At 33.7% G+C, this 144179-nt stretch overlaps 12 protein-coding genes and 2 long non-coding RNA genes across 18 annotated transcripts; 8 read left to right on the top strand and 6 right to left on the bottom strand.

Annotated features, from left to right (window-relative positions):
• Window positions 1-32900: 32900 nt before the first annotated feature.
• On the bottom strand, window positions 32901-42887 carry LOC144430798 (uncharacterized). The gene is made up of 5 exons (XR_013479732.1): window positions 42791-42887; window positions 40915-40976; window positions 39627-39745; window positions 35496-35557; window positions 32901-33016 (listed from the first exon to the last, which is right to left on the bottom strand). It is a non-coding gene; the product is annotated as an uncharacterized LOC144430798 (long non-coding RNA).
• A 2121-nt stretch (window positions 42888-45008) lies between these two features.
• On the bottom strand, window positions 45009-52471 carry LOC144430765 (uncharacterized). Its single transcript, XR_013479709.1, has 8 exons — window positions 52365-52471; window positions 51682-51743; window positions 50392-50510; window positions 48957-48994; window positions 48209-48329; window positions 46296-46357; window positions 45390-45435; window positions 45009-45125 (listed from the first exon to the last, which is right to left on the bottom strand). It is a non-coding gene; the product is annotated as an uncharacterized LOC144430765 (long non-coding RNA).
• Window positions 52472-66320: 13849 nt separating this feature from the next.
• Window positions 66321-70059, top strand: LOC120330435 (ornithine transcarbamylase, mitochondrial-like). The gene is made up of 6 exons (XM_078118364.1): window positions 66321-66432; window positions 66747-66900; window positions 67610-67761; window positions 68193-68313; window positions 68510-68647; window positions 69356-70059. Exons 1-6 carry the CDS (start codon window positions 66365-66367, stop codon window positions 69419-69421), a joined length of 699 nt encoding a protein of 232 aa, XP_077974490.1. The 5' UTR covers window positions 66321-66364; the 3' UTR covers window positions 69422-70059.
• A 3823-nt stretch (window positions 70060-73882) lies between these two features.
• LOC144430431 (ornithine transcarbamylase, mitochondrial-like) lies at window positions 73883-78136 on the top strand. Of its 2 annotated transcripts, none has more exons than XM_078118362.1 (8): window positions 73883-74017; window positions 74109-74267; window positions 74879-75028; window positions 75345-75498; window positions 76208-76359; window positions 76789-76924; window positions 77121-77258; window positions 77956-78136. In XM_078118362.1, exons 1-8 carry the CDS (start codon window positions 73923-73925, stop codon window positions 78019-78021), a joined length of 1050 nt encoding a protein of 349 aa, XP_077974488.1. In that variant the 5' UTR covers window positions 73883-73922; the 3' UTR covers window positions 78022-78136. The 2 variants fall into 2 exon arrangements, with proteins under 2 accessions (XP_077974488.1, XP_077974489.1); XM_078118363.1 differs by having other exon boundaries at window positions 77841-78084.
• Window positions 78137-78150: 14 nt separating this feature from the next.
• On the bottom strand, window positions 78151-81261 carry LOC120329552 (uncharacterized). The gene is made up of 4 exons (XM_039396203.2): window positions 80907-81261; window positions 80381-80567; window positions 79493-80270; window positions 78151-78939 (listed from the first exon to the last, which is right to left on the bottom strand). The coding sequence occupies exons 1-4, from the start codon at window positions 81152-81154 to the stop codon at window positions 78827-78829; spliced, it is 1326 nt and encodes a 441-aa protein (XP_039252137.2). The 5' UTR covers window positions 81155-81261; the 3' UTR covers window positions 78151-78826.
• Window positions 81262-81911: 650 nt separating this feature from the next.
• On the top strand, window positions 81912-87673 carry LOC120329553 (ornithine transcarbamylase, mitochondrial-like). 2 transcript variants are annotated; one of them, XM_039396204.2, is made up of 8 exons: window positions 81912-82234; window positions 82907-83059; window positions 83467-83634; window positions 84067-84220; window positions 84346-84497; window positions 84904-85078; window positions 86959-87096; window positions 87439-87673. In XM_039396204.2, the coding sequence occupies exons 1-8, from the start codon at window positions 82149-82151 to the stop codon at window positions 87478-87480; spliced, it is 1068 nt and encodes a 355-aa protein (XP_039252138.2). In that variant the 5' UTR covers window positions 81912-82148; the 3' UTR covers window positions 87481-87673. The 2 variants fall into 2 exon arrangements, with proteins under 2 accessions (XP_039252138.2, XP_039252139.2); XM_039396205.2 differs by lacking the exon at window positions 81912-82234 and adding an exon at window positions 82341-82384.
• A 1684-nt stretch (window positions 87674-89357) lies between these two features.
• Window positions 89358-92825, top strand: LOC120329554 (RNA-binding protein PNO1-like). Its single transcript, XM_039396207.2, has 5 exons — window positions 89358-89625; window positions 91018-91167; window positions 91721-91865; window positions 92222-92339; window positions 92521-92825. Exons 1-5 carry the CDS (start codon window positions 89491-89493, stop codon window positions 92657-92659), a joined length of 687 nt encoding a protein of 228 aa, XP_039252141.1. The 5' UTR covers window positions 89358-89490; the 3' UTR covers window positions 92660-92825.
• A 457-nt stretch (window positions 92826-93282) lies between these two features.
• LOC120329556 (glutathione S-transferase 3, mitochondrial-like) lies at window positions 93283-98187 on the bottom strand. Its single transcript, XM_039396208.2, has 3 exons — window positions 97958-98187; window positions 94116-94238; window positions 93283-93822 (listed from the first exon to the last, which is right to left on the bottom strand). Exons 1-3 carry the CDS (start codon window positions 98078-98080, stop codon window positions 93646-93648), a joined length of 423 nt encoding a protein of 140 aa, XP_039252142.2. The 5' UTR covers window positions 98081-98187; the 3' UTR covers window positions 93283-93645.
• Window positions 98188-99110: 923 nt separating this feature from the next.
• Window positions 99111-102095, top strand: LOC120330101 (transmembrane emp24 domain-containing protein eca-like). The gene is made up of 3 exons (XM_039396929.2): window positions 99111-99332; window positions 100329-100665; window positions 101209-102095. Exons 2-3 carry the CDS (start codon window positions 100353-100355, stop codon window positions 101583-101585), a joined length of 690 nt encoding a protein of 229 aa, XP_039252863.2. The 5' UTR covers window positions 99111-99332; window positions 100329-100352; the 3' UTR covers window positions 101586-102095.
• Window positions 102096-102256: 161 nt separating this feature from the next.
• LOC120330100 (uncharacterized) lies at window positions 102257-111858 on the bottom strand. Of its 3 annotated transcripts, XM_039396926.2 has the most exons (17): window positions 111496-111858; window positions 111232-111339; window positions 110708-110791; window positions 110370-110447; window positions 109259-109951; window positions 108897-109022; window positions 108503-108609; window positions 107934-108104; window positions 107369-107465; window positions 106582-106731; window positions 106089-106214; window positions 105621-105766; window positions 105251-105331; window positions 105061-105087; window positions 104575-104643; window positions 104386-104484; window positions 102257-103689 (listed from the first exon to the last, which is right to left on the bottom strand). In XM_039396926.2, exons 1-17 carry the CDS (start codon window positions 111746-111748, stop codon window positions 103603-103605), a joined length of 2502 nt encoding a protein of 833 aa, XP_039252860.2. In that variant the 5' UTR covers window positions 111749-111858; the 3' UTR covers window positions 102257-103602. The 3 variants fall into 3 exon arrangements, with proteins under 3 accessions (XP_039252860.2, XP_039252861.2, XP_039252862.2); XM_039396927.2 differs by lacking the exon at window positions 105061-105087; XM_039396928.2 differs by lacking the exons at window positions 105061-105087; window positions 105251-105331.
• A 15542-nt stretch (window positions 111859-127400) lies between these two features.
• On the top strand, window positions 127401-132572 carry LOC120330051 (claudin-8-like). The gene is made up of 4 exons (XM_039396867.2): window positions 127401-127716; window positions 130145-130309; window positions 131218-131445; window positions 132010-132572. Exons 1-4 carry the CDS (start codon window positions 127434-127436, stop codon window positions 132273-132275), a joined length of 942 nt encoding a protein of 313 aa, XP_039252801.2. The 5' UTR covers window positions 127401-127433; the 3' UTR covers window positions 132276-132572.
• A 2074-nt stretch (window positions 132573-134646) lies between these two features.
• On the top strand, window positions 134647-136589 carry LOC120329638 (spermatogenesis-associated protein 17-like). Its single transcript, XM_039396355.2, has one exon. It carries the CDS (start codon window positions 134792-134794, stop codon window positions 135884-135886), a length of 1095 nt encoding a protein of 364 aa, XP_039252289.2. The 5' UTR covers window positions 134647-134791; the 3' UTR covers window positions 135887-136589.
• A 5-nt stretch (window positions 136590-136594) lies between these two features.
• On the top strand, window positions 136595-138533 carry LOC120329636 (uncharacterized protein C6orf118-like). The gene has a single exon (XM_039396352.2). The coding sequence runs from the start codon at window positions 136620-136622 to the stop codon at window positions 138261-138263; it is 1644 nt and encodes a 547-aa protein (XP_039252286.2). The 5' UTR covers window positions 136595-136619; the 3' UTR covers window positions 138264-138533.
• Window positions 138534-138672: 139 nt separating this feature from the next.
• LOC120329637 (GPI-anchor transamidase component PIGS-like) lies at window positions 138673-142348 on the bottom strand. Its single transcript, XM_039396353.2, has 4 exons — window positions 141661-142348; window positions 140904-141089; window positions 140382-140556; window positions 138673-139789 (listed from the first exon to the last, which is right to left on the bottom strand). The coding sequence occupies exons 1-4, from the start codon at window positions 142222-142224 to the stop codon at window positions 139104-139106; spliced, it is 1611 nt and encodes a 536-aa protein (XP_039252287.2). The 5' UTR covers window positions 142225-142348; the 3' UTR covers window positions 138673-139103.
• Between the last annotated feature and the right edge of the window lie 1831 nt (window positions 142349-144179).

Below are 144179 nucleotides of genomic sequence, written 5' to 3'. Positions count from 1 at the left end.
CTGGAAAATAACGTCATTAGCATCTTTAACAGGGTTGATGAACACTGACAGCATTATATAATTTTTGAAATGATTGAAAACGAATTGGATGGGACAAGTTCAAGAGATTTTCACCGCCAACAATATTTCTTCCCTGAACAATTTTGGTGCAAACAATTACAACGTAGATTAAGCGGCATTCGCCTTTTTCTAGAAAATGCTCGAACACAATACAACACAGACCGGAGTTTTCAACTGTTTTACTGACCCATTGCGTGTAATATAAGATTATATTCTGAAAAACAGAAGAAATTTTCATTTTTTTGTTTGTTTTTCAAATTGAAACTCAGTTCAAAATAAAAATGATTCAAAATAAATGTATTTGATAGTGTACAGCAAATAATACCAAAAAAATATTTTTTATGAATTTATCCAGTCAAATTTATGGCTATTCAACGACAATATCCCAAATGTAATATTTTCCTTACCTTGTAAATTGCTCCTACAACTTTAGTAATATCTGTTATAGTGAATGATGCATCATTATTTACCTAAAATGAAATCTTGCTATCTAACTAAATATTTTAATGTTGTTGCTCTGTAGCTGAATTTCACATTCTGAAGTTTGCAAATAACTCTTGCTAAGCATAAAGCCGTAAAGAATTCTTTTTTTAAAATCAAAAACTAATTGGATGATTTTTTTAAAGCTCCTCAATAATTCACAAAACAAATGGTGCTGTTTTGTTCCTGTAATACATTCTTCATGTAATTTTGATTAATTTCGTTTTGTCTGTATGTCAACCTCAATGATACAAATATTGAACAAGATGTTGGGATGTCCACAATAGCTTTTTTAATACCTCGTTATATGATAAGAAGAGTTGAACGATATCTCCAACCCTTTGCGAATATTTTTCAAGCCCATTTTTTCCCTGAAAGAACAAATAATGGGAAATATATATTATATTGTAAAAATCATAGTTACATACCGCGTTGAGTCATATCAGGTCAACTTAAAAGTAAAAGAGGATAATTCTCGCATTACAAAACTGAAATGTCAAAATATATATGAGGTAAAGAAAGGGCGGGATGCACGTATTTATTAGAAACAAAAACATTATAGTGCGTTTTAATTTTATCAAAAATTTTATACGAAAATAGACAACTTCTACCTAACTTACAACGGCTCCTGTCACAAGTGTTGAAATTCATTATGCAGATCTTTGTACAGGGTAAATTACCCTTTTGTGAATTTGCTTAAATAAATATTGCCAAAGACTTATCTAACTTTCTAAAATTAAACGATTCTTGTTTAATCATTGAATCATCATGCCTTGAATCATTATATTCCGCGAAAAAGTTGGAAATTCAATGCTCGAATCTAGTCAATGAGCCTGGTCATATAGTTACGCGGTTTGGAAATATTATACACTTTGCCGTACAGACTGTAGAAATTACGATAGATATTAAAATTTTGATAATCACTGTTCGAGATGCTTATGGCTTTTCTAATTATTCAAGACTTCGCATTAGGAACGAATAACCTGGGAACTATCTTTTTTTATTGATTCGGATTGGCGACTTAAATTAAACTTGGCCAGTTAATTGACTCAGCTATTCAGACACATCAAAGGAAAAGAATATTTTTCGAATTGCGACACATGAACAAAGACGAGAGTTTGAGGAATGTCAAACTTCTATAAATAAATGTGTTTCTAGATTTGATTTTACCCTGTGATAATATTTTTCATTATACGCCAGCGTTCTTACCATATCATTATTCCTTGATTAAGTTTGTCTGCATTGAAACGTCACCAAATTATATTATGCCAACACCAAATTAGAAAAGCGACAACAGACTTACTCAACGTATGAGTCGCTCGCTATACGGAGTCTAGTAGAAATTTACTGCATTGTATACTTTGAAAGTCGATTTTCTGCGATCTTTATTTCGCTTTGCACTTTTTTCATGAACAAAGCATATTGCCTACAGCATATGCGCTCTAGAATGTGCCACTAGCTACCTCATTGCTTCAGCCAATACTTCCTTGCAGTATATTGCACCGTGGACATACTTACACGTCAGCAATTACTTTACCTCCTTCTATTCATCTTCACCATCAGACTATATTTGAAATATTAAAAGAACGATACTCAAATAGATGGACACGATAGCCGGTGCTCCTTAAGTATGCGTAACAAGATGGCGGACACCGGAACGTAGTATATGTACCACGTTGGGGTTAGGCCATAATTTCAGGTACAAATACTACGAGAGTATCTTGGCTAGTCCCCTAACTTGAAATAAAACAAAATAAGGAAAATTGGAATAAAATTATGGCCTAACCCTAACCTGATACACATAATTCGTCCCGGTGCCCGCCATATTGGTTTACATACTTCGGGAGTACCGAAGTCGAATACTTAGTCATATATTAGGTGCAAACGTTATGTGGTGTATGTGGTCGCCAAATTCGCCATATTTCATTTTACTTGTATTGTATTATTTATCGACTGACGATTTGCTTGCTCGTTTTTATTATTTTCCTCCGCGGGACCGCACTCGCTAATTTCTATTCTCTACCCAGGTATCTACAACCACCATTTTTATGTTTCTTGGCCTGCTGTCATGCCCTCCCTTTTTTACCACGACCACCTGTATCGTGTGCTGATCCTGCCCTGCCCTGGTGTATCAGAATCTAGCTCATTCAATAACGTCACGCATGACAACCCACGACTAGGCTAATTAACTCTCAAAAATTACAATACCCATACTGGATTGTTTTTAAGGAAGTGTTGTTATAGCTGAATTGGAGTCGTTCATCTGAAACTATCGTTTGCGTTTGCTTTACACTTTTACAGTATTCGTGGAAATAAAATGATATCTCATTTTAGCTCTTGATCATTTTAGTTTTTTCGATAAAAATGCGTAATTGCGAAAAGATGCGTAAGATAATTTGAGAAGTGAATCCGCGAACCAAATTTCTTACGTTCAGTCAGCTTTTTCATCCTTCACAAACAGATTCAAGTTATTATTTGAGTATTTTATTTCAACCGGCCAATATCGAGGTATATGTCGTTTGACTGATTCGAATCTGCCAATTAGTCTAATTCTAAACACTGAGCCCATTGAAAAATCGTCTATGGAAATTACTAAAGTGCAGATATTTCTGTGGTGCCCATTTTCATTATTGCCAGAAGCACCTGATTCTATTACTTAATTCAGTGGTTCCCAATCATTTACGGTAACACGTCCTAGCAGCCACAGCCTGTCGGTACTGGATTATATATGTTTCTTTTTTCTGACAGCATTATCCAAGTCTTCATTACGTTTCATTCCACTGCTCTTGACCTATAAATAATAGACTACAATCTGATTTACAAACGTTATTGCGATTATTTTGCAACTTTGTGATTCTTCCGAAACTATGCCAGCAAAAATTAATCAACTGAAAGTAGGCTACACCGTACGATTTGGGCACAGATAGCAAACGTCAGCTTCAATAACAGATGCATCGTATGACATGGAAATTACAAGATTGCAAAAAATCTTAGCCCTCTGCTTCAGGCAAATACTTGCTTCACCTATGTTTGAATATTGTGACAAAAAACAAACATGGGGGGAAATGTTAGAAGTCTTTCACGTTCATTATTATTCTGGTAATTGTAAATAAAATTGCAAGCTGGTTCATATTTTACACAATGCCATAAGTTTATAAGTTATATATTTCCGTAGTATGTGAACTGGGTTAAGCCATACCTTCATTCAGATTTTCCTTATTTTAGTTATATTATGAAATCGGTGGCCCAACAAAATTAGTTATCTCCATATTTGTACACACACTTCTGGAGCGCCGTTTATGGGGCTTGATCTGGCATTTTAAAACCTTGTGCAAGTTTGAATGCCTGACATTGGGTTAAATAACTATCTTAAGCAGAGACTAAAATTATTTAATTACCATCTCGACGTAGCATGTTACAGACAAAGTTTCTTTGTTTTATTTTGTATATATTTGACAGGGTTTATTTCAAGATATCGGTCATTGAGCTTTGTTATTTGGTTGACCGCTCATAAATTACTCCCTTTTTTGAAACAAGTATGTTAGTATGTTAAAACGAGTATGTTACAAGGTAAAACTGACTACGCTCACTCATGCATGATGTTACAAAGTATAACTGACTATGCTCACCCACGCATGAAGCTACAAAGTACGCTCACCCCATGCATGAAGTTACAAAGTACAACTCCATGTATGAAGTTCCAAAGTAAAACTGACTATGCTCACTCATGCATGAAGTTGCAAAGTAAAACTGACTATTCTCACTCATGCATGAAGTTACAAAGTAAAACTGACCACGCTCACCCATGCATGAAGTTACAAAGTAAAACTGACTATGCTCACTCATGCATAAAGTTACAAAGTAAAACTGAATATGCTCACTCATGCATGAAGTTCCAAAGTAAAACTGACTACGCTCTCCCATGCACGAAGTTACAAATTAAAACTGACTATGCTCACTCATGCATGAAGTTACAAAGTAAAACTGACTACGCTCGCCCATGCAAGAAGTTACAAAGTAAAACTGTCTATGCTCACTCATGCATGAAGTTACAAAGTAAAACTGACTTGCTCACTTATGCATGAAGTTACAAAGTAAAACTAATTGAACCTAATACGCTTACTTACTCATGCATGACGTTACAAAGTAACACTGACTACGCTGACTCACGCATGACGCTATAAAGTAAAACTGACTATGCTCACTCATGCATGAAGTAACAAAGTAGAACCGACTACGCTCACCCATGCATGAAGTTCCAAAGTAAAACTAACTACGCCCTCCCATGCATGACGTTACAAAGTAAAACTGACTATGCTTATTCGTGCATGAAGGTACAAAGTAAAACTAACTATGCTCACTCATGCATGAAGTTGCTAAGTAAAACTGATTCGCTGACCCATGCATGAAGTTACTAAGTAAAACTGACTATGCTCACCCATGCATGAAGTTACAAAGTAAAACTGACTATGCTTACTCATGCATGAAGTTACAAAGTAAAACTGACTATGCTCACTCATGCATGAAGTTACTAAGTAAAACTGACTATGCTCACTCATGCATGAAGTTACAAAGTAAAACAGACTATGCTCACTCATGCATGAAGTTACTAAGTAAAACTGACTATGCTCACTCATGCATGAAGTTACTAAGTAAAACTGACTATGCTCACCCATGCATGAAGTTACAAAGTAAAACTGACTATGCTCACCCATGCATGAAATTACAAAGTAAAACTGACTACGCTCGCCCATGTATGAAGTTACAAAATAAAACTGACTATGCTCACTCATGCATGAAGTTACAAAGTAAAACTGACTACGCTCGCCCATGCAAGAAGTTACAAAGTAAATCTGACTACGCTCACCCATGCATGAAGTTACGAAGTAAAATTGACTTGCTCACTTATGCATGAAGTTACAAAGTAAAATTCACCCATTTTCAAAGTAAAACTGACTACGCTGACTCGCGCATGACGCTATAAAGTAAAACTGACTACGCTCACTCATGCATGAAGTTACAAAGTAGAACCGGCTACGCTTACCCTTGAATGACATAACATTGTAAAACTGACTACGCTCAGCTATTCATGACGTTACAAAGTAAAAATGACTATGCTCACCCATGCACTCATGCATGACGTTACAAAGTAAAATTGACTACGCTCATACTACATTCATCTATGCATGAAGTGATGTTCACTCATGCATGAAGTTACATAGTAAAACTCTCACCCATTCATGAAGTTGCAAAACTGCTATGCATGAAGTTGCAAAGTAAAACTAACTATGCTCACCCACGTTTCAAACTAACACTGACTATGCTCACCACCCATGCATGAAGTTGCAAAGTAAAATTCACCCATTTTCTTGGAGATCTTTCAATTCATTTCTTTTTTTTAGTCTTTCGGGAACCCTCATCAATTGCGAACTTATAATATTTGTCTAATACAGACAATTGCTGGGTAGATTTATATAATTCAATAGCCCGACTAGATCTGCCATTTCGATACGGAATAGAACAAAACAGTCAAAATCGTTATTTTATTAAACAGATCTATTTTTTCATTTATAATATATATGCAAAACATAACTAAAACATATTGCAAAGTAAGTGCAGTAGTCACATATTTAATGAAATAATAAGTAATATATATTCATTGCAAATAGTAACATTGTATTATTTAATAATTAAAATAAAAAAGTATTTTCTAAATTGTCAAAATAAAATACCGATCTTCCATGTGGACCCAAGAGGTGTCGGTTTTTCCACTCGTTAGGACTTGTTGATGGGGTCCTATCGCGCTCCAGAAAAATCTGAAACGCCCTATGCCCATATTTAAATTCCAAACGAATTAACTAATCTGGGATACAATACTTTACCAATATTATAAAAACCCAGTCATTAATGCATTATATTATACCTTATCGTGATTGTCTTCACAGATATTGTTCGGCTTCTTCTATTTCTTGGTAAGTAATCTTCTGAAAAAAATATCATTTAATAAAATATTCAATAAAATCGAACTTATTAATAAAATTCACCTAATTGAACTTCTTATCATAAAAAATATCTAAGCCTAATAATTTGGTAAAAATATTTACATGTAATTTGTAGATTTTCCTTGTATCCGTCTTTTCTTAATTTTTCCAGTCCCTTCATAGTTCTGTGCATGAGAAGCTAGAATAACATTAAAAATATCTAAGCCTAATAAAAACCCTATTTTTCCTAATGGCGGGAATGGGTCTAAATCTATCTATAACAAATAAAATGTTAATAGTGAAAAAGCCATGACGATCTCTGTTAATACTTTTCTTCTTTTGTCGGTGTCACAATATCTTGTTTCCTGTTGAAAATATCTCTAAAATAGAAGAGAAAAGAATGATTATGACAAATAAGATAGGCAAATATGGATACAGCATATTATCAAAAAAAGCTTTATTAATAAATATTCAATAATAATAATAACATATTTACCGGTATTTTAGATTTGTCTCTGGTTCCGTCTTTTTTCAATTTTTTCAGTGCCTTCAAAATTCTGTGCCTGAGAAGCTAAGATAATATTAACAATATCTAAGCCTAATAAAATTAGTAAAAATATTTACATGTAATTTGTAGATTTTCCTTGTATCCGTCTTTTCTTAATTTTTCCAGTCCCTTCATAGTTCTGTGCCTGAGAAGCTAGAATAACATTAAAAATATCTAAGCCTAATAAAAACTCTATTATTCCTAATGGCGGGAATGGGTCTAAATCTATCTATACCAAATAAAATATTGAAAACAAAACAAAAAACATGGCAAGCCCTGTTAATACTTTTCTTCTTCTGTCGGTGTCACAATATCTTGTTTCCTGTTGAAAATATCTCTAAAATAAAAGAGAAAATAATGATTATGACAAATAAGATAGGCAAATATGGATACAGCATATTAATAAAAAAGCTTTAATAATAAATATTCAATAATAATAATAATAACATATTTACCGGTATTTTAGAGTTGCCTCAGGTTCCGTCTTTTTTCAATTTTTTCAGTGCCTTCAAAATTCTGTGCCTGAGAAGCTAGGATAATATTAACAATATCTAAGCCTAATAAAATTAGTAAAAATAATTACATGTAATTTGTAGATATTCCTTGTATCCGTCTTTTCTTAATTTTTCCAGTCCCTTCATAGTTCTGTGCCTGAGAAGCTAGAATAACATTAAAAATATCTAAGCCTAATAAAAACCCTATTTTTCCTAATGGCGGGAATGGGTCTAAATCTATCTATAACAAATAAAATGTTAATAGTGAAAAAGCCATGGCGATCCCTGTTAATACTTTTCTTCATTTGTCGGTGTCACAATATCTTGTTTCCTGTTGAAAATATCTCTAAAATAGAAGAGAAAATAATGATTATGACAAATAAGATAGGCAAATATGGATACAGCATATTACTAAAAAAGTTTTAATAATAAATATTCAATAAGAATAATAATAATAACATATTTACCGGTATTTTAGATTTGTCTCAGGTTCCGTCTTTTTTCAATTTCTTCAGTGCCTTCAAAATTCTGTGCCTGAGAAGCTAAGATAATATTAACAATATCTAAGCCTAATAAAAATGGTAAAAAATATTTACATGTAATTTGTAGATTTTCCTTGTATCCGTCTTTTCTTAATTTTTCCCGTCCCTTCATAGTTCTGTGCCTGGAAAGCTAGAATACCATTAAAAATATCTAAGCCTATTAAAAACCCTACTTTTCCTAATGGCGGGAATGGGTCTAAATCTATCTATAACAAATAAAATGTTAATAGTGATAAAGCCATGGCGATCCCTGTTAATACTTTTCTTCTTTTGTCGGTGTCACAATATCTTGTTTCCTGTTGAAAATATCTCTAAAATAGAAGAGAAAATAATGATTATGATAAATAAGATAGGCAAATATGGATACAGCATATTATCAAAAAAATCTTTATTAATAAATATTCAATAATAATAATAACATATTTACCGGTATTTTAGATTTGTCTCTGATTCCGTCTTTTTTCAATTTCTTCAGTGCCTCCAAAATTCTGTGCCTGAGAAGCTAAGATAATATTAACAATATCTAAGCCTAATAAAAATGGTAAAAAATATTTACATGTAATTTGTAGATTTTCCTTGTATCCGTCTTTTCTTAAAATTTTCCAGTTCCTTCAGAGTTCTGTGCCTGAGAAGCTAGAATAACATTAAAAATATCTAAGCTTAATAAAAACCCTATTTTTCCTAATGGCGGGAATGGGTCTAAATCTATCTATACCAAATAAAATATTGAAAACAAAACAAAAAACATGGCAAGCCCTGTTAATACTTTTTTTCTTCTGTCGGTGTCACAATATTTTGTTTCCTGTTGAAAATATCTCTAAAATAGAAGAGAAAATAATGATTATGACAAATAAGATAGGCAAATATGGATACAGCATATTATCAAAAAAAGCTTTATTAATAAATATTCAATAATAATAATAACATATTTACCGGTATTTTAGATTTGTCTCAGGTTCCGTCTTTTTCAATTTTTTCAGTGCCTTCAAAATGCTGTGCCTGAGAAGCTAAGATAATATTAACAATATCTAAGCCTAATAAAATTAGTAAAAATATTTACATGTATTTTGTAGATTTTCCTTGTATCCGTCTTTTCTTAATTTTTCCAGTTCCTTCATAGTTCTGTGCCTGAGAAGCTAGAATAACAATAAAAATATCTAAACCTAATAAAAACCCTATTTTTCCTAATGGCGGGAATGGGTCTAAATCTATCTATAACAAATAAAATGTTTATAGTAAAAAAGCCATGGCGATCCCTGTTAATACTTTTCTTCATTTGTCGGTGTCACAATATCTTGTTTCCTGTTGAAAATATCTCTAAAATAGAAGAGAAAATAATGATTATGACAAATAAGATAGGCAAATATGGATACAGCATATTACTAAAAAAGTTTTAATAATAAATATTCAATATGAATAATAATAATAACATATTTACCGGTATTTTAGATTTGTCTCAGGTTCCGTCTTTTTTCAATTTCTTCAGTGCCTTCAAAATTCTGTGCCTGAGAAGCTAAGATAATATTAACAATATCTAAGCCTAATAAAATTGGTAAAAAATATTTACATGTAATTTGTAGATTTTCCTTGTATCCGTCTTTTCTTAATTTTTCCCGTCCCTTCATAGTTCTGTGCCTGGAAAGCTAGAATACCATTAAAAATATCTAAGCCTATTAAAAACCCTACTTTTCCTAATGGCGGGAATGGGTCTAAATCTATCTATAACAAATAAAATGTTAATAGTGATAAAGCCATGGCGATCCCTGTTAATACTTTTCTTCTTTTGTCGGTGTCACAATATCTTGTTTCCTGTTGAAAATATCTCTAAAATAGAAGAGAAAATAATGATTATGATAAATAAGATAGGCAAATATGGATACAGCATATTATCAAAAAAAGCTTTATTAATAAATATTCAATAATAATAATAACATATTTACCGGTATTTTAGATTTGTCTCAGGTTCCGTCTTTTTTCAATTTCTTCAGTGCCTTCAAAATTCTGTGCCTGAGAAGCTAAGATAATATTAACAATATCTAAGCCTAATAAAATTGGTAAAAAATATTTACATGTAATTTGCAGATTTTCCTTGTATCCGTCTTTTCTTAATTTTTCCAGTCCCTTCATAGTTCTGTGCCTGGAAAGCTAGAATACCATTAAAAATATCTAAGCCTATTAAAAACCCTACTTTTCCTAATGGCGGGAATGGGTCTAAATCTATCTATAACAAATAAAATGTTAATAGTGATAAAGCCATGGCGATCCCTGTTAATACTTTTCTTCTTTTGTCGGTGTCACAATATCTTGTTTCCTGTTGAAAATATCTCTAAAATAGAAGAGAAAATAATGAATATGATAAATAAGATAGGCAAATATGGATACAGCATATTATCAAAAAAAGCTTTATTAATAAATATTCAATAATAATAATAACATATTTACCGGTATTTTAGATTTGTCTCAGGTTCCGTCTTTTTCAATTTTTTCAGTGCCTTCAAAATTCTGTGCCTGAGAAGCTAAGATAATATTAACAATATCTAAGCCTAATAAAATTAGTAAAAATATTTACATGTATTTTGTAGATTTTCCTTGTATCCGTCTTTTCTTAATTTTTCCAGTTCCTTCATAGTTCTGTGCCTGAGAAGCTAGAATAACAATAAAAATATCTAAACCTAATAAAAACCCTATTTTTCCTAATGGCGGGAATGGGTCTAAATCTATCTATAACAAATAAAATGTTTATAGTAAAAAAGCCATGGCGATCCCTGTTAATACTTTTCTTCATTTGTCGGTGTCACAATATCTTGTTTCCTGTTGAAAATATCTCTAAAATAGAAGAGAAAATAATGATTATGACAAATAAGATAGGCAAATATGGATACAGCATATTACAAAAAAAGTTTTAATAATAAATATTAAATATGAATAATAATAATAACATATTTACCGGTATTTTAGATTTGTCTCAGGTTCCGTCTTTTTTCAATTTCTTCAGTGCCTTCAAAATTCTGTGCCTGAGAAGCTAAGATAATATTAACAATATCTAAGCCTAATAAAATTGGTAAAAAATATTTACATGTAATTTGTAGATTTTCCTTGTATCCGTCTTTTCTTAATTTTTCCCGTCCCTTCATAGTTCTGTGCCTGGAAAGCTAGAATACCATTAAAAATATCTAAGCCTATTAAAAACCCTACTTTTCCTAATGGCGGGAATGGGTCTAAATCTATCTATAACAAATAAAATGTTAATAGTGATAAAGCCATGGCGATCCCTGTTAATACTTTTCTTCTTTTGTCGGTGTCACAATATCTTGTTTCCTGTTGAAAATATCTCTAAAATAGAAGAGAAAATAATGATTATGATAAATAAGATAGGCAAATATGGATACAGCATATTATCAAAAAAATCTTTATTAATAAATATTCAATAATAATAATAACATATTTACCGGTATTTTAGATTTGTCTCTGATTCCGTCTTTTTTCAATTTCTTCAGTGCCTCCAAAATTCTGTGCCTGAGAAGCTAAGATAATATTAACAATATCTAAGCCTAATAAAATTGGTAAAAAATATTTACATGTAATTTGTAGATTTTCCTTGTATCCGTCTTTTCTTAAAATTTTCCAGTTCCTTCATAGTTCTGTGCCTGAGAAGCTAGAATAACATTAAAAATATCTAAGCCTAATAAAAACCCTATTTTTCCTAATGGCGGGAATGGGTCTAAATCTATCTATACCAAATAAAATATTGAAAACAAAACAAAAAACATGGCAAGCCCTGTTAATACTTTTTTTCTTCTGTCGGTGTCACAATATTTTGTTTCCTGTTGAAAATATCTCTAAAATAGAAGAGAAAATAATGATTATGACAAATAAGATAGGCAAATATGGATACAGCATATTATCAAAAAAAGCTTTATTAATAAATATTCAATAATAATAATAACATATTTACCGGTATTTTAGATTTGTCTCAGGTTCCGTCTTTTTCAATTTTTTCAGTGCCTTCAAAATTCTGTGCCTGTGAAGCTAAGATAATATTAACAATATCTAAGCCTAATAAAATTAGTAAAAATATTTACATGTATTTTGTAGATTTTCCTTGTATCCGTCTTTTCTTAATTTTTCCAGTTCCTTCATAGTTCTGTGCCTGAGAAGCTAGAATAACAATAAAAATATCTAAACCTAATAAAAACCCTATTTTTCCTAATGGCGGGAATGGGTCTAAATCTATCTATAACAAATAAAATGTTTATAGTAAAAAAGCCATCGCGATCCCTGTTAATACTTTTCTTCATTTGTCGGTGTCACAATATCTTGTTTCCTGTTGAAAATATCTCTAAAATAGAAGAGAAAATAATGATTATGACAAATAAGATAGGCAAATATGGATACAGCATATTACTAAAAAAGTTTTAATAATAAATATTCAATATGAATATTAATAATAACATATTTACCGGTATTTTAGATTTGTCTCAGGTTCCGTCTTTTTTCAATTTCTTCAGTGCCTTCACAATTCTGTGCCTGAGAAGCTAAGATAATATTAACAATATCTAAGCCTAATAAAATTGGTAAAAAATATTTACATGTAATTTGTAGATTTTCCTTGTATCCGTCTTTTCTTAATTTTTCCCGTCCCTTCATAGTTCTGTGCCTGGAAAGCTAGAATACCATTAAAAATATCTAAGCCTATTAAAAACCCTACTTTTCCTAATGGCGGGAATGGGTCTAAATCTATCTATAACAAATAAAATGTTAATAGTGATAAAGCCATGGCGATCCCTGTTAATACTTTTCTTCTTTTGTCGGTGTCACAATATCTTGTTTCCTGTTGAAAATATCTCTAAAATAGAAGAGAAAATAATGATTATGATAAATAAGATAGGCAAATATGGATACAGCATATTATCAAAAAAAGCTTTATTAATAAATATTCAATAATAATAATAACATATTTACCGGTATTTTAGATTTGTCTCAGGTTCCGTCTTTTTTCAATTTCTTCAGTGCCTTCAAAATTCTGTGCCTGAGAAGCTAAGATAATATTAACAATATCTAAGCCTAATAAAATTGGTAAAAAATATTTACATGTAATTTGCAGATTTTCCTTGTATCCGTCTTTTCTTAATTTTTTCAGTCCCTTCATAGTTCTGTGCCTGGAAAGCTAGAATACCATTAAAAATATCTAAGCCTATTAAAAACCCTACTTTTCCTAATGGCGGGAATGGGTCTAAATCTATCTATAACAAATAAAATGTTAATAGTGATAAAGCCATGGCGATCCCTGTTAATACTTTTCTTCTTTTGTCGGTGTCACAATATCTTGTTTCCTGTTGAAAATATCTCTAAAATAGAAGAGAAAATAATGATTATGATAAATAAGATAGGCAAATATGGATACAGCATATTATCAAAAAAAGCTTTATTAATAAATATTCAATAATAATAATAACATATTTACCGGTATTTTAGATTTGTCTCAGGTTCCGTCTTTTTTCAATTTCTTCAGTGCCTTCAAAATTCTGTGCCTGAGAAGCTAAGATAATATTAACAATATCTAAGCCTAATAAAATTGGTAAAAAATATTTACATGTAATTTGCAGATTTTCCTTGTATCTGTCTTTTCTTAATTTTTCCAGTCCCTTCATAGTTCTGTGCCTGGAAAGCTAGAATACCATTGAAAATATCTAATCCTATTAAAAACCCTACTTTTCCTAATGGCGGGAATGGGTCTAAATCTATCTATAACAAATAAAATGTTAATAGTGATAAAGCCATGGCGATCCCTGTTAATACTTTTCTTCTTTTGTCGGTGTCACAATATCTTGTTTCCTGTTGAAAATATCTCTAAAATAGAAGAGAAAATAATGAATATGATAAATAAGATAGGCAAATATGGATACAGCATATTATCAAAAAAAGCTTTATTAATAAATATTCAATAATAATAATAACATATTTACCGGTATTTTAGATTTGTCTCTGGTTCCGTCTTTTTTCAATTTCTTCAGTGCCTTCAAAATTCTGGGCCTGAGAAGCTAAGATAATATTAACAATATCCAAGCCTAATAAAATTAGTAAAAATATTTACATGTAATTTGTAGATTTTCCTTGTATCCGTCTTTTCTTAATTTTTCCAGTCCCTTCATAGTTCTGTGCCTGAGAAACTAGAATAACATTAAAAATATCTAATCCTAATAAAAACTCTATTATTCCTAATGGCGGGAATGGGTCTATATCTATATCAAATAAAATATTGAAAACAAAACAAAAAACATGGCAAGCCCTGTTAATACATTTCTTCTTCTGTCGGTGTCACAATATCTTGTTTCCTGTTGAAAATATCTCTAAAATAGAAGAGAAAATAATGATTATGACAAATAAGATAGGCAAATATGGATACAGCATATTACTAAAAAAGCTTTAATAATAAATATTCAATAATAATAATAATAATAACATATTTACCGGTATTTTAGATTTGTCTCTGGTTCCGTCTTTTTTAAACGTTTTCAGTGCCTTCAAAATTCTGCGCCTGAGAAGCTAAGATAATATTAACAATATCTAAGCCTAATAAAATTAGTAAAAATAATTACATGTAATTTGTAGATTTTCCTTGTATCCGTCTTTTCTTAATTTTACCAGTCCCTTCATAGTTCTGTGCCTGAGAAGCTAGAATAACATTAAAAATATCTAAGCCTAATAAAAACCCTATTTTTCCTAATGGCGGGAATGGGTCTAAATCTATCTATAACAAATAAAATGTTAATAGTGAACAAGCCATGGCGATCCCTGTTAATACTTTTCTTCTTTTGTCGGTGTCACAATATCTTGTTTCCTGTTGAAAATATCTCTAAAATAGAAGAGAAAATAATGATTATGACAAATAAGATAGGCAAATATGGATACAGCATATTATCAAAAAAAGCTTTATTAATAAATATTCAATAATAATAATAACATATTTACCGGTATTTTAGATTAGTCTCTGGTTCCGTCTTTTTTCAATTTCTTCAGTGCCTTCAAAATTCTGTGCCTGAGAAGCTAAGATAATATTAACAATATCTAAGCCTAATAAAATTGGTAAAAAATATTTACATGTAATTTGTAGATTTTCCTTGTATCAGTCTTTTCATAATTTTTCCAGTCCCTTCATAGTTCTGTGCCTGAGAAGCTAGAATAACATTAAAAATATCTAAGCCTAATAAAAACCCTATTTTTCCTAATGGCGGGAATGGGCCTAAATCTATCTATAACAAATAAAATGTTAATAGTGAAAAAGCCATGGCGATCCCTGTTAATACTTTTCTTCTTTTGTCGGTGTCACAATATCTTGTTTCCTGTTGAAAATATCTCTAAAATAGAAGAGAAAATAATGATTATGACAAATAAGATAGGCAAATATGGATACAGCATATTATCAAAAAAAGCTTTATTAATAAATATTCAATAATAATAATAACATATTTACCGGTATTTTAGATTTGTCTCTGGTTCCGTCTTTTTTCAATTTTACCAGTGCCTTCAAAATTCTGTGCCTGAGAAGCTAAGATAATATTAACAATATCTAAGCCTAATAGAAATAGTAAAAATAATTACATCTAATTTGTAGATTTTCCTTGTATCCGTCTTTTCTTAATTTTTCCAGTCCCTTCATAGTTCTGTGCCTGAGAAACTAGAATAACATTAAAAATATCTAAGCCTAATAAAAACCCTAGTTTTCCTAATGGCGGGAATGGGTCTAAATCTATCTATAACAAATAAAATGTTTATAGTAAAAAAGCCATGGCGATCCCTGTTAATACTTTTCTTCTTTTGTCGGTGTCACAATATCTTGTTTCCTGTTGAAAATATCTCTAAAAGAGAAGAAAAAATATTGATTATGACAAATAAGATAGGCAAATATGGATACAGCATATTATCAAAAAAGCTTTATTAATTAATAAATATTCAATAATATTAATAACATATTTACCGGTATTTTAGATTTGTCTCTGGTTCCGTCTTTTTTCAATTTCTTCAGTGCCTTCAAAATTCTGTGCCTGAGAAGCTAAGATAATATTAACAATATCTAAGCCTAATAAAATTAGTAAAAATAATTACATGTAATTTGTAGATTTTCCTTGTATCCGTCTTTTCTTAATTTTTCCAGTCCCTTCATAGTTCTGTGCCTGAGAAGCTAGAATAACATTAAAAATATCTAAGCCTAATAAAAACACTATTTTTCCTAATGGCGGGAATGGGTCTAAATCTATCTATAAGAAATAAAATGTTTATAGTAAAAAAGCATAGAAGGGAAAATAATGAATATGACAAATGATATAGACAAATATGGATACAGCATATTACTAAAAAGCTTTAATAATAAATATTCAATAATAATAATAACATATCTACCGGTATTTTAGATTTGTTTCAGGTTCCGTCTTTTTTCAATTTCTTCAGTGCCTTCAAAATTCTGTGCCTGAGAAGCTAAGATAATATTAACAATATCTAAGCCTAATAAAATTGCTAAAAATATTTACATGTAATTTGTAGATTTTCCTTGTATCCGTCTTTTCTTAATTTTTCCAGTCCCTTCATAGTTCTGTGCCTGAGAAGCTAGATAACATTGAAAATATCTAAGCCTAATAGAAACCCTATTTTTCCTAATGGCGGGAATGGGTCTAAATCTATCTATACCAAATAAAATGTTAATAGTGAAAAAGCCATGCGATCCCTGTTAATACTTTTCTTCTTTTGTCGGTGTCACAATATCTTGTTTCCTGTTGAAAATATCTCTAAAATAGGAGAGAAAATAATGATTATGACAAATAAGATAGGCAATTATGGATACAGCATATTATCGAAAAAAGCTTTATTAATAAATATTCAATAATAATAATAACATATTTACCGATATGTTAGATTTGTCTCTGGTTCCGTCTTTTTTCAATTTCTTCAGTGCCCTCAAAATTCTGTGCCTGAGAAGCTAAGATAATATTAACAATATCTAAGCCTAATAAAATTAGTAAAAATATTTACATGTAATTTGTAGATTTTCCTTGGATCCGTCTTCTCTTAGTTTTTCCAGTCCCTTTATAGTTCTGTGCCTGAGAAGCTAGAATAACGTTAAAAATATCTAAGCCTAAAAAAAACCTATTTTTCCTAATGGCGGGAATGGGTCTAAATCTATCTATAACGAAACAAATATTAAAAAAAAAGCCATGGCAATCCCTGTCAATACTTTTCCTTTGTCTTCACGATATCTTGTTTTCCTGTTAAAAAATATCTAAAAATACTATAGAAAATAATGATTATAACGAATAAGATAGCCAAACATAGAAGTAGCATATTTTCAAAAAACGCTTAAAACAATAATATAAATAATTAAATCAGTAATATACAATAACAGTAATAAAAATATAAGTATAACGTAAAACGAAAGAAATATTTTAATTTTTTCATACCAGGACGTCAAATAAACGATTGCATTACAGGGTGTTAAAATACAAATAACAATTGTATTCAGTTTTCTGAGCCATAATTCAATTCATTAATGAATATATAATCAAGAATTTGTTTGCAATTATTCAAATTACATAAATAGTTCTTCACAGGTCGAGCCATGTTGAACTTCCGCTTATAATCCTTTTACAGTGTGTATGACATTTTTGTATAGTTTTAAACAACAGTCTTATTTGATATAAATACATTCGTGTGTACTGCCCAGTGCATTTGTTTGCGACCACATATTGGTAATCAGTGCACATGCATACGATCTCAAAGTACGTATGACAATGGGATACAGTTTCAAACCAACAGTCAATTTTTCTATATCAAAGTCTTGTGTGTGGACTCAACGCATTTGTTGGCTAGCACATCTTAGTTATCTTCAATAAAACTCTTCTTCCTATTTGAATAATTGAGTTTCATTTTCTTTTGAAAAACAGAAAGAGTCGTCAAGTTTCATAATTGAGTAATCCTGAAAAAATATATATACATTTAGTTATTATGCCTTTTTATAGTAGAGGAAGTAAATTATGAGAAACTTATTACGTATGATGAGGCTCTACAAGGCGCCTATAACGTGTTGAGCGGTGACGCTGCGCGTCATCAACTCCCTCAGACTTATAACCTTCTAGTTTCACAATATTAACAACTCCACAACTTTGAATATGATTGTAGTCCATTACTGGCAATGAAATATCCAATCTACATGAACAATATACGAGAGACAAATAATATGTGATGAAATACGACAAATAGTGTGGTGATAAAAATGATTATTGTAGAGGTCGAAACGCATATTGTAGATGTATAGGGTTGCTAAAGTTTACGTCCAACCTAAGTATGTCGACAACATACTTAATTTCAAACAATAGCAACATTAATAATTTATGTAATATGAATGAACCTATTTAACCAAAATATAAAACAAGCAAACAATCCGTTTATTACGGCAATTAAATTAACACTACTTAAACGACGAACTTCTAATGCGAGCATTAACTCTTAAATAGCCGACTTGCAATGATCCGAAATACCGAAATAATAATAAACAAACAAGAATATGAGAAGACAAGACGATACAAGATTTTGTTTACGTCAACATGCTTATTTTCGTCCCACGAACAGGAGATTAAATTGCCTTAATAAAGGGAGTAGTCTATGAACGGTCATTCACCAAAAGTACAATGGCCGATAACATTCAAAATAACCTCGGATCAAACATATATACGGAATAAAACAATTAAACTTTGTATGTAGCTGAGGAAATGAATCTTACTATTAGTATGTGTAACCAATTACATGCTATTGTGGCATAATAAGGGATGCTATTCGATATCATACGAGTTTTTAATGTTTGCAGTAAAAGAGTACATTGTTTTACAACATATCATTTGATACAATAACGCATGGGATGGATGTCTATTTTAAACATAACATTAACGTCCATTACATTATACTAGAGATTCCAACAAGAGAGATGTACCGATACCACTTGTCGCCGATACCGATCCGACAACAACGATAAACGCCGATATCAATATTTTAAAGCAGAAATTGCCGACATTTACATGCTATGTAATTATTATTTCAAGTGTGCAGTCCAAACTAGTTGAAGTAACAGTTTACAAGCATTATTCATGCCACACAATTTTTCAGTTTGAAAGAGACATATTTCAGACAATAAGAAATTAATATTTGAATCTGATACGTTTTTTGGTTTAAATACATTGCACACTGACGCTAATAATATCGGTGTTCGGTTAGAAAACTTATCGGGTTTGGCTACCGTGGGGGGTAAAATAAATAAATGTTTACTTACTCTATCTAACTGATACATCGAGTTGGGTGCGCAGAATTTTATGCCATTATAACGTCGTATTTTGTATTTTACAAATCTAAAAATTCCCATTTGATATATTTCCTCATAATTTCCATGTAATGTTAAAAATGTCAACATAAAAAATGGGCTGCAAAAATAGCCAAATTAGTTACCGAAAGCCTTTTAATTTAGTTTTGACCATCACTGACTGTATAACGACATTGATGTTTGTTTTAAGCAGAAGGTAGAACAGTCATTTAACCACTCCAACCCGAAATTGAAATTAATGAAAAGCCAATATACCTCAATTAATAATGAAATAAAACAAGTAAACAATACACGATAGTAATATGAACATTCGTTAAAAAATTAATATTCAAGCCAGACGATATTATTGCAAAATGAACCTAGCAATTTTTAGCTGCCCTCAGTTAATATTTGGACGTGTTTCAACATAAAATTATTCTAATTTGAATCGAGCATTAAAATTGGAACCAAGTTGAAGTAATAAAAACGAGACTATCAGAAGACGACCCGTAAGTTACAATTACATTATATTTTCATGGCATCGTGATTCCAGGACAAGTTCATAGATGACTTCTTGTTATGGGGGAAAAGGAGAACAAACGATAAGCAAGAGACTCAAGTAGAAAATGCGTGTAAACATTCACAATAAATGATCTTTTTAAAACCAAGAGAAAAAAAAAACTGTAAAATCAAAAACGATCTTGACAACAACAAAAAGTCTGAAACGCAAGGAGCTACAGAAAAATGTGGAATGGACAAACATTTTTCTTCTTTACATGTATTCCATATTTTCCTCTGCATGAAAGCAAGTAGAATCCGCATTTATATTTGCTCAAAGTAGTATAATTTTGTGACAATTACAACCAACAAGGCTCATTTACGCAACGAGCGTATTTTTATTTATTTTTTGGCGCTTCAAATTTCATTGATGTGATACGAAATGAATAAAAGCAAAGCATTTCCGTCGGCGAAATTTAAAACTATCCAACGCCAAAACTTTGTCTTTCCAAACACAGTTTAGCGCCCGAGCACATTCTGTCTCATAATCATTATTTTATCTCGGCTTTAAATTATGAATTAGTTTTCTTTTGTGTATATTTTTCAGTGCACGCACAAGTTTAACCAGTGCTAGGCATTTGTAGCAGAGGCATTATCCAGCATATTGGGTGTATATAAGCGCCTTCAGTTAACAGTTAGTTGGACGTGTTTTAACCTAAAATTAATCTAACACTATCCAACATTGAAATTAGAAACAAGTTAAAGTAATGAAAACGCGGCAATTTGAAGAACTGTATGTTAATACGACATTATAGTGGCATGCCCTTGGTATACCCAAACAAGTTTTTAAATGTCCACTTATTAGCAGAGGATCAGCTAAAATAGAAGAACAAACGATTAAGCGAGGGCTTAATTAATATGACTCGGCATGTGTGCAGTCTAAATTGGATATTTTCTGGCCTGCCAGCCTGTTTGGAACTGTTTCCTATGCGCTCAAAAATATGAATATCCAGTGTAAGCGTCAAATATGCAACATTGCAGCCTTCAACAGATTTAGCAACCAATCACAAGAAATCACATTTCTTTGCTACATTAGATACCCGACAGACGGACTGCACCTTTTGAAAAGGAGTCAAAAACATCAACCGTTGGAATATCAAGCGCACAAACCCAGGATAAACAGATCGAGTAATAATCAAACACAACAATTTGATAACAATCAAAAACTACATAAATGTATGTATTATTATTCCTGTATTATAATTTTTACACCCCAGCTGTTTGATTTACATTTTTTATCACCAAAACTATGTCGTGTCTGACATTAAAACTTAACGGTTCTAATGAATTTACTAATGGAGACAAAATCCGAAAAACTTTCGCTTTCAATTAATATGTTTTCAGTCAAATATTTGCACCAATAAATTGGTCTTATTCATGAATCTGTTGTTGTGCATGGCTTTCAAACATCTGATCAAGCTTTTTGTCATGGCGGAGATTTAGTGTGGGGAATCTTGTATAAATAAAACATGATATTAGGAACAAGAATTATGCAGTTCATTTCATCTCTTCACCACGTAGCTTAAGATTTTTGCAAAATACCATTGTGTAATAAAGCATTGTTCTGCAAAAGTACTCGCAAGCTCTAATGAAAAACAAACTGATCAGTATCAATACGACAAAATCAGAAAATTCTAGAAAAATAAAGAAAAGTTCTCATGTTGCGTGTTTTTAAATCTACCAATTTATTACGCTTTATCAAAGAATTAGAAGTGACCATTTCATTTCTTTCTTAAATTCGTGGAAACGTTCAGCGCTTTTTTGTTGATACGTTTGCTTGCATTTCTCCAATATTTAGCTTAACATTATTACTTTCCATCTTTACTGTTTTACTTAAGTAGGAACAATAAACATCATTGGGCATTTTCCAATGTATTTTTGTACGGCTAAGACATCCATGCGACAATGACATAGAAATAAATTATTATTTATCAGAATTTTTTTCTATTTAAATAAAAATTCAAATTCACCAAACACAAATCTGAGTCGGGCATTTAAGTTATGACAGATTTAAATTCAATTCAATGGAAGAATTAATTTCAGAAAAAAAACACATCCCTGAATAAGATTTTAATTTTTTGAATCATTCCTAACCCGAACCCAAGCTGAACAACTACTAATTTGTTATGCCGGGTAAGCACTTAGGTGCTCATAAAAATGTGACCCTAATATGTTTGTTGAGTAAGAGTTAATATCCTTTACGTATACGTCTCACCGTGCACTAAGTCAAAAGAGTAAATCAAAGCAAAAGCAATAAGAAACTTTTGCGTCGTTTTCAAGCATGATATATGCTTTACCGATTGTTTGTGGCCACGGTAGCACGTAATTTCGCTTTATCATATTTTCAATTCTCCGAGTTTTATGTCTGTAAGTATTTCAAAGTTAGAAATATACAGAGTAATATGTTATTACTTGAAAAAAAGTAATTTGAGCTAGCGAGCAATCGTTTTCAGCGCGTATATAAGCTAGTAATCATTACCCGCACAATAATAAACAAACATTAAATGCGCTCGCTCGAAATTACTCGCGAAAACATGCGCCCTTTGTTAATTGAATATTCACTTTGCTTCAAAAGCAAGGTTTGGGCTTGCCAGAACGGTGACGTAATTTTTTCTTCCGTGAGAGACTTTGTTGTCGAGTCGATTTCGCTTGTATTTATCAGAGCGGTACCAAAACAAAACTTTCAAAAAAAAAAATAAATCAAAAATTTCTCTCATTTTCAACGCGACACGACTGAGCGAAAGGCACACGCGTATCGGGAAGCGTCTGGCACAAAGCGCCCTAACCAAGTTTTCCGATGAGATTTGGCTCAAATGGAGGGCGGGTAGATTGAGTTAAGTTAATGACAGATTCAAATTCAATCCAATGGAAGCATCAACTTCAAAAAACCCACCCGAATGCAGCTTTCAAATTTTCAAATCATTCCTAACCCGAACCATATAACCCAAGCTGAACAACTATTAATTTGTTATTTTAAAGCGAGCGGGGGTGTTTTCCGAAATCTCATTTTTCCAAAGAAACATTTTCAACTGTGGTAATATACTTAAATATTTAATATACAGTGCAAACGAAATTGAGAATGAAACACAATAGCGGGGGAAAATTTGAATATTTCATTAAATCGAGCACTAATATAAAAAACTTGATTCAACAAAAAGTTGTGGTGGCTCAAAGTGATTAATTTTTAAAAAATATTTAAATAATTTGATCTAATTTCGGCTGGGGGGTAAAAATTTGAATGTACCAATATTTTTTCGAACTATGTCATTATGTGAACTATATGAACTATTTCAAGTTTTGGGTTTATGAATGACAGAAAATGTAATTTGATAAATTAGATATGAATTGGATATATTGGAATTGGATATATTAACAAAGCAGAAAAATTTATTGCATACCGGCCAAAACTGCACACCTGCCCGTGAACTAACCACTGCACAGTGGCGTAGCCCGGGGGTGGTTTTGCGGGTCGACCCACCCTCCCCTCTTTTAAAAAGAAGAAAAAAGATTTTTCTGTATCATAGATGGCAATCTTCCGTACCTTGAAACGCTTTTTAGACTCCAAAGACTGCTGAAACACGCGTATTCTAGCGTTCGATCGAAATCGCTAACTTATTGTGAAATCAAGCACGCCGCGGAACAATTATTCCATGTCGCAATCTGTTTCTGAATATCAATAATTGTTTTTGCATTGTTTGGTCACAATTAATTTCAAACAAATTTATTTATCGCCATATTTAAACTGCATGATTGCTCTTTTCTTGTCATTGTTGTAAACTGCTTGTCTGATTTTTGAGGAAGTCTGATTTTGGTCAGACGAAACGTTACAGAAATATATTTGTGTTAGTGTGCACAGCAGACTCTTGAATTGCATGTTATGGTATTTTATTCTTGCTACAGCATCCTTGCATTACATGCATACGGATCCACTAGCGCAAAGGCATAGAGAAAGGAATGGGAGTTAGTCTGGCGCAACCTCTACTGATCGTTATATTAGCCTTTTCGCGTGACTTCTGTATCCGAATGGATCCTGCCAAACTCCGGACTCGACAACTACCACAAGAAAAGAATTTAGAAGCAATATTAAAAAGAATTCAACGCCTTTAAAAGAATCACATTAAAAGGACCCTGGCTATCAAGATCTGAGCCCAGAACACATTGATAAATGTTAAACACATTGGTAAATTCCACTAGCGCAAAGGCATAGAGAACAGATTGGGAGTTAGTCTCGCGCAACCTCTACTGATCGCTAATTTATTAGTTGTTGAACGTGTAAGTTCTAATATCTGAGATGAACTGTAGCTAAATTTGCATAATTTGTAGACGATGTGATAGAAAAGTGCCATAATATAAAACTGTGTTAATTTGAAGGACCCTCGTCGAACCCCTGGAACAGCTCCAACGAACACCAAAAATTCGATTGAACCCAGGTAAAAAAAAAAACTACTGTACTAGACCAGCGTTTCCCAAACTTTTTCGGCCACAAAACTTTTACACTTTTTATCTCGCCTCGCGAAACAAAAATGAAAGAGTAAAATTGATGAAGGAAAACGGTCTAATGTAGTTGTTCCCATGGATAATATTTTGGACATCTTGTGCGATAATTGAAATATTTGCAGCTCTTCCTGACTAGCGGGATTGAACATGATATATATATCAGTTTATACGTGACAAAATATGAATTGAAAGATTACAAGATTATATATATACTTGCTCTTTACTCTTTAGACTATATAGGCGTCAATCTCACTCCGTGATGCACCAGACTATTAACAATGTCGATTCTGTTTGATGCAATGACTCTTTCAAGCAGTGTTTTAGAAAACTGAAAATAAATATATAGTTTCATTATCAAGTTTGGGATTTATAAATCACAAAAAGTGCTGTTTGGCAGAGGTAAAGCAAAGGTAAACTTATATTAAAAATACATAAAAAAAATCAATCCAATGTTATGTTCATGTGTATACCGAGTCCATCTAACTTTAGGTGAAACTAAATTTCGTTTACCTAAGACACTATCAAGTTATTTAAATCACAAAAAATGCTATTTAACAGAAATACAGAAAAGAGATTTGGTTAAAGTCATAGTCTTTCAAACTATGTCCTTATCAATCTTTGGAGTTGTAATTAACAGGGACAGAGAGTAGCTAATCTTATACTAGAAGTTTAAAAAAATAAAAATTTTAATTTTTCGTTTAAATAAAAATATTTGCTGATTTGCTGCGTTACAGTATCGCCACTGGAAACGATATTTTATTTTGGGGCTTGCATGGCGTAGTTAACCAATGCCAAATCGTATAGAATTCACATTGATACACTCGGTTGGAATTACTTATTAGCCAGAAAAAAACGATAGTTGTCCGAATCATAATATTATACAGTATTTAGATTAGAGGATTTTCCAAAATAAATTCCATTTGACAGACAAACCAAAGCTGAGCTTATACTCAATATAATAAAAATAATACTTTGTCAGCAGGTTTCAGATATTATTTATTGATAGATATACAAGTAATTTACACGAGACGCGAGATATTCCAAACTTGAACGGCTTAAAATGTTTGTGTACCACAGGCATTGTGCGTTATATTTACCTAATATTGAGGTCCTCTAAATTAGCCACAGGGATTGTAGACATTCTACATTCATTATAAGAACATAACATATTAATACTCGAAATAAACTATGAAGAAATAGGGAATATATTTCTAGATTTGAAAACTTATGGACATGAGGGGCATGGGTTCTAGGAACACTACCAATGAAGGTCTATACTGGTTATAAGGTATTTGCGGCTATAGTATATCATAGGAAATTTAATTTTAGGACACGAATTTTGGGAGAGGGGATTAACAACTACATTAATACCCTCTGGTGAAAACGGGTTCCAAGATAAAAAAAAATGGTATATGGTATGCAGAATGATAAGGACATGTTAGCTTTGGTACCTCATGATAAACGAAACGAACGAACACTTATCAATATGAATTGTATGGTTATTGGTTACTAGGACTACCAAGGAAAGTATAAGTCGGGTGTACAATTGGCCTAATTTATATATTATCCTTATTGAAAATTTCAGTTTGGGACACAAATTACATGGTTAACCAGTATTGAAGGTAGTAAGATTCACGGTTATATTAATGTACTTGATTAGACTCACTCCAATATTACCAGTATTGAAAAATTATTGCGATTCTGGATTGGAACATGAATGGCATAGTTATTAACTGTTTACTACCAGGTGGTATAAACCAGGCATTGCCAAAGTGGGCGGTTATAATTATATTATAACCTGATAATTTAGTGAAGAGTTAATCGTTTCACGAGCCTACAATTTAAATATAATACGACGAATGAGAACACGCTGCAATGGGCAGGGGTTCAATAGCGCAGAAAATATTTAATTTAAATGGAGCTCCTTGAAATGCAATGAAATGAGGAAATAAAATCCATATGTTATATTTGAGAAATGCATCGATACGTGATTTTTATAAAGATGTATCTTTTTAATGAAAATCTCTCATAATTTGACAAACCATGCAAAAAAGACAGAAGGCAGAAACCTGGATTCTTTCATTTACGACCTCGTTTGTGGTAGAGAAGGAGTTTGTAACAATGAAACAAGTGCTATCAAAAAAAAACATCGCCATTCAATTAGTAAACGGGGTGAGTTGAGATTGTGGCTGACGAAAATGTCACCAAAAATTAAAAAAAAAATACTCTCTGGAAGACCAATAAGCTTATATATCTCATTGAAAAAAACACTATAAACTATGATTTACCTTGTTTATTTGTTCTGTATTATATTCGTTTCTGACCTCAAATGTTTTTGTAAACTGGGTGGGTATATATTACTGCGAATAAAAAGTTTAGGAACCACTGATATAGACCATGATAATTTACAAATACATTTCTGCGCTTAGTCGGATTCTTTTTTTAGTATGATACTATTTTGTGGAAAAAAACAAGTGAATTCTACGCAGAATAATCAGAACCATGCTATCAATAACATAATACCCGTATAAATAAAACGTAAGAAATATAGACAAACCCGTGTATTTATTCTATTGCATCATTTATATAGATGTATACACATAATAACCTAACATATTAGTACCTGCAATCAACGATATAGCAATAGGAAATATATTTCTAGATTCAGACAGTTATGTATGACATGAACGAAGTATTACCAATAGGATTTACGGCTATATTAATACGTTACAGCAGTGGTTTTCAAAGTGGGCGTCGTAATTTTTTTTTTTTTTTGAGGAATCTCTTTTGCGGCACGTAGAAAAAGTAATAATACAAGCGTGAAAATGATACTAAACAAGAAAAGGCTGAAAACGCAAGTACGACGTAGGCTACGTAGACTTTGGATCGTTCAAGTAGTAAAATTCCGTGAGTTTTGTTGCTACTGGGGATGCGATGATACTAAATGCCGTTTGGGCTTATTAGATAACATGTTTCACTGGCCAAAATCTAGCTTCAACAAAACATTGCTGCTTTTCTTCGTCGTTTTTAAACGAAATCGATGTAAAAAGAAATTTGGATTTTCTTCAATAAGGATTATCCTTCATTGGTAAAAAAAAGCGTTGCGCACTCTGATCCCTTTTGCTATTTCGTATTCATGCGAAGCAAGATTTGCGACCATGGTCTAATACGAACAAAATATCGATCTCGAGTAAATGTTGAGAGAGAAATGCGTGCGGCTCTCACAAATCTTACCAAGGTTTAGTAACAGTTGTAAAAAGACGCAAGTATTCCCATCCCATTAAATGCAATTTCACTGACTTTGGTTTAGTTTTCTTTGATCGTTTAAATAAAACTCATTGCAAAAAAGGTCCTTTATTGGAAGGTACGGTTTAATACGGATTCCACGAAAAGTCGCAACTTGAGCATATTTTTTGGAGGGTGTCACAATACGAAGAAGTTTGAGAACCACTGCGTTACAGTATCGCCACTTGAAACGATATTTTAGTTCGGGGCTTGCATGGCGTAGTTAACCAGTGCCAAATGGTATAGAATTCACATTGATACACTCGGTTGGAATTACTTATATCACATCGTTATTGGAAAGCTAATGTAATTCTAGCTTGGAACACGAATGACACGGTTAACTGGTTACTACCATGGTCATAGACCATGATACTTTCAAATTACATATATAAGATTAGCCAGATTGGCCCAGAAAATTAAATCTATAAATTCTATGCAAGAAAATAATAACTATGCTATCAATAAAAGAAGGCAATATACATATAAATATGACACAGGATATATAGACATCCTTGTATCCGCAAAACTCAGTGTGTACTCAATTTAATTCATTATACATAGAAATGAGTTTCAATGTTTTAGAATTAATGATTTCCTCTCTATATTATTATTGATACAATGCTGTTCTAGCAGTTAGGTGGACGTTTTCAAGGGAGGATTCAAGAAGAAATCGATAAAGAAGTACTGGTACTTATATCTTGAGTATAATTTTTTTTCATAAGTATAGTATAGCTATGAAAATATTTTTACGAATTGTGGTGATTACAATGTAACTCTTGTTATGAAAATGCTCGCAACAACTCAAAAATAACTAGCTAGCAATAAGCTACATATAACAAATATTATGTTTCATTCAAAAATACCTAGAAAATACGGGGATGGACGGGGATGGAATGTAAATATCCAAAAATGCACGATTAAGTCCAACAAACAAAAAAATAGATTCAATTAGCTACATGCCCCCTCAAAAATTGTCTACGCCCCTTTTGCAAAGCGCGCCCCACCCTTTGAAAACCATTGCCCCAGTGAATAATTGCTGATACTATTAAATTTCATGCCAACGATACTGAGAAATGAACACTGGTCCGGTTCTAAAGACTTTGCCATATAAAATTATTAGCGCGCATTGGTGCCTAAACTAACAGTATTACTGCAAACACAAGGGGAAAAGTTCCTTCTCAACAATGACGAAAATTTGACAAAATTTGGAACAAAGTTATGCAAGTTTTATTCCGAATATTGGGCGGTAATATAACAAAAACACGGTTTTTTATTGCTAAAATTCATTCTTGTCTTATTCGCTCATTAGCCACAAAAAAACGATAGTTGTCCGAATCATGATATTATAAAGTATTTGGGGGGTTTACCAAAAAAAATTCCATTTGACAGACAAACCGAAGCTGAGCTTATACTCAATATAATAAAAATAATACTTTCTCAGCAGGTTTCCCGAAAAAACGGACTTAGTTAACTTTTTATTCATAACTATTATATATGTGTTCATCAGCCCTTTCACGAAGTATATTGTTAATGCTGAATATGTTTTGCTCTTTATAACTAACAAGAGAGCTATGCTCAAATATATGGACACGAAATCCATAACGAAAATTTTTACCATCATTTCCCTGAAAATCATATGGTTTTCGTGTCCCACGCGTCCCAAGGGAAATACAAAGGTGTGTTATCCCATCCCATCTCATGGCACGTTTCCCATGGACAAGCCTGGACATAAGGTAACTTTGCGATAATGCGTATCCATATTAAGTTTTTGGCCACTCGGAAGCGTTGACACAAAATCTTAATATGGTGAGCTGGAGTGAATATTTAATTATTAGATGCAAACAGCTAATTTTCAAAGAGATGCTAAAATTGAACAATATTCCGCCTAAAACTCAGCTATTAAACATGTACAACGATACTTCAAACACTTTTACGAAAATTTCTTCCCTGGTCTATTAAGGCATAGGTTCTCAAAGTGCTCCGTGGGAGAAACTTAGGCGCTCCGATTACTTAATAAAATACTGACTTGTCCAATTTTGTGACTGTTCAAAGAAGTAATAACACTAATAAAATTTGACATCAGTAGTGTCGAAATATGACAACGAGCGCAAATTCAAATGTGACATTATATATAAGTAAGATCGCAGAGGATAAAAAGTTGTCTCTCGAGTAATATATTCAATTCATAGCCGGTGCGAGCATTCAAAATATCTTGTCATAGTAATTTATTTGTGTTCTTCGTTACTCGAAATTTAGTCGGGAAAACTTTTACGAATATTTAATAAATGAAAAATCACTATTTGAAAATTGCACGAAATACGTCCCAAACTGCCAACTATAAGTAGACCGGAATCGTATTTTGAAGTTAATCAAATTTGATTTGTTTTTTCGGCACTCAAAATTATTTTAAAGATATCGACAAAATACGAACGATTGTAATTTAAAATATTGCAAAAAAAAATGTTGGATATATTTTGCATTAATTATCTTATATATCGTCACATACAGAGAAAAAGTCGTATTGGGCCCCATCGGTAGTTTCAAAATAGACAAAAGGTACATCGCGCGAACAATTTACTGTGTTTCCATTTCAGTTCCTATATGGTATACATTTTAAAGAAATCCTAACATAACACAAATTTACAATGTCTGAAAAGCGTTTTCAATCTGCTGTGAGACTGCTAGAACAAAACTTATGGTGAAATCTTCCGTTTTAGATTTTAGTTTTAATATTTTATAATGCCGGTTTTCAATTAAGAAATTGGGTTGCAAATTCACCTGGTATTAAGCCTATTAAAATGTTTAGCATTTAAATTAAGTAAAGTAATTTTAACTTATTTAGGAATAGTAATAGATACCAATTTTAAAATTGATTGTGGGGATCCGTGAATAGTGGTGATGAATTTAAATTAGAAAGATTCAAAAGATTTTAATAACATACTTGCTCTTTAGACTCGAGGCAGCCACCTCTCTCAGTGATGCATAATCGGACGAATAACCCCGCATGTCTTTAGATATAATCATGAATTGTCTTTCCCTCTTTCAAGAAGTGTTTCAAAAAGCTGAAATTTATATGAGATAATAAAATGTAGATAAATTTTGTATGATATTGATTCGAATTATATATAGATGTTCGAACTACGTCATTATTTAGTTTGAGGTTTAGAAGTTACAGAAAATGTAATTTGACAGGAGCACAGAGAAACTATGCTTATACTTTAGAGTTTAGATACATAAAAATGAAAATATTAATTGTCAGTTCATTGACAAATTATTCACAGATTTCCCCCTAAATTACAAATATTACTTTTGAATGATTTGTCAGCGTATAATATTGCAACACATCATATAAAATATATTTATATTCATGAAGAGCACGTTGAAAATACGGCTACATATTCAAGAAAGGAAAATATCGAAAATAAGACGGGAAAGATAAAATCTAACAAATTTTTCCTTTACGCCCCTTAATAAATTGTCCACGCCCTTGTGATAAGCTATGCTTATTCTAAAGATACAAAGACGACAACTTGTAGCATACTGATATCCATTTACATTCATTCTATATTATTTGCAGATTTTCAATATTATAAATATTACTTATTTTGAATGATCTGTCAGTGTGCTATGTTGTATCTCATTATCTAAATCTTAAATAGTTAATAGTTTATTAGTGTGTTATATTTTACCTTCAAGTTCTCTATAGTCTTTCCCTCCCAGCAACTTCCTGAAAATATAGGTCAATAAATAACTTCAGCCACAGACATTGTAGACATATATTTATATAAATAAGAACAGGACAGATTATTACTACGGAATAAACGATAAGGAAATAAGAATTATATTTCCAGATTCGAAAACTTATGAACATGGGACGGTATGATTACTGAGACTACTAGCAACGGATATATAGGCTGACTATAGTAGATTTACAATTTGGTGGGATCTCATTAAACTGGTTATCGAGCAGGGACACCCAAGTTTCTAATATCTAATTAAAAAAGTAAGAATTCCAGAGTTTTGAAACTACTATATCTCATATTGACGGCGTGTGCCGTATAAACGATCCAACTAACACCATTCAGTAGAGATTATGAACGAGAGTTTATATGAATTAAGCTCTTCACACGTGATTAGGCATAACACGACGTGACCCGCACCAACAATAGGGAAAATATGACATATATTCCCATGTCTCTAAATTTAAACAGTCCTGATCATATGAATACTTAGCCCTTTTACCAAGGGGATAAGGACCAAAAAAAGTTTACACTTTGTTGAATATAATTTACACAGTATTGTTTTTGAAAATTTTAGTTGGGACACGAGTTCTTTGAGGTGTAAGATTAACGGCTATCTTAATACACTTAGTATGACTCACTCTTATAAAATCATTATTGGAAATTTGGGGCGATTTCAGTTTGAAGTATAGTTGGGAACATCAATGACATGGTTATCAACTGTTTACTACCAGAGCGTTTACTACCACGATGAGCTACAGTTAAATTTAAGACATTAGTCTGATTACCATTATCATTTGTGGCAAAAACGCTCATCAGATTAATAAAAAAGGCCAGGACTACGATTTCAGGGAAATTAGGCATATTAGTGTGTATATAGGCACCCCATGATAAACAACAAGGTAAACAATAAGTTTTAATATTTGCATGGTTAAAGTTGGTGTTGTGTTTTAACCGAATTGAACTTAACGAGGCATAGTTCAAATCCTTTCAGTATCTCTGCAGATATACACTGCTGGATTAACTTATAGTATCACTTTAAAAAAATTCACTGTTTGTAGTAATCACAAGGTGACGCCCTATTGCGATGAAACGCCTTTAATTTATGCTGACTCAATGAACTTTACCTAAACTGACATTACAAGATAGTAATTGGTCTTTCGGTTTGGACGATTAAACGAAACAACAGCAGATGGGACAACACAGCAGTTAGCCCCTGAACGTGCAGCGCTATACTGACTACGCCATTATTCACTGGATGCTGTTACAGTTAATTTGCAGTACAGTCTGTCGATTTCCCGAAAAAAAACATACAACATATTATTTATAGACATGTGGATTGAAAGATTTCAAATGATATGATTACATACTTGCTCTTCAGACTTGATAGGCCTCCATCTCACTCAGTGATGAAAATCTGACACTTGACGAATTTTTTTTTTGGTGCAATGATAAATTGTTCTGTCGACTTTCAAGCAGTGTTTTAAAACGCTGAAAATCAATATATAGATCGTGATTTTGTGTAAGTCAATTATAAGTTTGAATTAAACTAAATTTCATGGAGCCAACTATGCCATTTTCAGGTAGTTAATTCACACAAATGTTATTTGACAGAGACATTACAGAGCTATGCTTATGCTAAAGATACAAAAAACCAACTATGTAATTCAATTGAGGTCATTTTCAACTATGTCGCTGATTTCACCAAATTTACATCCTTTAGTTAAAATGATATGTTAGTGTATCATATTGTACCTCATTTTGTATTGTTAAAGTGAGACTCTTTTCTGAATATTTTCTTCTAAAAATATACGTAAGTTTTAATAAAATACGTAACGGGTAAATTTCGATATTTAATTTCATAAAATTTAAAATTTAGAAAGTTTAGACGAACAGACGAATAAAATTTATTCAGCGATTGACATTAAATTTCAAATATAAACTCTATAACATATCAGGTGTAGTCTTCAAACTGCACAAATTGCAAATATTACAATAACAATAAAATACTCAATGAATTTATTTAACTCTTTCATGGAGTATATGACTAATTAATTACCTCTGATCAGTAATTTGTAGCATTATCACATTGTTCACGGTAGAGATCGCAAACTGGGGATCGCTATCCAGCAGGGAAGCGCGCAACGAATTTTAGGGGTCGCAAAGAGTACACCAATTTGATACAATATACTATATTTATTGTACTTTTTTGGACTTCTGCTTCGAAACAAAATTATTAAAGCTTGTGCAAAATCTAAATCTTACAATTTCGATAGAATGCACAGGATCAAAAAAGCGGCATAACAATGTTCGGACCTCCTGAAGTATGCCACCAAGATGGCGCACAACCTGAACTCGGGTTGTGTACCTGGCTAGGATTCAGGTTATGCGACATTTTGGTGCGCATACATCAGGAGCACCCAATGTTGGCTTGCATCGAACTATTTAGCATTTTAAACGTGAACGTGGGTCTGACTTTTTTATATAAATCTTACAATTTCGAGAGAAAACACATGATCAGATAAGTGGCATAACAATGCTGACTCTGATCGCAAGACCAGAGACGCGGTGCGCTCGCATCGAATTTTTTAGCATTTCAAACATAAACAGTGGTATACAGCAGTGGTTCCCAACCGCCGGTCCGCGGACCGGTGCCGGTCCGCGAAGCTTTTTTGCCGGTCCGCGAGAAGTTTTGTTGTTTTTATGCCGTCTCAATCGCTTTACCGTATACAAAGTTTTTTTTTTGTACTTTGTAGCCTACCGTATACAAAGTTGCGTTGGCTCATTACGCAATTCTCTTCCGCCGTCATATTGCGACATCTTGACGCCGTCTTACACGACATCTTGGCGCCGAGCATTCGCACTTTTCGCCTCCGATTCATCGCGAATGCGCTCCATCAAATCTCGCAAAATTAAGAAGCCTCAAAATCGGCATGCGTGCTTTTTCTGTTCTGCGTGCTTTGCCTGCTTAATATGACCATCCATATAAAACGTAATGCATATCTTCTTTTTCAAACCAGAATACAGTCAGGAACAGTATAATATTCCAGTAAGAGAGGAACTTGTTGCGACCCCACAGGTGGTCACGAGACGCCCAAAAAAGCATGGGCCGCAGATATCTTTTCCAGACACAGTAGGATTTTGAGCCTGTTGCCAAGTTACCGACGACTTTGGCATTGTAATGCAAATTCATTTCGTTTGAGGCGTCGATCAACTGCAGAGGGATTTTTATGATGAACCCATTGCAAAAGAAAAGGCTTGATTAAAATGGCGATTCTACGTTACAGTCCCGATTAAAAAAGAATTACTTATCACAATTTTAGATATCTCTTGATAACGAATACTCATGGCCAAGTAATCGAGCAATCGAACTGTTGTCCGTCTTTTCAGCCAGTTACTGCGTTATGCGAAAAAAACATTATCATCACTAGATTCAATTACAACGAAGCAAAGAAATCGGCTGCACGCGGCTGCAGAGCTACGTGTTGCAAAAACTTCTTTGAGGCCTCGTTTGTAATCTTATATTGGAAACAAAACAGCAGCAAAATTCTCACACGAGTTAATTGTGTTTGCTCATGATTTGGCGTGTCCCTGTTTTTAATGTGAGATATTTTACGCATACCTTTCTTACGCATAATGGGTGCCCAGCACTGCATTTCATTACGCAAATATATGGTATTATTTTATGTTTCACCCATTTTAAATTTTTGGTCGGCACATTATTTGATAGTTTTTCTCCGCGTGAAATGGTTTTAAGTGTGCCTTTTTGTCTAGAAGCATATTGAGTGCTCGACATTGCATTATATTACGCAAATATATGTTATTCTTTTCTGTTCCGGCCATTTTAATTTTTTGCCGGTCCGCGAACACATTTAATCTAATTTTACCGGTCCGCCAGGGTAGAAAGGTTGGGAACCGCTGGTATACAGGAATCAATAGGCGTCTAATAAAATGTTCAAATAATATTTACTTGTAATATTCCTCGTTCGTTAGTTCGTGTCTTTGAATCTTTAACCTTCAATATTTCTTCATCTGAAAAAAGTTAAGATATTGATAAATAAATTGTCGCAGAACTGTAGCTAGCATAATCAATGGACAGTGGGACTGAATTTATCGGATCTTTTGCACAAAGCTCCCGCCACGTTTTAAAATGACATATTAGTAATTATCCATTTGGGGTTAGGAATGATTTAAAAATTTGAATTTCCAGTGCAATCTTCATTCCTAACTTAAACTGGATAATTACTAGTTCTCTTACTTTGAACGTTGGTAGGGTCTTTGTACAAAGATCCAATTCATACACAATAATATATTAAAGTAAAAAGGCTATGGCGAATCTCTATTAAACCATGGATTTTGCGCTACATTTGCGAAAGTTTTGAAAGTAAGTGTATTAAAACGGTAAAAACGGACTTAGTTAACTTTTTATTCATAACTATTATATATGTGTCCATCAGCTCTTTCACGAAGTATATTGTTAATGCTGAATATGTTTTGCTCTCTATAACTAACAAGAGAGCTATGCTCAAATATATGGACACGAAATCCATAACGAAAATTTTTACCATCATTTCCCTGAAAATCATATGGTTTTCGTGTCCCACGCGTCCCATGGGAAATACAAAGGTGTGTTATCCCATCCCATCTCATGGCACGTTTTCCATGGACAAGCCTGGACATAAGGTAACTTTGCGATAATGCGTATCCATATTAAGTTTTTGGCCACTCGGAAGCGTTGACACAAAATCTTAATATGGTGAGCTGGAGTGAATATTTAATTATTAGATGCAAACAGCTAATTTTCAAAGAGATGCTAAAATTGTACAATATTCTGCCTAAAACTCAGCTATTAAACATGTACAACGATACTTCAAACACTTTTACGAAAATTTCTTCCCTGGTCTATTAAGGCATAGGTTCTCAAAGTGCTCCGTGGGAGAAACTTAGGCGCTCCGATTACTTAATAAAATACTGACTTGTCCAATTTTGTGACTGTCCAAAGAAGTAATAACACTAATAAAATTTGACATCAGTAGTGTCGAAATATGACAACGAGCGCAAATTCAAATGTAACATTATATATAAGTAAGATCGCAGAGGATAAAAAGTTATTTCTCGAGTAAAATATTCAATTCATAGCCGGTGCGAGCATTCAAAATATCTTGTCAAAGTAATTTATTTGTGTTCTTCGTTACTCGAATTTTAGTCGGGAAAACTTTTACGATAATTTAATAAATGAAAAATCACTATTTGAAAACTGCACGAAATACGTCCCAAACTGCCAACTATAAGTAGACCGGAATCGTATTTTGAAGTTAATCAAATTTGATTTGTTTTTTCGGCACTCAAAATTATTTTAAAGATATCGACAAAATACGAACGATTGTAATTTAAAATATTGCAAAAAAAAATTGTCGATATATTTTGCATTAATTATCTTATATATCGTCACATACAGAGAAAAAGTCGTATTGGGCTCCATCGGTAGTTTCAAAATAGACAAAAGGTACATCGCGCGAACAATTTACTGTGTTTCCATTTCAGTTCCTATATGGTATACATTTTAAAGAAATCCTAACATAACACAAATTTACAATGTCTGAAAAGCGTTTTCAATCTGCTGTGAGACTGCTAGAACAAAACTTATGGTGATATCTTCCGTTTAGTTTTAATATTTTATAATGCCGGTTTTGAAATTAAGAAATTGGGTTGCAAATTCACCTGGTATTAAGCCTATTAAAATGTTTAGCATTTAAATTAAGTAAATTAATTTTAACTTATTTAGGAATAGTAATAGATACCAATTTTAAAATTGATTGTGGGGATCCGTGAATAGTGGTGATGAATGTAAGTTAGAAAGATTCAAAAGATTTTAATAACATACTTGCTCTTTAGACTCGAGGCAGCCACCTCTCTCAGTGATGCATAATCGGACGAATAACCCGCATGTCTTTAGATATAATGATGAATTGTCTTTCCCTCTTTCAAGAAGTGTTTCAGAAAGCTGAAATTTATATGAGATAATGAAATGTAGGTAAATTTTGTATGATATTGATTTGAATTATATATAGATGTTCGAACTACGTCATTATTAAGTTTGAGGTTTATAAGTTACAGAAAATGTAATTTGACAGGAGCACAGAGAAACTATGCTTATACTTTAGAGTTTAGATACATAAAAATGAAAATATTAATTGTCAGTTCATTGACAAATTTTTCACAGATTTCCCCCTAAATTACAAATATTACTTTGGAATGATTTGTCAGCGTATAATATTGCAACACATCATATAAAATATATTTATATTCATGAAGAGCACGTTGAAAATACGGCTACATATTCAAGAAAGGAAAATACCGAAAATAAGGCGGGAAAGATAAAATCTAACAAATTTTTCCTTTACGCCCCTCAATAAATTGTCCACGCCCTTGTGATAAGCTATGCTTATTCTAAAGATACAAAGACGACAACTTGTAGCATACTGATATCCATTTACATTCATTCTATATTATTTGCAGATTTTCAATATTATAAATATTACTTATTTTGAATGATCTGTCAGTGTGCTATGTTGTATCTCATTATCTAAATCTTAAATAGTTAATAGTTTATTAGTGTGTTATTTTTTACCTTCAAGTTCTCTATAGTCTTTCCCTCCCAGCAACTTCCTGAAAATATAGGTCAATAAATAACTTCAGCCACAGACATTGTAGACATATATATATATAAATAAGAACAGGACAGATTATTACTACGGAATAAACGATAAGGAAATAAGAATTATATTTCCAGATTCGAAAACTTATGAACATGGGACGGTATGATTACTGAGACTACTAGCAACGGATATATAGGCTGACTATAGTAGATTTACAATTTTGTGGGATCTCATGTATATAGTGATCTTTAAACTGGTTATCGAGCAGCGACACCCAAGTTTCTGATATCTAATTAAAAAAGTAGGAATTCCAGAGTTTTGAAACTACTATATCTCATATTGACTTCGTGTGCCGTATAAACGATCCAACTAACACCATTCAGTAGAGATTATAAACGAGATTCACACGTGATTAGGCATACCACGACGTGACCCGCACCAACAATAGGGAAAATATGACATATATTCCCATGTCTCTAAATTTAAACAGTCCTGAACATATGAATACTTTACCACTTTTACCAAGGGGATATGGACCAAAAAAAGTTTACACTTGGTTGAATATAATTTACACAGTATTGTTTTTGAAAATTTTAGTTGGGACACGAGTTCTTTAAGGTGTAAGATTAACGGCTATCTTAATACACTTAGTATGACTCACTCTTATAATATCATTATTGGAAATTTGGGGCGATTTCAGTTTGAAGTATAGTTGGGAACATCAATGACATGGTTATCAACTGTTTACTACCAGAGCGTTTACTACCACGATGAGCTACAGTTAAATTTAAGACATTAGTCTGATTACCATTATCATTTGTGGCAAAAACGCTCATCAGATTAATAAAAAAGGCCAGGACTACGATTTCAGGGAAATTAGGCATATTAGTGTGTATATAGGCACCCCATGATAAACAACAAGGTAAACAATAAGTTTTAATATTTGCATGGTTATTAAGTTGGTGTTGTGTTTTAACCGAATTTCACTTAACGAGGCATAGTTCAAATCATTTCAGTATCTCTGCAGATATACACTGATGGATTAACTTATAGTATCACTTTAAAAAAATTCACTGTTTGTAGTAATCACAACGTGACGCCCTATTGCGATGAAACGCCTTTTATTTATGCTGACCCAATGAACTTTACCTAAACTGACATTACAAGATAGTAATTGGTCTTTCGGTTTGTACGATTAAACGAAACAACAGCAGATGGGACAACACAGCAGTTAGCCCCTGAACGTGCAGCGCTATACTGACTACGCCATTATTCACCGGATATTGCTACAGTTAATTTGTAGTACAGAATAGTTAATTTCGCGAATATACTCAAAATATTAAAAGTAATAATTTGTCTGTCGATTTCCCGAAAAAATATACAACATATTATTTATTTATAGACATGTAAATTGAAAGATTTCAAATGATATGATTACATACTTGCTCTTCAGACTTGATAGGCCTCCATCTCACTCAGTGATGAAAATCTGACACTTGACGAATTTCTTTTGGTGCAATGATAAATTGTTCTGTCGACTTTCAAGCAGTGTTTTAAAACGCTGAAAATCAATATATAGATCGTGATTTTGTGTAAGTCAATTCAAAATTTGAATTAAACTAAATTTCATGGAGCCAACTATGCCATTTTCAGGTAGTTAATTCACACAAATGTTATTTGACAGAGACACTACAAAGCTATGCTTATGCTAAAGATACAAAAAACCAACTATGTAATTCAATTGAGGTCATTTTCAACTATGTCGCTGATTTCACCAAATTTACATCCTTTAGTTAAAATGATATGTTAGTGTATCATATTGTACCTCATTTTGTATTGTTAAAGTGAGACTCTTTTCTGAATATTTTCTTCTAAAAATATACGTAAGTTTTAATAAAATACGTAACGGGTAAATTTCGACATTTAATTTCATAAAACTAAAATTTAGAAAGTTTAGACGAATAGACGAATAAAATTTATTCAGCGATTGACATTAAATTTCAAATATAAACTCTATAACATATCAGGTGTAGTCTTCAAACTGCACAAATTGCAAATATTACAATAACAATAAAATACTCAATGAATTTATTTAACTCTTTCATGGAGTATATGACTAATTAATTACCTCTGATCAGTAATTTGTAGCATTATCACATTGTTCACGGTAGAGATCGCAAACTGGGGATCGCTATCCAGCAGGGAAGCGCGCAACGAATTTTAGGGGTCGCAAAGAGTACACCAATTTGATACAATATACTATATTTATTGTACTTTTTTGGACTTCTGCTTCGAAACAAAATTATTAAAGCTTGTGCAAAATCTAAATCTTACAATTTCGATAGAATGCACAGGATCAAAAAAGCGGCATAACAATGTTCGGACCTCCTGAAGTATGCCACCAAGATGGCGCACAACCTGAACTCGGGTTGTGTACCTGGCTAGGATTCAGGTTATGCGACATTTTGGTGCGCATACATCAGGAGCACCCAATGTTGGCTTGCATCGAACTATTTAGCATTTTAAACGTGAACGTGGGTCTGACTTTTTTATATAAATCTTACAATTTCGAGAGAAAACACATGATCAGATAAGTGGCATAACAATGCTGACTCTGATCGCAAGACCAGAGACGCGGTGCGCTCGCATCGAATTTTTTAGCATTTCAAACATAAACAGTGGTATACAGGAATCAATAGGCGTCTAATAAAATGTTCAAATAATATTTACTTGTAATATTCCTCGTTCGTTAGTTCGTGTCTTTGAATCTGTAACCTTCAATATTTCTTCATCTGAAAAAAGTTAAGATATTGATAAATAAATTGTCGCAGAACTGTAGCTAGCATAATCAATGGACAGTGGGACTGAATTTATCGGATCTTTTGCACAAAGCTCCCGCCACGTTTTAAAATGACATATTAGTAATTATCCATTTGGGGTTAGGAATGATTTAAAAATTTGAATTTCCAGTGCAATCTTCATTCCTAACTTAAACTGGATAATTACTAGTTCTCTTATTTTGAACGTTGGTAGGGTCTTTGTACAAAGATCCAATCCATACACAACAATATATTAAAGTAAAAAGGCTATGGCGAATCTCTATTAAACCATGGATTTTGCGCTACATTTGCGAAAGTTTTGAAAGTAAGTGTATTAAAACGGTAAAAACGGACTTAGTTAACTTTTTATTCATAACTATTATATATGTGTCCATCAGCTCTTTCACGAAGTATATTGTTAATGCTGAATATGTTTTGCTCTCTATAACTAACAAGAGAGCTATGCTCAAATATATGGACACGAAATCCATAACGAAAGTTTTTACCATCATTTCCCTGAAAATCATATGATTTTCGTGTCCCACGCGTCCCATGGGAAATACAAAGGTGTGTTATCCCATCCCATCTCATGGCACGTTTTCCATTGACAAGCCTGGACATAAGGTAACTTTGCGATAATGCGTATCCATATTAAGTTTTTGGCCACTCGGAAGCGTTGACACAAAATCTTAATATGGTGAGCTGGAGTGAATATTTAATTATTAGATGCAAACAGCTAATTTTCAAAGAGATGCTAAAATTGTACAATATTCTGCCTAAAACTCAGCTATTAAACATGTAAAACGATACTTCAAACACTTTTACGAAAATTTCTTCCCTGGTCTATTAAGGCATAGGTTCTCAAAGTGCTCCGTGGGAGAAACTTAGGCGCTCCGATTACTTAATAAAATACTGACTTGTCCAATTTTGTGACTGTCCAAAGAAGTAATACCACTAATAAAATTTGACATCAGAAGTGTCGAAATATGAACACGAGCGCAAATTCAAATGTAACATTATATATAAGTAAGATCGCAGAGGATAAAAAGTTATCTCTCGAGTAAAATATTCAATTCATAGCCGGTGCGAGCATTCAAAATATCTTAGTCGGGAAAACTTTTACGATAATTTAATAAATGAAAAATCACTATTTGAAAATTGCACGAAATACGTCCCAAACTGCCAACTATAAGTAGACCGGAATCGTATTTTGAAGCTAATCAAATTTGATTTGTTTTTTCGGCACTCAAAATTATTTTAAAGATATCGACAAAATACGAACGATTGTAATTTAAAAAATATTGCAAAAAAAAATGTTCGATATATTTTGCATTAATTATCTTATATATCGTCACATACAGAGAAAAAGTCGTATTGGGCTCCATCGGTAGTTTCAAAATAGACAAAAGGTACATCGCGCGAACAATTTACTGTGTTTCCATTTCAGTTCCTATATGGTATACATTTTAAAGAAATCCTAACATAACACAAATTTACAATGTCTGAAAAGCGTTTTCAATCTGCTGTGAGACTGCTAGAACAAAACTTATGGTGATATCTTCCGTTTAGTTTTAATATTTTATAATGCCGGTTTTGAAATTAAGAAATTGGGTTGCAAATTCACCTGGTATTAAGCCTATTAAAATGTTTAGCATTTAAATTAAGTAAAGTAATTTTAACTTATTTAGGAATAGTAATAGATACCAATTTTAAAATTGATTGTGGGGATCCGTGAATAGTGGTGATGAATGTAAGTTAGAAAGATTCAAAAGATTTTAATAACATACTTGCTCTTTAGACTCGAGGCAGCCACCTCTCTCAGTGATGCATAATCGGACGAATAACCCCGCATGTCTTTAGATATAATGATGAATTGTCTTTCCCTTTTTCAAGAAGTGTTTCAGAAAGCTGAAATTTATATGAGATAATGAAATGTAGGTAAATTTTGCATGATATTGATTTGAATTATATATAGATGTTCGAACTACGTCATTATTAAGTTTGAGGTTTATAAGTTACAGAAAATGTAATTTGACAGGAGCACAGAGAAACTATGCTTATAATTTAGAGTTTAGATACATAAAAATGAAAATATTAATTGTCAGTTCATTGACAAATTTTTCACAGATTTCCCCCTAAATTACAAATATTACTTTGGAATGATTTGTCAGCGTATAATATTGCAACACATCATATAAAATATATTTATATTCATGAAGAGCACGTTGAAAATACGGCTACATATTCAAGAAAGGAAAATACCGAAAATAAGGCGGGAAAGATAAAATCTAACAAATTTTTCCTTTACGCCCCTCAATAAATTGTCCACGCCCTTGTGATAAGCTATGCTTATTCTAAAGATACAAAGACGACAACTTGTAGCATACTGATATCCATTTACATTCATTCTATATTATTTGCAGATTTTCAATATTATAAATATTACTTATTTTGAATGATCTGTCAGTGTGCTATGTTGTATCTCATTATCTAAATCTTAAATAGTTAATAGTTTATTAGTGTGTTATTTTTTACCTTCAAGTTCTCTATAGTCTTTCCTCCCAGCAACTTCCTGAAAATATAGGTCAATAAATAACTTCAGCCACAGACATTGTAGACATATATATATATAAATAAGAACAGGACAGATTATTACTACGGAATAAACGATAAGGAAATAAGAATTATATTTCCAGATTCGAAAACTTATGAACATGGGACGGTATGATTACTGAGACTACTAGCAACGGATATATAGGCTGACTATAGTAGATTTACAATTTTGTGGGATCTCATGTATATAGTGATCTTTAAACTGGTTATCGAGCAGCGACACCCAAGTTTCTGATATCTAATTAAAAAAGTAGGAATTCCAGAGTTTTGAAACTACTATATCTCATATTGACAGCGTGTGCCGTATAAACGATCCAACTAACACCATTCAGTAGAGATTATAAACGAGATTCACACGTGATTAGGCATACCACGACGTGACCCGCACCAACAATAGGGAAAATATGACATATATTCCCATGTCTCTAAATTTAAACAGTCCTGAACATATGAATACTCAACACTTTTACCAAGGGGATATGGACCAAAAAAAGTTTACACTTGGTTGAATATAATTTACACAGTATTGTTTTTGAAAATTTTAGTTGGGACACGAGTTCTTTGAGGTGTAAGATTAACGGCTATCTTAATACACTTAGTATGACTCACTCTTATAATATCATTATTGGAAATTTGGGGCGATTTCAGTTTGAAGTATAGTTGGGAACATCAATGACATGGTTATCAACTGTTTACTACCAGAGCGTTTACTACCACGAGGAGCTACAGTTAAATTTAAGACATTAGTCTGATTACCATTATCATTTGTGGCAAAAAAGCTCATCAAATTAATAAAAAAGGCCAGGACTACGATTTCAGGGAAATTAGGCATATTAGTGTGTATATAGGCACCCCATGATAAACAACAAGGTAAACAATAAGTTTTAATATTTGCATGGTTATTAAGTTGGTGTTGTGTTTTAACCGAATTTCACTTAACGAGGCATAGTTCAAATCATTTCAGTATCTCTGCAGATATACACTGCTGGATTAACTTATAGTATCACTTTAAAAAAATTCACTGTTTGTAGTAATCACAACGTGACGCCCTATTGCGATGAAACGGCTTTTATTTATGCTGACCCAATGAACTTTACCTAAACTGACATTACAAGATAGTAATTGGTCTTTCGGTTTGGACGATTAAACGAAACAACAGCAGATGGGACAACACAGCAGTTAGCCCCTGAACGTGCAGCGCTATACTGACTACGCCATTATTCACCGGATATTGCTACAGTTAATTTGTAGTACAGAATAGTTAATTTCGCGATTATACTCAAAATATTAAAAGTAATAATTTGTCTGTCGATTTCCCGAAAAAATATACAACACATTATTTATTTATAGACATGTAAATTGAAAGATTTCAAATGATATGATTACATACTTGCTCTTCAGACTTGATAGGCCTCCATCTCACTCAGTGATGAAAATCTGACACTTGACAAATTTCTTTTGGTGCAATGATAAATTGTTCTGTCGACTTTCAAGCAGTGTTTTAAAACGCTGAAAATCAATATATAGATCGTGATTTTGTGTAAGTCAATTCAAAATTTGAATTAAACTAAATTTCATGGAGCCAACTATGCCATTTTCAGGTAGTTAATTCACACAAATGTTATTTGACAGAGACACTACAAAGCTATGCTTATGCTAAAGATACAAAAAACCAACTATGTAATTCAATTGAGGTCAATTTCAACTATGTCGCTGATTTCACCAAATTTACATCCTTTAGTTAAAATGATATGTTAGTGTATCATATTGTACCTCATTTTGTATTGTTGAAGTGAGACTCTTTTCTGAATATTTTCTTCTAAAAATATACGTAAGTTTTAATAAAATACGTAACGGGTAAATTTCGACATTTAATTTCATAAAATTTAAAATTTAGAAAGTTTAGACGAATAGACGAATAAAATTTATTCAGCGATTGACATTAAATTTCAAATATAAACTCTATAACATATCAGGTGTAGTCTTCAAACTGCACAAATTGCAAATATTACAATAACAATAAAATACTCAATGAATTTATTTAACTCTTTCATGGAGTATATGACTAATTAATTACCTCTGATCAGTAATTTGTAGCATTATCACATTGTTCACGGTAGAGATCGCAAACTGGGGATCGCTATCCAACAGGGAAGCGCGCAACGAATTTTAGGGGTCGCAAAGAGTACACCAATTTGATACAATATACTATATTTATTGTACTTTTTTGGACTTCTGCTTCGAAACAAAATTATTAAAGCTTGTGCAAAATCTAAATCTTACAATTTCGATAGAATGCACAGGATCAAAAAAGCGACATAACAATGTTCGGACCTCCTGAAGTATGCCACCAAGATGGCGCACAACCTGAACTCGGGTTGTGTACCTGGCTAGGATTCAGGTTATGCGACATTTTGGTGCGCATACATCAGGAGCACCCAATGTTGGCTTGCATCGAACTATTTAGCATTTTAAACGTGAACGTGGGTCTGACTTTTTTATATAAATCTTACAATTTCGAGAGAAAACACATGATCAGATAAGTGGCATAACAATGCTGACTCTGATCGCAAGACCAGAGACGCGGTGCGCTCGCATCGAATTTTTTAGCATTTCAAACATAAACAGTGGTATACAGGAATCAATAGGCGTCTAATAAAATGTTCAAATAATATTTACTTGTAATATTCCTCGTTCGTTAGTTCGTGTCTTTGAATCTTTAACCTTCAATATTTCTTCATCTGAAAAAAGTTAAGATATTGATAAATAAATTGTCGCAGAACTGTAGCTAGCATAATCAATGGACAGTGGGACTGAATTTATCGGATCTTTTGCACAAAGCTCCCGCCACGTTTTAAAATGACATATTAGTAATTATCCATTTGGGGTTAGGAATGATTTAAAAATTTGAATTTCCAGTGCAATCTTCATTCCTAACTTAAACTGGATAATTACTAGTTCTCTTACTTTGAACGTTGGTAGGGTCTTTGTACAAAGATCCAATCCATACACAATAATATATTAAAGTAAAAAGGCTATGGCGAATCTCTATTAAACCATGGATTTTGCGCTACATTTGCGAAAGTTTTGAAAGTAAGTGTATTAAAACGGTAAAAACGGACTTAGTTAACTTTTTATTCATAACTATTATATATGTGTCCATCAGCTCTTTCACGAAGTATATTGTTAATGCTGAATATGTTTTGCTCTCTATAACTAACAAGAGAGCTATGCTCAAATATATGGACACGAAATCCATAACGAAAATTTTTACCATCATTTCCCTGAAAATCATATGGTTTTCGTGTCCCACGCGTCCCATGGGAAATACAAAGGTGTGTTATCCCATCCCATCTCATGGCACGTTTTCCATGGACAAGCCTGGACATAAGGTAACTTTGCGATAATGCGTATCCATATTAAGTTTTTGGCCACTCGGAAGCGTTGACACAAAATCTTAATATGGTGAGCTGGAGTGAATATTTAATTATTAGATGCAAACAGCTAATTTTCAAAGAGATGCTAAAATTGTACAATATTCTGCCTAAAACTCAGCTATTAAACATGTACAACGATACTTCAAACACTTTTACGAAAATTTCTTCCCTGGTCTATTAAGGCATAGATTCTCAAAGTGCTCCGTGGGAGAAACTTAGGCGCTCCGATTACTTAATAAAATACTGACTTGTCCAATTTTGTGACTGTCCAAAGAAGTAATAACACTAATAAAATTTGACATCAGTAGTGTCGAAATATGACAACGAGCGCAAATTCAAATGTGACATTATATATAAGTAAGATCGCAGAGGATAAAAAGTTATCTCTCGAGTAAAATATTCAATTCATAGCCGGTGCGAGCATTCAAAATATCTTGTCAAAGTAATTTATTTGTGTTCTTCGTTACTCGAATTTTAGTCGGGAAAACTTTTACGATAATTTAATAAATGAAAAATCACTATTTGAAAATTGCACGAAATACGTCCCAAACTGCCAACTATAAGTAGACCGGAATCGTATTTTGAAGTTAATCAAATTTGATTTGTTTTTTCGGCACTCAAAATTATTTTAAAGATATCGACAAAATACGAACGATTGTAATTTAAAATATTGCAAAAAAAAATGTTCGATATATTTTGCATTAATTATCTTATATATCGTCACATACAGAGAAAAAGTCGTATTGGGCTCCATCGGTAGTTTCAAAATAGACAAAAGGTACATCGCGCGAACAATTTACTGTGTTTCCATTTCAGTTCCTATATGGTATACATTTTAAAGAAATCCTAACATAACACAAATTTACAATGTCTGAAAAGCGTTTTCAATCTGCTGTGAGACTGCTAGAACAAAACTTATGGTGATATCTTCCGTTTAGTTTTAATATTTTATAATGCCGGTTTTCAATTAAGAAATTGGGTTGCAAATTCACCTGGTATTAAGCCTATTAAAATGTTTAGCATTTAAATTAAGTAAAGTAATTTTAACTTATTTAGGAATAGTAATAGATACCAATTTTAAAATTGATTGTGGGGATCCGTGAATAGTGGTGATGAATGTAAGTTAGAAAGATTCAAAAGATTTTAATAACATACTTGCTCTTTAGACTCGAGGCAGCCACCTCTCTCAGTGATGCATAATCGGACGAATAACCCCGCATGTCTTTAGATATAATGATGAATTGTCTTTCCCTCTTTCAAGAAGTGTTTCAGAAAGCTGAAATTTATATGAGATAATGAAATGTAGGTAAATTTTGTATGATATTGATTTGAATTATATATAGATGTTCGAACAACGTCATTATTAAGTTTGAGGTTTATAAGTTACAGAAAATGTAATTTGACAGGAGCACAGAGAAACTATGCTTATACTTTAGAGTTTAGATACATAAAAATGAAAATATTAATTGTCAGTTCATTGACAAATTTTTCACAGATTTCCCCCTAAATTACAAATATTACTTTGGAATGATTTGTCAGCGTATAATATTGCAACACATCATATAAAATATATTTATATTCATGAAGAGCACGTTGAAAATACGGCTACATATTCAAGAAAGGAAAATACCGAAAATAAGGCGGGAAAGATAAAATCTAACAAATTTTTCCTTTACGCCCCTCAATAAATTGTCCACGCCCTTGTGATAAGCTATGCTTATTCTAAAGATACAAAGACGACAACTTGTAGCATACTGATATCCATTTACATTCATTCTATATTATTTGCAGATTTTCAATATTATAAATATTACTTATTTTGAATGATCTGTCAGTGTGCTATGTTGTATCTCATTATCTAAATCTTAAATAGTTAATAGTTTATTAGTGTGTTATTTTTTACCTTCAAGTTCTCTATAGTCTTTCCCTCCCAGCAACTTCCTGAAAATATAGGTCAATAAATAACTTCAGCCACAGACATTGTAGACATATATATATATAAATAAGAACAGGACAGATTATTACTACGGAATAAACGATAAGGAAATAAGAATTATATTTCCAGATTCGAAAACTTATGAACATGGGACGGTATGATTACTGAGACTACTAGCAACGGATATATAGGCTGACTATAGTAGATTTACAATTTCGTGGGATCTCATGTATATAGTGATCTTTAAACTGGTTATCGAGCAGCGACACCCAAGTTTCTAATATCTAATTAAAAAAGTAATAATTCCAGAGTTTTGAAACTACTATATCTCATATTGACGGCGTGTGCCGTATAAACGATCCAACTAACACCATTCAGTAGAGATTATAAACGAGATTCACACGTGATTAGGCATACCACGACGTGACCCGCACCAACAATAGGGAAAATATGACATATATTCCCATGTCTCTAAATTTAAACAGTCCTGAACATATGAATACTTAGCACTTTTACCAAGGGGATATGGACCAAAAAAAGTTTACACTTGGTTGAATATAATTTACACAGTATTGTTTTTGAAAATTTTAGTTGGGACACGAGTTCTTTAAGGTGTAAGATTAACGGCTATCTTAATACACTTAGTATGACTCACTCTTATAATATCATTATTGGAAATTTGGGGCGATTTCAGTTTGAAGTATAGTTGGGAACATCAATGACATGGTTATCAACTGTTTACTACCAGAGCGTTTACTACCACGATGAGCTACAGTTAAATTTAAGACATTAGTCTGATTACCATTATCATTTGTGGCAAAAACGCTCATCAGATTAATAAAAAAGGCCAGGACTACGATTTCAGGGAAATTAGGCATATTAGTGTGTATATAGGCACCCCATGATAAACAACAAGGTAAACAATAAGTTTTAATATTTGCATGGTTATTAAGTTGGTGTTGTGTTTTAACCGAATTTCACTTAACGAGGCATAGTTCAAATCCTTTCAGTATCTCTGCAGATATACACTGCTGGATTAACTTATAGTATCACTTTAAAAAAAATTCACTGTTTGTAGTAATCACAACGTGACGCCCTATTGCGATGAAACGCCTTTTATTTATGCTGACCCAATGAACTTTACCTAAACTGACATTACAAGATAGTAATTGGTCTTTCGGTTTGGACGATTAAACGAAACAACAGCAGATGGGACAACACAGCAGTTAGCCCCTGAACGTGCAGCGCTATACTAATTTGTAGTACAGAATAGTTAATTTCGCGGTTATACTCAAAATATTAAAAGTAATAATTTGTCTGTCGATTTCCCGAAAAAAAATACAACATATTATTTATTTATAGACATGTAAATTGAAAGATTTCAAATGATATGATTACATACTTGCTCTTCAGACTTGATAGGCCTCCATCTCACTCAGTGATGAAAATCTGACACTTGACGAATTTCTTTTGGTGCAATGATAAATTGTTCTGTCGACTTTCAAGCAGTGTTTTAAAAAGCTGAAAATCAATATATAGATCGTGATTTTGTGTAAGTCAATTCAAAATTTGAATTAAACTAAATTTCATGTAGCCAACTATGCCATTTTCAGGTAGTTAATTCACACAAATGTTATTTGACAGAGACACTACAAAGCTATGCTTATGCTAAAGATACAAAAAATCAACTATGTAATTCAATTGAGGTCATTTTCAACTATGTCGCTGATTTCACCAAATTTACATCCTTTAGTTAAAATGATATGTTAGTGTATCATATTGTACCTCATTTTGTATTGTTAAAGTGAGACTCTTTTCTGAATATTTTCTTCTAAAAATATACGTAAGTTTTAATAAAATACGTAACGGGTAAATTTCGACATTTAATTTCATAAAATTTAAAATTTAGAAAGTTTAGACGAATAGACGAATAAAAATTTATTCAGCGATTGACATTAAATTTCAAATATAAACTCTATAACATATCAGGTGTAGTCTTCAAACTGCACAAATTGCAAATATTACAATAACAATAAAATACTCAATGAATTTATTTAACTCTTTCATGGAGTATATGACTAATTAATTACCTCTGATCAGTAATTTGTAGCATTATCACATTGTTCACGGTAGAGATCGCAAACTGGGGATCGCTATCCAGCAGGGAAGCGCGCAACGAATTTTAGGGGTCGCAAAGAGTACACCAATTTGATACAATATACTATATTTATTGTACTTTTTTGGACTTCTGCTTCGAAACAAAATTATTAAAGCTTGTGCAAAATCTAAATCTTACAATTTCGATAGAATGCACAGGATCAAAAAAGCGGCATAACAATGTTCGGACCTCCTGAAGTATGCCACCAAGATGGCGCACAACCTGAACTCGGGTTGTGTACCTGGCTAGGATTCAGGTTATGCGACATTTTGGTGCGCATACATCAGGAGCACCCAATGTTGGCTTGCATCGAACTATTTAGCATTTTAAACGTGAACGTGGGTCTGACTTTTTTATATAAATCTTACAATTTCGAGAGAAAACACATGATCAGATAAGTGGCATAACAATGCTGACTCTGATCGCAAGACCAGAGACGCGGTGCGCTCGCATCGAATTTTTTAGCATTTCAAACATAAACAGTGGTATACAGGAATCAATAGGCGTCTAATAAAATGTTCAAATAATATTTACTTGTAATATTCCTCGTTCGTTAGTTCGTGTCTTTGAATCTTTAACCTTCAATATTTCTTCATCTGAAAAAAGTTAAGATATTGATAAATAAATTGTCGCAGAACTGTAGCTAGCATAATCAATGGACAGTGGGACTGAATTTATCGGATCTTTTGCACAAAGCTCCCGCCACGTTTTAAAATGACATATTAGTAATTATCCATTTGGGGTTAGGAATGATTTAAAAATTTGAATTTCCAGTGCAATCTTCATTCCTAACTTAAACTGGATAATTACTAATTCTCTTATTTTGAACGTTGGTAGAGTCTTTGTACAAAGATCCTATCCATACACAATAATATATTAAAGTAAAAAGGCTATGGCGAATCTCTATTAAACCATGGATTTTGCGCTACATTTGCGAAAGTTTTGAAAGTAAGTGTATTACGTTTTAAGTTTCTTCATGATAAGCTTATGTATTGTCATATAGGTTTTAAGTTTGGCCTATTTGTGAGAAAACGATAGAACCCGCTGTTGGTGAGTTGGGTGCAAAAGAGAATCATCCATCAATCTAGACTTCTGTATTGGTTAATAAGTCCAAGTCGTATAGGCCCGAAAACCTCTAATTTACCACTTATACAATAGTAAAATGAAAGCAATATAATAGCAATGAAAACAATGGGTATAAAGAACATTGAACTCACCTGAATATTGTTTCGAACTCGCTGTCCTAACCCAACAGGCAGCCTATCCATACACAACAGCAGCAATCCTACACAAAATCAAATCTTATCCTATCACGAACATTTGTGACTGACTGAAAGCGATGTCGCTTGTGGCTTCCCGCGCAAAAATATCTGACGAAAAAAGCTATCTGATTGTTGGTAATCAAATGTTTTTACCTGATTACTTTAATTACTCCAGGTTGTCGTTACGAGCCGATCACGCTTAGTACGGAGCTTAGTACAAAGAATCCAGCAATTCCATTATATTTGTCTGTTTACATTTGTCGAGTAAACGCGCACGTGAATGCCATCAAAAATGTAACCGTCCTACAACTCAATGAAAGAATAACGGCGTGTACAGGTTCAGCGTTATATCAATGCATTCTCTGCATTGGCGTACAAATCTTAGCTCATTAACTGGCGCATAGCCACGAATACTTTTAAGTTTTCTTACTATAACGTGCGGGCGATGTCGTTAAAAGAGAGGTCATATTGTGACGTTGTTTCGATGCCTACTATATAGTAATTTCTTTGCCCAAACCAAACGGCGGAGACATAACATCAGCAACGAGATTAATCACGGTTCTATGTGAAGTAAATAATTGACTGCTCAAGACAAGAGCATACCGACGACAACAACTGATGATATATAGATCAACTATTCGAGACCATTCAAATATTTGGTGTTATGGAGCTCGTGAAGAGGTGGACCGTTATTGACGTAGCCCCACAATAAGAACGTAACAAAAACAAATTGTTACTTAGCGATCAATATTGATGGGTGAATTGAAATTACTAATTAATACCTCAGATGTATTTGCTGCTGCTTAAATTTTATTAATGCCATTTTAAGTAAACAAATAGATCGCGGAGACCCTAGGTCCGTATGAAGCACTTTGAGTCTGTCTCTAGATTAGCCCTCTTGGTAAAGAACGATCATGATACAGGTATGTAAGGCCATAAAGAACATTCCTGAGATTTCAACACCCAGGGGAATGGTATACACGTATTTTAATGTATTTAGTATCTATGTCAGCCAGTGCACTGCAGCTGACTACGTTTGCGTTGAGTGGCGCATCGTGCTAAGCCCTAGGAATGCGCTTGATTTCTAACCTAAGACTACCCCGCTTAGATTCGCAGGTTCAAATCCCGTAGGGGATAATTTAGTACCAGAGGATTGCTGGCGGCTTCCTCCCGCCACCCCTACCCCAAGCCATAGAACACTTGCACTTTTTAGGTCGCTTCGCGGAACACCAAAAATGAAATTGATAAAGAAAAATGATGCAATGCAGCGAGTTACTAAATGCGCCGCGAATACCTAAAATATGATTGGATATTTTTGTTTTGTTTTTTAATTTAAATGCTGGGTATATGGATTAATAAATTATTTTCACCTTTCTATGTCGATTACTTTAATTACGTAATGTGTGCCTTTAATGTTACGTAACAATGAAGTACTTTTATTTATCTGCTCAATCTATTATTATTTATCCACTGAATCGAGTTTAGCAAACATAAGTAATTTTTTCCGCATTTTAAAGTGTAACCAGGCAGAGGTGGAGGAAGAAAAGTTGATCTTTTGCCATTATCCTTCAGGCATACTTGTTTACCTACAGCAAAACCAAAAGCTGTAAACTTGATATTGAACTTGACAATCAAAAAGCTAGGCCGACGGTTAACGAAAATGCCACCACCCGCAAAAAGTTTGTCAGCTTTAGGCCGACGGTGACGCGATATTCAACAGTCGTTAGTTGGGCGACAACTTTACGATGACGTGATTGACATGGTGACCAATTTAGCCCTAAGCGAACGCCATATAGAAAAGATGTTTTTTTGTAGGCTTTCCCACTACCGGAGGAAAAAATCTCATTATGTATAATTTTTGCAGCCATAGATTAAACATTTACATAAAGTCATCAGCTGCACGAAACTAGGGCTCAACTTCTTAACTTTGGCCGCGAGTAGGGCTAGCCTAAATTTTACTGGTTGGCAAAATTGGCCCGACTTCGCTCAGTTGGATGATTCGTGTCAACCATAACATCGACTGATGGATTTCATTAATCATCTTGCACAATTTCATTGATCATTTGAAGGCTCTCTCCTAACTTTCCAAGCTAAGGAAGAACGCAAGAGAATCGATTCCGGCCCATTACAAGTTGAAGCAGTGAGGAAAGCTTACTTGTGCCTTTATGGGTTTCGCTTTGGGTAGGATCTTCATATAAGCGCGACTGGACTGAGGTCTGAACTCTGGATCTCCAGTTGGATAATGTATATTTAATACACTGACTTGTAAAGATCCATTTGTACACTCAGTGTCCAATGAGATGATGAGCTGAAAAAGCCTAACTTGGTAACATCACGCGCACTCACTCAGAAATACAGGAGACCGATATCTGAGCAAAGTTACAGGCCAACACACTAAACTGCCAAGAAAGACTATAAAAATACATGATATACTCGACATAGTCGACCACATGTTGGAAGTACAGTAAGTTGGTCTCGCGCAATCCAACTCGTAATCCATTTAGATTCGCCAATATTATAAAACTTACGACACTTGCATAAATATAATTTTGTGTCTCCAGTATTAGATTTTCTATATGTAGCCTACTATTCAAACAACTGAACTATCGCACTATTGGATTCCTCGGGCCCCTTAAATGTTCCACTGGAATTATGCTTCACCAAAAAAAAAAAAAAAATTCAAAACCACTGGGTTGCATCAATAAATGATTCCATGTTTGATAACTTGACTAACTGGACAGCATAACCGATTTTTAATCGCATAACCCACACGGACTGGTAACCTGGCAAAAGGGCGTGGTACTCAGGTTTGATTACGCAGTCATTTCGGCTTTCATCACCCCCACCGGATTGTGTGTGGAAATGCTTCTTATTAAATTTCATATTTTTTTTTTTGAAACCTCATCGCTTTTGGCAGAATCCAAAAATCGAAAATACCTTAGAAGAGTGAGTAATTTGATACATAACATTATCACATTGCACCAAAACTTGTAGGGTCACATTTTTGCCAGAACAGCCATAGACCACTCACAACACTATCACCCTTGTGTGGTGCATACCATATATGTACACACTCTTTAAACTTGACCATTTCCCCGTTTTATAGTATATATGTGGTATCATCACTCAATGGTATTGTACTTACATCCAAATTCTTAATCTTATTACTATATTTACATGCAGTGTGTTTCATGTTGTGTTGTGTCTGTATTTATATATATAGATGTTGTTTTGTTATACAAACTCCTTTGTACACACAGTTTTGGATACTCCACTCTTACCTCTGTTACCAAACCCACCCACCCTCTTTGCACAACTGTCTGTATAAAGGACCATATTATACGTATTTGATGTACCGTAATATAATTTATAAATATCAAAAGGGATGTATGACGCATATTCGTGTTTTAGGCCAGTATGATCTTGTGCATACATACCGTATTCAGTATTTATAATTACTAATTCTTTTATATTGCTTTTACGAGACGAATAAACATACATACATACACTGGACCAATATGTAAATCCTATCCCTTTCTTACAAACTTTTAGTAATAATATACAATAAACATATACTACCGCACGAACAAACGCAGCATGTTAATTACCGAATTTGCCTCGAGGAAAATCTGCCTATAAGTAATATTTTGACGGCGGTGTCCTCGTCAGTCACCGTAGCGCAGGGGTAGCGACTAGGTGCCGCTGAGCGTAAGTCTTTGGAGGATGAACTGATAGTAAGCCCCAAAACGGCCAAATATCAGTGAATAGCTCTAGAATAGAGCAAAACAGTAGTGAAAAAGACGTTCTTACCACTTTGTGTCTAACTTTAAATGCCATGAAATCGTTTGTTTCAAAATTTCGGATCTTAGGGCAAAAAATAAACACACTCGCTACCACTCAAAATTAAAAAAAAAAAAAAAGATTGCGCAAGAAATTCCAATTTTCAAATCATTCCTAACACTAACTAGATAAATACCAATTTTTAAACGATGCGGACCGTTTGCGTGTAAAGCGAACGTGATGACCACTACACTACAGAAACGCATACGCCGGTGGGTCATATTAAAATGAACAATACTCTTGGGAGACTTCTATATAGGGAAACATATACACCCGTGGTTCGTGAAATCGGCTTGAAACCGACCCTGATGTCTTTCCGTAGTGTAGTGGTCATCGCGTTTGCAAACGGTCCTTCCAAAGTGAGAAACATGTTTTCCTGTTAACATTTTGCTCTAGCCTAAAATCTTTGACGGATCTCGTTCATCGCCATAAGAAATGGTGCATATTATGAACTTAGGTATCCTTTTTAAAGTATAAATTATCCCTTCGTGGTAGATTTTTACTTCCTCCTAATATCTCGAATTACTTTTAAGATGAAATGAATATTTGCTCGAACAATCGATAATAACCAAATGTATTTTTATCATAATTATCACACATTTAAGAAAAATGGGTTGAAATGCTGAAATGAATCAGTTGTTAAAAACATCTCAAATACAATAAGTAATTAAAATTTAACTTCAATGGGAAGTATTGCGGTAAACTTATAAATGAAAATAGTTGTCAAATCACCGACTTTTTTTTAAAATCTAGATAAGTAATTTTATCCGTTGCTAAAACGTGGAGATAATGAATATAGACATTTCAAATGTCAAGTTGCTCAATTTAAAGCGTAAAAGTGTGGAATCGAGTAATATATGAACCGATTAAAATGAACAGGAGACGGATTAAAATATGCAGTGGATCTTGAGAAGACTTCGAAGTTTTTTAAAAACCCAAATAACACGCATATGTAGTTACCACACACCCTGCCTCTATACACGGCGGTTGTGAATTAAGTATTTTAGGTTCGAAACCTGCTTGGTCTAGCAGTATATTCCTACCAAGCCGCAAGTTTCAGATTTTTACGTAAGAGTTACAGTTTCCGTGAAGCCTCGTTCTGAGTGGAAATACGAAACACCGTGAGAAAATGACCGCGGAGACTTATCATAACTACATTCTCATTCGTCACATATACAAATCGTTACGTTGTAAACGATCCATCCAACGTGAATCTAGACCGCTAGGGTTGATATCTAACTTTTAAGTGTTTCCTCTTTCATGTCATTTATTTTGCCGTCATATCCGTTGTGCAAGGCTGACTGCATTCTGCGTTATTGGACACGTTAGTGGACATAACGATCGTTTTGTTATTATGTTGTTGTTGTACTTGTTCTTTGTAGCAGAAAAAAACTCTTTGATTACTGGACTAATCAATTTGAAACTAAACTTTTCGCTAGAACGCTATTACTTTTATTTATTTCAAGTATCCCGGTGTGCTGTATGGGATTCGTTTCTTCGTGTGATATGACGTCATCACAATTTTGCCACTATGTTGCGCTATGTGCTCATAAATTTGAGCATAACTCTCTTGTTTATCGCCATTTGATTGTTCACAGCGTACTCAATTATAAATTTTTACCCACTGTCTAATGAACACAATTGCTACGACACCGTCACTCCCACCACTTCAAGGCAAACCATATGCTTATTTTGTCTCATATTCTTTTGAATGATGTATAGGACTGAAACAAGTGCAGAAACGAAACATTTAGTGAACTTGCAAACAGCTGTGAAGATTATACCTCATATTCGGTAAACAAAGGTTTAGAATTCGAAGTTTTATAAGATTTTCATATTCAGCAAACGAATAATTCAAATTTTACAATTGCGGTAAATTTTGAATTCGACAAACAAACATTTCAAAATCTAAGTTTTGTGATGAAGTTTTTATTTTGTGTTGCAGTCCTAACCAATTACAATTCTTATTTCTACGCCGTGATTATCTTGTTAAAACGTGTAAAAACAATAAAAAACCGTCAAAAAGCACTAGAAACCTTGCTAAAAAGTGCAAAAATGTATCAGAAGTTCGCTCAACTTCATTTGTCTCTTGTAACTTTGCTCAGAGATCATTGTTCTATATTTTTGAGTGATGCGCGTAACTTTGCTTTCAGTAAATTTGCTTATACAAACACACACACTTTGGTCTGATTGCATATAGAAGGAATGCACAAACTTCATGTGCGGCGAGCACCCTAATCATCATACACGAGTAGCAGACGTAAATTAACTCTTCGCTATATTTATCTCGGGAACTGAATGCCAAGCCCTGTATTATCCCCAAGATTAACAACTGAATAAATAAAAATATGGCTATGTACTGATTTATATTCTTCGAGTAAAGTTGTAAATTGATGATGTTTTAGCCTTTTTTGATATAATTCGTACACTTTACCACAATTTTCACATTACTTGAATTTCAAATACAATTTATTGGAATGGTCGTGATCACAAATGTACTGATTGACTCGACATGGTTTGCAATACGCTAATCATTGTTATCAGATTTCCTATTTCCAGAGGTAAATAGTATCTTGTGCTACTATAATAGAAACCAGTCGAACTTTACATATATTATTGCGATTTTGAGGAAAATCCATAACATGCACTGCGATTAATACTTCAGCCTTCTCCTCTTATGGAATTAGTTTGAAACGAGCACGCCAAAACCTGACTAAAATAGCACGTGGTGACCCAGTATTCTAAATTACCAAAATTATGTTGAAACCAATGCACCCATCGAAAATATTCATAACGGTCGGTTGTAAAATAGCAAATATGCAATTTATATATATGTATTCCTATTTTATCGATTTGATCGACAACACGGGGTTATTTTCGCTGTACTTGGGCGACGGTAATATTTGGGCCACATTTTGCTGTCGCACAAATAGTTTGGACTTTATTTTCTTTAGGAGCAAAAAGTGTGAAACTTTTTGTGATTCTGGTTCTTGTTGACAGTTTCTAGGCCCAGCTATCTATCTTGTAGTTGTTTTTGCTAAGTTGGGGCTACAAAAAAAAATCATGATTTCTCTTTTTAGACCCGGTTATCTTTTGACAAGATTTTGAGGATTAACAGGAAATATTTTTTGCTATCGTATTGTATTCCAATAATTCGCTGGAAACATATCTGGAACTTGGAGTACTGTTATGGTAAATTTCACCCTAAATGTGCAAACTTGCAGACTGGACCTATTACGTTATATATAGTATGTATCTGCTTAGTCAGGAGCGATGAGAAGTCGGTTTTAGTTATCGATTCAAATAAAGGATAAATTCAGTCGGATCTTGCTCGCCTTACCGTACTTGGTAAAGATTTCCCATAATTAATCGAATTGGTGGGGATATCACTTCAAGTGTGCAAAGTATCTCACTATCTAATTATGGCAGTCATGAAAATATATGGAGCAAACATAATAATCCTCTCCAGAGTGACAGAATAGAGTCTTTTCGTGATATTATTAGGAGTGTTTATAGAGTTTCTTTTAAGGGTTTTGCTGATATATCAATTCAATGGACCATATATAAAAACTTTATTATGTTGTTTTGTTCTGCCAGCTAATATTTAGTAAGTTGCATATTAATAGTTTTATTTGAACTCCTGGATATGAATCACTGTTTGCCACAACTTGTGAATGAAGTTGCCAAAGTTCAATTCGTTACTTGAAGGTGAATATAATTTATTGGACAACTATCATAATGTCAAATATTCATTAGTTTCATAGACACCCGATTAGTTTTTGTTTTGAGCATTAAAGATTAAGTTTTTCAAACCAATCAATTCTGTACATTCTAGCATTGCTCAATCAGAAAATTAACTAATAATACATATTACATATGATAACAATTTTTGATTTGGCAACATATTCCATATTCTTAACAACATGCTTGACTATTGCCGACTTTATTTATATTTTGCTTGAAAGCTAACAAAAAAGCGGCGACGTCGTCCCATAAACTGGTACCTATCTATATCGATAAATGAATATGAAACATTCAGTACTCCAGAAGTATGTAAACCAAGATGGCGGACACCGGAACATTGTATGTGTACAACGTTAGGGTTAGGCCATAATTTCAGGAACAAACACTACGGGACTCACTTGGGTATTCCCCGACCTTGTAATAGAACTAAGGAAAATTAGAATACAATTATGGCCTAATCCTAACCTGGTACACATACTACGTACCGGTGTCCGCCATCTTGGTTCACATATTTCTGGAGCGCCAAACATTCATACCGGTACATTATTATATTTTCCCAAACCAAATCGACAAAATCATTTTTTTGCTGAAGATGCATTTTAGATCAAATAACGTTAGCGTGGTTTTCCTAATCGCAGATGTGGTGAATTACGATGCTAACAAGAAAACAGACAAAAAACAAAGCGCTTTGCTTCCATTTTGAGGGTTTAATAAATGAAAGACGTTAAAGCGGTTCAATAAATGATTGAAGAAATATGTGCTTCATTGTACAGTATATAAGATAATTCGGAGTCATTCAAAAACATGTGGAAGGAAAGATGGTATTTGGAGAATGAAGAATTCGGTGAGGATAAAACTAGTAAATATCGCAAGAAAAATCATATGGTTGATCTGAAAAAAGAAGTTGTTCAGCAAATATCGGAAAAAAGACATATTGGCCGAATATCCACAAACCGTTGGTATGATTGGAAAGTTATTTATCAGCCAAACCCCTCTTGTGCACTATAAAAGTTTATCTATTACCATTCATGAATATAAGTGATATAGCATTGTAAGCTGGCCTCTAAGTGAGTGTTGATTCTGAGTATGCCAACAAAACTACAATCGAAATCGGTACGAGCCTGGTAAAATATGTTGGTGATCGACAAGGAATGTCTTTTTTTAACATCTGTATCTAATTCTCAAACTCAAAATTTATGTACCTATACATGTACCTTATGCTTTATGAGGAAGTGAATAAGCGATTGGTGTGAAACTAAAAGTAAATGAGAAATAAATTTACTCTTACATTCTCTCTTAAAGATACTTAGGTTATTTTCTAATATGTAATATCGCCCCTCTTTTCTAAGTTTTTGATAATGCATCTTTCAATTGGTTTTTAAATTCTTTAAAATTTCGGCACGAAACACGCGCACCAATTTTTGATCTACATATTGATTTTCCCTTATCTTAAAAATGAAACTGGATTCTGAAACCATGCCCATTTTGGCAAATGAATATACCGTAGGTTATTTTTATTCATTTTGTAAAAATTGTTTAAAATACCTTCATAACGTTTCTGGACTTTGAATCGCTGACAACGAAATACTAGAAAAAGTGTGGTGCGTGATATATAGCGGTCATTGTGATATTTATTCTTGATTACTGTGTACTTTTACTAGGATTTTTCCGCATTGTTGTAAACTCATAATATTAATTACATTAACTGGCGTAACTATTTTCCGACTATTAAATAAGCAAATCAGTTAATGGCCTATACACTGTGGACTAATTTGGACGCATCCCACTCAGATATATATATTGCCTGAAATAGAAATTCAGATTAAAAAGATCTACTTAGCTCTTGAAATTTTTCTACCGAACTGGAACTCTGGCATATTTAAAAGCTCATGTTATTCTTTTAGCGACAGCATTCCTAATTAAACAAATGGGGTACAATTTGTTGCTGAGACTTGTGGCAACGCAGGAATTAGGACACGTCTATGTACGGAAAGTCTGAATTGCTCCTGACGATGCCGAGTTATTTCGTTTTCCACCCCCATTCCCTCTGTTCTCCCGTTTTAAATATATAATTATGCAACTTACGGTCATCAGAACACGAAATATTGCATTTATTAGGAAAAGTTTCTGGTAATGGTAAAAGTTTTCTGGAAATGGTAACTATATTTGAAAGAATATTTATTCAGGTGATGGTTCGATTTAATGGTGGGAGGTACCAAAATACAACGTGTAGTTTTAACTTGCTCATATAAATACTTTCAATTGTTAATACAATAAATTATCGCAAAACAACTTAATAATTATGGCGATTTCAAGACCCTCAACATCATGAATCGATATTTACTAGTTCTTTTGCCTAAAAGTGATGTAAAGCACGTGTAATGCACTTATTATAGACAAATACATTTGAATACAACAAAAAACGACATCGAACGCACAAAATTGAGATAATCGATGAAACCCTATAGTAACTTCGATATGCGATAATTAGTTTTCTAACCCCATTTATTTGCGAATTTAATGCGTCTCTGAAATACCAAGTGATTGGTATTGACATCCTTGGTTTTCATCAAATATATCAAAAGTGATGGCCGAAAAAAAAGATAAAAAAATAAATTTAAAATCCAATTTTTTCGAATTTTATTGATGATAACATTTTTAGCTTTCTTATGTTGAAATATATCCGAATATACTAAAAATTTTAATCCAAATGCACTAGAACAAATTTTCTATTTTGGGGTCCGAGGTCATATAGGTAATTGAAACCACTCCCTTAAGATATAATTATAAAATTCTCACATCGACTAATGCAAAAAAAAATTGAGTTTGACTGAAAATTCGCTCATTTATATGTGTTTGAAGTTTAACTCACGACTTCGTAACTTTCAGCAATAAGTCATTTAACAGATAATCCAATTTATGAAATTATGGAAATTTTGTCATGTGGTATTCAAAACTCCACTATGAACAACTTTCAAAATATTGCTATTAGATCTCTTTTCAGGTTAAACTTTGACCTCAATAAAATAGTCTATTCTATTTTTGAAATTGCAATTACTTCGCAAAATATAATTTTGTAGACGATGAGATTTTAGTTCTGAACAATTCCTGAACAATACTTTTCAGTATGTATACTGTCAATTTATTATTTTTCCATGTGTGTCATCTATTACGAGTATAAAAATACTTAAATGAGTAGTCTCATATTTTCATGTGCATGGTCTAATATCGTCTGATACACGAGAAACTCTTTTGTGATTAGGCAACCGAGAGCACTTCAGTTCGAAAGCGCAGTCGGAGTCAGATGTCGTTACGCACGACGAAACTTGATACGAAAGTATATATATATTTTACAAATATATTCAACAGGTGGGCAGTACCTACAAGCAAAGCATTTAGGGGAAGCGTGAACGTTTTTAATGATGGACTATGATTAAATAGCCAGCTCGCGGTGTCGACCATATCCAATGATGTTCCTCATTCCCGCAAATAGGCTAAATAACGTAGTCCCTCGGAATTGGGCGACGACGATTGGGCACCAACTCCACTATATTTAAAACGAACTGTATTACTTGCGTGAAATTTTGTCATACCATTTTTTATTGAAAACCGCTAAAAATAACGCTGTGAGTGGCTCACCATATGCCACAGAAAACAAGTAGCCCAACTGCAGCAAAAAATAACATGTGACCGAAATGCAGCAAATAGATGTATATATATATATACTACATAACAGGGCGTCATCAATTATATTTGTGAATTATATATATTTGTGAAGTCTGGTCAATAGTTAACCAGTTGCCCACCTGAATGAAATCCTCCAAAAGCACACAAAGTAGCCTACGCCACGATAAGTATATTATCACAAGATATTTCCAGCTCTTAAAATGACGAACTGGTCAGTGCGTGAAACATGTGCATAATACGTCGCGGTTCTCTGAAGGCATAGTGTCCGCTGTGAATTACGTCTCTCACTACTTTTATGGTATATATATATATATATATCACTGAAGCGTGATAAATGTCTGCCTTTTATTGCAAAATTTATGTTTTATGTCTTCACCAAGGTTTTTTGTACTAAATTATTGCAACGCTGCTAGAAAGACCGTTATTATATTTTTTCTTATGTGTAGATTTTTAAATGATCAATTGTTAGTTTTATTCTACTGCATTCGAATAGATTCCGCAAGCTGGAAGGAAAATCACTTGGAATGATCTTTGAGAAAAACAGCACACGCACTAAAGTATCAACAGAAATTGGAACGCACTTGTTAGGAGGACATTCTTGCGTTATAACGTTATGAAGACGTTCAGGGCAGCAATAAAGCAGGGTCGGTAATTAATTAGAAGCAAGCTTTTAATTAGATTTTCTAGAGCAGGGTGGTCCAAAGTTGTCCGCTTCCGGGGCCACAAAATTATTTTTGCATTCTTCGGGGACCACAATAGTGCCAAGAATAGATAAACAGCGCAATACAGAACAAACACTTATAGTGTGCAAACACATTGATCAATATTTGTCATTTGACTCATTTATCAAGCTAAAACATGCGAAAATCACAAAAAACAAAATCACTAAAACGTGCCAAAGTCTTTCTCTATACCTACATTTAGTGTAAGATTCGAAACTCTTCATAACTGAGAAAGTGCCTCCGCACATGTTTTCAAAAACATTGCTTCCTAAAAGCAGTATGCCAGGAAGTCGCAATTAGTTTGGTTGTCGCACCTGTTTTCCCTCAGGTTTGCTATCGATTTTGCTTCAAACTTGGAGTATGGTATAGTTATCCATTAATGCCGAAACCGGAAAGATATGGCAGAAATTGTCATTTAAATTTGTAACGAAAATTATATAAGCCTATCCTTTGAGAATCTCAATATTAGAATGAGTAAACATTGTTTGAATATGAATTGTCATTTCTGTTGAAAGCTACAATTTTAGGCATTTACCACGAATGACTGACCTTTAATTCATTTGTAATTGATACCTACATTTTAAGTAATTTACGTCAATGCGGTGAACTGCCCAGTAGTTCATTATTTCTTCATCATACTTAAAATACGCTAAACAAACTTGTAGCTTTGGCAACGTAGGCCCGGATATGAGATAGCAAAATATGTGAGTGTTATCGGAAGAAGTAAACGACTAGTTTGAAGAGAAAGGTGTGAGAAAAGTGAGTACACACGATGCACCTACCGTTGAATGGTTACGTCCTTTATTATCGGCTTATAAAATGTAGAAATACTGTATATATTAGTATTTATATATATACAGATATAACTTTCTCATTCATTACACAGTTGGTTAAAGTACAGAAATAATATTTATATATATGAGAAATTTGGTAAAACATGCTACATAGAATGTGGATTCATCGAACACTGACTCGCTGTAATACACTCAGATGTGTTACTCATAGTCGAAAACAATCTACATCACCAAAAAGGTATGGAATACATATTTAAATCAACCTGAACTAGTTTTTTACCAAAAAAAAAACAGAGTTAGTTTATTGTTTACCTCTTCCTGCCCACAGTGTTGCATCTACAAATCATGCTCAGATATTTCGACAGCAGGACATCTCGATGAAAGGAAGAAGTTTGCTTTCACTAGCAGACTATACTAGAGAAGATCTTCTTCATTTATTGAGCAGTGCTGCGGACCTAAAGTTAAGGATGAAGCAACTGAATGGAAGGTATTACAAATCTTTTCCCAATGTCTTCCTTTGTCGTGGAAGATTGGGAAGGGTAGGAATAGGGTAGGGTTCCTGTGTTTATCCTGGGAATCGAAAAGATGATGAGACAGCTCAGTCATATATATATGATGAACTCGCCTTTTTGAATCCCTCTCGATCATACTCTAGGTCGATTTCATCGTAGCATATAGTTCTAGAATCTAGATGATGAAGGAAGCAATTACCGACCAGCTGTTACGTGATTCAGGAAAACTTTCATAAGTACACTTAAGCATCGACATCGCCTTTATAAATGTTATAAATAGCGGGGCCACAATTTATGCATGGTTTTTATAAATCTATTCAGTTGTGTATACGCTAAATTTATTCAAAGTGCAATAAATCGCCATTAATAATACAATTTGTCTGTTAATTCATAAGTTACGCTTCAAAATAGTTGAGGAAATTGTTTTAAATCAGTTTGTAAGCTATGGTGTAATGATGGAGACGTACCATCAAATTTAAATATCATTCTAAGGAACATTGCGCCGATAAGTTGATGTTAATGATCATTTTAGGTTAAGATCAATTGTTTGTTTTATCCTACTGCATTCGCATAGATTCCGCAAGCTGGAAGAAAAATCACTTGGAATGATCTTTAGGAAAACCAGCACACGCACTAAAATATCAACAGAAACTGGAATGAATTTGTTAGGAGGACATTCTTGCGTCATACCATATGAAGACGTCCAGGGCAACGCTAATGGAGGGTCGGTAATTAATTAGAAGCAAGCTTTCGGATCTTCCAGGAACTCGTTTATGAATATTGATAAATCAATGAATTAAGACAATCGTTGATGTATCTGCTAACACTCTCGCTATAGTTTATATATATACAATGGGAATGAGCAGTGAAAAAAAATACTAAATATATATATCTATATGTAGTTGCTCTTCAAATCGTCACTTTTAGTATAAAATATCTCCAAGTCAGTCTGCAAAGCGACGATATACTTTTATCAATACGGCACCAGAACAGTTTACATTAAACATTCAAGTCTGTTTTAACTCATATATTAAACAGTGTGTACTCCAAACTTTTTGACTGTATTCTTGCGCGCATCACTTGTGATGCAGAACTACAACAACTGCACAAATGCATCGACGTTCCAGTTATCAATGGATCTTCTGAGATGTCGCATCCGTTGCAGATATTAGCAGATTTTCTTACCTTAATAGTAAGCTCTGTTTTCTATGTTAGCTCTCTAATGGGAGGCTTAAGTGTTTATTGCCGTGTTAAACTTAAAAATCAATTATACTAAATCGAGCATTGCCGAAGTGGCCAACTTTTCACATGTTTCTACATGAATCGTGGACTTCAATCACTGGCAACACAATATTTCGATTTTGCTTTAGACCAGTGGTCGGAAAGCCGCGGGTCGTTGAGCACATTCTAGTGGGTCTCCAATAAATTTCAATTATGGCAGTGATACGCAAATAAGTTCAATAAACCTAACATTACATAAATAAAATATTGCCAAATGGTTTTTGTTCATTTATCAGAAGATCTTACATTACATTTCAACCAAACAAATTAAATGTCGCTTGACAAGTTTATTACGGGGTTAAATTAGAAAATTTCCAACGAAATTTCCCATTTTGCTATATATTTGAGCCTCACTTGAAATACTTTGCCGGCCACTGGTCTAGGCATCGAATGGTTGAAAGAATGACCAATATTGCAAATATATTGAAATCGCCTGATTTTCCTTACTGAAAATATCTTAGTGACATAACCATTGAAGTCCTTTTGTGTAGCCTAGTTGTCGACGAGTCCAAAGAAATGAAATAAACAAAGTTTTGTTTTGTGTAATTATGAGGATTCAAGTAGGAGAATAATAATTCTAACTATGCTCATTTGCCACATTTTTTTTTATATCTTTTAAGGAATATTTTGGAAATATCAAGAGAAAGTCAATTGGTTGGGTAGGAGATGGAAACAATATCATACATACCTTGATGATCAGTGCGCCAAAACTGGGAATGGATTTACAAATTTGTACCCCCAAGATGTATCGGATTTCATCTAAAATTGCAAGGTTGCTGACAATGTTTTAGTAATTAGATAGATCTTTTCATTTTCATTTTGTACGACTAAAAACAAAAGGAATATTCAGGAGGAATGATGAATCCTAATATACATTTTTTGTCCTATAAAAAATAGAAATTGGGTATAAACTTTGCGTAACACTTTTCAATATTCTTATCAAATAATCCATGCTTTTATGAAGGTATTGTCATAACTTTACATGAAAACGTCTGTCGGTTTATAATACATTTTATTACCGTGATTATCGGGACAATTCTTGACGTGGGATAAAATCTATAAGTTTTTGACGGGATGTTTGCAGACGGGTGATTTACAGCTGCAATGTTTAATAATGCAGATTTTAGATGATCAACAACATAAATTATATCAGCAACATAAATTATATTTGAATCTACATTTTTATGTCTCTAATTTTTCAAGACATGCTGCAGAACTCGCCAAATACTATGGGACGAGAATTGATTATTATGATGATCCTTCTAACGCTGTCGGCGGTACAAATGCAATTGTGACAGATTTGTGGAACCCACTTACCAAAAAGGTATCGTTAACCTGTATTATTCACAAGTACCGTTCATAATTATCCAAGGTCACAGGTCATGCTACGAGAGTTTTGTAACGTTAACCAACTGACAGAACTCATATTTTTGTCAAAATGAGATTGCAAATAATAGCAAAAATTAAAGGCTACTGGTCTGCTCCTTGAATATTTCAGTACAATGTGTTTCATTTTACAGATGTGCGATACAGCAGCTGACGCTTGGTGCTTTCTGCACTGTTTACCTTGGAAACCAAAAAACGAGCGCGACGAATGGTTTTGTTCGGATAAATGTCTAATATACAAAGAAATAGAAAACAGGAAATGGACAATAATGGTATGAAATACATAGGTATATTATATATATATATATATAATATATAAAAATGATCGTTTTATTAGAAGGCACCCTGTAACCAGTGTTCCCTCTAAAGTCTAAGGTGTGCGCGTGTACGCGCACACAGCTTTCAGAGGCTGCGCACACGCATAGATTTACTGCGCAGAGACGTATTTCGATGTAATGTAACATTGTGCTCGGTTGGCAGGTTGAGGAAGTTTGTTGTTGGCCCACTTATTACCCGGTTAAAACGCCAAAATTTCTTCATTGGTTTTTGCACAAATATTAGTCATTTCCAAAAAAGTGCGCACAAACCAAAATTTCTGCGCACACATACTACAAAAAATTAGAGAGAACATTGCCTGTAACTTTTTGCCTCAAACTCTCTGAAAACATGCTGGAAGTAGGCCTACTTATCGAATTGTAGATTTTAGCGGTATTTAAAAGAAGACTAAAACTATTGTGATAGGGTCATTTCTCTTCGTTCTTTCGAACATTACAATAACTTAAAAATATTATAATATTACATTCCTTTTTTATATTTCATTATGGCCTCGCGTTTTGAAACCAATTTGATTTTATTACTATCAATGGGTCAGTCGGAAAGTAACTGCAGAATACGTTGGTACATAAAATTAGCAATGGCCTAATTTCTTATGGGTCTAACCATTGCCATGTTTGAACCGTATTTTTACTATCTTTATATAGTCTGTTTTGATGAATTTGATGGAAGGATATAACGTAAGGAACGATACTGCAAGATTGGATCTATAGAACCTCGAAACCCAAAATGAATCTAGATGGATTGTCGCGTGGCTTGAAGATATTGCTTTGCAAATGCTATTTATAGTAAATTATTACTACTCTTTATCGTACAAGAATTTGTTACCGCTTCACTTCAATGTTTATTTTTGGTATCGGCAGTCTATACGCAGGACTCTAAATCTCCATTAACCCTTTTCTCCCCTATAGGAGGAATATAGATGATCACCTTATCCCAGGTGATAATCCGGCTATAGGTTGCTAATTTACTGTTTTGGGGATGTCCAAACTATTTCAGAGTAGTTCGTTGTTGCAACGGTGTCTAGTGTGTGTTTATCCTTGGTCCATGCTTGATCAGAGTATACTTGTAATCGCACCTGTGCGAATTACAGTCGGCGACACATTTGTCATTAATTTTTTTTTGTTGTTTTTTCTACTTGGTGTATCGACATATTATACGCTTATTTGCGCCTATTAGTCTGGCTGCGTATAATAAGGCCTCCTTTGCGAATAATTTCGCGAATGTATAAAACAAAGTCAACAAATTCTTGCGCCAAGCGTGGGGTCACGATAGTATCTATTTATTTTTGTTATGCATAACGAGGTCATCTCTGCGTCACGTGCAGAGTTATGATCGTAAACAAGTTTGTTATGGCGGCTGTTACATTCCCTCGACGAAAAAAGAACTCTCGATGGAAAAAGCAAGACCAAAGAATCTAAGGCCTTCTTTACGCCAATAATTTCGTGAATATATAAAACAAAGACAACAACAACAACTTTTCTGAATGACCGATAGAAAAAACGGTTTGATTGTTTTTGTGAGAAATTTAGCTTCTATTATCACCATTGGATATATCAAATTCCTACTAGGCAATTACGAATAGGGGAAAATAATTCGGGGAGAACTTTGATTTACAACCCTGACGAGATTAGACTGTTTTCTCGGCCACAAAGGTCATAAATCTCATTCAATTCGTCCGTGGCGCCTTCTAATAGGTGGAAGCAGGTTACTTGACAATAGCTTAAATAAAATAATCACAATGATATCAGAAGGACTGAACATTTTTTCGATTTGGCTCTTTAACGACTTCCGAAATTTCCGTGAGTTATTTATCACATGACACGGAATCGTCAAAACTTCTTATTATATGTGAAGTTCCTCAAGGCTCAATTCTTGGAGTTTTATTTTTTCTCATGTATGTGCATGACCTTATCGCATTAATTTTTTACCGATTCTCGCGCATAGGTGGTGCAACTGTTTTTTTTTAAAGGCATGGGGTTTCGAAATGATTCTGTAATGATGTAAAAGGATGTTGGATTCATCAAGTCTGTGGAATCATCGTGATTTTGCATCCGAGGAAATGTGGGAATGCGACTTATGTTCTGGCTCTTGTCGTACATAAACAAAGACAGATAGTTCTTTAACTCAAACTGCACAGCACTAATCAATACTGTAAATAGTGTGTCAGTTGGTGTTTCCGGCGTAATGCAAGGGGGTATTTTCAGCAGTGGCGTTCAGGAGGTTCGGGCGAAACCTGTTCTCGTTGTAGACGTTAGACGACCGCAGCAGGTGGGATACGTACGCCGAAACTGACAACTAGCCATACATGCGTCGTTTCGAAAGTTTCATATTGGATTTGTGTGAAGCGTTTTATTTTAGTGCATCTCAGATAATCGCATAAATATATTTTCTGAAAAGAGAGTGCTGTTACAGAGTTACAAAAGTGAACCGGTTCTAAAAATTTCGAATCCCATCAATGATCATTTTGTCACTGACTAAGTTCCACTGATTCGATTCTCGATATTTATTCCGTAGTATCTCAAAATATGAGAATGTTGGGTGCCTTGCAATCCAGAAGATAAATATTTATGATGAAGTACAAGATTCGAAATATCTTTCATTGAGTGAACGTTCTATAATATATTGAATATACTAGGCTTTTGTAGTTGCTTCGTTTATGTGGTATTAGAATTTGAGTCATTGTTGCTATGTGTTCTATTACCAAGCATATACAGGGCGTCATCAAATATATTTGTGAAGTCTGGTCAATAGTTAACCAGTTGCCCACCTGAATAAAAATCCACCAAAAGCACATAAAGTAGCCTACGCCCCGATGCGTATATTATCACAAGATATTTCTAGCTCTTAAAATGACGAACTGGACAGTACGTGAAACATGTGTATATATGCATATGACGTCGCGGTTCTCTGAAGACATGGTGTTCGCTGTGAATTACGTCTCTCACTACTTTTATGGTATATATATATATCACTGAAGCGTGACAAAGGTCTGTCTTTTATTGCAAAATTCATGTTTTATGTCCTCACCACGGTTTTTTGTACTAAATTATTGCCACGGTGCTAGAAAGACTGGTATTTTATTCTTTCTTATGTGTAGATTTTTAAATGATCAATTGTTAGTTTCATCCTACTGCATTCGAATATGTTCCGTAAGCTGGAAGGAAAATCACTTGGAATGATCTTCGTGAAAAGAAGCACGCGCACTAAATTATCAACAGAAATTGGAATGCAGTTGTTAGTAGGACATTCTTCCATTATACCATATGAAGACGTTTAAAGCAGCAATAAAACAGGGTCGGTAATTAATTAGAAGCAAGCTTTTAATTAGATCTTCTAGATTATATAGCATAATCACACTTTATGAGTCAACAATGACTGCTGCGGTAATATTGTATATATATTGGTTAGTTTGTGTGCTAGATGAAGGAGAGAGCCTAAAAAAATAACCGTGCCGCATGGAAAAATAATAAAGCGGGTCATAGAGTCGATTTGAAAGTTATACCAAAAATGCTTTTAACTGGGAATTGGTTACTATAGGGAAATGACGTTGAACTCAATCGCAGAACTTGCTACCGTATATGCTATAGACACCTATGTCCTAATTGGCTGCGCTCAAAAGTGCGTTTTTACTGATTTATGTGCTGCATTCAGATGACAGAAGGGACCGTAAATAGAAAGAGAATTTGTGTAGTCTCCGTGGGCGAAAATAGGCGTTCCCGACGTAAGTGAACCAAGATGGGAGACACCGGAACGTAGTATGTGTACCATGTTAGAGTTAGTTAAGTCATAATTTTATTCTAATTTTCCTTATTTTAGTTCTATAAGTTCGGGCACTAGCCCAGTGACTCCCGTAGTATTTGGACCTGAAACTATGCCTGGGAGTACTGAAAAAAGTCGAAATAGCAACTTTAGAGTCGTGGTAAATATCTATATCAACGGGGACTGTCAGTTCTGCATTGCATTTTCAGTCTGTTCGAATGTTTCTGTATAAAATAAGAGAGCGATGCTCAAATATATGAAAGCGTAGCGCTATTTTTTATTTTGATGGGGATGACTTGAGGACGGTCAGAAACATACGCTCACATTAAAATCACTTATACCTGCACTACTAGAAATCGGTGCATCAAATTTGTGTGTTTAGTAATACGCGCAATTTTTCTATGCTGGGAATTAATTTATGGCTGATGGAAGTGACGTACAACGCATTCGTTGAACTGTCATATATAGAATCTAGAGCAGGGTGGTCGAAAGTTGTCCGCTTCGGGGGCCACAATCTTATATTTGCATTGTTCGGGAACCACAATAGTGCCAAGAATAGGTAAACAGCGCAATACAAAGCAAACACTTCTAGTGTGCAAACACATTGATCAATATTTGCCATTTGACTCATTTATCAATCTAAAACATGCAAAAAGCACAAAAAAAAACTCACTAAAACGTGCCAAAGTCTTTCTCTATACACCTACATTTAGTGTAAGATTTTAAAACTCTCCATAACAGAGAATGTGCCTCCGCAAATGTTTTTAAAGACATTGCTTTCTAAAAGCAGCATGCCAGGAAGTCGCAATTAGTTTGGTTGTCGCACCTGTTTCCCCTCAGGTTTGCTATCGATTTTGCTTCAAACTTGAATTATGGTATAGTTATCCATTAATGCCGAAACCGGAAAGATATGGCAGAAATTGCCATTTAAATTTGTAACGAATTTATACAAGCCTATTCTTTGAGAATCTCAATATTAAAATGAGTAAACATTGTTTGAATATGAATTGTCATTTCTGTTGAAAGCTACAATTTTTGACATCTACCACGAATGACTAACTTTTAATTCATTTGTACTTGATACCTCCATTTTAAGTAATTTACGTCAATGCGATGAACTGCCCAGTGGTTTATTATTTCTCCACCATTCTGCAAATACGCACTAAACAACCTTGTAGCTTCGGCAACATAGGCCCGGATATGAGATTAGCAAAGTATGTGAGTGTTATCGGAAGTAGTAAACGACTAGTTTGAAGAGGAAAGTGTGAGAAAAGTGAGTGCACACGATGCACCTATCGTTTAATGGTTACGTCCTTTATTATCGGCTTATAAAATGTAGAAATACTGTATATATTAGTATTTATATATATACAGATATAACTTTCTCATTCATTACACAGTTGGTTAAAGTACAGAAATAATATTTATATATATGAGAAATTTGGTAAAAACATGCTACATAGAATGTGGATTCATCGAACACTGCCTCGCTGTAATACACTCAGATGTGTTACTGATAGTCGAAAACAATCTACATCACCAAAAAGGTATGGAATACATACTTAAATCAACCTGAACTAGTTTTTTTACCAAAAAAAAAACAGAGTTAGTTTATTGTTTACCTCTTCCTGCCCACAGTGTTGCATCTACAAATCATGCTCAGATATTTCGACAGCAGGACATCTCGATGAAAGGAAGAAGTTTGCTTTCACTAGCAGACTATACTAGAGAAGATCTTCTTCATTTATTGAGCAGTGCTGCGGACCTAAAGTTAAGGATGAAGCAACTGAATGAAAGGTATTACAAATCTTTTCCCAATGTCTTCCTTTGTCGTGGAAGATTGAGAAGGGTAGGAATAGGGTAGGGTTTCTGTGTTTATCCTGGGAATCGAAAAGATGATAAGACAGCTCAGTCATATATATATGATGAACTCTCTATTTTGAATCCCTCTCGATCATACTCTAGGTCGATTTCATCGTAGCATATAGTTCTAGAATCTAGATAATGAAGGAAGCAATTACCGACCAGCTGTTACGTGATTCAGGAAAACTTTCATAAGTATACTTAAGCATCGACATCGCCTTTATAAATGTTATAAATAGCGGGGCCACAATTTATGCATGGTTTTTATAAATCTATTCAATTTGGTATACGCTAAATTTATTCAAAGTACAATAAATCGCCATTAATAATACAATTTGTCTGTTAATTCATAAGTTACGCTTCAAAATAGTTGTTGGAAATTGTTAGGAAATTGTTTTAAATCAGTTTGTAAGCTATGGTGTAATGATGGAGACGTACCATCAAATTCAAATATCCTTCTAAAGAACATTGCGCCGATAAGTTGATGTTAATGATCATTTTAGGTTAAGATCAATTGTTTGTTTTATTCTACTGCATTCGAATAGATTCCGCAAGCTGGAAGGAAAATCACTTGGAATGATCTTTAAGAAAACCAGCACACGCACTAAATTATCAACAGAAATTGGAATGAATTTGTTAGGAGGACATTCTTGCGTCATACCATATGAAGACGTCCAGGGCAACGCTAATGGAGGGTCGGTAATTAATTAGAAGCAAGCTTTCGGATCTTCCAGGAACTCGTTTATGAATATTGATAAATCAATGAATTAAGACAATCATTAATGTATCTGCTAACACTTTCGCTATAGTTCATATATATACAATGGGAATGAGCAGTGAAAAAAAATACTAAATATATATATATCTATATGTAGTTGCTCTTCAAATCGTCACTTTTAGTATAAAATATCTCCAAGTCAGTCTGCAAAGCGACGATATACTTTTATCAATACGGCACCAGATCAGTTTACATTAAACATTCAAGTCTGTTTTAACTCATATATTAAACAGTGTGTACTCCAAACTTTTTGACTGTATTCTTGCGCGCATCACTTGTGATGCAGAACTACAACAACTGCACAAATGCATCGACGTTCCAGTTATCAATGGATCTTCTGAGATGTCGCATCCGTTGCAGATATTAGCAGATTTTCTTACCTTAATAGTAAGCTCTGTTTTCTATGTTAGCTCTCTAATGGGAGGCTTAAGTGTTTATTGCCGTGTTAAACTTAAAAATCGATTATACTAAATCGAGCATTGCCGAAGTGGCCAACTTTTCACATGTTTCTACATGAATCGTGGACTTCAATCACTGGCGACACAATATTTCGATTTTGCTTTAGACCAGTGGTCGGAAAGCCGCGGGTCGTTGAGCACATTCTAGTGGGTCTCCAATAAATTTCAATTATGGCAGTGATACGCAAATAAGTTCAATAAACCTAACATTACATAAATAAAATATTGCCAAATGGTTTTTGTTCATTTATCAGAAGATCATACATTACATTTCAACCAAACAAATTAAATGTCGCTTGACAAGTTTATTACGGGGTTAAATTAGAAAATTTCCAACGAAATTTCCCATTTTGCTATATATTTGAGCCTCACTTGAAATACTTTGCCGGCCACTGGTCTAGGCATCGAATGGTTGAAAGAATGACCAATATTGCAAATATATTGAAATCGCCTGATTTTCCTTACTGAAAATATCTTAGTGACATAACCATTGAAGTCCTTTTGTGTAGCCTATTTGTCGACGAGTCCAAAGAAATGAAATAAACAAAGTTTTGTTTTGTGTAATTATGAGGATTCAAGTAGGAGAATAATAATTCTAACTATGCTCTTTTGCCACATTTTTTTTTATATCTTTTAAGGAATATTTTGGAAATATCAAGAGAAAGTCAATTGGTTGGGTAGGAGATGGAAACAATATCATACATACCTTGATGATCAGTGCGCCAAAACTGGGAATGAATTTACAAATTTGTACCCCCAAGATGTATCGGATTTCATCTAAAATTGCAAGGTTGCTGACAATGTTTTAGTAATTAGATAGATCTTTTCATTTTCCTTTTGTACGACTAAAAACAAAAGGAATATTCAGGAGGAATGATGAATCCTAATATACATTTTTTGTCCTATAAAAAATAGAATTTGGGTATAAACTTTGCGTAACACTTTTCAATATTCTTATCAAATAATCTATGCTTTTATGAAGGTATTGTCATAACTTTACATGAAAACGTCTGTCGGTTTATAATACATTATATTACCGTGATTTTCGGGACAATTCTTGACGTGGGATAAAATCTATAAGTTTTTGACGGGTTTGTTTGCAGACGGGTGATTTACAGCTGCAATGTTTAATGCAGATTTTAGATGATCAACAACATAAATTATATCAGCAACATAAATTATATCTGAATCTACATTTTAATGTCTCTAATTTTTCAAGCCATGCTGCAGAACTCGCCAAATACTATGGAACGAGAATTGATTATTATGATGATCCTTCTGACGCTGTCGGCGGTACAAATGCAATTGTGACAGATTTGTGGAACAATCTTCCGGTTTACCCACTTACCAAAAAGGTATCGTTAACCTGTATTATTCACAAGTACCGTTCATAATTATTCAAGGTCGTAGGTCATGCTACGAGAGTTTTGTAACGTTAACCAACTGACAGAACTCATATTTTTGTTAAAATGAGATTGCAAATAATAGCAAAAATTAAAGGCTACTGGTCTGCTTCTTGAATATTTCAGTACAAGGTGTTTCATTTTACAGATGTGCGATACAGCCGCTGACGATTGGTGCTTTCTGCACTGTTTACCTTGGAAACCAAAAGACGAGCGCGACGAATGGTTTTATTCGGATAAATGTCTTATATACAAAGAAATAGAAAACAGGAAATGGACAATAATGGTATAAAATACATAGATATTTTATAACATATATATATATATATAAATATGATCGTTTTATTAGAAGGTACCCTGTAACCAGTGTTCCCTCTAAAGTCTATGGTGTGCGCGTGCACACAGCTTTCAGAGGCTGCGCACACGCATAGATTTACTGCGCACAGACGTATTTCGATGTAATGTAACATTGTGCTCGGTTGGCAGGTTGAGAAAGTTTGTTGTTGGCCCACTTATTACCCAGTTAAAACGCTAAAATTTTTTCATTGGTTTTCGCACAAATATTAGTCATTTCCAAAAAAGTGCGCACACACCAAAATTTCTGCGCACACATACTACAAAAAATTAGAGAGAACATTGCCTGTAACTTTTTGCCTCAAACTATCTGAAAACATGCTGGAAGTAGGCCTACTTATCGAATTGTAGATTTTAGCGGTATTTAAAAGAAGGAACTATTGTGATAGGGTCATTTCTCTTGGTTCTTTCGAACCTTACAATAACTTAAAAATATTATAATATTACATTCTTCTTTTATATTTCATTATGGCCGCGCGTTTTGAAACCAATTTGATTTTATTACTATCAACAGGTCAGTCGGAAAGTAACTGCAGACTACGTTGGTACATAAAATTAGCAATGGGCCTAATTTTATATGGGTCTAACCATTGCCATGTTTGAACCGTATTTTTACTATCTTTACATAGTCTGTTTTGATGAATTTGATGGAAGGATATAACGTAAGGAACGATACTGCAAGATTGGATCTTTAGAACCTCGAAACCCAAAATGAATCTAGATGAATTGTCGCGTGGCTTGAAGATATTGCTTTCCAAATGCTATTTATAGTAAATTATTACTACTCTTTATCGTACCAGAATTTGTTACCGCTTCCGAAGTTAACCATATTACAAGACTAAATAGCTGATAGAAATTTAATCGACAGGCTCATTTGCCGCCTACTTTAGAGAAAAAGGGCGCTCTAGAAGTATGTGCACCAAGATGGCGCACAGTCTGATAACCCTAACTTGGTACACATACTATGTTCGGGTTGTGCGCCATCTTGGTGCACATACTTTGCATATTTTTTGGTGCTCTCGAAGTATGTGCACCAAGATGGCACACAATCTGATAACCCTAACTTGGTACACATACTATGTTCGGGTTGTGCGCCATCTTGGTGCACATACTTCGAGAGCACCAAAAAATATGCAATCTATCCGTATCCCGAATTAATGTTTCAAGCAACATGGCTGCATAACTTATATTTGATACATGATTCACAAGTAATAAAAACCGAATTGCCAGCCACACGAACTCACGATAAAATACCAATGCGATATAAAAATATACAAATAAATGAACAGAAGCCTAATGTCACGGAAAAGTTTTCCAGAAAATATGTGACGATGGAAAAAATGAAAGCAACTTACGAACAACACTTGAATAAAAGACATTCACAAGATGAAAATAAACTTCAAGATTGCTATCATTGCAATAAATTCAAATACTTTTTTATATAGCATAACTTTAGCAGATTAGCAAACTACACATTGATTCTGTTCGATATCGACCACTTCAAGTTTTCCTCGATCGTAGATCTCGTTCTAAATCGCGAATTTGTGCTTCAAGTCTCATCCGATGGTCTCTTTCTTCTTCGTACATTTTTCTCCATGCATTTGAATTGTTACCTGACAACGCAAGCAAAAAAAACAATTTTAAAACAGTATACAATATTTAGAATTCAACAGATTACTCTGTTTGGATAGAAAGTTTGGTTATCAAGGTTAGAGGTTTTATTATCAGAGTAGAAAGTATACATTTTGCATGAGGTGAGATAAAAAGTTTCTGTTTCTTGAATTTCCGAGTAATCTTCAAATCTGGGAGAGCATAACTTGCTACGAGAATTTGTCGATATCTTTTACAGCCTACTGAACATACTATACTGAATAAACGATGCTATATTTTACCAAAGTAACCCAGTATATTCAACTGGAAGGCTACGGATGGGAACCCGGCTTCCCATTGACTTCCCTCAGAAGTATTCAATAAGTAATATTGATATAATTCAATTTTAAAACACCAGACCATCATGGTCCATGTCAAATAACACAAACAATAAACCCCGGCAAATACAAAAATAGCACAGTAAAATAAATAAAAGAAAATAAAATAAGAGAAAATATAATCGAGCAATCGTATCATTTGGAAATCGTAAAACAGAAACAAGTAAAAACTACTTACCAGTCTCGTTGGTTAATTTGTCTGAAGCTTTTTGTAGGAGAATGCAAGCCTGACTGATTAATGATTTGGGATCTTCAGTCGTTATTTCAGATTTCGATTGGTTAATATTCAAATTGGGATCGGGTTTCGAGTCAAAACAAAATGAAGTTGGTTTGAAAATACTTTCTGACAAAGGTTTAGGTGCGTCATCTGCATAAGAAAAATTTGATGTTGTTCGCGGTTTTGGTAGATATTCAGTCCCATAGTTCTCATTTTCCCAGGGTTTTGATTGCAAGGAGTCACTCCGTGTATGAGCTGCGGGATATCTCGGTGATCTTAGCGGAATTTCACTCTGAAACAATGGTGCACGACTTTGTCTTTCAATCCTGCTCATCGGAACCCTTTCTTCGTCGTATATTCGCGACATATGGGGCATTCTACGTCTTGATGTGTTACCATTGTCTGGGATGTTGTACGAAGACGACATTCGTGCATTACGTCGATCAGGATCTAATTCCGATATTGATAATTTATCAGGTAAGTTCAGTGCAGAAGACGATAAAAACATTCGACTCCTCTGCAGTGTGTCGTTTCGTTCTTGAAACGGTCGATCCACCGCTGGTGCGTCAATGTTTGTTTTACGCGTCGCCGGTATGTCAGCGCTTGATCGTCGAACACGACGACCGTAATCTTCATTTGTTACGTTGCGGCTGTTGTAAGTATTTTCCAAACCTTGAATGTGCTTTGCAGCCCTAGAACCAGGTCGTATTGTTGGTTCTGTGTCGACGAGCAACTTTTTCTAAAAAGATAAAGTGATTGGTTAATATATATATATTATAACATTTATGGCATGCATCGCGTTGTTTGCGAACACTGACTCGTGCTTATAGTATAGCATCGATCACTTACCTGAAATTTGTTCCAGACGTCTTTTTGTCGAGATGTGGGAATGTCAAGTCCCAATTGTAGTTGAACAGAGTTGCATTGAGTACGTTTACCAAATTGGTCGTGACAATGTTTTAAAAATGAGGTTGTGTTGAAAAAAATTCCACAATTTCGACATTGGATACATTTTGAATCCTTCTGGACATAGTGCCTAAAAAAACAAAAATTGTACATAGATATGTTATGGATGCAATCGACAACAATTTTCAACGAATGTAATATTTGCTGGCATAATTATTTCAAGTCGTCGGAATTTTAGAATCATATAATTCAGATTTATAAATTCTGAAAAATAACAAGCTGATAAAAATATCGCGTTAAGTAAATTCCTAGCACGTCATGTCATAAAACTAATTTTTATTATATATGACTTGAGAAAGTGCAAAATAAGGTTTATTCGATAAGCGCACTTCAACTTAAAAGAATTAGAAAATGTGTTGCATATTTTCGACAAAGTCTTGCAATGTAAAAATCATGACGTATAGTTTACCTCACGATTAGAGTCCCAGGCTGCTCTCCGTGGCTTCCTCGATGAAAAACTGGTAGTTTGTCTATGTCGTGAATGTTTTCTTTATCTGTGAAATGCCCCGATATCTTAGTACTTCTGCAATTTGGCGATCTCTTTGAGAGGGATATTTGCAAAAAGCTATCGGAATCATTTAGATCGAGTTCTTTGAGTGGCTCTTGAAGCGAATCATCGAATGACGAGGAATTCGGATTATCGAAGTACTTCGTCATAACCAATTAATTTATCGTTCAGCACTACCTACGAAAAGTTTAAGAAATAGCAACTAACAAAATCTGAGATCGTATAAACTCAAACGCATATGATGCCTCAACTGTTCAAACGAGAATATCGGTCGGAGACCGAAGACTTATCGATCTTAGATCGGTAATTAGTTAATAACTCGCTAATTATACGACATAATTAACCCAAAATCGATAGGCGTCTGGTCCGAGGTAAGGTGCATGCACATGCAAAATTTGGAGCAGATTCAATTACGCGTTCGTGAGATATCGCGTTCATCTAACAGACACACACACACACACACACACAGACATACAAATACCTATCAATATACTTACCGATCTTAAGATCGATAAGTAACAACCTAAAAGTTGATAATTAATCGTGGTCTAATACGCAGCTATACAAGTTGAAGCATTTATGCTATTCAAGAACTGTACCGCCTACTTCTTTAGGGTCGACTTCCCTAAACACGAACTAAACACAAATTGTTACAGTAAAACACTTGTCAACATGTTGTCAAAACAACAATTTTCATGTAGCGTCCATATCACATTCGCCTAACGACACTAACGGCAATTTGTAATTGATTGTTTTACAATATTTCGAGCTGAGGCCTGCCCACTGAGGTAGCCACCACCCATTAGCTGTTCATATTTGCCGCCGTGCGTAGTTAACCATTCATTCCAATGCGGGTTCATTCATAATCATCGGTGCGTGAGGGAAAATATTGTTCGTGTGGTTATTGAACGATTTAATTCTTTTATCTCGTCCGTATTCAATTACTTTATTACGCATACTAATAATACATTCCGTGATATGTATCTATTTCATCACGTGGCTAGTGCCCTCGCGCTTACTTACAATTGCCTCATGCTACTAGAACCATGGGTGTTTTCACAACGCCGATTAAATCACGTTCATTATGCTGTTGTTTCGAATGGGTATTCGGCCTTGTGATATCGCTGGAACTGCGCTTTGTTAATGAAAATGATTGGTAATATATCGAAGTTTGTTATTATTGGATTCAACGGAAAGGTGTCGCCCGTGTTGGGAATTGCAGCAAAAAGGTGGCTTATACTTCTCTACTTGTCTGACTTGTGGGGTGACTTATATAACTACATAATCCTGTAATAATATAAGAAAACCAATATTTGCTTCGCGAAAGAGATTTAAATATTAATTATTGCCATGGTAGCATGTTATACATTGCCATTCAGGTTATTGAAAATTTTGGTACTAGGCCTACAGGGGACTTTTGCAATATGAAATAATTTTGAAAAACAGGACTGTCTGATTGTAACCTTGGGTTTTTTCATCAACTAAGTTAATGTAACAGTATTTAGGTACCGTAGGTATTGTAAGGTAAAACTGAGATGTAATCAGGTCTGAAAGACCCTGTGCCCCCATACATCCATATATATTCAATTGAGGCTTTGGTTGTGTATAATCATATTCTTCTGATAATCATAATTCTATTGAAATTGCAAATAAAAAGATGTTTGGCAGAGGGAGCATATTCAGACATTATTTGATGACATTCAACATGGGGTTTGAATTAAAGTCATTGTTTCTAGTCTACTATAGCTGTTTGCTGATATGGCAATAAAATATGGGACATTACTGTAATATGTATCATGTGACCTGAAGCCTGATCATGAACTTGAAACAATTTTCATCTTCAGTGTGCCGATTGCGTACCATTATCCTAATTATTTTTAAAATTCCTTTTAATTTTCCAGGTTTTCAACTTCAGCAAAATCATTGAAAAATGATGTAGGAATATTGAAAGGAAGGAGTTTCCTAACATTGAAAGATTACTCAAAAGATGAGATTGTCCATTTGTTAGATACCGCTTCAGACTTGAAGTTTAGAATCAAACAACAAAATGAGAGGTACATGTTTTTTGTTTTTCATATCAACAGTATGCCTTCTATTTTTGAAGGAAATATTACTGTATTAAGGAATCGATGATCAATTATTTCCAGACATGTTTTTATTATATGAAAAACTTATTCTTCAAGTTCTTATGCTCAGCGTATTAGAGTTGTGGACATTCATTCATGCAATATATCATCTACATGGGATTTTTTGTTTAGGAAGCATTCAAATCTGACCAAGAATCATAGCTTCATCATACGTTTATGGCTGTTGTCCAAAATATTTTAAGCATAATATTGTGCTTTAAAAAATATGGTCATAAAATGACTCTATCCTTTATTTACTATGTAATGTTGTTTGGATGTATTCAAACACTCTGCTTTGAAAAGTTCCTTTTTGAAACTCTTTATGATTTCTTCAGTTTTCGACCACTTGAAGGAAAGTCTCTTGGAATGATTTTTGAGAAAAGAAGTACACGAACCAGGATATCAACGGAAACTGGAATGGCTTTGTTAGGCGGCCATGCTTGTTTCTTGTCACCAAATGATATTCATCTCGGTGTTAATGAGTCACTTCGTGATACAGGAGGGTAAGAATTATATTCATGTGACATAGTATCTTCAAATGCATTGTTATTATAGTACCTCCAATTTTATTTCCTAATATATATTACAGGTTGCAAAAATGCATTATTGTGTGTACTATACATTTTGTTTATTTTTTGTAAAATTGCCGCAAAACAACTTGTGGGAGAGGGAGCTGACAATTTAGTTGATCAAGCATTTTCAGCAGACAATTGATGGCGTGCTTGCGTATTGCAAAGTATTTGTTGTCAAACTTCGGTTTATCAGAACTGGAGTCACAGAGTTAAATTTTCTCAACCTGGCACCATAATCAAAATTTATGTTTGGCGTCTGGTGTAAATTTTCTCTGACTTCTCACCCCTGATTAATATCATTTTCTTTTTATGAATTTTCTCTCCAACTAGTGTGATTTCCAACCAGCCACCATCTTTATTTAGGGTTTTGTCAGGATTGGTTGACTGCATTTTTGCACGAGTATACCAGCAGTGCGATTTGGAGGAATTGGATAAATATAGCAACATTCCTGTAATAAATGGATTATCTGAGATTTATCATCCATTGCAGGCTTTAGCAGACTATATGACTTTAATTGTAAGTTTGAATTATTTTGAAATTGATCGAAATTTAAAGAATCCCAGTAGTTGGGAATTTTTGCATCCTGCAAGGTAGAGACGCCAAGCCCGACTTTATTCTCTAACATCATTTTTGAATTACAGGAACACTTTGGTGATATAAAAGGAAAAACAATTGCTTGGGTTGGTGACGGTAACAATATCATACACTCATTGATGATGTGTGCTCCCAAATTAGGAGTTAATTTACAAATTGCTACACCGAAAAAATATGAAGTGTTAAAACGAGTTGCAAGGTACATGTTGACATTTCATTCATATTGAAATTACTTTATTAGAAATGGCCTTTTTTAATAATAGCTTCATGTAGGAAAATAGTAGTGTAGTATGTAGTATTCAATACCAAATATAAAATAAATATTTCTAATGATATTTGGCTTTTACACTAGGAAAGTGCCAGATAGCATCATTTGGAAGAATGCTAAACTATCACAATGTTAGGCATGTTTAGATTTGAAAAAATGATACCATGGCATTTTAATACTATGCTCAAATATTGTGCCAGAAGTTATATTTCCGGCTTTTGCTTTCGTGGTATTACATCAAATAAATAGTAAATACACATGTGCATATTTTGGTAAATATAATGTCATCCAATGAGAAGTGTTATATTGTTTTAATATGACAATTTACTGGTTGCAGGGATGCAGCGGAACTTGCTTCTGAGTTTGGAACCAGAATAGAATATACAACCGATCCAGTCGAGGCTGTTCAGGGTGCAAATGTCATTGTTACAGACACTTGGGTGTCTATGGGTCAGGAGGAAGAAAAGCAAAGACGTCTCAAAGACTTCGCTGGATATCAAGTCACAATGAAGGTTATTCTTAACATTTAAAACTTTCTCATTGTGGATTTTCTGCTGATGCACAGTTGTTGATGTGTGTTTGCAAGTTTTTCTCACATTGTTACTCAGACTTCATCACTGTTTGTTCCTGCGATTAGGGCTGTCCAAAATCGAATAATTTTTTGATTCGAATCGAATATTTTGAAATGAACCGAATAATCGAATAATATTGCGCAATCCTAAATCTGTCTCTATTATACAATAAACGTCTGCCCTTCGATGTTGTGGTGACGTATGTGCAGTTACATCTTACTTACTGCTGGTATTTTGCAATACAATGTTTTCAGATTTATGAAAGGAGATCACACATTTGTATGAACTGGTCAAACAAATTGGAGGACTCCAAAATTTGGGTCTCAAACTGTTGAGATTTAAGAGCAAAAATTGCACAATTCAAAAATTGCAATCTCAATTCTAATGGATTCAGTTTTAATAGGACATTTAAAGCCTGTAGATGCTATTTTAATCCTATTCACTAGGGTGACGTTTTTTTGTGTAATTTTCAGCAAAATAATAACAACCATTAATATAGATAAAACTGTTGCTCAAATTCAAAATTGCGTTTAACAATTTCGAAGCTAGTTTGATGACTATAATATTGTTAGTGTAAAACAGCCATCAAAATTCAAGAGTGCAATTATTTGTCTTGGTATAAAGATGGATAATACAGTATTGCCAGTATAAGAAATTACAAATTCTATTGAAAGAAGGTGTTGCCATCATAAGGATCCCAGAACACCTGTTTCAGCTTTGAGTTGCCTGTAGCAAGTTCCTATGATAACTGACTTAACAGCTTCAAATAGATTCTATTTATAGAACTATGTTTTCTAAATTGCCTTTTTCTCCATGTTCTCTCTCAAAAACGTCATTACTGATAACTTTTAAGTTATGATGACCATGCATAAAATGGCTAATCACGTGCCACCGGGCGGGCATTAGGAATGACATGTTTATCACAAAATGAAGGCGAGAGAAATATCGGGAAACCAATTAAGCCTGGAGCGAGAATGGTCTAAACTCTAAAACTTCCTGCAAAGGTGGTTTCCGCTTTATGTACCTAATCTTAGCGATTCGATTTCGAATATTTGGTTCGCTTAGACGGCCCTACCTGCGATACACTGTGATTTGGTCATTGAATTTATTATACAAGACCAGTAACAGGCTGATGCAACTTCATAAAACAGCTAAAATTGAAGAGAATATTTAACTTTTGCAACAAATATTGTTAGTAACTAAATACGATATTATTGACATTAGATTTTTGAACACATGCCCATTTATTATATCTTTTTTTGAAAGGTTTTCACTTTTTTGCTTCTAGGTATGGTGAAACTATGTTTTTTGACTTAATCTTCTCATTTCAGCATAATTTATTTCGTTACACATACATACTAGTTATTGGGTTAGAACAGGGCTTCCCAAACTGGAGGTCACGACCCCAAAGGGGCATGCAAAAATTTTTAGGGGTCGCAAAGAGCACCAATTGCATACAAAGTACTTTATCTATTGTACTTTTAATTCAAAACACAATTATTAAAACTAATGGAAAACATGAATCTTACGATTTCGAGATAATACCTAGGATCAGAGAAGCAGCGCACTTGCCTAACAATGACGACTTTGATTGTGAGACCCGATAAGCGGCATGCTCTTCTGAATAGGGGGTTGCATAAAATTTCAACAAATTGGAAGGGGTTGCGAGCTTGGAAGTTTAGGAAGCCCTGGGTTAGAACATAAGCATTTCCAACTTCGGCGCTAACTCGAATATTAAATCAGGGGCGAAGCATTGGTTTCCAAATTTATGAATGTGAATCAATATTTTTATTCAAATGTCTGTATTAATATTTTCTTAGATGTGCAAGGGTGCAGCAGATGACTGGTGTTTTCTTCATTGTCTTCCACGAAAACCAGAAGAAGTTGATGATGAAGTTTTCTATTCCAAAAAATCTCTGGTTTACCAAGAAGCTGAAAACAGAAAATGGACTGTGATGGTATGAGCGTAGAAAACAATTGAGTAAACTGTTGTTTAGCATATTTTTATCATAAATATATACCATTTAATTGGTGTCTCTAAATGAGTCAATGAAATTTAAATTTCTTCACCATGCTCGCTAATATTTGTTCAGTGAGTGTATATTTTTCACATAAAATACTTGGTATTCGTGGTTGCTGCTTACTTTGCTCAGAGATCAATCCGCACAATTTTTGAGCGAGTTCCCGTGTGTGTGTGACCTTGCTTTACTCTTATAAAGCAAAATACTCTTATAAAGCAAAGCGTTAAGATTAGTTTTTGTATATATTTGATAGTTTCATCTTGTATTTCTTTATTTCAGGCTGTGCTGGTGAACTTGATGAAGGGCTATCACTTAAAGTAGAAGCTCTGGTATCGGGCATGTTGCAATTGATGAAACAGTGCATTTAACCTGTTATGGTACCTTCATTCCGATATGTCACTGCCGCCCTTGTATTATTTGAAATTTTCTAATATTCGAATAGCGATAGAAAGTCTGTGGATATGAATATTGCATTTTTTGCTTCTTCTGTAAAAAAATTTGATGAAAATTTCGACTTTGCGTGTGAAATTATTATTATTTTTTATCTTCAAGCTTATAATGGTTGCTGAAACAGAGCATCAACAGATTCAGCCCAGTTGAAATTAAGCTATGGTAGTTTACGAAACACTGTACACAATAACACAGAAGCCTCTTCAGTGTCCCTCCAATAGGTTCCCTAATTTGGAAGGAAAGATTGATGGACTTCAGTCTTGATGTTGATTCTATTTACGTTAACGGAGACTTATGTTCCTTAAAATTTACGTCCCCTCGATCATTGATTAAAGATTTTTAAGGACTATTGTTGAATTGAAATACATGCAGTTATTTTCGAGTAGAAAATCTAGTTTCAATTATTTCCAATTTGAATTTATTTCATTACAATATCTTATCCAAACGACGGCCATGTACCTTGAATACGCCACATATAACAATTAAGATAGGATAGGATTTACATATTCATCTCTGGAGAGAGAAAATCAAACAAAACGGCTTAAATATATGACCATCTCTTCCGGTTACAAGTCCCTGTCGGGTGAAAGAGAATTTATTTTTTTCGTCAAAGCAGAAAACGTGATGATTCAATACAATAGTAAATATATAATTGGACGTTACATAATGCAGTTTTCGGTTGATTACTGGGTGATAACGATACGACCATAATATGTTATGGGATTAGCTAGCCATTTATTTGTCATATGCATGGTTCACTTGATGGTGAAAAAAACCGTAACAGACCAGCGGTTATTTGAATCACCCTTATTCCGCGGCGAGGAGTCTAGCAATCTTGCACGCATAATTATACCAGCATGAGATTCGAACCCGGTGTGGTGTCGAGCGTATTCCTAACGGATTTAGAGGACCCAACAATTATTTCGTTTATTGGACACGTAGTGGACATAACGATCGTTTCAATATATATGTTCTTGTTCTTTGACACGTTTTTAAAAAGTCGCTTTTCTCTTCGAATACTGGACCAATTGCTTTGAAATTTTCAGTGGTTAAAGATAAAAATTTTCTCCAGAAGGCTATTACTTTTTTTTCTGCTATGACGTCATCAAAATTATGTAACTCTACGTGTCCATATATTTGAGCATAGCTCTCTTGTAATTAATATTGCATTATATGTTGTTTTATTATTATTTGTTATTGTATCATCATGTTTTCTGGTTCGACGAAAAAATAAATGTTCTCTCTCACCACGAAGCCTTTCAAATAGGAGTGGAATTTTTATTTTATTGGGGGAATACAAAATCCCATTCAAATAACTTAGCGAGGATATAAAAAAAATCAATATTTTCCTGATCCCAAAGAGAATGGGTCGATATGAAGTTAGGTTGGAGGTACATTCAATTTGTTTATCATTGCGTACCGTTGGGGTCCATATTATCTAACAAAAACAAATGAATAAATACAGCCAACTACAAAAATAGCACAAACTTTGTATTCTCGTATATTTGATACTTCTTAATTGAGTATTTGGAATATTGCTATCGATATTCAGTGGGCTTTAACTACGCTGTATGCCAGCATTTTTTGGGTATTTCTTACCAAAAAAAAATTCTTTTTTATGTTCACGATGAAACCAGAGCCATTATATATTTACGAATATATAACGGCTCTGATGAAACTGTATCGTGAAACCGTTTTCTCGCAAATGTAACATTCTCGCCCCGATATCTCAACGCATTCATCCGTGGCTACACACATGTTCGCTGAGCTGAGCGATTTTCAGAAAATCGATTGTCCTGTTGTTCGTTTCTGCCATCTTACAGTTTTAGCATCGGCCTGGTTGCTTTTTTGCATACCGTTTATCTAATAAATTCACATAAAATGTCGGGAGAAAGCGAAGAATTCAAAACCGTTCGGAGTAGAAAAATGAAATCTAAAAGAAAGATGGAGATGGATGATTCGGGACCCACGATCAAAAGACCACATTTTCCACAGATAAGTGGGGACAAATTATTGGTAAATAACTAATTTAATGATATAGTGGTATTAAATACTGAAACTTTGATTTCTTGAAATGGTTCTATTGCTACTTACCGGGTTTGAACTGATTAAAAATCCTGAAATCAGGATAATTTAAAAATCATTATTTAATGAGCCTTCCATCCCTTAATTGCAAAAGTTTTTAGAACTACAGTGCTTTGTTTTTACACTGAGTGAGGATGGACTATAAACGAATAATAATGACGGCCTTGGCCCAGTGGTTCGTGCATCATGCTAGTCGATGCTTTGATAGGAATACGCTTGTAATGGCATCTTTGATTACATTGCATGGATTCGAATCCTGTGGGGAATGATTATGTGTGAGAGGATTGCTGGGCTGCCCGATGGGTGGTTATACAGTTATAGCTTCTTTCGCCCATGTCCAGATGTCTGCATATGTTTAAAACAACTCATGAAATTATTGCCCTAATCGACTTGGACTGATAACCCAGACTGGATTCCATGGCAGATGCACGCCCGAGGGCGCTAGCGCTCCACAAAAATGCACGCGAGCGAATTCAATTTTGCACGCCGAAAATTTGCAATTGCTCACCAATGTAAATCGGTTTAAATAGTTTTTAAATCAATAATCTAGTAATATAAAAATGCCAAAAAATTATAACTTTACAATTGTCGACTAATACTTGCTCGCAAGATTTGGCCTGATCGAAAAATGCGAAGCAAAAATCACCATATCGTGTTGAATGATAGGAATCCCGTGAGAAAAATCGCCTCCTCACCGACGCTGGCCAGTTATGGCTCTGATTCAGCGTATTTTTAATACAATAATTTTACACGGATGTACTGAACAGTACCGGTATCTACTCTCTCTCGCACAAACACTTTCAAAATTAGTGACAAAATATAGAAATGATGTTTTGGGGGTCAAAGGTCAAACGTCCATTTTTGCTATGATCCAACTTATTTTTACGCGGATGTATTGAGAGGTATCTTAGTTCGAAATCAGTTTAGCGGGCGCAGTTGTTTTGCACGCCAGAAATTCTTATTTGCACACGGGAATTTCTGATTGCACGCCCGATTTCTCGTTCGAAAAGGCCATGAAATCCAGACTGGCTGATAACCGGACGAAATGCTGTGGTTTCCATATGAATAAGCTGCCTTATTGTATTCCCTTCTTTTAAATATGACAGTACAGTAGTATGATTTGCTCTTGGTAACGATTGGGATAATAGAGTATACTGATATTGTGTTAAAAAGGTGGTGCAGGATAAACTTTTCAGGCTTACTAGTCCGGTTCTGGCATGGGAATGTCTTTCAAAATGTTAGTTCTACAGTTCTAGGTTAACGTTTTCATTACTATTTATTCTTTTTTTGAAGAAGCTTTAATGGATTATATTATTTCACCAGGATGGAAAGAAAGATTTCAGAAAAATTCCTGTGCCAGCTAACAGATATTCACCATTGAAAGAAAATTGGTTAAAAATATATTCTCCTGTTGTTGAACAACTCAAGTTACAGATAAGATTTAACCTCAAAACTAGGAATGTAGAATTACAGGTGAATAAATCATCCTTTCTCTACGTTTCATGATGATTTTGTTCTAGAAGAAAATCTGGACATCATATTTCAATTCCAAATTTTATTTGTCGGTTGTGTTAGATTCTTGAAAACTATCGAGGTTCAACTGTATAAATGATGTGAACTAATCAGTTACCTATTTTATGATTGATATAACAACATTAAATACAATTCAACTGTCCAAAGTACAATAGCCAGTTGTTTCTTTTCATAGAGCTTGCTATAGTACCGTCTATTTTGGAAATCATCATTTCTATTCAAAATCCTTGATCATTAATAATTGCTTGTTGAATTTATCAGTCTCATTTATTTTGTGATCGCTAATATCAGATTTTTAGTCTTTGGTCGAATACAATAATTTTGTCAATTTGAATATTGATTACGGTATCTACAATACCTGTTGGGCAGCTACATTAGGGAGAATATAATTGGCTTTCCCCCAATTTTTTTACTCAAACTTATCAGCATAATAAACAATATACAAGGCAATAACCTTTGATTTTATTATAATATTTTTATAATTCTTTTCAAGACTTGCAAACAAACTACAGATATTGGAGCATTACAACGAGGTGCAGATTTTGTCAAAGCGTTTATATTAGGTTTCACTGTTGAAGATGCACTTGCGCTTGTTAGGCTTGATGAACTTTTTCTTGAATCTTTTCAGGTTACAGACGGTGAGTATCATCAATGTTGCATATATTCTTTATGTGTGATTAAATTTGCTTTAAACAGAATAACAGTAAATGAAAATTAGGTAACACACATCCTTTATGAGCTGTGTAATGACCATGTTGTTTATTAATCTGGGATTCTTTGCACATATGTTATGTTCTCTATAGAATATGTTTTAATTGACCTGGGTTCTGTTTTTGGGGGTCACTTTTTGTAACTATATTGTTAGCTGGTTAATGAATCTTAGTGGTAATTTAGTTTTTACCAAGCTCAATTCAACTCCAATCCTGTATTTGTTGTTGATTTTTGAAAATATTTTCAGATTCTTCGGCTTCATTTGTTCATATTTTTTTTTCAGTTAAGCCGTTAAAAGGAGATCATTTATCAAGAGCTATTGGTAGGGTAGCTGGTTCTGGTGGAAGAACAAAATTCACAATTGAGAATGTTACGAAATCGAGAATTGTATTAGCTGATTCGTAAGTACATTTCAAATCTTCACTTTCACACTGCAGATTAAAATTGAAACAACAAGTTGATCATTTTTGTTGTGAATTCATGATTTCACTCAGTAATAATTGACATAGTCGTATACCAATCCATGTTCTTTATCAGGGCATGCATAACTGTTTGGTGAAATTTTTATCTTTTGTTCAACAGGCATATTCACATTTTGGGATCGTATCAGAACATCAGATTAGCCAGAACTGCTATTTGTAATTTAATCCTCGGTAGTCCTCCTTCAAAAGTATATGGAAATTTAAGGTCTGTTGCTGGAAGGGTTTCAGAAAGATTTTGAATTAATTACTGCCTCATGACATGGATAACCCGATTGGCTTGATTAATAACAATCCTGTGATACTGTTGCAGAATGATTTCAAATTTCAGCTTCATCTTATTGCTTCTGTACTGACGCGATACTTCTCTAATACATTATATTGTAAAAACGATCGAAATTTGCAGTATTTATAGCTTGTCGTCTTGATCTTAAAGGTGTAGATCAGGGATCGGGAACCCGTGGCTCCCAGAAAAATCTATTACTATTGTTACGAGATTTCAAACACTTTTATAGCCAATTTTGGCAGGAAATTCCCAATACGTTTGAGAACGCGCACCCAGCACATGTTTATGTTATGTAAGATAATCACCAGATAGGCATTAAGCGACAAGAGTTTTATAAACACTACGGAGATGCCTAAACGAAAAAGGGTGATGAGTACCGTAGATTTCAACTTGGGCTGCAACTGCAAGTGAGCAACTGTTCAAGGCCCGCAGCGACTACATGCAGCATCAGAAATCACATTGTATGTGTTGACTTTTGAGTAAACATTTCAGGCCTGATTAAGTGAAGAAATGTCATATGGCTTGCACGGAAATGCAATTGAAAATATGTTTATTTTATGGCTCTCTTGACCAAAAAGGTTCTACTGAAGAAATACTATATTGAATTAGCATTGTAATTTTGAGAACAAATATTGCATAATAATAGCAATTTCAAATAAAAGAAAAAGTACTTGATAATTATAGTATGCGAGGAACTTACATTGCCAGTAATCTAATCGTGTGGAAATGCAGGATTAGGTATTCAATTCACTAACTGCATAAAAAAAGGAAACCTCGATATGGATTAGAAGAGCCAATATGTGGCACCTTTGATGACATTTGACTTGTGATAAATGTAATTTCATTGTGAGGACATTACATTAATTACTCAGGTTATGAGATTATCATTCACGTACAAGTTGCACGTTTCTTCAATGTTATATAGGCAAAGAGACCATTTTCTCAATCTAAAATTTCTAGCTGATGAAGAGCAAATGATACTGTAGAACCGACCAGTCCCAGCATTCCAAAATGTCCAAATCTTCCCCTTGTCCTGTTAGCTGGATTGCCCGTATAGTATCCTTTTGCATAAGCAATGCGCCCCAGTACCCAAAGCATTCCACATGCAGATGCGAATTTCTAAAAAAGATGAGACAAAGACCTCGATTTAAAATTATTACCTCCCATCTTTCAATGCCGAGGTAGAGTTGCAGACGGAGTTTGCATATAGCAACATATCAAACGGATACATTTTGTGTTTCACTGACCACTCCACAAAAGTGAAATGTTCGAACATTTTCAATTGACTAAGCTTATCGACATTGCCACCAGACTTTGTCAACCCTGTCACTGCATATTTGCTGCTAACGGAAACTCTACATCGAATTTCAGAGAGATCAGTTGAATTCATTTTGTCCATTATGAAATCTTACCGGATGTTGTACTCCACCAAGACCAAGCAGAAATAAGAATTGTGGCAGTTGCTCTACGGTATTCTGGTGAGCACGTTGGATGCAATTGAATATCTGATTTTCATCACTGTACATTTTTGGGAACTGAAACAAAGGCTAAGTTAGAAACATTTGAAAGGTTCTGGGTGGTAAATGAGTTAGAACTGCCAATTGCAGAATTGGGAGAGGTGCTAGAGACTTGATGCAATTATGGGATGAGTGAATAATGAAAAAATGTATTGCTTTAGGGTATTAATGTTTGAGTGAAGGGCACTCAGGGCTGTAGGGTCTCAGTCTGCAGGTCTGGTGAAAAAGTCCTGAAAAAAGTAACTAGCACTGAACGATTCAACCTGAAGAAATTTTCAGGCTAGACCAGGATGCATCATGGTCAAAAAAAAGCAGGGTCGATCAAATGGAAAACCCATCGTCTATTTCAGCAGTTATTAGTTAATATTTGGTTGATGAATATCGGGGTCTCATGTACTTTCGTACTTAACATACCAAGGTTACCCTAGCAGACATCTCTCAGCGGACATCTCTCTCGTTTTCGGAACGGTAAAATAGCGTTGCCAGAAAACGATTTAACATGGCACTTAAATGCCGCGACGGAAAAAAGGAAAGCTAGTCGCAAACTACTTGCCAGATTTACGGCGCAATTTTGCTACACTCAAAATTACACAAAACTTATCTGTAATTTCCGATGGCCAGGCAGATTTTTGAAGTTGATATAAAAAAAACTTATATTGAAGTCATCCTAATTCAAGTTTTATGAAAATTATATGTTGGGAACATATAATAATACATTGTCAAACATGGCCAAAAAAAAAAATTTCACATTAAAATTAATAAATGTCGGCATTTTAACCCCAAATTCTGTACTTTTCGATTAGGTGCCCCACTTTTGAAGAAGATATCACAAAAGAACATATTGTGAAGTAACCTCGAACCTAGTTTGAGAAAAATTGTATGTCGGGAACATATAATAATATCTTGTTAAACATGGCCCAAACAGGAATTTTACATCAAAATTAATAAATATCAGTATTTCAACCCCAAATTTTGTACTTTTCGATTACGTGCCCCACTTTTGAATAAATTATCCTAGAAGAACATATTGTGAAGTAACCTCGAACCAAGTTTGAGAAAAATTATATGTCGGGAACATATATTAATATCTTGTTAAACATGGCCCAAACAGGAATTTTACATCAAAATTAGTGAATATCGGCATTTTAACCCAAAATTTTAGATATTTCGATTACGTGCCCCACTTTTGAATAAAATATTCCAAAAGAACATATTGTGAAGTAACCTCGAACCAAGTTTGAGGAAAATTGTATGTCGGGAACATATAATAATATCTTGTTAAATGGCCCAAACAGGAATTTCACATCAAAATTAATAAATATCAGTATTTCAACCCCAAATTTTGTACTTTTCGATTACGTGCTCCACTTCTGAATAAAATATCCTAGAAGAACATATTGTGAAGTAACCTTGAACCAAGTTTGAGAAAAATTGTATGTCGGGAACATATATTAATATCCTGTTAACCCTGCTAAAACGCTTAAACATGGCCCAAACAGGAATTTTACATCAAAATTAGTGAATATCGGCATTTTAACCCAAAATTTTGGACTTTTCGATTACGTGCCCCACTTTTGAATATAATATTCCAAAAGAACATATTGTGAAGTAACCTGGAACCAAGTTTGAGAAAAATTGTATGTCGAGAACATATAATAATATCTTGTTAAACATGGCCCAAACAGGAATTTTACATCAAAATTAATAAATATCAGTATTTCAACCCCAAATTTTGGACTTTTCGATTACGTGCCCCATTTTTGAATAAAATATCCCAAAAGAACATATTGTGCAGTAACCTCGAACCAAGTTTGAGGAAAATTTTTTAGGCGGGAACATATATTAATATCTTGTTAAACATGGCCCAAACAGGAATTTTACATCAAAATTAATAAATATCAGTATTTTAACCCCAAATTTTGGACTTTTCGATTACGTGCCCCACTTTTGAAGAAGATATCACAAAAGAACATATCGTGAAGTAACCTTGAACCAAGTTTGAGAAAAATTGTATGTCGGGAACATATAATAATATCTTGTTAAACATGGCCCAAACAGTAATGTTACATCAAAATTAATAAATATCACCGAAGGCCCATCCACCGGAATTAAAGAAGTTTATGGATAAAAGATTGGATTTAAAGTTTGTGTTTGGCAGTCGTCGGGTGCGGTCGCATTTTTGAACGGCGCAGAAAGATTAGATTGACAACAATGAACCAGCACTTAAGGAATATCAACAAGTAAAGGCCGAAATATGAAATTACATGGCAGCATAAAGGCAACATACGGACATCATAACAGAATCGAAAGATGAATACAACAGGGATTGATTCAGATATTTTATTTTGTGACAAAGAGTATGATATACTGCTATTTCTAGAAATTCCGCTTGAATACTGAGTATTCAACTATATATGTGTAAATAGTTTGCAGTGTAACATTTTTAAACATTCATTTAGTGGCATATTTTTGATTTGTTCTCTCTGTGTGTATACCGGTACTGTTTTAACAATGTTGGCCACGTCAATGTATCCATTAGGCTACAGACCTGCTCACGTGTGATTAGTGTTTTTCCTAATAATTGTTTTTATGAGTGTCCGCACACCGAATTTGCCGCCATGGTTTTGCGTTTGTTTGTATATTAAACCACTTATCACCTTTTCCGCAATGCCCAATCTAGCTATCAGTGTAGTTTTTCATGGCTTGGTTTTTCTTAAAGCTTTCATGGCTTCATGAGTATGACTATCGTCGCAAATTTATTACATTCCACTCCCCATATTATCTTTGCATGAAGTTGTAGGTATTGGTCATTATCAACGTAATTGTTGAAAGAGAGTACAACAGCCCGAAAGTTTATTACTATCGTGTATTTTGTTTTTTAAGTTTGGCCCAAGCCTCATTTAATTGGGCTTGTGTTTTTGTGTGCGTGCTGGTGGGCAGGCACATGAGATACTTCATGTTTTAAACTTTTTTGTAGGTTTTGCTTGCCCTCCAGAATTCTCCATTTTAAATTTAGGTTTGTTATGGAGTTTTCGAAATAAACTATCTATCTATCTATCTATCAGTATTTCAACCCCAAATTTTGTACTTTTCGATTACGTACCCCACTTTTGAATAAAATATCCTAGAAGAACATATCGTGAAGTAACCTTGAACCAAGTTTGAGAAAAATTGTATGTCGGGAACATATAATAATATCTTGTTAAACATGGCCCAAACAGTAATGTTACATCAAAATTAATAAATATCAGTATTTCAACCCCAAATTTTGTACTTTTCGATTACGTACCCCACTTTTGAATAAAATATCCTAGAAGAACATATTGTGAAGTAACCTCGAACCAAGTTTGAGAAAAATTGTAAGTCGGAAACATATAATAATATCTTGTTAAACATGGCCCAAACAGGAATTTTACATCAAAATTAGTAAATATCGGTATAAATAGTATCCTCGGCGCTGATGCTATTTCGGGCGATCAGACTTATATTTGACAAGCTTTATGACGTGATTGTGATGGCGTAGTCAGATAAGGGTTAGGATTGATATGTCAAAAAATTGTTATGCTACGCCCTTTAGAAGTTTGGTACGAAACTACACGAGACCGTAGCCTGCGTATTTTTATTTAAACCATTATGCCTAACTGCGCGATTAGTACAATGACGGGTATGTTATGGTACCGTACCGTACTGGTACTCATCTGCTAAATCAGACCACGGTAATTATATCAAAATTTTACCGGCACATTATATGTCTTCCTGGCTTTGTTCACATTAATAACACTCATCCACATCATTAACGCCCATGCTGCTGTTCCAGTCAGCGCCACATATCCATATTCTCTGGGCAAAACGTTCTTCATGTTGAAGATTCTAACAAAATCTAATACAACACGATGATAATAAGCTCTGGACAAACAAGGAATGCCAGAATGCCGACTTTGGAGACGTGCAGAATGCAGGTTCAGATTCAGAATGAATCTGCATCATTTCATATTTTAGTGTCCGGAGTCATGCTAGGCCAGTTTCATGTCCGATAATGTATTTTTTGTCTTCTCAATCGCTTCGTTTCAAAATTTTGTTGTTATTGGACACGTTTAGTGGCCATAACAATCGTTTCAAAATTTTGTTGTTATTGTTGATATTTGTCTCCGTCTCCATTTTAAAAAAATCGCTTTTCTCTTCGAATACTAGACCAATTGCTTTGAAATTTTCAGTGTGTTAAAGATAAAATTTTTCTCCAGAAGGCTATTACTTTTTTTTTGCTATGACGTCATCAAAATTATTGCCATTGGGTGGCGCTACGTGTCCATATATTTGAGCATAGCTCTCTTGGTATTAGAATACGAGTTCTTTTGTATCGAATGCTATTTTTACCTTTCATCCTTCATTTTCGAACTTTTCAAAAATTTCAATTTGCTAAGATAGTTCTTTAAAGGTTTTGTCGGCGTTCGGTCAATCAAATTCGTTCCCGATATTCCTTCAATCGTATTTCAGTGAATTGTTGTTTGTTATTTGTATGTCGGGATTGGACGACTTCGCTGTCTACATAAAAGGTAGCCTTTTCATCGGTCATACTTTTGTGTTAAAATATTTGGCGGGTTTATTCAACTTTTCAATTGCATTGTTAGGGTATAGTGGGCTATTACATGGTATATGAAACATTTATTTTACACATAGCCGTCACGATATATCATACTGTGTATTATTCCAATACCAAAGCATGAGCATTCTGCAACATATGGTAATGAGTACATTGTAACCCGAACCATCATTTCCGGCTCGGATGTTATAATAAGGACATGAGACTGTCAATATATAGCGCATGCGGTTGCTTTACAAAGAATTCCAGCCACTGCGTACTGACAATTACACGTGGAACAGCTGGATTAGCTGCAGTAGATTAGGGAAAATGTAGAAAGAATTATGTTCAGCTAGTAATAGTTTAGATTTATAGGTATATTGCAAGAATTGTAGTTCAGAGTTTTCATCCGCATATTATTCATAATAAATTCATGGCAACTATGATAGCGAGTACATCATGTAAATGGACTTTTCGGTATGCACAGCAATTATAGAAGTCTTGTTTTTTTTGTTCAATTTTACAACTACAAGGTAAGTTTCGGATAAAAATATATATGAACTTGGTGGAATTTTTAACATACAGTGTTATTTTATGTATAAAACTCTTAGATTTGATAAAATAATATTTATCACACGGCTAACAATCTACTGTATATATCATTCATTATTGGCGACCCAAGTTTTATGATCCTACTTTCTGTGGGCACTTGGGATGAAAGGTCTTTTTCTTGATATATTTATAGCAGCTTTCATGATACATATATATACCAGCTTTCATCAAAATTACATTTCACTTATTTCATAGTAGATTTCCGTACGTGTATTTTAACAACTTGAAATTGTGCCCATCGTTATTTATGGCCGTACTCTTCAGGTTCATGAAATTCTTGTCTTGCTCAAGGAAAAATAGTTTGAATATGCAATAGGTCTATTATAGTGCAATAATATTAATAAACCTAAATATTAGTTTAATAAAGCTAGTTTCACATTTACTCTGTATCTGAAAATTTAAATTTTTGTTAATGAATGGATTCACATGACAAATATTATTACCGTATATAGGCTATATATAATATATATATATATATATATTTATCTTTGATGTTTTTCCCAATTTATTATTATATACAGAACTCTTCTGATTTTTTTGGCGTTTATGTCTTTAGGCTTTATTCTTTTGAGTGTAGATAATTCAAACTTTGAGAAGTTTTGCCTAATGTGTGCATATATCGCGTTGTACTGAATATGGTATATATTTATGAATAATAACTCTTGTGCGAATCAAAAAAAAATATTTCAAATTATATAGGAGCGTCCATCGGAGTGTAGTACTGCAAGTGCAAACCCTCTCTTTGAATTTGTAGTTTAGAACTGTTTATATTTTAGTTACAGTACACAGTTTGTAAATGGAAGGTTACGAACCTAGTCGAATTAAGTTATCACTTGATAGACATTTAAATCAGTACCATAGTTCGACAATTATTTGAATTATTTGTCTTACAAACTTTTTCATGCCTATTTTTACAGGGTTGAATAACTGAAAAAAGAAGTATGAAACTTTTGTTAATAAGTTTACTGTGCGTCTGTCACGTTAATTGTATGTTTTACCTACTTGGCGAAAAAGAAACGAGATGCATTTTTGATGAGTTGTCCGAAGGAGCTACGACAACATTCCGTTACAACTCTTCGATATCATCTGGTGATCCAATTGGTCTAATTGTGCGAGTACACGATCCAGACGGAAAACTAATGCTAAAAAGAGAATATGGCAGCGGATCAACTGTTACTTTCACAGCTCATAAAAGTGGTGAGCACGCAATATGCACGAGCACAAATTCAACGAAGTGGGCGATGTATGCTACAGGTGAGAGACAAGCATACACTAAATTATTTTTGTTTGGTGTGAGAAATAAAGCCTAGATATTTCGGTACCATTTTTATTTTCATAGAATTATAAGTTATAATAGAATTTATAATCATAGAAACAAATTAATTGAATCGTCTACGACTTATTCAGTCGGGACTTTTTAGAGGATATATATATCCTGCGTATTGTTGTATTGTGTTTTTTTGCTCAGTAGAAGTCGAATTTGAAACCGTTCTCTTCTATATACTCAGATAAAATAAATAGTAAACCTGAAGGTGCTGTTGCCTGTTGAAACATATTGGGTGCAGCGATGGATAACATTTTTTCCTCTAACTATATTTCAAAACGTATGTGTGATAGTATGCATATAATTCTCGGGGAAGGAATTTGTTTCACTGGTAACAAATTATTTGTAAGGTTATCGTAAGTGTTAGAAGTCAATCAGGTGTGTTTTTTACCATCAAAGGTATTTCATTATTTGGCAATGAGCTTTGTCAAGGATAGAGCCTGTTTTTTATCAAATTTTATACTTTGATTCAGGCCAAATAAAAGTATCATTTACGGTTGACACTGATCAGCCAAAAAGTTCACAAGAGAGGAAAATCCGCAAAGATGATGACGACGACGATGGTGATGATGATGATGAGAATGACGAAGACGATGATGAAATTACGAACGGTGGTAACAAGCTGATTTCTTTGCAAAAGAGAATACGGGCTGTTATGGAGTCAGTTGAATTTATCACCCAAACTCAAAATTTATACAGGAGAGCGGAAATGAAATTTCGAGATAGAGCGGAAACTATAAATAGTAGAGTATTAATTTGGGCGTGCGTCCAACTAGCAGTATTACTATCAACTGGATGGTATCAGATGCGTTCTTTAAAAGCTTTTTTCATAGCTAAAAAGCTGGTATAATCAGTAACATCAAAACTGAAATAACAAAAGTAGAAATTCGAATAACCTATTAGCAATGGAGTATATTATGTTGTTTTGGACGTTTGCAACTTTTATCCGCTCACGGTTTAGTTATAAATGTTTGCTTAGAATAATGTTGTCCGATTTAAAAGAATACAGACACTGTTTTGAATTTTGATCGTTCGAAATCTGTATTTGTCGTCACAACATTTTTTAAGAAGCAGTGGAAGCTTCGCCCTACGCAATCCGTTAATACCAACCACAAGTATATCGCCTTAGTTATTTTAGCTCGTCATGTATTAGGAAGCAGTTGCAAATTATATTTCCAATCGTAGAAATTGAGTACATCTTTGTTGGAACGACAATTCTTAGGTTGTTGTTTATCCCATATCATAGTGTAAACATACTAACTCATGTTACAGGGATTACCTGTGGAAGCATTGCAATTGGTATGCGATAATGTTTGAAAGATTCAGAGTATAAGATAATAAAATTGGATATTGGATGAAACGTATTTGAATTCATTTATTGTGACAGAACGCGTGAACCACTGGAAATGGGGGGACAATGAGTCAATTTTGAGGAGAAATATCCGATAGTGAATAGTGAAGATTCAGAGTATAAGATAATAAAATTGGATATTGGATGAAACGTATTTCAATTCATTTATTGTGACAGAACGCGTGAACCACTGGAAATGGGGGGACGATGAGTCGATGTTGAGGAGAAATATCCGATAGTGAATACTACAGAGAAACTCTTTCTTTATTTGTAATTTGCTTGTTATGTCCGAACTATAGCCCATGTCTGACAAAGATAAAAATAAACACATGCTGCCTAATTATCGATTGTTTTGAGTTTCTTTTATATATATAAGTCAGGTAATTTATTGCATGATTTAGCAGGTGCTCGCCTTGAATGTCATGATTCGATGATGGTAAAAGAGTTTGCTTTTGTATTGCTAACCATTCGAGTAATCGCTAATAATGTCCACCGATGCGCAAAGGATATTTGAATGTTCGTATTGCTTTGCGTATACTAAACATTCGTCAGGGTCAATTATGAATAATTAAATAAATGGCGCTCCAGAAGTATGTTTACCAATATAGAAGTAACTAATTTTGTTTGCCTACTTTGCACCGAGTTGTGTAAAGTGACGGAAGCCTATCGGCCCCCTGGTATACTCGCTTGACAAACACAGACAGTCCTGTAACTCGTAATGGAACCAAAATAAGGAAAATCAGAAAACGAACTTAATCTGGTACAAATACGACGGGAACACCGAATAAAGTACAATATGCAGAAGTTTACCTCGAATAGCTTTCCTCGAAGAAGCATGGACAGTTTTTGTTTCAACTACAAAAACACTATAATAGAACAAAATTATATCTCAATTTGGTACTGCTTTACGCAATATTTTCCTCATCCGAAATTTTTTACTTGAAAATTAAAACAAGCGTGTAAATTAATTTTTATTTTTTCACCAAATAGCAACGAAAATTAAAAAAAAAGGTTCAATTTTAAAAATGCAGTAATGTACTGTTTTAGTTACATATGTTTGAATATATAAAGATGAGTTTTTTAGTGCTGTCTGTGTAACTCATGAATTTCTTTTTGAATCTGATGACAGTTAATCGCATTAGAATATATACATTATACAATATGAGTTTTATGATCATACAAATAAATAGTCAAAAGTGAAAAATTGATAAGGCTTGTGTTAGTTGAAATGAAAGATTATAAGTATCAATACAAAATAGTGTTAAATAGGATAATATACTGCAAATATCAGCGTCGACTTTAAAAACAACTAGCTTCATTCGCCTGAATATGTAGAAAATATAAAAATTGTTTTATCAAAACGTTTGCTTCGTACTGGTCGTTCGTTTCATATGCTTTCTTTTATGACAAAGGTTTTGGATTACAATAACACATTCATAGTTCATGAATCTTGCATTGTGTGTAACAGGCAAGTATAGAGCAAGTATAAACTCGATAAAATAACTCTTCGACTTCATCAAAATTTGGTTTGGCTGAATGTTGACATCTCTCTTGGTGACTGGTCTATCTCGTTGTCCTCCGTTGTTTGGTATGATCGATTCACCTGTATAGAATGATACTGGTTATACAAAAGTTTTTGGACACGAGTTAGATCGTTTTTCAAACTCGTTATGGCTGTTGTGGAAATAAATGCCTTTATCCAACCAACCAACTAACGGACAAATCGTTTTCACATTATTTGTACTTAAAAAAGAAAGAATTTGCTAAAAAGTTATTATTATCAATTTTCATCATATTTTCTCCGAGTCCTTGCATCCTATTTTGTTATTTTTATAATTCAGAGACACATCTTAATGTGACATTCCATACAATTATTTCAAGAGTTGCCTAACATTTTGCTGACAATGGTGGTCTGATTGGTCAAAGGGTTGAAAAATTTTGCCAGCACTAGCCAATGATATATTATTGTAAAACCATAACCAAAGGAAATTTCATTTACAGGTTCCTTCAGTCGATTATATCTGATTTCATGAATCATTTTGTAAATTATTAACAAGACCGGAGTAAAAAACTGTTAGTTGTATTATCGGACGCGTCCAAATTCACTCAATAGATTGGGACAGGCTTTTGGTTGCATATAGCTGCAAACTGCTCATCCGTAAACCAACAAATACATTTTCCTACTGAATATGACATAGAAACGTTATTCAGAGTAAATTCACAAAGATATAGATTACATTTTAATTACAACAAGCCAGATAAAATCAATTTTATGACATATTTTGTAGTTCAATCTGACCTGTGCGTATTCATATTGTCTTGGATTTTGTTCTGAATTTTCATCTGTTGTTATCCAGTCATCTAATTTATGTGTTTCAGCATGAACATTTCGCGATACCTGTATTCCAAATGTCAAAAAATATAGTATTTTTGTAGAATACCACACTAATGAAAAGTCAATGATAAAACACTGAAAGCTGTTTCTTACCGGGGTATCATGTCCATTGCTATCGCTGATTTCGTGCACCTCTGTGGCTCTCAAGGTGTTGTCATATGGCTGTAATGAACAAAGTATTACTTCACGCATATGTAGGTATAGTCACAATATGCTTCAAAGTCAAGATTATCTACTATCCTTCAATAAAGCTGAAATATGCTAATTTTGAGAAATATATTCGATTTTTGCAACCACATATTTTTACTTGAATTTTCTGAAAAGTATTTCTGGACCTGTTTCATGATTATCCACTGTCTTTATGCATGACCAACTAAAACAAATACAATGCATCCAGAAAATGATGTGGGCCTACTATTATTTGGCGCCGTCGTGTTTAAATATAAATCGTAAATAAATCAAATTCTCGATTAATCATAGAAAGCAATATATTCCTAAACTACTTGTTCGTTCACAATTAACAAATTTCAAAACGAAAAAAACAAGCAATAGTTGCAAAATAATTACAGTGAAGCATACCTGAAAATCTTGATTCGTGCCTTTGTACTGAAATCGATAGAAAGAAAAGAGAACTAACATGCAGCACATGCAAATCTCATTAAAAATTCAATTGCTTACAATCATGAAAATCGATATTTTATAAGCAGAATTGATATTTTTCTTTGTATGGTGAATCAAAATATTGCAAAAATTGAAAATTATTCCTTACTGATTTGGGAACGACGCTACTCATTTGTTGATCCCATTCGTATGTGTTTTTGTATCGTCCGTCTCTGGAAATCTTTCCATCCTACATTTTGTGTGAAAACCAATCATTCACTATCGTAGAAATGATAAGATAGGCGAAGAAAGAAAATTGACAAAGAAGAAAACTAACGAGGACATGGAATTGCCTTGATAGACTTAAAGATAAGTCAAAACTGAGAGAACGGAAGGAGTAAATAAATGAAGTTTAAATCGAATGCAATTCAGTTCAAGCCACAGACAGCAAATTCAAACTACGCAAAATCTACAGCTAATAAGAATACTACAAAATTGCTCACACAATGAATAAGCATTAACAAGTAAGCATGACTCACGTTTTCATAAATAACATTATCGTAATAATTCATCGAATTTTTCCACGATTTCTTTGCTCTTCTCTTTTTTATGCAACATACCACAACAACAATTATGGCGATGAAAACTAGCCCACTTATCACAACAACAAATACGAACAACCATGCTAAAAAAAGACATCTAGTTATATATATAGACAGAATCTTTCTTAATTCCAGTAATATTCTTAGTAGTTTTTAACCTTAATTCCAGTAATATTCTTAGTAGTTTTTAACCTTAATTCCAGTAATATTCTTAGTAGTTTTTAACCACAAGTTGGTGCTGCACCGTATCCACCCAGCGATATAAAGTTTCGTAGAGTAAGGATGACTTAATGACTACTTTTTTCGTTTTAGTTGAAGTTAATTTTTATCGCCTCGAATATCAAGAATTTTAGAAAATAGGTTGAAATCTAGAAATAATATCCAACGTATAGGATAAAGACTTACGCTCATAACAATTGGTTCCGTAAAATCCCCACATGCATTTACATTGTCCTACTCCATTTGCGGTATTTGTGCATTGTCCAAATGGTGCATTGCAGCCAGAATTCGTGTTGAATTGGCAAATTTGTTCTGGTATAATGTAACAAATATTTATTTCAAAAGCTTAGCAAAATTTATAAAGAAATTTAGCAAAACGAATATTAGATATTTATACTTTTTAAACTTATCGTCGAGATTAAAATATAAAATATTTTAAGGTAATATAGGAGATAGTAAACTTTAATTTTAGGTCGAAAATATATTTTATTATATAAAAGTGTGAAAAGTAAAGTTATATTCTGCTTAGAATTTGAATTCAAAAATAATTCACATCACTAATAATAAACTTTCAAAGAATAGTCGGATCATTTCCCTAACTATTATATTGATAACAAATTCGCAACAGCTATCGAGTATTGCAGCAGTGCATGGTCAGATATGATATTATTTAACTTACTTATGCAAGAGTTTGGTGTGTCTGGATTTGAAACGAATCCTGCTTTACAATTGCAGTATATAACTCCTTCTGTGGTTGCGTCGCAGGAACTTGTAGAATTCTCGCAGAATTGAGAAGTCGTTGGCTGAGAGCACAGCACCGTGGTGGCACCTGAGTAAAAGATAGTTTGCATATATTTACATTTGCATACTCTTAAAACCACCACGATTAGGAATCAGTACTATGTTTTCAGTATTTTTGCAACTAATTTTACTCAGATCTTGGGAAAATTATCGCCATTTTTTATTTTGACAAGATGCATTTGAACACGCCAAGTAACAAGCATTGTACGTATTGTACTTGATCGGCATTACACATTTTGTGCAGCTTCCTTCAACACCAAAGCCGCTCCTTAAGATGGTAGCCCTCTAATGCTTCTACAGAGGTGCGTTCAAATGGTGAATGGAACTATATATCAATCCCCAGGCTTGTCCATGGGACATATTTTTCTGTCCCATTCCCATCTCATAGCAATTATGCCTGTCCAATCCCAGCTCATAGAATTCCCATTGGAAAAAAAATCAATAAAAACTGTTAAATTCAGATATAACGTCTAATAAATAGGACTACATGTAAGAAGAGGCATGCAAAACGTGTCCCATGGGAAATACATATGTGTGCTGTCCCACCCCATCCCATGGGACGTTTCCCATGGGAATCCCATTCCCATGGACAATACTCATAAATGTACATACTACAATGTAAAAGTGTAGTATACGAAACAGAGGAGAAAAGGGGGGAAAATTACCTCCTGCGTCGTTACAAGATTCATCTGATATTAGAGGTCCTGTTAAATCCAATCCTTGTGTACTACAATTCACCGAGTCGCACGTGCAATTATCAGGCTGCATATAAACAGTGATGAAAAAATAATGAAAAAAAAATAATATTTAAATTTTTTAAATTTTGGTGTTGTAATACACGATGGGTTGTTTTAAGGTTAAACATTTTGACCTTTTCATTGGTGTAACTTTTGTCAGTATTATGGCAATTTCGAAATTTCATTGTTATTTAATAATATCTGAGTGGGTGTAACACTTTCGATATTATTGCATCATGAAAAGGATAAAAGAAGGATTGTAAAAATAAATGAAAATAAATGAAATAATTTTTTTATAGCAAAAATATTGCCGACTTAACAACAGTACAAAGGGAAAGATTAAACATATAACCACCACCACATCCAAATACTTCTTGTTTAAATGACGTCATAATGGTTTAGTGGTATGTAACTAAACGTATTTCGGTAATAAATCGAATGTATTAAGTAACGCCTATGTAAGGAAGTATTTAGAAATTACAGGGATACATACAAAATATGTATCATTGGTAAGAAATACTGCGAAAGACTCTTCAATTGTTGAGGAATTAACGGATTCGTCATCTTTTGTTGTGAGCTCATATTGAGCGACTGTACTCCCTCGTTTGAATCCTATAATTTTGACGTCGATGTACCACGTCTCATCCTTGTAGGCCAATTTCAACTAAAAATAAAAAAAAACACATTTATCTGATATTTTGTCTCGCGTACTTCGTTATAAGGGGTACATCTACTCTACAAAGAAACGTTACTTGCAAATAGTTTATACTGCTTTATACGCAATGATACAAAATTCAATACACCTTAAAGGTGATTTTTTGCTCAAATAGATTAAGTAAAAAACTCTTTAACCTAAATATTTGCTATATCAAGTTCAATTCACGCAAATTATATTTAAGTTGATATTGTTGTTTTTATTTGGTTCCATTAGTCGACTTTACTGTAAAATAAAATTCATGTTACGATATAAAGCAATGGTATCTAATTGAATATATTATCGTAATTCGTAATTGTAGCAAATTACGCCATTCATTAACTTGTTTTAGCATTCATAGTACTTACTACATTGATGTAAATTTTCTCTTGTTCCTGATAATAAGCTGAAGAAGGGTCGTCAAGATCTTCGTTATATTCCACATCTACATGAAGTTGCCCACCAAATTGTTTCACTAATATCGAAAAAGCATTATTAAGGGGTTTTGTTTGAAGTAATCTTAGTAGTAATATATATCACCTTATAGAGAATACTGAACTTAGTAAGGAGTAGACGACACTATCAACGAAAGTGATTATCTACACAGATTTTACATCAAAATCGAATCATGCATACTCTTTCTCTTTTTACAAATATCTTTCAATTATTTGGACCAACAGGGATAATGTAAAAGACAAACAGTCATTAACATTCATATGTTTTGTGTGGTTATGTTGTAGTGAACATTGACAATAGTTTTACCTGGTTCGTCGCATATGTCATTCGAGTCTGCCGTTAAACCAGGCCTGCATTCGCATTTCTTAATTGTTGACGTCTGGACACAAAACTGATCGGAGGAACAACTATCTGGATCGGTTGTACACAGATCTTAAACGAGATGAAACGTGTTAAATTTAGATAGATCCATGTCATAGGGCTCTTCATGCAAAACTACAAGATGAGATGTTTAGATTTATTAGCAATATAACGTCACAAGGCTTATGATTTGGAATTAAATCTTACGGGTAATACTGTAATAGATTACGTTGGAGTTTCGTGGACAAAGGTAGCACTTCTGTTACCAAATTTCTTTATATTTTAAAAGGTAAATTTTAATTTCTTACCCAAGAATGATGCAGTTGATATTTCGAATGAACTGGTGCTTGTTATTCTGTTTGTTGTTTCCTCGACGTTCATTGGAGTTGTTAAAAGCGTCGTGTTGTCTGAATAGGTTGCATCAGTTCCTGTTGTAATTTCTGTTTTGAAAATTGTTGTTACCAGATTGGTGTGATCTGATTGTGTTGTTAATTCACCTGTTGTGTAGTCGCTGAAAGTTGTGGTTTCAACGGAAATAGATACTTCTTGTGACGTGGGCCGATCTGTCGATGCCACGGTCTGTGTCTGTGGTGTTATCTCAAATGTAGTACTCGATACTTTTTGTGACGTGGTTTGCTCTGTCGATGCCACGGTTTGTGACTGTGGTGTCATCTCAAATGTAGTACTCGATACTTCTTGTGACGTGGTTTGCTCTGTCGATGCCGCGGTTTGGGACTGTGGTGTCATCTCAAATGAAGTACTCGGCACAAACGTCGTTTGTTCACTCGAGGTCTCCAAAAATGGCGTCGTGTTGGTTTCATTATTCTGATAGTCGGTAGTTGTTTCCGAATGGGCTTCCGTAGTGATACCACTGCCTTCTTCTTGGGCTGTGGTCTGTTCAATGCTTGCTTCCGTTGTGGTAGTCGGTTCGTATCCGCTGCCACTACCTTCCCCAGTTTCTCTCCTGAATCTATGCAACTCAGTTTGGTTTGTATCCTCATCTACAATTACAAAAAAAGGTTTATAAGAAGGATGAAAACACAATCTTATAAACCAACATTTGCTGTTTCATGAACATTCTCAAAATACATTTCGACTAGGCCTACTACATCAGAAATTCAAAATGCAAATCGAATCGCGTGCTCCATCACTTATTTTCATTCATCAAAAACCTCTATATGTTATTTTTGGCGTTTTTCAAACCGTCCAACCAAGTAAGCGACTAACAGAAACCTATTATATTTTAAAAGACTGGATCATCTACTTAAAGCGTCACCATTTTAAATAGACTCAGGAGAGATTGTTTCATGTTTGTATGATTTGAACTCCAGATTTTTGACCATCGACCCGAACACAGTCAAAAACAAAACCTATAACATGCAATTTACAATATATCAATGATCAAAAACAAATACATACCGTAGCTATTCATTGCATCTTCTTCCATAAATTGCAACCATGATTTTGTCGTTTCTTCGGATGGAATATCAGTTGTTACTGCAAAAATATGATAGTAGCACTGTAAATATAATATAAGTCTGACATGATTTTAATTTTGCCAAATATTCGAACCCTCAAATTTATCGTAGAATCAACACGACCGTTGAAATATAATGTTTAGTATGAAATCTCAACTCTAAAATCTGTCACATCATGGCGGTATCTCATTTTAAACCATATTTTAAAGACCTTATTTGAACGATGTAGTAAATTTTACATGAATTAATTAGAAGTATAATCAAATACGCTTAAGTTACCTTTTTCCTTTTTATCTATTGATTTCTTCATTTCCAATAAAAAATCATACATTTTATCTTTCATTCCGAACTCTTGCAGAGACCCTAAAATTTGAATAAATAAAGTCTATTGGTTGAAGACAATCGACACACTATTCATGGAACATGACAAAATCAAATCCCATTTGTCAGGAATTATTTTGAGTTAAGTTGTGAGTCAATTCGTTATTTTATGTTTTATTTTAAAGTAATAAAAAGAAACTTCTGTTCTAAATTGATTGAAAGTCATCATTTATGTGGGAAAGTTTACACTCGCTGTTAAATTGATATAAAAAAAATTTTGGGTGGGTGTTTTACCGTGAACTTATGTGACCCCATCGAATAAAAGAATTTGTAATTCGTTGTTTTCAATTAAATGATGATGAAGCCAACTACACAATATTACTACCCAATTTCGTCAATGCGGAAACCAACATCTTTATTACGCGTTAAGCAAAAAAGATAATGATTGCCATTCGAAATCTCAAATGCTCCCTTTTACCTACCGTCAAAATAACTTTTCATTGCGATCATCCACAATTCTTTTTGACCATATTCTGATTTGTCGTTTCTTATTTCTTTTTCAAAATTATTTTGTAAAGTTGCTGAAATTTCTAAAAAATATAAGGTAATGATAGGTAAAGAGAGAGTTTTCTTTTAAACGATAAGTTTTAAAGCTCTATATCGAGGAATCTACTCTCATAATTTAATAAAACAAGAGAAAGAAAGAGTAAATAATTTTGATAAGCAGCTGTTATAATTTAACTCACCTTTTATATTTCCAAACATTATGAACGATATTGTGAATAAAATAAATATATTGCGGCATGATGAAGAAATTTGAAATATTTTTTTACAATTTGATTTGCTTTTGATGCATTTCGTTGGCAATGTATAAGTTCTTGATGTCTCGTGTGTACATTCTTCCCAATTTCCCAAATGTTTTTCAGTTGTATTCCCTTTGTGCTTCATATTTTGATAATATAATTCGGTAATGTTTTGAGGCTTGAAGTACGAGTTCATGTAGAAGTATTCTGCAAGTTTCTCGGTTGAAAAGAGCAGATAATTTTATTAAAAAAAGAAATTTATGATAATGTATGAACTAAGTAAATAATTCGATATACTCGAAATGCTTTATCTGTGAAAAAATAAAATTTTGTACAGGTTTGTAGGTTCCAACAAAAAGCGTTTATATTGTACTATCAGGCTAATTTTGGGTTTGCTAATAATTAAACTTGCTACGTAATTTTCCAGTAATAATTTCGCTTTTATATATATATTTTTAGTTTATACGATTCCTTTTACGGCATTAAATATTATTTTAGCAAAGACGTGAATTAGATATAGACGTTTTTGTATTAGACAAATAAACAATTGCACAGGATTTCCTTCAACCTCCGAAATATTTCTTTTGAACAAAAAAAAAATTAAAAAAGTCTTTCTCGATGTGGCTTTCTGACAAAAAACTATAAATAATCCTGATAGCAATGACTTTTCGACGTTTACTTATTTATATATATATATATATATATAGACATACTATGCAGCATGATAACAGTCTCAAACAACCTTATACCTAAATATTTTGTTATTCATAATATTGCTTTACCAAAAGCGTTAAATCGCAAATAACTTTCATGTGTCATTATCTATCGAAGCTATCACTTTGGCCACTATCACTTTGAAGAATTTGGGTATTCCCGTAGTATGTGTATAGTGTACCAGGTTAGGGTTAAACCATAATTTTATTCCGATTTTTCCGATTTTAGTTTCATTACGAGTTCGGGGACTGTTTGTGTTAGCCAAGTGAATACTCCCCCTCTGCCCATAGGCTTCCGTCCCTTTACACAACTTGATGTGAAGTAGGCGAACAAAATTAGTTAACTCCATATCGGTACACACACTACACTGGAGCACTGAATTTCACTTATCGATGCGCATGTCTCAATATTCTACTGAGCTTTGTCAAAATACATTGGTCATGAACTTTTTTTAAGCAAATTTCTTTTATTTATTTTGTCTTTTCTCTCTTTCCACCAATTGTGACGACACATAACGTCATAATAGAATAAACATAAGTCTTATCACGCATACCATCACAAACGTAACAAACGACGTATGTATACATAACTAGGTGGCTCCAACCGCTTCGAACAATTTTGATTTACATTGTTAATTAAATAAATATATTCGAATCATTTCTCATCTATTTTAATAATCAGATTTTTTTCTCAGTGACCAAATATGCTTCCTATAAAAGAGAATGAGTCAAAAATTTCGACAATTTATACCAAGTGGAGTGCGGTTTCAAATGAAATACATGCAATAATACTTTGAGTATATGCTATGGTGAATCCAATCACATAAAAACAGTTTTCGGTCACAATTGCTATGCAGTATTTTTTGAATTCTCATAAACTGTTCACATCTAACATAATAACACAGTTTTTTTGTGCATGTGCTTTCTATACTATATTTCCAAAAATGGAAATAACCCTTCAAGCACGTGCTACGTAGTCTCCTTTTGATTCACGCAATACCGAATACATTGTGATATTAGATTACACGCAATATTACAGTACAATTATATATATAAATGTCGTAGATTGCCCAAGTAGTTAAAATAATAGGCAGTAGTTCCCAATATACCCTGCACTGTTTTCAATCAGAAGAACTGTTGTAGCTCTGACTTTTCTACTCAAATACACTTTAGTTTTAGAAGATATAATGCTAAACCTCTTCTAAGTTTTAGGACGAATTTCACATATATGTATAATTGTCCGCAAAAATGACTAACACTAACTCACTAGATGAAAGTAGTCGATAAATGTAACCGGCACAAATAACCAGAAATTCAAAATCTAATTTACGAACAGTCTTAAACCAATCGCGACTTGCTTATACAGATAACGTTACAATCTCACGAAATTGTATTAGTTCTGTTGACATTCTAGTTTCCTATTTCTGTGGTTTCATTATTTATTTCAAACAAATATTCATCTACATATTTTTATGAATTATTAATACCTCATACTGTAGGAGAAAGAAATATATTTTAATACGATTGATAAATGAAGGGAAATTTTGTCATCATAAAACTTTATGTTTCTAAGTTGCTAGGCGGGTGCTTTGTGCGGTGTAATTACGACCATTTTGTACTTGATAGCACGTTCGGCACGTCGTTCACACCCATGTCTATTACATCATTGTGAATGGAACTTTCAAAGAATGTGATCTTGATAACGTATTCCAAAATAGAAAAATAAATAAATGGCGACATTGCTCGTTATATTTATGGAAATTTACTATTTATGGAATGACAGTAAGTAAACCCATTGGGAAAAATCCACTATGATAAAAGTGGTCTCGGACATCCGTTGTACATATATTAGTCTGAATGATTTGAGCAAATGTCTTATTCTAAGCGAACGGTAGCATTTGAGCGATTAGCTCTTGCCTAAACTGTTGAATATATTTTCGCCATCGCCCCACGAAATAATAAATGTAGGCCTCATATCTGATAGTAACCCCCTCAAAAATTGATGCAAATATATGGTATATCATATACTTTCTAAGTTGGTAATATTCATACGAGAAGACGTGGTTTATGCACCTCTCGACTATCTTATCTGCTTTTTACGGCAAATGTATTGATATGATTGTCCCCAACCATAGTATCCGTGAAATCATCAAATCACGAGACAATTCAATACACGCACAATCGTTTCTGCCAATTACTCATATGTACCCAATACCAACCATATCGACTGCGCTTCTTTATTAAACAGGATATTCTACTTCAAAAATCTAATAAAACCAATTTATATGGGATAAATTGTTTTTAAGATTCGCAAATAAAGGCCTAGATTTTGGGATTTTTAAAGACTTTTCACAAAATTTCAATAAAAGCCTAACCATTAAATATTATATGTGAATGGGTATAATATATGTAATAAGTTTGACTTTATTGGGCACCCTTTGTTAAATCGGTATTTTTACGATTTCTTTTTATAATATAGCTTTCGTGAGAATAAAACATATATATATATAGGTAAATATTAAATAACTCGCACGCGTAATATTTGGTTTACAAGTTAGGAATTTCTTTTCATAATAAATATCTAAATGTAAATTTATTCAGTCTTTTAATTATTGTTTTTAAAATTATTTTTCGCAGTAAATAGTGGCTTCATCACTCTCTCGACAAATAATCGTTAAAAGAAGTTTGCTACTATAATGTATATGATGTTTAGCATACTAGGTCATTCTTTTAAAATGAGTGTTATTTTAGATATACTGCGTTTGTTGCTTTATCTGTATGCAAAAATTCACTCTATTTTTCAATCCGAAAGAGTCTCTGCTAAGACATTGCACTGTAAATTCTAAAACCTGACAGGTTGAAATCTTTGTCTATCTATGGAACTTGGGAATAAAAACCTTAATCAGCGAAATGACATTTTGGCCAATGCTTTCGCTATGTCCTGCCCACAGCAATATCCTTCGACACTGGAAAGAATATTTCCGTTACGTATAGCATTACCAATGAATAATAATCGAAATCACGCCATTTCGAGTTTTCCCATAACTCCTGCATCATCAAGTAATTCTTGCTATATACATAACAAAAAGACAGTTTTATTTATATATACCATGTGATGCTTTATACGGAACGGAACTTAAATATGCCCATATATGTCCTTTTATTTTCAATGTTTGCTAAACGCAAATGCAAACTAATCAAAGCATTTTATACGCATTAATTTATGATTATTAAAATCAAGACAGGTGAGCTCACGCAAACCGGGTAAAAGATAATAAAAAAGTGACCTAGTATATAATATATATATATCTATATATATATAGATAAATATATTGAAAATTTATTATCGGTAGTTAGTTCAGAGCAGTGGTTCCAGCCATTTTGGTGAAGCGGAACTCTGAGGAAACATTCGAGAGGGTCGAGAAATCTCAGCACAAAAGTTTAATTCCATTTTGTTGACTAAATTCTATAACCTATACACATATATTAAGCAAACCTTATACTAGCAAAACAAAACGATGTATAAATTATAGCACTTCAAATTAATAGTGGAAAATCATTGTGAAAAAACTATACGAAAATTGGCGATCGATCGTGGTCAAACGTGCTAGTGATTGCATATGATATTTTATTCTTCCACGCTATTATAAGTTCCCACGGATGACATAATACTCCAGTAAACTCAATAACATTATGTACATATGACTACGACATATTCAACCGATGATAAACATTCGCTCTAATATTGTTCTTGGGTAAATCGTACACTGTTATACATATACGTATTTTTGGAAAGGCAAATGTTTATCTGGCTAACATTCACACAGTATATAAGTATGTGTCATGCACCTATACACCTATATTTTTACTGCATTTTTGTAATAAAATAGTAAATTAAAATGGGAAATGTTACAATATTAACGATATCAATAAATATAGAACCGGTCAGGGTTTAACGCATAATTAGAAGTAAAGTTTTCGTTGGAATCTAACAGTATTGCAATCTTCCTGTGGCCTTTGTACATTATTTGTATGCATTGTGGAGATTGTAAATTGTTCTTACAATACATGAATGAAAATCTAATGAGTGCATGTCAGAATCAGAACCACGTGCCATAAATCATTACGTAATGTTCCGTTTCGTAATTCATATTGGGAAAGATTTAATTTTGAATTCAGTTTTGAAGTCATATTTTTACTTTTGAAATCATTGACAGTAATCATTTTCTAACATAAATTTTATTAAATATTGGGAATTTATGGAATCATATTTTTAACAAATATTTTGCTTGGAAATTTTATATTCAATAAAATATATAAAGCATTATATCATCGGTGACAGAACTTCTAAAATATTCGTATCGAGTGAAAGTTACCGAAAAAACTCATATGACTCCCCTTTTCTGCACAATTTTTTTTTTTTTTATCTTGTAATACTAATTATAGTGTCTTCAGTGATGAGCAGAAAATCTAGATTATTCTTCTGATAAGATAAATAATAAAAATAAATAACAACAAATAATGTTATAAATTACTCGATTAGATTCGTGCTAGAAGTAAAGATGTAAAATACTAACACTAATTTTGTTTGCCTACTTTACATGAAGTTGTTTAAGCATTTCATATTCTCATTATTCCGCGCGCATACTTCAGCACTACAAGACTTCTAGGTCTTTTTGTGAGATTATAAATTTCTTGGAATATTAGTGTCACATATGCTGGTTAAAAGGACGAAAGCCTATTGGCAGGGGATTATTCACTTGGCTAACACAGATAGTCCCCGAACTAGTAATAGAACTAAAATAAGGAAAACCGTAATAAAATTATGCCTTAACCCTCACCTGGTACACACACTACGGGAGTACCCTAACAAATATGTAATTGCATATATCCGGTTAGTAATTCTTCATTTAAAATCCTTATATTATCGGTAGAAATTAAAGATGGAAATGGGTACCTAACAAACTTAGACCTTGCTTATCTATTCGTGGTTGCCAGGCAGAACACCTATGATTGTTACCAGAATTTACCGCAGATTTACAGTTGCCAAGAACGCAAACTGTAAATGTAAAAGAAAATTAGGAAGATTGGATGTTACCGTCGATCATTAAACTGGCCTGGATAATATTTCATAAAAATCAAAATTCAATTTACGTGGAAAGTCCCGCAAACGAATATAAAATCTTCTGAATTAATGGCAAACATTTCTAACAATAAACAGAAACAGGAATGTTTCAACGTTTTATTATCCAGACCGCGCCCTCGGCGTCACGTGTTCGCAAAGGAATGTTTCGCAATTAAAGAAACTGTCATTTGTTATGTCAAGTACCATATTAATGGAGAAACGCCCACGAGAAATGTTGAGATCTATGTCAGTTTTAAATTGAAACTATGGTTTCACTCACGTCTCATAAAATATTTCATAATTTGAAGGAATTTGTACATAGCTTTTGTGAATAGACGTTGGTTGCTGTTGTTTTAGTAATCCTAATTCACTAGCTTATTATTATAGATAGGATCAGATCTATCCATTTTCAACTTTTGGTTTTAAGTGTCAGAGTGTCTGTTAGTTTACTATTTTCCAATTTTTTGAGGGACAAATTACAATGGCTATTAAAATACCCTTGAACCCCTTTTAGAATAAGCTAATTACCATTTGCTATCACCACACTGTGAGATCCATTTAATAACAAACACAAAGTATGAACAAAAAATGAATACCAATAAACAGTTTAAGCAATCTCAGCACATAAGACAGTGTTTTTAAAATATAACCAACATATTCTGCCAGAAAACGTGTGGAACCGAATGAAATGATTTTAAAAGAATATATCAGTACTTCTGCGTTTTCTCAGAAACAATCAAAGGCTTTTTTAAACAGGGAAATATTATTGAATGAATTTAAACCAACCATTACAATTGAACCAAGTTTACACTCAAAAGTGGGAGTATATAGAAAAGCCGATCATTCTTTTGCGAATTGCAATAAACAGTTGTGCAAACATGTCTTGTAAATACTTGCTCGTTTTGAGGTCGCGCATAATGGATTCCAATTCTGTTATATAATTCCATGAAAACGCAATAAAATATACAAATAAAAAAAAAAAATAAATCGATTTTTACATACGCATCTTCGAGGCGCAAATCTACAATAACCATGGTTGATTGTACTTAAATATACAGTATTTCCCCGCTACTAATGATGATCCGATCGACGTGACATAAAATAGTCAATATTGAATTCAACAGATGTTTCCCTAAAAATTATTAACCTGAAACAGTATAGCTTAGGTTATGCTGTCTTTTTTTAACAATTCTCTTAGCCATGTATATGGTCGTAAAATAAACGAAATTATCAATGTTGTGATAACATGGTGGAAATAGTTTGAAAATTTCTCGACAACCAAACTGTGCTATAGAATTACAGGCTATACCAAATGACAATGTCACGTAAAAATTATAGTTTTATTACAGACCAATCTATCATATTTCGATGTAGTCGCAATTTCAATTTCCTGGTTTTAGTTGCAAATTTTTGAATTTATAAAACCTTGCTATCAGAATAAGTTGATTTTTTTCATAACTTCCCAAGAGTTCTAAAACTATACTAATTTACTTAATACAAATTGAAACAGGTTGGATTTTTCTGTCAAACAATCTGAACTTTAAAATAAATCGTTTTTGTCGTCTTGTCGCACAACGACACAAACTTTAGCTTTGTTAAGATTTTATTGAAGTTTACTTTGCTCTTCTACTTCTCACAAATCAGATTAAAAATTTAGTTGTAACACGTATATTCCACATATCCGTACCTTGGTCCCTTTTTTCTTATTCCTTGTTTGCTAGAGTATAAACTATGAGTATTTCTATCTGGGTATTGATCTAACTTTCACGTCTTCACAAAGGAAATTCTCGCCATGGGGCTGGTTTTGAGTATCCTTGACGTACACTTTCGCCGATGAAGAAGATATTCCATAATACCTATATAGGAACGATAAAATGGGACGGAGAATTGTTTGTATAATTCCTTTTATAATGGTACACGAACTTGCGTCGCTATGTCTCAAGTATATGATTGAAATATCTATTGTATTGAATAATATCTTAAACATTGAATTAAAACCTACTTTTTGTAGACAATTTTAATGTTTCTTTATGGTCAAAAAAATTGATAGGTTTTGATGTCAATTTTTTCATTCTATTTTATGCCGAGTTGAAAATTGATAATAAAAAAACGGCAGTTTGATCTAATATATATTAACAACAAAATAAATTGATCTGATAATTATTACCTATAGGTAAATGATTTCGTAAACAAATTAATTCTAAGAAGAAGATAATAAGAAAGTCATGAAATTTCCAAATAATCAATTATTCCGTTGTATTGTGCGCTTGTACAATCGTACGTGAGTTATCGTAAAATTAAGCTGACAGTCCAATATCCTTTTCGTATAAAGTGCTTTCCAGTTGCGACTGGCCTCCATAAATTTATCCTCTTCCCTGACTGTACTGATATAAAACTAATGTAATCGCTTATTCGGTACAAACACTTATAATGAGATTTCCCCATTGTGCGACATCAATCTATATATATACACGAATATATACCCCGTTTCGATGACTGTTCTATTTGCCCATGTTCCCAAGGATATGATTGTAGAACCGGGTTTCATCACATTGCAAACAAAAAGAAATTTATTGTTAGATTGTGACATGTCGCCAATAAAAGGTACCATAGGCAGTAAAATTAATGTCAATTTTTCTGTAATTATATGAATTCAAAACCTATATAAAAATATAAGAGGATTCCATATATGGCGTAAAATTAATATTAATAACTAATGTTTAAAAATGAAAAATATAATTGGCTACATTTCTGAGAATTATAAACTTTATTCTATAGGCCTAGTCATCCACATTTCATGAATGATCTATCGCCAGGTACTACGTGAACAGGTAAAATAAATAAATAAATGAAGTACATTGAGTTACACTGAGTTCAATAAAATCGTGCTGGGTTTTTACTGACAATTTACAATAAAGCCCCACGTAAAAAACCTACTAAAATTGATTCCAAAATATATATAGAAAATTTCTTCCAGATTTATCTAAAACAATACACATCGGGTCTCATTCAGAAAGTGATAGTATTTGTCGAAATAATAAGATCAATGCAGCAGATTAAAACCAAACTAACCAATACATCAGACTATATCCGTGCCACTAGCGCTCAAATCCGTTGTCCGGATTCGTGCTATCTCTCAACGCTCACGTAAACAATGCTTACACGGGAGGTTGAATTTAGGTGACCAGGCGAACAAAGAAATTCAATACATTACTGCCATAAAATACTCGTCAAGATTTAATTCGGCGTGTGGAATGTCAAAAGAACGTTCTCCAAACGAGTAATATGAAGTATTTAAATTTCAAAAATCTACAGCCTAATTCGAAACGTTGAAAGTTAACAAGTTACTATTATGCGCATATATAGTACATTCCAGAATATTATGAAGTCTCAATACTCAGGCGTGCAATTCACAAAAGAATTCCATTGATAAATTCCAAAAAAATAGTTCAAAAAGTCTTTGTGACATTATTTGCATTACTAACATATTACGTCATACAAAGGGTATGTTTAATTAATCATCAAAATTGCGAAACTAAATGTGTGATTTATCGAACAGAATAGTAGCATAAAATGTCAGAAATTTAAGTTGACTCCTAAAGTAGTTAGATCTATTTGTCTAGTTGGGTCTAATTATGTCGTTTACAAGTCTGCTTTTTGTACGCTATGTAGGAGATACACACTCAAATCGCCCTTTCGCTATATTACAATATTATTATATATTATATATTACAATGATTGGTAGATTGCTTGAGTGATTATCTTCCATATTCCCAAATATTAATTACTGCATATTTCAGGTAATTCGGGGGTAATGTTCGAGAGAAGGTTAATGTTCGATGTCCAAAGGTAGACTCATTTTATGACTTGTGTCATAACTTTGCTATGTTTGCCCTTTTAAAAAGGGCGCGCCTTTTTTAGGGCGTTTTAATACGAGCGTAAATTGGAAAATAAAAAAACTGTACTTTTACAGTGTTTAGTTATGACCCGCCCAAATAAATAGAATAAAAGCGTTTTCACATACTGCATTTGTTCTAAACCAGGGGTTACCAAACTACGGCCCGCGGGCCGGATCCGGCCCGCGGCGTCATTTTATCCGGTCCGCAATAACACACAAAAATGGCTAAATTTTTTCCAAGGGAGATTTTCACGAGCATCGTCGTCTTTGTTTATTTCGTAACATTGGCCCATCGGCAATATGCAAAAAAGTCAGTCCGCTCAGACGCTTTTGTCATCTTGACAGATTTTCAGTCGTGGTTGTAAACAAAACGTCGTTTTTGCGACTTTGAATGCTACCAGTACGTAACGTTTTCTGCGATACACTTGTACACTCGTGGCGCGTGCTTTCGACAAAACTGTTTGTTTTTTGTGCTAAAATAAACGTCGAATGTGCATTTTGTGCAGTACTGTAATCCCTCGCGTACTGCTCCAATTTCAAAAGCCACACTAACTTTTGTACTGCTTTAATGCGGATATTCATGTAGGTATGTTACAAAAAAATTGAAGTCCATCCGATTTAAATAAAAACTGCTCCAGTGGAAAAATCTGAGTAAAAATAGAAAACAATACCAAGTTTATAATAAATGGTTAAGAAATAACGGATATATCGGAATTTTAGTACCGCCCGACAGGCCAATTTTTTCCATAATGATTGTATTACTTTTTTGATAAAAACTAAACTAAATATGGAAAAATAACACATATCAATCACTAATCTTTCGATGTGCGTCACATCTATGGTATATTGAGACTATTTCAGAATTTTATTCTGGCAACGGTCATTGACACCGCCAAAAGATCGTTGCAAATAAACGCTGGAGTTGGGCATGATAGTTTGACAGTGGTTCATTGTGGGTAATAATTAACGATGTGCTGATTGTACGAACTTCATAAAAATTGTATCAAGTTAGGAAAGAAATACACACGTCCACATACATTTTATTGGTGTCCATAGACAATATCATTAATTTGCACTACGTATAACTGGAGCGTAATTTTTAAAAGCGTCGAATGTTGTGAAATTTATGCGCTAATGAAAAAAATCAAATACCAGATAATAGTTTATGTCAAAATTTCATAGAATTCCAAGCTACAGCAGGTAGTCGTTTTTATGAGCGGTATTTCAACTCGGCGTAACGGTACTTAGCAGACCGTAGTAGTATATATTTACGAGCAGACGTGATGCGTACATTTTTTGCCGCGGATTTTGTAACATTTCTAATTCATGACAGCAACGTTTTGATAACAGCTAAACTCAGGATAATTGTCTAGATATAGAAATCTTGTTAATTTTTTTCCTAGGATGTTCTCGATCTATATTCTGCGATATTCCCAACATTTGTGAATTTATTGTATTGCATTGACAAAAATATTCATCCGGCCCGTTTCAACACAATTTGAGTCATACCCGGCCCGCGGTCAAAAAAGTTTGATGACCCCTGTTCTAAACGGTGACTCAAAAACGAATATTTGTGATTTATAGGCCTACTGAATAACAACTGTTTAATTATTGCTAGCTATAGTGTGTAACACTTGTAAGTGTTTAATATAAACATGCTACATATTCGGAAACAAACTCACATAAATGAAGTATTGTCAATGTAAAATATTCACCAAAACAAGCGTTATTCTTGCCAAAAATTCAAAATTATAATTGCTTAAATGTAAAAGAAGTAGTTATAGTTTGATTTGCAAAACCATACGCTTTTGTAGTATAGATGTAGTAGGTATGAGTTACAGAATGTAATTGAGATTTTAATCAACAAGAGTAAAGAAAAAATATGGTTTATTAATGCCATCAAAATTGTAGTGACAAAGTAGGCTATATCCTCGCATTAGAAGATTTGGATGTACGCATTTTGTTGGCACATACTGAACTTCATCCCCCATAAAATCCCTACGAATAATTTGCAGCTGTAAACACTTTTATACAAAAAAAGGCCTTTCATGTATTATTTTCAAAATTCAACTTAACAGAGTGAGCACATATAATTATTATGGTACCAAAGTACCAAAAGATTGATTTAAATAACATTTTAAAATATTTCCCTTTCCTCCATACTTTTTGCATAAATTTACGGATAACTCTTAACAACCTCGATGAATGTAATTCAACAAACTAACGTTACAGATTGTTTGAAAAAGGTTATATTCGTTTGTTCCTCCACCTAAAATAACCTGCAAACAGTTTTCCCCATCATATTGAGAGTATTTACGTATTTATTTCGATTTTACGTTTTAATTCACATCTGAAATAAACGAACGCATTGGTAATTCACATATAGTGGAAGGTCTCACATATTAATCAGAATGCCACAAAATTGCAAGTAACTGGCAAAACTCAAACTTTGCACAATCTGGATTTCATCAACTTCTGCAACACCAACACTACGTCAGTATAATGCAGTAATTGTCTCATTATTCAGCGATATCACCGTAACAAAAAACTGAAGTTTAAAAGTATATCATTATTAGAAAAAAAATAAAACGAGCATATTTCCACAATGATTGCAAACATGTTTTCATATCAAAGCAACCTGAGCTTTATCCTGTCCACTGAACACATTCTTGTCTATAAAGCTCATCAGCTTTCAAAAATGTTCGTTCAACTTAAAGACAACTATTCATCTGAGATGTCGAGTAGTCCTTCATCAGAGACTCGAGTGGCCAACTCAACGAGTGGTATTGTGCTGTAGTGTAAAATATTTCGGCCACATAAAACAATATTCAATTTCTCGCGGCATCTCACGAGTTACAGAGGTTATGAATAACTAGAAGTATTAATTAATATTCCAGTCACGATATTCTTTGTATATCGATGCGAACGCTTGTGTATTTGGAGTGATCGCTAATAATGCCATTCAGTCTATTGTGCTATGACGCAAAAGAGACAATCTAATTATTTGATTCGTCCAACCAACCGATGGCATACATACATACATTGATGCCAATATCTTACCTTTTGGGCCATGCTTAGTTTTGTACTGTTCTTTTCTTGCTGTTTTCTGTACAGTCAGAGAAATATTTGAGTTGGAGGAAGTTTCACAAAGCGGATCTTTTCGAAAAAAAATTATTGCATATGAATTTAATTGACAAAATATATATATATAGTACGAAAGTATAGCAGCTAAATTAACGGAAAGACCAAAATATATTTTACAGGGAACGAAATTAAAAATTATCGAAATGAAGCAACATTTGTCGATAGTAAAGCTTTTTCAAGCCTGAACTTGGTTTCGCACTGAACATATCAACTAGATAACGATCGGAGACCGCCGCCTTATCGATCTTGTGGTTTCGATTCCTTCGATCTGACTCAATAGCGATCCAAAATCAATAGGCTTCTAGTCCGAGATATGATGAATGCACATGCAAAACTTGGAGAAGATTTAACCTTGATTTCGTGAGATATCGCGTAACATACGAAAGTGAAACAAACAAACAGACAAATACCTATCAACATACTTACCGATCGAGATCGATAGGTAATAACTCATTTTAGAATTCGCTGAAAAACACTTGTGGTACAACCAACGTCAACAAAGCAGCAATATTCTATTCAATGACGTATAGTCAATTACAACGGGGCAGTATATAATTATGAATTATACAAAGGGACCCGACTTTCATTGAACCTTTGTAAGCATCGACTGAATATATTCATTTCGCGACATCTTCGTATGCATTCACATTTGTCCTAAATGCTGCGGATTTATACTCCCGACTCATGAACACTATTGTACGAGAATGTGATTTAGTCTGAACGCTCAATTCATTCAATTTATTGATGGGCTTGATTTTAAATTTTAGTCAGCCGCGAGGTGGTGGTAGATAAGAAAGAATCGATAAGAGAAGGGTTGGCGTGATCATCTTTAAAATAGGAATAATGGTTTCGGAATACCTTTGCTCTTTTTCAACATCTAGTGGTAGTTTTCAAATACAACTCTTGGATATAAATTGAATCCTTTAGATATTACCACGTCACAGAATCCCGCGTGTTCTTTTATCAGCTTCCATTTTTTCGAATATAGCCTACTTATGAAATCCTATCCCGTGAATAATACAAAGCCGAGCCCTCAGCAGAACTGCTCACCAAAACCCCCATACCAAGAATTTGCAGAATATATATAATTCTTATGTGTTAAGCTTCTCTATAAATTTGCTAAGCTAAAAAACAGTTTTTCTTATTTCGCGATAAATTAAAAATTATCAATGCTATCCCAGAGTTTTAGTGAAGTTATAGACAAGATCGTGTTTCATTATTTCAAACGCGAGTAAGGACTAAACATAAGCAACTTCATATTGATGAAGCAGAAGAAAAATGCATTTATTAACAAAATTATCCATTGCCTGCTGGAAGACAAAACTGCGAAGCGCTTCAGTTATTAAAGGAGGTATGGGCAGATTCTTGAATTGGGATTTAAAATGTACTTATTGAGGGTCATCTATGTCAAAATATTACCTCTTTTATCATTCAGTACGGAAAATAGAAATTAGATATAACTTATAGAACAACAATTTATATATATATATTCCATAACTAACTAAAAAGTCTTCGGTTGAAAGAATGAGAAAATGCAAAGGTACTGTAGCAGATAGAAAATACGTCATCTGTATCACAAGAAAATGATGTGCCAAGCCACAAAGTCAATATGGCAAGCGTGAATCATATTTGGTGAACGATATTAACATTCAAGAAATCAAAAATACAAAAGGGTCAACCTTATTTTAATATGTAATAGTGTAATAACAAAATTATGAAAAAATAATCTGAATTTGATTCCAAGTTGTGCCATTATTTAACTTTTCAAATGTATATTCTTTTTCACGTAAAAAAAGTTCATTGATATAAACTTGTTATTTACTTTGTGATATAAATTGAGCGATCTTTATTTCTGCCAGGGTGGCCGTGAATGCAAAATCTGTACAATTGCACTGGAGGAGTAAAATTAAATAATGTCTTACAAAATTATCCATCGCATTCAGCATTCTATTTCTTACTAAAAAAACATTTCGTTTCCTTTTATGTCCTTAAGATGGTTCAATCGAAAATTTACAAAGAATTTCAGTTTTGACAAAACTTAGGACCGGTTTTCAAAATTATATACAAAAATGGTATAGATAAAAAATCGGACACTTGTTGCATTTAGGAATACAAAGTTGCGGTCAGATTCAGCAAGCTTTTGTATTCGTAGTAGATTTTATTGAAAATTTTTCAACTTTACGCACTTTAACAATGTTTGTTATATTAACGGTATAGCATACATGGAAATTTTAATATCCAACTAGTTCATCTGGCAAAGCGTAACTAGGAGTGAGGTATTACGTTGCGGGATCGTTATGTGTACACGATTACGACATTACAAACATACTGACTTATTTGCTCTTCAATATAATATTCTTTTATTGTGAACACTCATGGCCCACATATATAGTAAAGCTAACTTATCATTGTCTTATACCTGGCTCAGAAGTTTTCAAACCAGCGTATTTGAGATATTATTAAATGTTAGATGGCTCTCTGGTGTCTTTGTTTTAGAATGTTTACGTAGACATGTGTGGGTGGCATCGGTTCTCCACCAATGCATTAGCTTCGCCCCTGTAGGCTGAGATCTTTCGAATTAGTAATTGCCCCTACTACAATCGTATTGGTAAAATATCTCAGGGTAGCTTAATTTTTAGTAGCTTATTTGAAGTCTATTTCCCACTCAACGGTCGAATTGAAAAGATTGGGAGAGTGAGATAAGTACATAGAGAATGGAGATGTGAGTGACATAAAAAGATGGAGGATAACTCTGAAAGATGAACAGTACAAATTTAACTTTGTTGGTATTATCCAATTTCTCTGAATTTTTTTTTTTTATTATTAAATTAGCGTCAAATCAAGGCAAAATGTTTCCCAACTCATTGCGTTTTGGGACGCAATGTATATGTCTGTATTGATTAATCCACAGTAAAAGCATGACAGATGAAGAAAATAACGTGTACTTTGTATTCATTTAAATAGTGAAATATAAGTTCATAGTTTAATCGACAATATCATTATGGCGGTGTCCAGCGCCAGACTCCGCTTGATAACTGCAATTTTGGGAGGATTCAATTTGGTTGCGGTAATATTTGTATTTGCCGCTCCGTTCTGGAGAACAACAGCGATGCAAGCAACGATAAATGCATTCAATAACGTATGGGGATATGAAGGATTATGGATGGAATGCATGTCTTTCTACCGCCAGCAAACTCAATGCTATCAAATTGGTCAGATGTCAACTCGTCAAGCTTCCAGTAAAACTTGGGTGTCAAACTCTTATTACAAGTATGGCATCTACGGTAAGAATCATTTAAATGATCAAAATAGTTTACAAGTCGACAACAAAATCGTAGCTTTTTCACGTACCAAAGTGTGCTGAAACCGTCAGATAGGCTATTTATACAAATATGAATTTCAAAGCGCTGTACAATTTATTACATACTTAAAAATGTTGTCTTGTATTAAAAATAGTTAAATAATTTATTAGTTGTTATTTTACTTCTAATTTTAATTCAGCAAGTTCATGGAAATTTAACTTACATACTTTTTAAATTGCACTGTAAAGTAGTGTTTTACAACTTATTAAACCGATTCTTTCCAAAAAGGAATATTTTCATATTGGGTTATTTTATTTTAAACTCATAATTTTAGATCCTTTCATTCAAAAATAAACGACATTATTTCGAGTGAGTTCAAGAAAAAAATGCAATAAAGTCCAACCTAGGTATCCAATCCGTGGCAAAAACCTATATTGTATTGCGATGTGGTCTCATGATATAACTGTATTGTTACTCAACTTGTTATCGAAGTAAGTTTTTGCCAAGCAGAGAACAGTTCCCCTAATTCATTCAAAAAAAAAATTATATGTGACGTAGATAAGGAAAACGCAGTGTAGTGTGGAAAAACAAATTCTGAGATAACAGTCGATACCCTACGATACCATTTGAAAAGGAAATCGATCAAATTTGCTTCACAAAAATCGTTCTCCAAATTTTATAAAAAAGATTATATATTAATCGGATTTTCTTATATGTATATGACTTTTACATAATAACTCCAATATATATTGCCATACTCTAGAAATATAATACAAGAAATGTGTTCAGAAATAAATTATTAACCTCAAGAATATGTTACAAGCATTTGAAATTTGATGTTTACTCATTTCGATTCGTCATTGCAATTCGAAATCATCTATCATCTATAAAATCGTAAACATGTAAAGTAAGCTTCTGCTCTCAAATCGCATCAGTACATAAGAAGTGACTACGACATATAATACAGAAAGTGAAATTTATTAGACTTCTATTTGACAAACACGATTGTAAAGTTAGTCAGAGCTTACGTCATAAATGGGGCAAAACAAAATAAGTCGAGAGAAATATTTGACATTGAAATTAAGTGAATTGAAATTGAGTGAATTAAAATTTCGAAAATAAACAACACTCGAAATACTCAAAATTTACAATTCTGAAAGTTAATTCGCTTCTACAAAGATATTATATATTAGTATATATTAGTAGTATAGTAATATAAATTACTTACTACTATAAACAAAACAAAAAACAAGCATTCAGCATTTGAGAAAGAATGAGCAATATTCAAATAAATTTATGTAAGTCTGATTTTGGGCCCAAAAGCGCTATCTGACGAATTTACAGTACAGAATTAAAATATTAGTCAGGTTTCTACATCGTTATCCTTTTAAATACTGTTCAAAAGTAATATTAAACTTCATTTCAGAATCTCCAATATAAACAATTTACCCTCCAATATCACGTGCTCATACATTACACTAGGTTTACTTACAGTGAAATCTTGAGCAAGTTATTCAAAAATCTGTAAATAAAATAATATTCCAAATTTTCACGTGAGTAGATCCTAAAAACTGCTCGTTCCAGTGGAATCTAAGCAAGTATGAATGAAATGCATCGATAAAATCCTTCGTAAATATACACGAGAAAAGAGAACCTCAAATCTTAGTGTACCATTTATTCTTGTGACATGGAAGTATATTTTCATAGACAGCTAATATACGAATATCATTTAAATGTTACATGAAACCTAGAATATTATGAAAATAATTCTAAACCTTTTGTCTATAAAATGATAGTGAAACTATATAGGTTATTCATAAAAAGGGAATATTTGAAATCAGGTTGGAACTAATTGCCGAAAGTCCAAACATATCTTGCAGTATAATTTTGTAGTATAAAAAGTCGTCGTTATTATTCACTAGCTCAAATTGACCTTTGTCTTTATGAGCTAAAACAGCAATAGTATGATCAAACTTCTACAATGCTTCAAGTACAGTATAATTACAAATTCAAACGCATATAGGTTATGCATTAATGACACCGTGGCTAGACTTTTACCCAAGTATTAGCTTAAACAAAGCAGCTTTGTTTGGTGTGGTGATGCTATGGATTCCATTTATAGAGTATATATGTATCATACGACAAGTTCAAATAGCAATAGTATGTTCAAACAAGTGAAAGCCTTTAAAGTACCGAAGAATAGCAAATTTGAAGTAATAGAGTATGCATTAAAGACGCCATGACAAGACTTTTGTCCAAATATTGGTTTTATAAATCCGACAAAGTCGCTTGTATGGTCGGGCTAGGCATTCCATGTTTTGTATTTCATGGCGAATTAGAATTAAGTTTTGTATAATAACTAATACAATTCGAAAGATATAGATTGATTTCTGTTTAATCATTTTCGCAGCACATCTCGACGCATATCGAGCATTTATGGCAATTGCTCTCGTTACATCAGCCATTGCCTTCTGCCTTTCTCTTGCCGGAATGAAATGTACCAGAGCATTCAGAGAAGACAGTAAAACAAAACGATGGATAAATCTTGGTGCCGGAATATGTCATATCATCGCCGGTTTGTATTAAACTAAAATATTTGGAACGAATTTAACTGTGTACTACGTTACTTACTGAGTCTCCTGTACCCCGGATATGTTATTATGGCCTTTTTTGGGGGCGAATATCAAATTTGCCACACTACTTATAAAATTTACATTCGTATTATTGTCAACTTACTTTTCATATCTTTCCGATGCATAACCCTGATTTGTGAAAATGAAAAATACAAAAAATATAAAATACTTGTCAACAATTGCTCTCACATCATGTTATTGTAAATTTGCCTCTTGATGATGAATCATATTTTTAATTTTATTGCGTTATGCGTTTATTGCGTTGCGTTTTATGCGTTTTTAATTACTTTATTAATTATGATGGCAATTCCATTTTAAAATATTTTATTCAAAGGAAAATAGACTTGATGTTGTGATCTTTGTACTCCGTAATCACCACACAACCGGGAGTCTATAGAAAGAGGTCTTGTGATTACAAAAACGCTGTCGTATACAATGAAACGTACATAGGATAGGATTTACATATTTATCCCGGGGGAGAGGAAAGCCGATAAGACGACTTATCCATATGGCGAAACACGACCTCTCGTCTGGTTACCGTTCCAAGTCGGGTATGGGATTAGTTATATTGTTTGTTTTCGGAAGCATGGACTTGGTGGTGGAGGGAGCCGTAACCGACCAGCGGTTACGTGAACCACCCAACGACGGCGAGGAGTCCAGCAATCCTCTTGCACATAACCATCTCTGCATGGGATTCGAACCTGCGAACCCACGCGGAGTAATTAGAGGTGCGGTGACGAGCGTATTCATAACGCTTAGCCCGTTGAGCCACACCGCCGCGCCTACACCACACGATCACGAATAATGTTAAAGTTCCCGCTAAATGAATTAACTTTTGTCTACTATGCAGGAGTTTTGACTGGGATTGCGGTGTCCTGGTACGCTGCCGAAGTTGTGAGAGAGTATTGGTCACCTTACTATCAGACAACGAGAGTGAAATACACGTTGGGGTCATGTTTGTTTATTGGATGGTTTTCTATGGCGTTATCCTTGGGACTGGGCTGCATATTAACTTGCTGCACGTGCTTCAATAGACCGGTGGATAAAAATTCGTATGAATGGAAGCATCCTGTTACAGGTAAATACGTATAATATATATATTAGTAAGCAATTCTGTGCAAACTTGCACAGATGGCTTCGTATATATATTTAACGAGAAAGCAACGCGGAGGACAAATGACTACGTCTAAGAACATAAAACATGTCGCATGACAATCGGTAGCCTACGGTAGGGCTGGGCACGAGATTGGCAAAATGAAACAAAGGAAACTCGCGGTCGAGCCGGTCAAGCTTGGTGCTATAAAAACAGTGTTTCCGTGAATTAAAATGAAAATAGAGAAATTTTGGATCATATATCGGATCTCATAGGAGGTAATTTGACAACTACTTCCAAGATTCTACACTAAAAATATCACCCCAACAACAACAACAATTAGGCAACAATTTAGCAAAAATATTCATATAGATATATATCATATGTCTAATTATTAATTTCGAAATTTGAGTTAAAGCACCACACCTCTGAACAAATAATGCTATTTACTTGTTTAACATCGATTTTGATGTCTGTACTAGTAAAAGCACCTAGATTAGGTGAAGATTAACGATGACAATAAATTAAATTTATTTTCGTCATTTGCAGAAGTTGAAATTTCTTCTCAGCCTGTTGAGGCAATGATGATGACTCCGAGTAACGACGACGACGAGTGGGATGACGACTCCAGTAGATATTCTCACTCTCGCACACATAAGTCTCACAAGAGTCATAGAAGTCATAGAAGCCATAAAAGTCACAGAAGTCACGGGAGTCACCACAATGACAAAAGATCAGAATGGGTGGATGACTATCACCCCGATCCCCATCCCAATGAGTATGACGAGAATGGTCATGTTGATGGTTTTGTATAGGCCTTTTTATATTTTTTATTATATATAAATAATACCCATACGGATTCACTACTTATCAGCAACTGTTTTGCATCAAATAAAAACGTATGAATCAGACATTTTGTTGGGAAATCTGAAGGTAATTACTATGTGGTTCTCTTATGAAGGTTGTTTATCTCCAGATTTCCAAGGGTAACAACCTAACATTGTGGATTAGTTTGTTTGCCTCATTCAAGACTTGTTTGTAAAATAATTGTTTCCATTTTCTTAAATGCCATCTCTGTATTTTGTCTTTGCATCTATTGTTTCATAAATGAATACTTTTGCTCAAACACTTGGTTGTGATGATCATTAGGAATTGAACCAGTTCCATCGGTGTGGAAAGCGAAACCTGCGTTGATAGGAAAACGTTTACAGACGGGAGATATCTTCAAAAAAAATATTTATGCGTACTGATATTTTGAACGACAAAGCATGACAAAATAGAAATGGACTGGGTGGTATTACAGACCTTTGGCGACGCAGTGTTACTATGCAACATCCATCACCTGGTCGAATAGTACAGTGGTGTATCTGGAAGTTTATTTTAATTAGGAATATTCAACAAACATATCATGTATTTTGTAGAAAATTTTTGATAATTTATTAAAAAAAATTATTAACATGTACAATAAACATACGATATGCATAATTTGCTTTATCTAGATTTAGAACAATGATTGCCCCCAAAACCTTAACAATGACGCAAAAATAACATTCTACCAACCGTTTTGTTTAAGTGTTTTAAGAGTTCTCAGTCTAATACAGCGGTTCTGAAAATGATTTTGTGGCCCAACAACAAGCCAGGGCTTCTGACTTTTTAATAATATTTCCAAAAATTTAGCGTTTCCATGTATTGCGTGGCTTTCTCCGAGATAGTTTTTATTTCTCCATGATGCTCTGCAGTTTATATTATTTTGGATGAATTATTACTTTGTGAATGTGACATTAATAAACATCCAAAAACGCGTTGCTCTTCAAATTAACCCCAAGATATTTTATGATGCTTCTATGACCAAAAGTCACATTTTCAACACTAAAAATAAAATTTTTGGCTCATTCACCAAAATGCTCGTCATCCCTGCTATATGACAAAGTTGGACGACCAACCATAAAACAATTCTTAGCAAAATTACCTTTTAGAAAAATGTATTAACAAGTGGTACTCTATCTCAGATAGGCCTACAAGCATTCCTCCCGGGTGTTATTACTTCATGCAAAAATACGTCACAACATTCACACGTGCTATTCTTTGTTGGATTTGAAATTTGATATATTCTTACTTGGATGCATACTGTAGTGGTTTTATTTGAATTATGCAATGAGCATCATTGAATTATGTAAGTAAATGATGATAGGTTGAAATTCGTAGCTTATTAATCCAAGTTGAATATTTCCCTGTACCTACTGGTGGACAGTGGAGATCTGGGGCTCGGGTATGGCATCCATGGGCGCAGCTTGGATAGGGCGCAAAAAAGGCGGAAAACTTAATTGTAAAAATTTTGAATAAAATACGTATATAAAGTATTTCAATGCAAAAACAGTCGCTAAAATCAAGGGGTACATTTTTATACTTTGCAATGTGCGCCATTTTACCTAATAATACAGTGAAATTTGTGCGAAATATCAAATATCATGGGAAATCTAGGAATTACGAACGTAATAGACTTCTAGCGGAAAATACAATCTTTATCCGATGAAAATTTCAAAGTAATTGGTCTAGTTGTTAAAGAAAATAGCGATTTTCCTCAAATTTGTCAAACTTAACAATCAAATCTATCCAATTAAAGAGTCCAGCTGCACACTAACACAAATGTATTTCTGTAACGTTTCGTCCGACCAGAGTCAGTCGTTTGTTGTAAACTGCTTGTCTGAGGAAGAGTCCGACCAGAGTCAGACTTCCTCAGACAAGCAGTTTGTTGTAAACTGCTTGTCTGAGGAAGTCTGACTCTGGTCGAACGAAACGTTACAGTAATACATTTGTGTTAGTGTGCAGCTGGACTCTTTAATTGGATAGAATAGTCATGTTTATTCCAGCTGCAGTATCTTTGCAGTATACGCATACGGATCAACTAGCATAAAGGCATAGAGAAAAGATAGGAAGTTAGTCTCGCGCAACTCAACTCAAATTTAACAATCAAAACTGATAACTACGAAAATTAGGCAAGGTTAGCAACCATGATCGAAAAGAGTGTTTTACGGCTTATTAAAATTTAATTGTTCTTAATCTATAACTTTTTATTTGTTGTTATAAAAGTTGATGATAAAGACAGTCGATGCACGGAGGACACCTTCCAAATTATTTTTGTTTCGCCACAAGAGGGCAATATAGTCATTTTGTATCCTAGCAACGCTAAGCGGAGGTGTTGTTGAGAATCTGAGGCTGTTTTTTTATTTATTTTTTACCTTGATTGCATTTCGTAATTTGCCAGAAAACAATGAAATGACTGGGAAGTTGGTTTAGCTTTAAGAATAAAAATCGTCAGTTTGCCAGTGCCATGGCAAAGTTTCTTCGTTTACTAGGAAAGGAGAAAGAACTGGTGAAAGACAAATATAAAAGCCATGAAGATGCCGAAGCAAATAGAATATTCGAATATAATAATGCTGTCGTAATTCAAAGCTGGTATCGAGGATTACGTGTGAGACATTATTTGCGACACTTGCAAAAATGTTCAATCGTTATTCAAAGAAATTGGCGTGGCTTCATGGGCCGCCGTTTCTATCGAATCTTGGTCCGCAATTCAGTCATGGTTATGAGAATGAATTTCTATAACTGCATGGCCACAAGAATTCAGAAAATTTGGCGTGGTTTTTATGTTCGAGAACATGTTCATAACTTCTATGCTAGGAAACGATATCTAGAGGCCCTGGCTATAAAGAATCAAATTGTTCGCAATGAATTGGATGAATATCATGAACAACTAGAAACCGATCGCAAGAAGCGCAAACATGAAGAGTTAGAAAAAAAACTACATTATCAAGCTCGCAAGCATCATTATTTATTGAGCACTCATCAAAAACCTGGTATATACAACTCTCCTTTCTGGCCCTATCCTCATGAAATGGAATTCAGATTAAGGGCGGCACAGCCACTTGACCACAAGCAGAAAACGAAACAAGCTCAATATAAAACAAGTGTTTCTTTAGACATGATTGATCCTACAGATACTACTCTCAAGCCACATCCTCCAACAAAAACTTTACCGCCAATTAGGAAAGAAAAGATTCAAGGACCCTTTAAGGATCCAGTAATTGTGTATAGGCAAAGATATAGGCCTCTAAATCCTTCGTTACGTGTTTCAACTGATTTTACATCATTACATGAAGGAAGGGAACTCATGAAAGAGGAAGAATGGAGAGACAGAGTTATCGATGTTCCTTTTCTACCATTCAGCACTAAAGAAAAACCTTATGAACCTCTTTTACATACTTCTTCCAAATTTGGTCATCTCCCATATGGCGTTAAATACTTTCGGGAAACAAACTATAATAGGAATGTCTCTACAAAAAGAATGCAAACTGTAGTTTCCCCAATTCCTGTCTTTGACAAGTTTGAACAAACATATTCTAAAGGTGCTGTAGTTCTGCAATAATGTTTCTTAACATCATCATTGTACTGTAATATTCATCTATACAGAAGTGCTAATTTTACTGATCAAAAGGGATTTCTGGATTTGGGTGCTTCGATCACTATAGCTAAATTGGATACATTAAATAATGATTACTTAAGCTATGGTTATCAGTTTTTTTTTAATCTTAGTGTACAATTCACTCACTTACACCTTTTCTGCGATTTCGTAAGAAATTACCAATTTGAAGTGATGTAGAATGTTCATTCTAATCGTATATAAAAATATATCTTTGACACTTCCCAAACAGAATATATGGATGCTTGTAAAAGAGTGATTTTTTTCAATAAGCATTTGCTTGAAAATTTTTGTTGTTCCTTGTAACAGCACTGTTATATTTTATTAGAACCGTGATCAGTTATGTACATTTTTGACATATCCATGTAGAATGAAATAACTGTGAAATAATGACTTCCAAAGAAAACAAGTTTCTAGTTGTTTGGCATCTACTACTAACATGCAGCAATCTCACTTTTATCACTAACCATTGATTTATGTAATACATTTAAATTATTACCCACATTTATCCATGTAGAACTAGTATTGTACTATGATAATTTGGCTAAGTATATAATTTGGCTTGTATATACCACCCATGCTTTCTGTAATGCCACATTTCTGTATGTCTGATATAATTTTTCGATGAATGTTTTTTGAATATTTTTAGGTAATATTTCCCACATTACAATAAGTAGAAATGAGTAAACCTGAAAAAAGCGGAAGCTTACACCACTTGGTCGAGGCTACTTACTTAGCTCACAAAAAAGATATTAGGGATTATGCTTCTGGTCACTTAAATCCGGATAAATTAGTAAAACTGCCCGTTAAGGATGACTTTGCTTCACATGTGCCATGGAAAAGCTCTCGAATGGTTGATGAGAAAAATGAAAATCCTTTTGCTAGAATTGCAGAGACTCGAAAAAACGCAGATCATATGTTAGTTAATAAAGTGGAATGGATGAAAAATGCACTGTTGGATTTCAGTGTAGGTACAGTGGGAACATTGCCTGAAACAAAAGGCACAAAAAAGAAAAAGATTAAGCGCAAAAAATCAAGACAATTTCCACTACGGGGCACAAAGGCTGAAAACAAGCTCGAGTCATTGGTTTTGTCAGAAATTGCCAAGCTAATGTCGGAGCCAGATGGACCATTTGCGCTAGAACAATCAACTCCAAAGCCAGATCAGAGCACTGCCAAAGAAGAGCCAAAAACACCCGGCAGAATTCCAAGAAAGAAGTATGTCGTGCCATATGGATCCAAGTATTCGAGCACTTTGACAGAAGAGATTAAATTGCCTGAATTAATGTTGCCTGCAGTTGACGAAGCTGTGAGAGTACCTCCTTCATTAAAAGATCCACACCCTTCCATCAAACAGCAAATACATGAAATAACCGATAAAAAATTTGTCACAACACATTTTGCAGGAATTACCAGAAAAGATCGGTTTAATAAAATTCTGGATTTTGACAGAAATGTTTTACATCGATATGAGACAATGGAAAAGAATGTAAGAGATGGACACAGAGCAGCGGACCATTTGGAACAAAAACTCATTAGAAAACTACTGGAGTTAAACGACCCAAGTAAACAAGTTAATTCACTTAATTTTGAACGATTGCAAGCTTATGGTGAAGTATGGCATGATTTATGCTTGGATTCATCAATTTTTGGTCCCATTTTATCAGAAACTAAGGATGAATATGACAGATATCTATCAGACCTTCTTGATGAAATGAAAGCAACAAATCATACCGAACTTTTGTCCTGCTTAAATGCTGCCGACGGAATGACAGGAACCAATGAAGAAGATGTTGAAACACTGCAAAATACTGTGGAAGATTTAGAAGAACAAGGTAGGCAAGGTCTTTTAAAAAATGCTGAATTACACAAAGAAATTGAGAGAGAACGTGCACTTATTGAAGAAAGAAAAAGACAACAGGAATTAGAGGAAGAAGAGAACAGGAGAAGATTATTACCCAGTAAAACTTCAAGTAAAAAAACTGTCACTATGCAAAGTACAAGACAAGCATCAGCAAAGAGAGAGAAAAACACCGAAAAAAGGTTACAAGATCTCCGTGCAGATATTTGGGAAAGGTTAGACAGTATATCTGAAAAACAACATGAACTGAAGTCAGAGTTTGTGCCAAAAACTTTGCATAGAAATCTACAACATGCCGTACAAGATACAGAAAATGAAATGCAAAAACTGATGCAACAAAACGAATATTTAACAAAAAACATGAGAATACAACAAGAGTCACTAGAAGCTGATTTAGCAAAATTCGACTCCCTTGGCAAAGAAAACATTAACGAGGTTTTATTAGAATTAGGTGTTTCATAATTTAAGTTTTGTGTTTATTTTAGTTTCCATTTAAAAACCGGTAATAATGATTGAGTCATTTAGTTGAAATAAAATTAAGGTATAAGATAATGGGACTGTTCAAATTTTAATCAAAATTCGTAACTCAGAGATATCATTGAAACTTTGTCATTAAATTACCGCCTGCTTTTTCAGTTTTTTTTTTTAGAAGATAAAATAAAAATAGCACCCTGCAGCATAGTAAATTGCTTTTTTTTCGACTTTCATAAACTCAAACAAAAACATAAATTATATGCACTGCCAAACGAGAATGGAATTTTTCACCTTTTTATATAATTCTTTCTATGCCAATGTACAACCGATTAGTTGAACTTGAATAACTATACACGTCTATTCTATCAGAATGTTTGAAAATAACATACAACTGGACTATCGATGTGTGTCATACAGTGTATTTATTTATCTCAGTTCAATTCATTGCATAAGGAGTAGAAAAAATAATGTTGATCGATAAACCAGTATTTTACACATCATTTCATTTGAATATAAAACAATGTCCTGTGAGAATTGTGGCTTCAAAAGACAACACATTAAAAGTACCTGATTCAAATTAGTATGCCATTTCAAACAGTTATAAATAATATACATCTCCTATCACCGCTACTTATATAGTTTCTAAATTTTGTAATTTTACCAATAACAATATAGAAATTGTTAATACATCATGCTCATTACTTTTCCATATGACATCATAAAGAAACTACTACTACATTTCGCAGGGGTTTACATAAGTTTTAGTCAAGGCCACCTCCATAACTTCAAATTTTTATGCCACGCTTCAGCACAAAAGTGATCACCATGTCACTCTGTTTTTTGCTTCTCCTCATCACCTTTTTTCATTCTCAACCATTTGATAGCAGCAATGAATGAGCCTAGCAATGGCAGACTGATGGGTAGGAATAAAGGAATATAAATTGCAAATTTTTGATCTTCTGGAAAATACAGCAGCTCAAGCAATGTTGGATCAAAAAATGCTGTTTCTGATGCTTTGAAGGCAATATTGGATATATTTAACGCCCTTTGATCATCTGATTCATCTAGTGAAGCTTTTGCTTTCTTTATTGCATCAACAGCAGTGTAAATATGACCTGCTATTTCATCATTGATAACAATGTTGTGAATTTTCCCTAGGAGTTCTGAGAGTGTATGAATAGCATGTACCGACGTAGCAATATTTTCAAAAGTTCTTTTTCGCACCAAATAACTCAATTCCAAATCACTTATGCCAGCAATTCCCCTGTCTGCAACAGTTATTTCAAAGTCATCATTGGGCGTTTTAGTCATCTCAAGACCAAGTAAAGATCTTAGTTGTGCCACGAACACTTGCATGATTTCAACACTGTCTAGTTCAACAACATGAGGAAAGATAGTATCGTTGCTTTTTGGTGCATTTTTGATCATGATGGAGCCCCATCTCGGAACAAGAAATGTGTTGGTAGTTGAATAACTCTCGTCAGCATGTTGAATATAAAGAGGATTGTAGTTATCTGAAGGAGAGCATGAGGTTTATTAAAAATAAATCAAAGAAATAAAATGGGGTTTTAAAGATCGCAATCACCCCTATGCTGTCACATTAGAAAGAATTTCTATGAATTTGAATCACTGCTAAGTGTCATTTATCTCGTCTTTAATAATAACATCAACAAACCAATCTATATTCTTAATTGTTTTTATTTGAAAAAATATCAACTCGGTATAAGACGATTGAAAATTTTCACAATTGTAATCTCACTGCATTTGTAACAATACAACAAATCATGAATCAAAATTTTTTTTTTGTAGATGCTACGTTTATATTTTTAGATAGGACTAAAAATTAAAATGCCAAGTAGATAGATTTCCTAAGTATGTAGCAGGTCTATGACATCCAACTTCAGTCTGACCAAAAAAATCTTATTCAAAAACTTTATTTAATTAATAATTATACAATACATAATTCTCTCTTTTCAATATTTTTTCAGCAGTTCATGCATAATCTAGTTATAATTTGGCAAAAAATCATAGTGTAGGTTTAGTATCATCAGTTTAATAAGAATCATGCCACTGTAAATCAACCCCAAATTATTTATCTCGACTTACCTTCTGACATGTAAACAACAAAATTCAAAGTTGGGTTTGGAGATATTTGAGCACCAAGCCTTGATTCGATTGGATTCACAACATGAGATAGCTGTTCATGCGTTAGATAAAATTGCTTGATATTATCAAGAGTTTTGGACTTTGGCTTCACAGACAATCCAGAATAGTAGAGAATCTAAATTGTAAAATTTAGGCATACGGTGCAAGTATTTGGACTATTTGAAGTATGGGTTGCCGTCAGAACATATTGCTTTGATCAACGGAGTTCACTAAATGGAGATCTAGTTTAGGGGTTCTCAACCAGGGGTAAAAATTTCAAGCAAAAAAGTACCTAAATTTCCTAATTACTTCTATGAAAATGCAGATTTATTTAACACTTTCGTCTGTGTCTGATTGTACCTAAAAGTTTTAGTAATAACGAATAAATGTCTAATTTCACACTTTATGTACTGCAGATTAAAATTTAGATTCTAGAGTTACTGAAAAAATTATCAAGAAAATTATTCAACAAAGTTATGTTACTTGAGAACCAATGTGAAATTCTGCAAAGTTTCCCAACTTCTTAATCATAGGTTTAAGATACATGTCAACTGCTTCTTCCATATTCCAAGTTGCTTGCAGTTTATCTGGTTCTGGACATAACAATGAAAAAACAATGTCATATCCTTTGTCTGGTTGTACAGTCTTCCTCATGTGAAACTCTCTGTCCTGAAGGCGAAATAGAGAACAAATAAAACAAAATTCTAAATACACCAAATTTTCCCCAATGCCCTTCAAATAAATTCATCAAGATGCCTAATTAAACGATATTATTAACCCGGCCATGTCGCGAGCTTAAGTTCATTGTCCTTTTTTATTAATTTTTCAATAAAAAGTTCAAGAAAGTGGTTGGTAGGGAGGTAGGTGTCTATTGTTGGATTGGATTGATCAATCTTACAATACTCCTTAATTTTTACAAAACTAGTTAGGATATTGAAGATAATGGATGCTGTCATCATTGCAAAGTCTGAAAGTGGTACCGGTAAACCACCCTCTTTTTGACACCCTCAAAAACCTGAAAACTCAAGAAACCAGAGCTCATCAGAAACTTTTCAATAGAGCTGAATCTATTCATATCCATTTTCAGCAAGACTTATCAACCTATTTCTGTATTTATCCTTATTCCTGTATCCATTGAAATAGGATGAGGAAGATAGGTATCTGCGATTATTGTAAATACTGAAATAAAGACAGTACTGCAGTACGCTACATATTAATGTTCTAAAGATCAAATTCTCACCTTTGAAAATTGAATGTTTGCACCAAATGCTTTTCCCACTGCATCATTGAGAGCTTCAGCATTTACAATGTTTTCATTAATTATTTTCATCAATCCTTTTGAAATTTCCAGGCTTTTATATTCAATGAGAAGTATTCGGTTCCCTTGAAATGTTACCTTGGCATTTTCAGCATCACTTGAAATTTCGAATACCAGGGTTATGTCGTTTTTATATATTGAACTAATTTCAATTGCATTATTTTGGTGTTTAATATTTTGAATATCTTTTTGTGTGAGCACAACTGTGTCAAATTCATAACTAATTTGAACAAATTCGAGACCAAACGACCCTTCAAAGTTATTCTTGATGTCTTCGTTTAGCTGCTCGGAAATAGATGCGATTGTTACAATAATTTTGGTGGAGATTTTTGAGTTTGTTACCAGATCGCTTATTTCCGAGTAAGGAATATCTGCCCGATAGACTTCTGTTGTCTTCCACCAAATAGGAATTCCAAAACAGAGAAAGACAAATCCCATGCATAAAGCTGCCTGCATTTGAGACCGCCTGTCATTTAGACTCTCCATATTAATGTCAGAATGTAGTGTCGTTCTGGTGCGGGAGAATCTCGAACGTTCAGACGGTCGCGCGTTCCCGATATACGACAGAACTACTACAATTATCAATTCGTTTTTGAAGGAATCCCCACGCGGGATATCATTTTTCGAATCTCGATACGACGATCTGTTTTTATTTTTACATTATCAATATTATTGTAGAAAAAGAAAGTTGACAAAAAAATTACATAAACTTTCAGCGACAGAATAATAGCTCGGAATTCCCGAGTATATTTTATACTCATGGACATGGTGTTTATATTCGATTTTAGACGTGTGTGATGTAACAGCATATATGACAGTGGTTCTTAAAGCATGGGTCACGACCCAAACATGGGTCGCGGAAGGTTTAAAAATGGGTCGCGAGTCGCGACAAGGTCGTTAATGCAAGGGCAATCAAAGAGGAGACGGACGAATTTTCAGATTTCCCAATGTTTCAATTCCAATAATGGAATATAAAATTTCATTCACGGAAAGAACTGTCTTGAGCTCATTGTTACATCACAATTCTGATATGCCAGTCACGTGTATTATTTTTATGGTATCGGTAACCATGCAACGTTGTGTTGACCGCGTGGAATGTCGTCTTAGTGGATTAAAATAACCAAAAATGGGTGTCGTTTTGGTATTGTAAATTGTAATAGACGACGCAATGAAAAAGCTCGCTTCTCGACATTAGATTATTCAATATCTAGAAAAAATGTGACTTCATCTCGAGGCACCATTTACCGCGAACGAAGCGGTGTGTGCACATTTGATGAGTAAAAAGTTGTATATTGCGAGAGATACCGAAGGCCAGCTAGGATGTCGTGTTTGCGACGGACAGCGGACGCCTCTGTTGCTACTATAGGGCAACAAAGATTCGACCCTATCAGCGTGTCCACACTCCCGTGTTATTGAACACACGTTAACAGAGTGTAACTCCGATCTTGACTCTTTCAGAGGTCAATAAGCACACAATGTATTGAATGCCAAATGTTATATTGTAAAGTTGCACAATCGAATTGATCCAAATAACGAATTACACTTGAAACCTTGAAGCAAGTATATGTGATGAAACCAAATTTCTAACTAACAAAGAACGGCAAAGACAAGCTACACTGAGTGAGAGAAATATATCATAAAGGAAATGAATTGGGACAACGACCTTGTTTCAGGCAAATAACATGCACTACTAACAATAAGTGGTGAAAATATTGAAATACACAGTAACTATCCTTATGTACTTGCTACACTACAATTCGCGACAAGGCACTTGTGCGAGCGAGGATATTTGGCACTGACGGTTATCAAAACTAAGCTCGCAATCGCCTCGATACCCGTGACAACTTGCGTGTTGCGTTATGTAAAATAGAGCTGTGTATTGAAGATATAATGAAAAGGAAATTTCAGTTTCATCAATCTCACTGAGTCAATGGACTGTTTCTAATAAATAGTTGTCTGTATTTGAGTCAAACTGTACTAACATTAAAAACACATTTTGCGTTATTTAGGATTGGGTCGCGAGTATTCATAAAACTCAGATTTGGGTCGCGCTCGAAAAAGTTTAAGAACCACTGATATATGATGATAATGCTGACTCTCTTCAGATTCAGATTATTTATTTTTGTCGTGCATCTGTCGCGGACAATAGCGTCTGCGTTTATATTGTGTGTATATAAATTTTCATGTTTCGTGTTTTTAGTTCTTTGGTGATGTTTTGTTTGACTGTTATATTGGAATTGCCGTACTGATTCATTCACAACCACAGTAGCAACATCTCCCGAAACTGTGACAATGGCGAGGATGGTGACACGTCAGGATTACATCTTTCCAAAAAAAAACTGACACATGAAACATTGTAAACACTAACAATACTAAATCAAGGCAAAAAAAAGACACACAATTTTTTCAAGTCATCGTGTCAGCATAGATTTTACATAAGA

This window comes from Styela clava, chromosome 12 (genome assembly GCF_964204865.1).
Source record: "Styela clava chromosome 12, kaStyClav1.hap1.2, whole genome shotgun sequence".
Taxonomy (NCBI): Eukaryota; Metazoa; Chordata; class Ascidiacea; order Stolidobranchia; family Styelidae; genus Styela; species Styela clava.
This window is presented reverse-complemented; position numbering and strand designations above follow the sequence as displayed.

Excerpts from the sequence above, each read along its gene's own strand:
- LOC120329638 (XM_039396355.2), top strand. The coding sequence starts at position 134,792 with ATGGCAAAGTTTCTTCGTTTACTAGGAAAGGAGAAAGAACTGGTGAAA.
- LOC120329554 (XM_039396207.2), top strand. The coding sequence starts at position 89,491 with ATGTCGGGAGAAAGCGAAGAATTCAAAACCGTTCGGAGTAGAAAAATG. Across the intron at positions 89,626-91,017 it reads TAAGTGGGGACAAATTATTG|GATGGAAAGAAAGATTTCAG; the intron begins GTAAATAACTAA and ends TTATTTCACCAG. Across the intron at positions 91,168-91,720 it reads CTAGGAATGTAGAATTACAG|ACTTGCAAACAAACTACAGA; the intron begins GTGAATAAATCA and ends ATTCTTTTCAAG.
- LOC120330435 (XM_078118364.1), top strand. The coding sequence starts at position 66,365 with ATGAATTTGTTAGGAGGACATTCTTGCGTCATACCATATGAAGACGTC. Across the intron at positions 66,433-66,746 it reads CAGGGCAACGCTAATGGAGG|TGTGTACTCCAAACTTTTTG; the intron begins GTCGGTAATTAA and ends TATATTAAACAG. Across the intron at positions 67,762-68,192 it reads ATTTCATCTAAAATTGCAAG|ACATGCTGCAGAACTCGCCA; the intron begins GTTGCTGACAAT and ends TAATTTTTCAAG.
- LOC120329553 (XM_039396204.2), top strand. The coding sequence starts at position 82,149 with ATGAAAATGATTGGTAATATATCGAAGTTTGTTATTATTGGATTCAAC. Across the intron at positions 84,498-84,903 it reads GTGTTAAAACGAGTTGCAAG|GGATGCAGCGGAACTTGCTT; the intron begins GTACATGTTGAC and ends TACTGGTTGCAG. Across the intron at positions 85,079-86,958 it reads GATATCAAGTCACAATGAAG|ATGTGCAAGGGTGCAGCAGA; the intron begins GTTATTCTTAAC and ends ATATTTTCTTAG.
- LOC120330051 (XM_039396867.2), top strand. The coding sequence starts at position 127,434 with ATGGCGGTGTCCAGCGCCAGACTCCGCTTGATAACTGCAATTTTGGGA. Across the intron at positions 130,310-131,217 it reads AATATGTCATATCATCGCCG|GAGTTTTGACTGGGATTGCG; the intron begins GTTTGTATTAAA and ends TCTACTATGCAG. Across the intron at positions 131,446-132,009 it reads ATGGAAGCATCCTGTTACAG|AAGTTGAAATTTCTTCTCAG; the intron begins GTAAATACGTAT and ends CGTCATTTGCAG.
- LOC144430431 (XM_078118362.1), top strand. The coding sequence starts at position 73,923 with ATGCTACATAGAATGTGGATTCATCGAACACTGCCTCGCTGTAATACA. Across the intron at positions 75,499-76,207 it reads CAGATTTTCTTACCTTAATA|GAATATTTTGGAAATATCAA; the intron begins GTAAGCTCTGTT and ends ATATCTTTTAAG. Across the intron at positions 76,925-77,120 it reads TTTACCCACTTACCAAAAAG|ATGTGCGATACAGCCGCTGA; the intron begins GTATCGTTAACC and ends TTCATTTTACAG.
- LOC120330101 (XM_039396929.2), top strand. The coding sequence starts at position 100,353 with ATGAAACTTTTGTTAATAAGTTTACTGTGCGTCTGTCACGTTAATTGT. Across the intron at positions 100,666-101,208 it reads GTGGGCGATGTATGCTACAG|GCCAAATAAAAGTATCATTT; the intron begins GTGAGAGACAAG and ends ACTTTGATTCAG.
- LOC120329637 (XM_039396353.2), bottom strand. The coding sequence starts at position 142,224 with ATGGAGAGTCTAAATGACAGGCGGTCTCAAATGCAGGCAGCTTTATGC. Across the intron at positions 141,090-141,660 it reads CAAACATTCAATTTTCAAAG|GACAGAGAGTTTCACATGAG; the intron begins GTGAGAATTTGA and ends TTTCGCCTTCAG. Across the intron at positions 139,790-140,381 it reads TGTTGTTTACATGTCAGAAG|ATAACTACAATCCTCTTTAT; the intron begins GTAAGTCGAGAT and ends GCTCTCCTTCAG.
- LOC120329556 (XM_039396208.2), bottom strand. The coding sequence starts at position 98,080 with ATGAAGAACGTTTTGCCCAGAGAATATGGATATGTGGCGCTGACTGGA. Across the intron at positions 94,239-97,957 it reads GGAAGACATATAATGTGCCG|TTCCCAAAAATGTACAGTGA; the intron begins GTAAAATTTTGA and ends CCTTTGTTTCAG. Across the intron at positions 93,823-94,115 it reads TTGGTGGAGTACAACATCCG|AAATTCGCATCTGCATGTGG; the intron begins GTAAGATTTCAT and ends CATCTTTTTTAG.
- LOC120330100 (XM_039396926.2), bottom strand. The coding sequence starts at position 111,748 with ATGAACTCGTACTTCAAGCCTCAAAACATTACCGAATTATATTATCAA. Across the intron at positions 110,792-111,231 it reads AATGAAAAGTTATTTTGACG|GGTCTCTGCAAGAGTTCGGA; the intron begins GTAGGTAAAAGG and ends TTCAAATTTTAG. Across the intron at positions 104,485-104,574 it reads GCAATGGACATGATACCCCG|GTATCGCGAAATGTTCATGC; the intron begins GTAAGAAACAGC and ends TTTGGAATACAG.
- LOC120329552 (XM_039396203.2), bottom strand. The coding sequence starts at position 81,154 with ATGACGAAGTACTTCGATAATCCGAATTCCTCGTCATTCGATGATTCG. Across the intron at positions 80,568-80,906 it reads CCTGGGACTCTAATCGTGAG|GCACTATGTCCAGAAGGATT; the intron begins GTAAACTATACG and ends TTGTTTTTTTAG. Across the intron at positions 78,940-79,492 it reads CAAATTAACCAACGAGACTG|GTAACAATTCAAATGCATGG; the intron begins GTAAGTAGTTTT and ends TTGCGTTGTCAG.
- LOC120329636 (XM_039396352.2), top strand. The coding sequence starts at position 136,620 with ATGAGTAAACCTGAAAAAAGCGGAAGCTTACACCACTTGGTCGAGGCT.